The sequence below is a fragment of the Salmo trutta genome, chromosome 10 (genome assembly GCF_901001165.1).
Source record: "Salmo trutta chromosome 10, fSalTru1.1, whole genome shotgun sequence".
NCBI lineage: Eukaryota > Metazoa > Chordata > Actinopteri > Salmoniformes > Salmonidae > Salmo > Salmo trutta.
Genome location: NC_042966.1, coordinates 3,972,851 through 4,117,029, shown reverse-complemented (window position 1 = coordinate 4,117,029; position 144,179 = coordinate 3,972,851). Strand labels below are relative to the sequence as shown.

The window sequence follows — 144,179 nt, the reverse complement described above, 5'->3', positions numbered from 1 at the left end:
TCATCGATTACAGCTCAGCATTTAGTACCCTCCAAACTCGTCATTAAGCTCGAGACCCTGGGTCTCGACCCCGCCCTGTGCAACTGGGTCCTGGACTTTCTGACGGGCCGCACCCAGGTGGTGAGGGTAGGAAACAACGTCTCCACCCCGCTGATCCTCAACAATGGGGCCCCACAAGGGTGTGTTCTCAGCCCACTCCTGTACTCCCTGTTCACCCATGACTACGTGGCCATGCACGCCTCCAACTCAATCATCAAGTTTGCAGACGACACTACAGTGGTAGGCTTGATTACCAACAACGACGAGACGGCCTACAGGGAGGAAGTGAGGGCCCTCGGAGTGTGGTGTCAGGAAAATTACCTCACACTCAACAAAACAATGGAGATGATCGTGGACTTCAGGAAACAGCAGAGGGAGCACCCCCCCTATCCACATTGATGGGATAGTAGTGGAGAAGGTGGAAAGTTTTAAGTTCCTCGGCGTACACATCATGGACAAACTGAAATGGTCCACCCACACAGACAGCGTGGTAATAAATGTATCACTAGTCACTTTAAACAATGCCACTTTATATAATGTTTACATACCCTACATTACTCATCTCATATGCATATAATGTACTCTATACCATCTACTGCATCTTGCCTATGCCGTTCAGCCATCGCTCATCCTTATATTTATATGTAAATATTCTTGTTCATTCATTTACACTTGTGTGTATAAGGTAGTTGTTGTGAAATTGTTAGATTAATTGTTAGATATTACTGCATGGTCGGAACTAGAAGCACAAGCATTTCGCTACACTCACATTAACATCTGCTAACCATGTGTATGTGGCCAATAAAATTTGATTTGATTTTGAATCAGTAGACCATTTATTTTGGTATTTCCCTCAGGTAGCCTGTTTCTGGTCTCAGGTTCAGGAATGGCTAAAAATGCATAGCATTGATCTAATATTGACCCTAGAAATAGTACTGTTAGGAGATCTGGAGGGACTGGGTCAGTCAATTCCTCATATACTAATACTCTTAGTAAAAGTATTTATCTTCAACTCACAATCTGTGGATTCTATTCAATTAGAAAGATTGAAATTGTATGTTAAACATCACAGCATAGTTGAAAGATATGTGTTGCATAGATGGGATGGCTGATGGAAGCTGAGGGTAGGGATGTGGAATTGGAGACAAGTGGGAGTGGAGTTGCTGTGCGGGAGATAGAATGATGGTCAAAGATAAAAGTTTAAAAAAGTCAAAATAAAACATAATGAAAATGAAGTTTGAATGACACTGAAGGGCAGTGTTGTTTCAACTAATGTCGGTTTGCCTGAGGCTGATGCCATGCAGGTGTTTGTACACATGCATATGCACACACTCTCATTCAAATAAATGCATACAAGAACACACACATACATGTAATAGTGCCAGACACGCACACAAACATATACAGTTGGCATTGCTGTTATGATTTTAGTTGTCCTTGATGTCCTTTTGTTTTTATTTTATTTTTGTTTATTTAATCATTTTACATTTTTTTCATTGTTGCTTGCTGTTTTCTTTTTCTTTTTTCTCTTTCATTCTCTTGGTTGTTGGTGCATTGTGGGGTTCTTGGATTTGGGGAATGGAATTAATATAATTTTTTTTTTTTTTTTTCTTCTTGGGGGGACTGTGGGAGGGGTCTCGAATGGTTGCGGGACAGCTATTGGGGAACTGTGGGGGGGATCTTGGAGTCTTCGGGTTCACGTTTTTTGGCCTAGTGGGAGATCTATCAACGTGCCCTTGAGCAGGGCATTGACTCTGGATGCTTCTGTGTGTCACTCTGAATGGTCTGTTGGATGACTGGTATGATGTAGTTGTTGAGCGGCTTCACTGCAAATATATTGTATGTTTTGGATATTCAATAAAAATAACAATAAAATAAAAAAATGTTAAAAAAACTATTTACGCTTTTTTGCCAATGTTTACTGACACCGGCCATATTCAACAGGTGTTGAATGACGTTACTACCCTGCATGAATTTGCAGGTAACTAACCAACCAGGTTCAATGTTAGCTAGCTAACAGTAGGCTATAACTAGCAAAGCAAATGGCTCTGAGATACGAATAATATTACTACACAGATCATACACGTAATGTTAGCTAGTGAGCCAGCCAGCTAACGTTAGCTAGCTAGATAACAGTACACATTAACTTCAAACAAAAACAACTTTCTGACAAAATTAGAAATGTGTAATATATGAAAATGTAGCTAGCTAGACAATCTTACCTGTATAAATGGATGGACGCTTCTCACTCTCTGTCACGGATGCCATGGTTGACCTTAGTTTGAAGATGTAATCTGGAGACAGGTGTTTTTTCTCAATCTCCTTAGTTATCATGACTTGCCTAGTTAAATAAAGGTTAAATAAAAATCATACTCTAATTTCACTGATTTCAAAACTCGGTCCTCCAGAAAGGTGAGAGTAACACAGTTCTACTACATGATATGTTTAAAAAAAGCTGCGTTACACATTATTACCTACACATACTAACCAGCTTAATTAGACAGAATCTTGCAACATGGCAGACCAATCCAAACTCATCTCTCAGCATGTCCAGCCCACTCATTATTTCAGCCAATCATGGCTAGCGGGAAGGTTGTTGGCGACATACGCCTAGTTTCCTGATATGAGTCACATATGTGTTGTAGAGTGGTCCCTGCAGTGTACCATCGCAAATATGTGATTGGAATAGTAGCAACAGAACGTGTGATTAAACAAACGCTTCTAAACAGCATTGTTGTCTGAAAAGCATCTAAACAGTCTTATTCCTCAATTTCACCTTTTATTGTAAAAGATACATGCGAACTTCATGAATCAAGCATCACACGGAACACATCCACAGCCAAAATCATTCCATAAACCAGTCTAAATAACAGGTTGCGCTGACAAAAAACAAAACATAAAGTAGCGACCTAACAGCTAGACTTGTAATATTGTTTAAAAAATAAATGGGTGTCAGCTAAGCTTACAGCAGCTAAATTCTTTATGATGGCAGCCATGTATGTTTATGTTTGACAAGCAAAAACTCCCTAATCCCAGAATGCCATTCACAGTACCACACAAATAAAAGAAATCAAAGATCGCTGCGCCCATTGCCCTGAAAAATATGAATTTAGTTTTGCCACTTTTCAGCGTATTACAAATTCTCAATGTACTTGTTACCTTGTTACAGCATATTCAAGAACCGGAGCAGATGACTTGACAAGTCTTTTACACTTTTTGACAAATCACAAAGCAAATAAAATGTTAGCACCTCACAGATCATCACCCCAAATACAAGCCTACTGCCTAGCCTAACCGTAGCGCAAAAGATAAACAGGGTTGCCAGATATAGTTGAAAACATTTTCGTTTTTTTTGGGGGGGGGGTTCATTTCATTTGTGGGGGAGTTCATGGGGGGTAGAAATAGGGGAAGGTATCATGGAGAAATATGATGCAGGAAATATTACTAAGAGGAGGGATTTATCAATAAATGGGGGGGGGGGCAAACACAGGAGAAGTTTATAAGCTAAATAAATAACCCCTGGAAAGAATGGCCTGAGCTGGCAACCCTGAGTAATGATAGGTACAATCTAAGTAAGTTGAGTAAACCATCTCTTCACCTCGTTTTGTTTTAACATCTTTGGTCTGACAGATGTTTAGGTGACAACCAGAATGCATTGAATGATGTCAACAAACAACATCAAATCTAATTTTATTTGTCACACGTGCTGAATACAACAGGTGTAGACTTTACAGTGAAATGCTTACTTACAAGCCCTTAACCAACAATGCAGTTTTAAGAAAAGTAAGTGCTAAGTAAAAATAGAAAAGTTAAAAAGTAAGTTAAAAATAACAAACAATTAAACGGCAGCAGTAAAATAACAGTAGCGAGGCTATATACAGGGGGTACCGGTACAGAGTCAATGTGAGGGGGCACAGGTTAGTTGAGGTAATATGTACATGGAGGTAGAGTTAAAGTGACTATGCATAGATAATAAACAGAGAGTAGAAGAAGTGTAAAAGAGGGATGTGGGACAATGCAAATAGTCTGCGTAGCCATTTCATTAGCTGTTCAGGGTGTCTTATGGCTTGTGGGTAGAAGCTGTTAAGAAGCTTTTTGGACCTAGACTTGGCGCTCCAGTACTGCTTGTCGTGCGGTAGCAGAGAGAACAGTCTATGACTAGGGTGGCTGGAGTCTTTGACAATTTTTAGGACCTTCCTGGATGATAGCGGGGTGAACAGCGCATCGGGTGGTTGATGTCCTTGATGATTTTTTTGGCCTTCCTGTGACATCGGGTGCTGTAGGTGTCCTGGAGGGCAGGCAGGGTGCCCCCGGGAATGCGTTGTGCAGACCGCACCACCCTCTGGAGAGTCAACATTGTATTTCAGTGCCTCAGTCTCCTACACATCGGCTGTGTGTCATTGCTGGTGACACCTCAGCAAACGACCGCATGTTTCCATGGTAAAACTGAGGTTGACTAGAATGCTATTTCAAAAACAACATGCATCATTTAACAACCCTAAAGATGTGACATGAGTTGGCTGATATCACATGACTTGCCCCAGCATTTAGCCAACATTTGGCATTTGGCAGCTGCAGCACACTTTAACTCTCACAGTGATCTCTTTTAGAGTTCTAAAATAGATTAGATGGCAAAACCAAACCGGTAAAAAACTCACAAACTAACAGAGATAGATAGAGTCAGAAAGTGAAACAGACTCAAGGTAAGACCAATGTTTGCATACATATGCTCAAACTTTTGCCAAGCCTCCCACTTGACCCCGTCCTGCCAAGCAAAGGCCATAGAACGGTGAAGAAAAGGTCAAGGATCACCACACAGTGTTGTCATTTCTGGTTTGGATTTCTAAGAGCAGGTTAGCCATGTTGTCACGTGCATGTGTGCCCCGAGGTTAACTTCCTGGATTGCTCTTTCAGAACCTTCACACTGGTGGAACTCTATGAACTCACAGCTGTTTAGCTGTTTACACTTTATATTAAATTAACTTAGCTGGTTACACTGTATAATAACTTAGCTGGTTAGACTTTATAATAACTTAACTGATAACACTTTATAATATATTTAATGAATTAGCCATTATACATTTTTTGAAATATTTATAAATGTTTAAATGCTTTTAATTATAAATGCTTATGAATTGTAATGCTGATAAATGTTTACAAATAATGAAATACTTAATAATAGTTTATAAACTGAGCAAAAAAAGAAACGTCCTTTCACTGTCAACTGCGTTTATTTTCAGCAAACTTAACACGTGTAAATATTTGTATGACCGTAACAAGATTCATCAACTGAGACATAAATGGAACAAGTTCCACAGACATGTGACTAAAAGAAATGGAATAATGTGTCCCTGAACAAAGGGCATCTGCAGTGCATCTCCTTCTCATGGACGGCACCAGATTTGCCAGTTCTCGCTGTGCAATGTTACCCCACTCTTCCACCAAGGCACCTGCAAGTTCCCGGACATTTCTGGGGGGAATGGCCCTAGCCCTCACCCTCCGATCCAACAGGTCCCAGACGTGCTCAATGGGATTGAGATCCGGGCTCTACGCTGGCCATGGCAGAACACTGACATTCCTGTCTTGCAGGAAATCATGCACAGAATGAGCAGTATGATTGGTGGCATTGTCATGCTGGAGGGTCATGTCAGGATGAGCCTGCAGGAAGGGTACCACATGAGGGAGGAGGATGTCTTCCCTGTAACGCATAACGTTGAGATTGCCTGCAATGACAACAAGCTCAGTTCGATGATGCTGTGACACAACGCCCCAGACCATGACAGACCCTCCACCTCCAATCGATCCCGCTCCAGAGGCCTCGGTGTAACGCTCATTCCTTTGACGATAAACGCAAATCCGACCATCACCCCTGGTGAGACAAAACTGTGACTCATCAGTGAAGAGCACTTTTTGACAGTCCTGTCTGGTACAGCGGCGGTGGGTTTGTACCCATAGGCGACGTTGTTGCCGGTGATGTCTGGTGAGGACCTGCCTTACAACAGGCCTACAAGCCCTCAGTCTAGCCTCTCTCAGCCTATTGTGGACAGTCTGAGCACTGATGGAGGGATTGTGCGTTCCTGGTGTAACTTGGGAAGTTGTTGTTGCCATCCTGTACCTGTCCCGCAGGTGTGATGTTCGGATGTACCGATCCTGTGCAGGTGCTGTTACATGTGGTCTGCCACTGCGAGGACGATCAGCTGTCCGTCCTGTCTCCCTGTAGCGCTGTCTTAGGCTTCTCACAGTACGGATATTGCAATTTATTGCCCTGTCCACATCTGCAGTCCTCATGCCTCCTTGCAGCATGCCTAAGGCACATTCACGCAGATGAGCAGGGACCCTGGGCATCTTTCTTTTGGTGTTTTTCAGAGTCAGTAGAAACGCCTCTTTAGTGTGCAAAGTTTTCATAACTGTGACCTTCATTTCTTTCCGTCTATAAGCTGTTAGTGTCTTATTGACCGTTCCACAGGTGCGTGTTCATTAATTGTATGTTGTTCATTGAACAAGCATGGGAAACAGTGTTTAAACCCTTTACAATGAAGATCTGTGAAGTTATTTAGATTTTTACGAATTATCCTTGAAAGACCTGAAAAAGGGACATTCCTTTTTTTCCTGAGTTTACATGTTTTTTTTCTTCATTATTATTCATGAAAGTTATTATTAGCATGCAAAATAAAGCAGACTGACTGTGAGATTTGAGCAGTTAATTCAGCATTTCAGATGGAGGAAAACGGACAGACTGGTATCAGCAGATAAGCATCAATCTGGTATGTTTTATCAAAAAGAGTGGTTTCAAGGAACATGACGCTTATGTGAATACCCAGAAAACGGGACGTCCTAAGGACATCTGGGGACCATGACAGAACCTCCTGACATTCCAGGTAAATGTGTTACCTAGTAATTTGCACAACTGAATGCATTTAACAGAAATGTGTCTTCCTCATTTAACCCAACCCCTCTGAATCAGAGGTGCGGGTGGGAGGGTGGGGGGGTGGGGTGTCCACATCATCGGCACCCGGGGAGCAGTTGTTGGTGGTTAACTGCCTTCTTCCTCTATCTCCCCCTCCTCTCTCCAAGGTCCACCTCTCTCTCCCATCTCCACAGACTGGACATTGAAGCATATAAGTCAATACATTGCATTCAATGCAAAAAGATATGTGTCAATAGATTTGACACATAATTCAATACATTGTAGCCTGGGTACCAGTCTCTTCAGCTAACATTCCACTCCCTGTACTCCATGTCATGTGACAAAGAGACTGGCCTTTTTGCCATCATATCATTAATGAGCTCTAAGAGAACAGAGGACTTGATCCTGATTCGATAACCCTCACAGCTATCCTCCAATCACAACAATTTTGCAAATATTGAAACTCTTTAACTTACAGTATTTTCTCTCCACAGAACACTTTTGGTATCTGGTTGCTATGCAACCATTTTTTGATTGTCCAGTCTGTGAAAAGTTGCTAGCTCAGTCTAAAACCTCAAACAAAACAAAATACAGTTGAAGTCAGAAGTTTACATACACTTAGGTTGGAGTCATTAAAACTCGTTTTTCAACCACTCCACAAATGTCTTGTTAACAAACTATAGTTTTGGCAAGTCAGTTAGGACATCTACTTTGTCCATGACACAAGTAATTTTTCCAACAATTGTTTATAGACAGATTATTTCACTTATAATTCACTGTATCACAATTCCAGTGGGTCAGAAGTTTACATACACTAAGTTGACTGTGCAATAAAACGTCTAGGAAAATTCCAGAAAATGATGTCATGGCTTTAGAAGCTTCTGATACGCTAATTGACATAATTTGAGTCAATTGGAGGTGTACCTGTGGATGTATTTCAAGACCTACCTTCAAACTCAGTGCCTCTTTGCTTGACATCATGGGAAAATCAAAAGAAATCAGCCAAGACCTCAGAAAAAAATTGTAGACCTCCACAGGTCTGGGTCATCCTTGGGAGCAATTTCCAAATGCCTGAAGGTAGCACGTTCATCTGTACAAACAATAGTACGCAAGTATAAACACCATGGGACCACGCAGCCGTCATACCACTCAGGAAGGAGACGCGTTCTGTCTCCTAGAGATGAACGTACTTTGGTGCAAAAAGTGCAAATCAATCCCAGTACAACAGCAAAGGACCTTGTGGAGATGCTGGAGGAAACAGGTACAAAAGTATCTATATCCACAGTAAAACGAGTCCTATATCGACATAACCTGTGAAAAGGGGGAGGCTTGCAAGCCGAAGAACACCATCCCAACTGTGAAGCACGGGGGCGGCAGTTACACTCAGTTACACCAGCTCTGTCAGGAGGAATGGGCCAAAATTCACCCAACTTATTGTGGGATGCGTGTGGAAGGCACCACAAAACATTTGACCCAAGTTAAACAATTTAAAGGCAAATCTACCAAATACTAATTGAGTATGTGAAATTCTGACCGACTGGGAATGTGATGAAAGAAATAAAAGCTGAAATAAAATCTCTCTACACTATTATTCTGACATTTTCAAATTCTTAAAATAAAGTGTTGATCCTAACTGACCTAAGAGAGGGAATTTTTACTAGGATTAAATGTCGAATAGTTTTTCAGAGTTTAAATGTATTTGGCTCAGGTGTATGTAAACTTCCGACTTCAACTGTATATATAAACCAAAGTCATGCTATTTGTCCATAAAACCTATTTTGTGTTTCCACAGAGTAAGCATTGTAGTTCCCACTGAACTTTGCCTAGCAGTGACACAGCAGCAGCTACCATCCTGGCCAAGGAGAATGCAGTCCTCAGATCAAACCTTTTGGTTCCCTGTCTCCCAACATATTGATTACAAGATCCTCCTCCTGACCTACAAAGGTCTTCACCACCATTCCCCTCCGTAGCTCTCTGACCTTTTTCTTGGCTACCAACTCCCACACTCGCTTCGTTCTGCCACAGCAGGCCACCTTGTCGCTCCTAGGTCCACACTAGAGAGCTTTGGTGACTGGGCCTTCTCCAGCGTTGCTCTATTTTTTACTTTCTTTGTGAAGGTAATGGTTTGGAGCCAGTGGGTTGGATCTAAGGACTGCAAACACCCCTGCTCACTCACTCATACACTGACATCACTCTTCTCCCTTTAAGCTTGACCACCTTCACCTTGTTTTGGTTTCTTTGTGTGTCAAGTTTGGGTCCTTGAAAAATGCTATTTTAAGTACCATATATAATATGTATTACAATCTCTGCTTTAGACTGGCGTTTGTCTTAGAGGATGCTGACAACCTAGGTCTCTGAAGAATCACCACCTTAAGCATTACCCTATTAACATTTTCCAAACGTGACAACCACTAACAACAATTTGTAATCTGTTCTGTTGACTGTAGATATGATGATATCCTGGCCTTAAGTTGACTTATTCCTTTTCAGCTCCTTTGACAATTTCATGTTGAATGTGGTAATTCTTTGGATTGGTGGCATCAATGTCCTTTCTCCGACGGGGGGACATATTTTCTCTGTCATGATGATGGTGTCGACCTGTAAGCGAGAGGGAGATATTAAAGAAACAACTGAGTGTTGTCTCATCAATATTAGAAATCAAGTGTCCAGTAACAATTGTCTTTCAAGTTTCTCTTGTTACCTACCTTTAATAAGCAATAAATGTCATTAAATGATCTCATTCTTTATCTCATGGTATAATAGTACATTGTTGAACAGAAGTGTCATATTGCAGCATATACTCTTGGAAAACACTTGCATCTTCAAATCAGAACATCTGAATAGATATTGCTGTGATGAGATCTATTATCAATATGTCATAGTTGATACATACTCACCAACAGTAACAATGTCCTTCCCTCCACCAGCAGTGGAGGTTGATTGCCCTGGTTGAGCTGAGCATGGTGTTGCTTGCCTTCTAAAGTACTTTGGTAATGCTCCTGATGTTCTAGGGATATTACAACATAATTTGTTAGCTAGCCACATTGTTATGCACATCAGTCCAACTACATTGTTTTATTCATGTCTGTGTATATGGCGACATCTAGTGGACTGAAGTACCTAGCAGGCAAGTGCAACAACAAATAGTACCTATTGGGGAATTCAATAATGCATTATGCAAGCGGTACCTTTTCTGTCTTTTATCATCAACTTAAATGACGCAGCAGGAAAAAAGGACTCAAGTATCTTTACTTTTATTTAAGTATCAAAAGTATAAATAATTTCACATTCCTTACATTAAGCAAACCAGACAGCACGGTTTTCTTGTATAACATTTTACAGATAGCCAGGGGCACACTTGAACACTCAGACATAATTTACAAAGTATTTGTTTAGTGAGTCTGCCAGATCAGAGGCAGTAGGGATGACCAGGAAGGTAATCTTGATATGTGCGTGAATTGGACCATTTTCCTGTCCTGCTAAGCATTTGAAATGCAACAAGTACTTTTGGGTCTCAAAATGTATGGAGTAAAATTGATATTATTTTCTTTAGGAATGTAGTGGAGTAAAATATGTCATAAATAGTAGTGTAGATAACCCAAAAAACGACTTAAGTAGTACATTAAAGTCATTTACTTAAGTTCTTTACACCACTGCGTAAATGCCAGTCAGTGTTCGTCTTGCTGCCATCAAACTGAATGAAGAGGATCATAATAATGAAAATATGGGTAATACTATTACAATAATATCAGGTATACTATGATATAAATAAATACAAATCTAGAAGCAAATGTTATATGGTGTTACATATGGAAAAAGTATCGCATATAGGCCAATGCATATACTGTATGTTTGCAAAGGCAGCCCACAGAAAATGTTTTGAGACTGCAATTAAGCAGAAGGCATCTGTAAAATCCTAAAGGGCAGGCAACACTGCAACAATGACTGAAAATGTTTGTCTGTACTAAGGTAACTTTTTTTAACAAAGGTTATAAGTTATCTTTACCATTTAACATGCAATCACTTCCCTTTAGTGGTGTTATGGTAGAAATTGCCTCAAAAGTCATATTATATAATGTTAATCACCAATGGTGGAAAACTGACTAAAAGGATATTTTGTGAGTAAAATACACAAAATCGTGTCTACTACAATTGAAAAAGATCCCTCATGGTTGATATTCTCCAACTTATACCGCCATTCTGTCCTTTAGTAGTTTTATGGTAGAAATTGCGTCAAAAGTCATATTATATAATGTTAACAAGTGGTTGAAATCTTTTGGAAATTATGTTTTGCTGTTAAAACTCGTCAAATTGATGTCCTCAAATATTGAAAAAGATCTCCGAGGTTGAAATTCTCCAAAAGACATTTCCTTTCAGTCTTGTTGTAAGTCTCTCCAAGATGGCGTAGCAGTCAGATGTCTTTGTCCTTCGTCTTGTCGTGTCCCATGTGTATATATATTTTTATATATTTTTCTTCGTATATCTTTTTTATATTTTGCTAAACCTCAACTTCAAAATACTCTCCTGCAACCTCCCTCACCCAATGTGGTGTGGATCTGTTTTTTCTAAAGTATTTTTATTTACCTCGGAACCGGAATCCCCCAACAGAAGCTAGCCAGCTCACTAGCTACTAGCTAGTAGTCAGCTAACCACTGCTAGCGGTCATCAGCTAACCTTTAGCTCGGAAAGCTCTCGCCAGTTTGTACAATGCAACTCAAACCAGAGCATACCGGACCTATTTTCTCTCCATATCCCCCGATTCCTACCGCAAGCTCTGAACCTTTTCACCTGGATCATCACAGCTAGCTAGCTGCAATCCGAGTGACTACTCCTGGCTAACATCTGTCCCGAAGCAAGCACCAATTAGCCTGGAGCTAGCCCATGCTAGGCCCATTCTCCCGGCTAGCTGAAGAGGCCCATCAGCCACTCCTGGGCTACAATACTCGGACCCCTTCTACTGCCGGTATGGGGCACGGAACCCCGCCGATCCTTCACCACTGGACTACCGACGTAATCTGCTCAAGGGGGTACTCAACTGGCCACTACGTCGCGGCATCCCCTGAATGCCCATCTGCTAGCCACGGCCCGCTAGCTCTCTAGAGAATATTGGACTGTTAGCTGAATAGATCCATTGGCCAATTTCTTGGGCCACCTATACCCATTTCGCCAATTGGACTTGGACCCCTCCGCTACTCGGAACCCTACTAATCCATCACGACTGGTCTATCGATGTCACCACACACGGAGGCTAAAACACTTTCCTCCACCGCGACATCCCTCTAAGGCCCTTCTGCTAGCTTGCTAGCCCCGGCCTGCCAGCTGTCTGAATCGCCATGTCTCCAGCCAGCCCAACCACTCACTGGACCCCAATGATCACGTGGCTACGCATGCCTCCCCATAATATCAATATGCCTTGTCCATTACTGTCCTGGTTAGTGATTAATGTCTTATTTCACTGTAGAGCCTCTAACCTTGCTCAATATGCCTTAACCAGCCATTTAGTTCCACCTCCCACATATGCGGTGACATTACCTGGTTTAAACGTCTCTAGAGACAATATCTCTCTCATCATTACTCAATGCCTAGGTTTACCTCCAATGTACTCACATCCTACCTACCATGTCTGTACATTATGCCTTGAATCTATTCTATCACGCCCAGAAACCTGCTCCTTTTACTCTCTGTTCCAAAGTACTAGATGACCAGTTCTGATAGCCTTTAGCCGTACCCTTACCCTACTCCTCCTCTTTTTCTCTGGTGATGTAGAGGTTAATCCAGGCCCTGCAGTGCATGTTAACATTTGTTTTATTCACTGCTTTAGCACACTCTGCCAACCCAGATGTCCTAGCCGTGTCTGAATCCTGGCTTAGGAAGACCACCAAAACCCCTGAAATTACCATCCCTAACTATAACAGAGTTCTATCTTACTATCTGTACCCAAACAATTCGAGCTTCTACTTTTAAAAATCCACCTTTCCAGAAACAAGTCTCACCGTTGCCGCTTGCTATACACCACCCTCTGCCCCCAGCTGTGCCCTGGACACCATATGTGAATTGATTGCCCCCCATCTATCTTCAGAGCTCGTGCTGCTAGGTGACCTAAACTGGGACATGCTTAACCTGTTACATCTAGGGGGCAGTAATTTCACGGCTGGATAAAAAACGTACCCGATTTAATCTGATTATTAGTCCTGCCCAGAAACTGGAATATGCATATAATTATTAGCTTTGGAGAGAAAACACTCCAAAGTTTCTGAAACTGTTTGAATGGTGTCTGTGAGTATAACAGAACTCCTATGGCAGGCAAAAACCTGAGATGCTTCTGTTCAGGAAGTACCCTGTCTGAACATTTCTTGCCCTTCTTTATTATCTCTGTCGTTTACAAAGGATCTCTGCTCTCACGTGACACTTCTCACGTCAACAATGGAGTCTCACAGCCCGGGAAAAACAGGAATGATGTCATTCAAAGCCCTGGCTGAAGCACACGAGAGCAAATGCTGAGTGGTCAGTCAATGGACTAAGCCTTAGGCGCGTGACACGCCCCGCCCCCGGCTTTTGTTTTTTTCCTCAGTTTACAGACAGGCAGATTCCCGGTCGGAATATTATCGCTTCTCTACGAGATAAATTGCATAAATATTGGTTTTAAACAGCGGTTGACATGCTTCGAAGTACGGTAATGGAATATTTCGAAATTTTTTGTCATATTTTGCGTCATGCTCGTGGCCGAGATTTAGCGTTGGGATAGTGTCTAGAACGCACGAACAAAACGTCGCTGTTTGGATATAACGATGGATTATTTGGGACCAAACCTACATTTGTTATTGAAGTAGAAGTCCTGGCAGTGTATTCTGATGAAGAACAAGCAAGGTAAGAACATTTTTCTTATAGGAAATGTGATTTTGGTGAAGGCTACACTGGGTGGGTGTCTAAATAGCTAGCCCTGTAACGCCGGGCTATGTACTTACATTATTGCAAAATGTGCTTCATCCGAAAAGCTATTTTAAAATCGGACATATCGAGTGCATAGAGGAGTTCTGTATCTATAATTCTTAAAATAATTGTTATGCTTTTTGTGAACGTTTATCGTGAGTAATTTAGTAAAATCACCGGAAGTGTTCGGTGGGAATGCTAGTTCTGAACGTCACATGCTAATGTAAAAAGCTGGTTTTTGATATAAATATGAACTTGATTGAACAGACATGCATGTATTGTATAACACAATGTCCTAGGTGTGTCATCTGATGAAGATCATCAAAGGTTAGTGCTGCATTTAGATATGGTTTGGGTTTATGTGACATGATATGCTAGCTTGAAAAATGGCTGTGTGATTATTCCTGGCTGGGTACTCTGCTGACATAATCTAATGTTTTGCTTTCGCTGTAAAGCCTTTTTGAAATCGGACAGTTTGGTTAGATAAAGGAGAGTCTTGTCTTTAAATAGCTGTAACATAGTCATATGTTTGAAAAGTGTAAGTTTTCGGATTTAGAGGAGTTTGAATTTCGCGCCCCGCCCATCATTGGATATTGGAGCAGACGTTCCGCTAGCGGAACGTGTAGATGTAAGAAGTTAACACCCCGGCCATCCTACAATCTAAGCTTGATGCCCTCAATCTCACACAAATTATCAATGAACCCTCCAGGTACAACCCCAAATCCGTAAACACGGGCACCCTCATAGATATCATCCTAACCAACTTGCCCTCCAAATACACCTCTGCTGTTTTCAACCAAGATCTCAACGATCACTGCCTCATTGCCTGCATCCGTAATGGGTCTGCGGTCGAACGGCCATCCATCATCACTGTCAAACACTCCCTAAAACACTTCAGCGAGCAGTTCTTTATAATCGACCTGGCCTGGTTATCCTGGAAGGATATTGACCTCATCCCGTCAGTAGAGGATGTCTGGTTATTCTTTAAAAGTGTCTTCCTCACCATCTTAAATAAGCATGCCCTGTTCAAAAAAATGTAGAACCAGGAACAGATATAGCCCTTGGTTCTCTCCAGACCTGACTGCACATTGACCAGCACAAAAACATCCTGTGGCATGCTGCATTAGCATCAAATAGCCCCCGTGATATGCAACTTTTTAGGGAAGTTAGGAACCAATATGCACAGGCAGTTAGGAAAGCTAAGGCTAGCTTTTTCAAGTGAAATTTGCATCCTGTACCACAAACTCCAAAAAGTTCTGGGACACTGTAAAGTCCATGGAGAATAAGAGCACCTCCTCCCAGCACTGAGGCTAGGAAACACTGTCACCGCTGATAAATCAACTATAATTGAAAATTTCAATAAGCATCTCTCTACGGCTGGCCAGGCTTTCCACCTGGCTACTCCTACCCTGATCAACAGCCCTGCACCCCCCCCCCCCCCCCCCACAGCAACTCGTCCAAGCCTCCCCCATTTCTCTTTCACCCAAATCCAGATAGCTGATGTTCTGAAAGAGCTGCAAAATCTGGACCCCTACAAATCAGCCGGGCTAGACAATCTGGACCCTCTCTTTCTAAAATTATCTGCCGAAATTGTTGTAACCCCTATTACTAGCCTGATCCACCTCTCTTTCGTATCATCTGAGATTCCCAAACATTGGAAAGCTGCCGCGGTCATCCCCCTCTTCAAAGGGGGAGACACTCTACACCCAAACTGCTACAGACCTATATCTATCCTACCCTGCCTTTCTAAGGTCATCGAAAGCCAAGTTAAAAAACAGATTACCAACCATTTCGAATCCCACCATACCTTCTCTGCTTTGCAATCTGGTTTTCAAGCTGGTCATGGGTGCACCTCAGCCACGCTCAAGGTCCTAAACGATATCATAACCGCCATCGATAAGAGACAATACTATGCAGCCGTATTCATCGACCTGGCCAAGGCTTTCGACTCTGTCAATCACCACATTCTTATCGGCAGACTCAACAGCCTTGGTTTTTCAACTGACTGCCTCGCCTGGTTCACCAACTACTTCTCAGAGTTCAGTGTGTCAAATCGGAGGGCCTGTTGTCTGGACCTCTGGCAGTCTATGGGCATGCCACAGCGTTCAATTCTCGGGCCGACTCTTCTCTGTACACATCAATGATGTCGCTCTTGCTGTTGGTGATTCTCGGATCCACCTCTACGCAGACGACACCATTCTGTATACCTCTGGCCCTTCTTTGGATACTTAACCTCTACGGGCTAGGGGGCAGCATTGAGAATTTTGAAAAAAATATGTGCCCATTTTTAACTGCCTCCTACACCTACCCAGTAACTAGAATATGCATATACTTATTATATATGGATAGAAAACACCCTAAAGTTTCTAAAACTGTTTGAATGGTGTCTGTGAGTATAACAGAACTCATTTGGCAGGCAAAACCCTGAGACAGATTCTGACAGGAAGTGGATACCTGATGTGTTGAATTGACTTTGAGCCTATGCCATTGAAAAACAAAGGGGCTGAGGAATATTTTGGCACTTCCTATTGCTTCCACAAGATGTCACCAGCCTTTACAAAGTGTTTTGAGTCTTCTACAGTGAGATCTGACCAAATAAGAGCCATGGAACGTGATGGCCCATTAGACACCTGGCGTGCGAGTTGATGGTGGGTACTCTCATTCCGAAATGTTTTAAAAGAGAACCCAATGGTCCGCCTTGAATTTTATTCATGTTCTGGTTAAAAATTGCCCTAATGATTTATGCGATACAACGTTTGACATGTTTGAACGAACGAAAATATATTTTTTCCGTTCGTGATGTGAAGTGAAGTCCGGCTGGCTTAGATCATGTGCTAACAACACGGAGGTTTTGGGACATAAATGATGAGCTTTTTTGAACAAAACTACATTCGTTATGGACCTGGGATTCTTTGGAAGTGACATCTGATGAAGAGAATCAAAGGTAATGGATTATTTACATAGTATTTTCGATTTTAGATCTCTCCAACATGGCGGTTAGTCTGTATCGCAATGCGTATTTTTCTGGGCGCAGTGCTCACATTATTGCAAAGTGTGATTTCCCAGTAAGGTTAATTTTAAATCTGGCAAGTCCATTGCGTTCAAGAGATGTAAATCTATAATTCTTTGAATGACAATATAATATTTTACCAATGTTTTCTAATATTAATTAATTATTTTGTTGTGATGACTTGACTGCCGGTATTGGAGGGAAACGATTTCCTGAACATCAACGCCATAGTAAAACACTGTTTTTAGATATAAATATGAACTTGATAGAACTAAAAATGCATGCATTGTCTAACATAATGTCCTAGGAGTGTCATCTAATGGAGATTGTAAAAGGTTAGTGCATAATTTTAGCTGATTTTATGGTTTTGGTGACGCCTGTCTTTGAATTGACAATACACTACACACAGCTATTGTCGATGTACTCTCCTAACATAACCTAACTTTATGCTTTCGCCGTAAAACCTTTTTGAAATCGGAAAACGTGGTTAGATTAAGGAGATGTTTATCTTTCAAAGGGTGCCAGATAGTTGTATGTTTGAAAAACTTGAATTTTGACATTTATTTGGTTTCAAATTTGCCGCTCTTGAAATGCACCTGCTGTTGATAGGGTGCGCCACAGGTGGCACGCTAACGTCCCACATAGCCCAAAGAAGTTAAGGGCTAGGGGGCAGTATTGAGAATTTTGAAAAAAATATGTGCCCATTTTTAACTGCCTCCTACACCAACTCAGAAGCTAGAATATGCATATTATTGTTCAGGTTTGGATAGAAAACACTCTGAATTTTCTAAAACTGTTTGAATGGTATCTGTAAGTATAACAGAACTCATATGGCAGTCAAAACCCTGAAATTATGAGCTTTTTCGAACAAAACTACATTTGTTATGGACCTGGGATTCCTGGAAGTGACATCTGATGAAGAGAATCAAAGGTAATGGATTATTTACATAGTATTTTCGATTTTAGATCTCTCCAACATGGCGGTTAGTCTGTATCGCAAAGCATATTTTTCTGGGCACAGTGCTCAGATTATTGCAAAGTGTGATTTCCCAGTAAGGTTATTTTTAAATCTGGCAATCCGGTTGCGTTCAAGAGATGTAAATCTATAATTCTTTGAATGACAATATAATATTTTACCAATGTTTTCGAATAGTAATTATTTAATTTGTTGTGCTGATTGACTGGCGGTTATTGGAGGGAAAAGATTTCCTCAATATCAACGCCATAGTAAAACGCTGTTTTTGGATATAAATATGAACTTGATAGAACAAAAAAATGCATGTATTGTCTAACATAATGTCCTAGGAGTGTCATCTGATGGAGATTGTCAAAGGTTAGTGCATAATTTTAGCTGGTTTTCTGCTTTTGGTGACGCGTGTCTTTGCATTGACAAAACATTACACACAGCTATTTTCAATGTACTGTCCTAACATAATCTAACTTTATGCTTTCGCCGTAAAGCCTTTTTGAAATCGGACAACGTGGTTAGATTAAGGAGATGGGTGTAAGATAGTTGTATGTTTGAGAAATTTGAATTATGACATTTAATTGTTTTCAAATTTGGCGCCCTTGATATTTCACCTGTTGTTGATAGGGTGTACCAGGGGTGGGACGCTTGCGTCCCACATAGCCCATAGAGGCTAACTAACCTCCAGATGAGCTTCAATGCCATACAACTCTTCTTCCATGTCCTCCAATTGCTCTTAAATGCAAGTAAAACTAAATGCATGCTTTTCAACCGATTGCTGCCCGCCGGTTCTGACTTAGATTATGTGGACAACTACAAATACCTAGGTGTCTGGTTAGACTAAACTCTCCTTCCAGACTCATTAAGCATCTCCAATCCAAAATTAAATCTAGAATCGGCTTCCTATTTCGCAACAAAGCATCCTTCACTCATGCTGCCAAACATACCCTCGTAAAACTGACCATCCTACCGATCCTCGACTTCGGCGATGTCATTTACAAAATAGCCTGCACTCAACAAATTGGATGCAGTCTATCACAGTGCCATCCATTTTGTCACCAAAGCCCCATATACTACCCACACCTGCAACGTGCATGCTCTCGTTGGCTGGTCCTCGCTTCATACTCGTCGCCAAACCCACTGGCTCCAGGTTATCTACAAGTCTCTGCTAGGTATAGCCCCGCCTTATTTCAGCTCACTTGTCACCATAGCAGCACCCACCCGTAGAACGCTCTCCAGCAGGTATATCTCACTGGTCACCCCCAAAGCCAATTCTTCCTTTGGCCGCCTTTCCTTCCAGTTCTCTGCTGCCAATGATTGGAACGAACTGCAAAAATCACTGAAGCTGGAGACTCATATCTCCCTCACTAGCTTTAAGTACCAGCTGTCAGAGCAGCTCACAGATCACTGCACCTGTACATAGCCCATCTGTAAACAGCCCATCTGTAAACTACCTCATCGTCATACTGTATTTATTTATCTTGCTCCTTTGCACCTCAGCATCTCTACTTGCACATTCATCTTCTGCACATCTACCATTCCAGTGTTTCACTGCTATATTGTAATTACTTTGCCACCATGGCCTATTTGTCTTACCTCCCTTATCCTACCTCATTTGCACCGTATATAGACTTTTTGTACTGTATTATTGACTGTATTTTTGTTTATTCCATGTGTAACTCTGTGTTGTTGTATGTGTCTAACTGCTTTGCTTTATCTTGGCCAGGTCGCAGTTGTAAATGAGAACTTGTTCTCAACTAGCCTACCTGGTTAAATAAAAGGTGAAATATATATTTTAAATTGTAAAATATGAATTGTCTAATGTTAATCACCAATTGTGTAAAACTGACAAAAGGATATTTTGTGAGTAAAATACACAAAATCGTGTCTATTATTGAAAAATATCTCTCATGGTTGAAATTCTGCAAATTATACCGCCATTCTGTTCTTTACATACATGAAGGGAACATTTCGCCATTTGCTGTATGGTTGAGAAAGTCCATATTGCAAATGTACTGTCCCTTACTAGACGTCCGCAAATTTTACAAACATTCGCGGACGTCTAGTAAGGGACCGTGCACCGGGGCCGGATCTTCCGGGAAGTCATCGAATGGAGTCTCTCGGACATTCGGTTTCCGTTTTATAAAATTTTAATTTATCATTTTTCACCTGTCCCGGATTATACCACAAGAGGGCGAATGGAATCATATTGCAAATGTAACAAACATCACCAATCACGATGTGGCCTTTTCTCCTAAACGGAAAAGACTTCAAAGACAAAACTTGGTGAGCATTGGTTTGGCATAATGGGCAGTTGGCCCCGAACAAGATGGAGTCGAGGCCTCAACGCTTTTTGAGTTAAGGCCATTTTTCTGGGATTGAAAGTCAAAAATGTAAATAGAGCGTTCATTTGACCACTTCACGTCAAAGTACATGAGCCTACGGTGTCAGGAAAAAAAGAACCATACATTTATCTATCGTCATTTAAGAGAAATCGTACAATGTACAATTGGTGATATTCAAAAAATATATAATAAAAAAAAAAAAATTACAGATCCAGTTGCAGCGTGTTCAGATGAATCCGTTAAGGTGGATTTCGGAGCTTTGTGAGATTTCTGTGATTTTCTGAAATAACACACACTCGTTCAACCCTCTGTAAATAAGTCAGTTCTTAACGTAAAGACTTAAAACTCAATATTCTATAAGAGCCTGACCCAAGGAGGATATGTGTGTACTTTCAGCTTCCTGTGTCAACCAGAAGTGCCTTAAAATGGTGTCATAGGGGCTGTTTCGAAGGGTTAAAAAGGTCAGATCTTTCCACAACTTCATATGTGTGATTAGGCAACCCTCGAACTGTAAATCAGTCATTTCTCCAAACAGATGTCAAAGAAAAGCTCTCTCTCACACACACACACACACGCACACACACACACACACACACACACACACAGCAAGGATGGAGTGACAAAGTGCGGTGCTTAACAGAATTTCACAAACCATGGAAAAACAACTCGATAGTCTTGCTTTAAGAAAGAGACCATGCTGCTTCACACAACTCCGCTCTTGACTGAAGTACTGTATTGCAGTAAAAATATTTTGTTGTACAATGAGACATTGCATTATTTTTGTCACTTTGTGAGTTGATAAAAAGTATTATCCTTATCCTCCTTACTCCTATTCCCTACTCCGCTTTCTTTGTGTCTTGAATAACAATGTCCCGTTAGTGTTCAGGGCACACTCCAACACTCAGACATTTACAAATGAAGCATGTGTGTTTAGTGAGTCCACCAGATCATCAATAGCGATGACCAGGGATGTTCCCTTGATAAGTGTGTGAATTGGACCATTTAGTCAGTCCTGCTAAGCTTTCAAAATTTAACTTCTGTGTGTCATGGAAAATGTATGGAGTAGAAAGTACAATATTTTATTTAGGAATGTAGTGAAGTAAACGTAAAAGTTGTCAAAAATATAAATAGTAATGTACAGATACCCTAAAATAGTACTTTAAAGTATTTTTACTTTAGTGCTTTACACCACGGAAGATCCATAATTAGATGCATGGATTCACTCTGTGTGCAATAATGGTGGATAACATGATCTTTAAATTACTACTAAGATTGTACCCACATAAAATGATCTGAAAGGTCCCTCAGTCGAGTTGTGAAGACAGGATGGCGCCGATGGATCGATAGAATTTTATGTTATTACATACAGCTGGGAAGAACTTTTTGGATATCAGAGCGGTGACAATTCACCAGTATTATCAGCAATACGACCAGGAATACAACTTTCCCGAACCGGATCCTTTGTTTGTATCCCCCAGGGCAATTGAACTGATCCCAGAGACTGTTCCAAAACTCTGCCAGCGAAAGAGATGCACTCGTAGCGGACTATTATTCCGACTCAGGAGGCACACACACCACCCACCACTTCTGAGTGTATTACTCGCTAATGTTCCGTCTCTGGATAATAAAGTTGATAAGCTCAGGGCAAGGATTTCCTTCCAGAGAGACATCAGGGATTGTAACATACTCTGTTTCACGGAAACATGACTCTCTCGGGATATACTGTCGGAGTCCGTTCAGCCAGTTGGGTTCTCAGTTCATCGCACAGATAATAATAAATATCTCTCAGTGAAGAAGGGCAGGGGTGTATATTTCATGATTAACTACTCATTGTGGGATTGTGATAACATACAAGTACTCAAGTTATTTTGTTCACCGACCTAGAATTCCTCACAATCAAATGCCGACCGTATTACCTCTCAAGACAATTCTCTTTGGTTATAGTCACAGCCGTGTATATCCCCCCTCAAGCAGATACCACAACGGCCCTCAAAGAGCTTCACTGGACTTTATGCAAACTGGAAACCACATATCCTGAGGCCGCATTTATTGTAGCTCGGGATTTTAACAAAGCAAATTTGCAAAAGACTGGCCTCTCCTTCTCTGTGGCCAACGTGAGTAAGACATTTCAGAGTGTTAACCCTCGCAAGGCTGCCGGCCCAGACGGCATCCCTAGCCGCGACCTCAAAGCATGTCCAGACCAGCTGGCTGGAATGTTTACGGACATATTCGATCTCTCCCTGTCCCAGTCTGTTGTCCCCATATTCTTCAAGATGTCCACCATTGGGGCGGCAGGTAGCCTAGTGGTTAGAGCGTTGGACTTGTAACCGAGGTTGCAAGATCAAATCCCCGAGCTGACAAGATAAAACTATGTCGTTCTACTCCTGAACAAGGCAGTTAACCCCCTGTTCCTAGGCCGTTATTGAAAATAAGAATTGGTTTTTAACTGACTTGCCTAGTTAAATAAAGGTAAAATATACATCCTATTTTCAACAAGATTCTAAAGTAACACTGCAAAAAAAAGTGTCAAGGAAACTAACTTTGAGTCCTGAATACAAAGCGTAATGTATGGGGCAAATCCAACACAACATATGACTGGGTACCACTCTTCATATATTAAAGCATGGTGATGGCTGCATAATGTTATGGGTATGCTTGTCATCGACAAGAACTGGGGAATTTTTCGGGGTTTAAATAAACAGAATGGAGCTAAGCACAGGCCAAATCCTAGAGGAAAACCTGATCCTGTCTGCTGGGAAACACATTCACCTTTGAGCAGGACAATAACCTAAAGCACAAGGCCACATCTACACTGGAGTTGATTACCAAGACGACATTGAATGTTCCTAAATGTCATGGTTACTGTTTTGACTTAAATCTTCTGGAAAATCTATGGCAAGACTTGAAACTGGCTGTCTAGCAATGATTAACAACCAACTTGACAGAATTTACCCCAAAAGACTACCAACTGTAAATGCTGCCAAAGGTGTGTTTCTTAAATGTATTTACTCGGGGGAGGGGGGGGGAGAGATATATATTAGTTTGAGATATTTTGTTAATTCTTAACTAATTATATAATTTTTCTATATTTGGTGTAGATCGTTGAATTTTTTTTTTACAATTAAATTCATTTTAATCCCAGTTTGTGTAACAACAAAATGTGGAAAAATTGAAAGGGTGTGAAAAGTTTTGGGAAGGCACTGTATACTAGCTAGCTACATTATACAATGCAACATGGTATTAAGCCATAAAAGTGACCATTGTTAAAGTGCTAATCTGAACCTGTTGGGGCTAGGGGGCAGTACTTGCACGGCCGGATAAACGTACCCGATTTCATCTGGTTACTACTCCTGCCCAGTAACTAGAATATGCATATAATTAGTAGATCTGGATAGAAAACACCCTAAAGTTTCTAAAACGGTTTGAATGGTGTCTGTGAGTATAACAGAACTCATATGGCAGGCAAAAACCTGAGAAGATTCCATGCAGGAAGTGGAAATCTGATTTGTGGAATCACCTTCAACACTTTGCCTATGAAACACACCGTGAGTTAGGATTCATTTAGCACTTCCTAAGGCTTCCACTAGATGTCAACAGTCTTTACAAAGTGGTTTGAGTCTTCTCCAGTAGAAACTGACCGAACGAGAGGCCTGGAAAGTTGGTCATAGGGGTAGGGCCATTACTACTATGATGCGGGCGCCCGTGGGTACCCTTTCGTTCCAAATCGTTTAGTAAGACAATGCAATCGTCCGCCTTGAATATTATTGAAGCTCTGATTGAAAAAGGCCCTAAAGATTTATGTTATACAATGTTTGACATGTTTGAACGATCGTAAATATATATTTTTTGCACATTCGTGACGACAAGTCCCGCGCGCCTCGTACATTATGAGTAGCCTTCGGAACACGTTAACAAGAAGGAGCTATTGGGACATAAAGTGCCTTCTGATGAAGATAATCAAAGGTAAGGGAATAATTTACAACCTCAAAACCACAAGTTCACAACCAGGAAAATCCATAATCTGCTTCTTGTCCATTTGTTTGAGATACAGTAATTAGAGTTTTAGCGAACACAACATTTTCTTTAGTTTGGAAAGTGGAAAAGCAGGACATTGCACAATGGCAGAGCTTCTCACCTGGGTGAAATCCAACCACGAGATCTGGCTTAGCTGCTTTCTCGGTCTCCACAAGCTCCTCAAAGAACTGGTGGTAGAGGGCCTTCTAGGCACTGATGTATATCTTCATCCTGGGACTAAAGTTTGTCAGAGGGGGCCTCATGATGGGCCCATCCACCACCTCTGGCCACACCATCACCAACTCAATTCCCCAGTGTCCAGGATACATTTGGTTCAGAAAATATCATAGAAAATCAAAACCGTGGGGAACACCTTTTTAATAATATTTTTAAAAATGATCTCAAATCCTCTGTCTGTACAATAAGGTGGTGCTTCATCATGACAAATAACAGAGGAAGATTCCTCTTCTGTCACGCCTTGATCTGTTTCACCTGTCTTGGTGATTGTCTCCACCCACCTCCAGGTGTCACCTGTTTTCCCCATGAGTCTCCGGTGTATTTATCCCTGTGTTTCCTGTCTCTCTGTGCCAGTTCATCTTGTTTTGCCAAGTCAACCAGTGTTTTTCCTAGCTCATATTTTTCCCAGTCTCTGTTTTTTCCTAGTCCTCCTGGTTTTGACCCTTGCCTGTCCTGACGCCGAATCCGCCTGCCTGATCACTCTGCCTGTTCTGAACTCAAGCCTGCCTATCCCCTTGTACTGTTTGGTCTCCGACCTGATCTCTGAACCCCTGCCTGTCCTGATCTCGAGCCCACCAATCGCCTGGTACTGTTTGGACTCTGACCTGTTTTATGAACTCTCACATGTCCCTGACCTGCCTTTTGCCTACCCCTTTTGTTATAATAAATATCGGAGCTCAAACACCTGCCTCCTCTGTCTGCATTTGGGTCTCACCTTGTGCCCTTATCTTCCTTGTGTCGAATACAGGACCCTCAGTGCACATTGTTCATCTAAATCACGACAAACATTGGCCCAATGTCATGACTCGTTCCTCTTCTCTTTCTCTCACCTTTGAACACGAGCCATTCCACCAGTCGGTCAATGGCTACTAGACGCAACTCTGAGCAGACCTTCTTGTGCTGAGGCCAATCAGCCTTCTGACACTCTGTAATACAGTAGTAGACATTCAGACACCTTCGGTAGTCAGAAGGAGAGTGGATGGAAGGGAAAGGAAAGAACGTGTGAGGACAGTACACCCACTTCTAACCAGAGAACCCTTTTGGTTCATGGAACCAGTACAATACATAATGGAGTTCATGACAAGTGTCATGTTCAAGCAAATAACCAAATGTATTTCATTGTCTTTTTCATAATTACCTCACACAGCGTGTAAGTGTTTGTGCATCTGAAACCAGACCGGACTGCTTTCTGCATTTTCTGAAACATCTCTTTCTGAAACTTGGAGGCCATGGCCTTTCCCCCTGGGGCTGGGGCACTAGGAAGAGGTAGATAGAGAGACAGTATTTTCAATTTTTTAAATAATTATTTTAAAGCGTCATCCTCTTCAATATTGCTATAAAAACATTTCCTGCCATGCTGAAAGCTTTTTTACATTTTGAACTTGACAGGGAGAATAAAAAGTAGGCCTTTATTTCTAACACACTTCAACTGAAATATATATTTTTACACATTTTACAAACTATGTCTTTACAATGAGAATGAATAACCACAAATTTAACTGGAAATGTATGTAATATAAACATGACACCCTTCACTCAATGCAGGGATGTCTAGAAAAAGGTAAGTGTATGGGTGGCCGGTGGGTTTGGACATGGAAGTGTTGAAAAGGGATCCAATATAACAGCATTTTTTTAAAGGGGGTTAATACATCAAAGGCAAATGTATTAGCCAGGGATCAGACCCCAATTCATATCAGATGGGATCAAATTCCATGTCAAACAAAGTCAATTCATGAATTGAATGAAACGTGTCTTACAGCAATTTAACATTGTTGTGCTACCCACTGTGAGTCACAGATCCCCTATTTTTAGAGTGGAGCATTTGGCCTGCCATGTATGGAGAGAGTTGAGGGAGGGGCAGAGGCAGGGAGGTTCAGGAAACATGGCACATGAAACATACATTACAATGTATTTAATATAATAAAGCCTTGAATAAGGCCTACTTATTCAACTTGAAATATCAGTAGAAAATATATAGTTCTGTTCGATATGTTATTGGAAACAGATGAGAAGGTTTTTAAAAGCATACACATAATGGAATGGCATATTCCTTTAGTATGACAAATATTATAGCCTATAAGTAAACATCATGTTAACTGTGACAAAAGAGTTATGAGAAATAAAATCATTATGGCCTTATTCTTAAACCCTTACGTGTACCTATGTTAGCTCTCTGTTGTTGCGTGCCTTACGTTTTGCTGAAATCCATACTTTATAATAAAAATGTAATCAAACACAGACTGTTTCCTTGTTGAGATTCAGTTGACACGTGTATTAGCGCAGATTAGGAAACAGGTGGTTGCATTTGATTAAGGATTTATTAAACAGTATGGATTTCGTCAAACAAAGAAAGTTAAGCAACAACAGTGGACAGACATAGGTACATGGTAAGGGTTAATCAAAATGTGCATTTTAAAGTATCGACTGCATAGTGACTCGAAGGAGCCAGAGGTTCATTTCCAAAACTGGAATCTGCGCTCAAATCCGTGGATTAAATCATCGTGGAGTTGAGGTACCTGGAAAGATTTTTATGTGCTTTAGATAATCTCCAGTTTAGATATTTTTTTTCTGTAGGCCTATATACCCTTAGTGAGCCTTTTAAAATAGCCCTTTTAAAATTGTACTTTATTAGACATAGGATTTTTGACCGTATACAAGAGTGCATTTACGATTTTAATCAACTAGAGAGAGATGTAGATCTATTCAAGATCAAGTCAATGTGATGGAATGGATACCACATCTGCACTTCTCGGTTTCGACACAGAATGATTCATAATTCAACTTCAGATAATAATGGGCAATTTTCACACTTTTGGAACGTTCACTTATTTGTGTAAGATGTTTATAGTATAAAAAAAACATGCATAAATGTTTTCACTTTCACTATTCAGACGCAAATAACATGTAGGTTTTAATAGCAAACAAAGTGAATGATTAAGTATTAAAACTAAATGCACAGGCACCACAAAGGTACAGAGCTTCATTAGTTTATCATACACAAAAGATACAATGGAGATGAACACTATGAGATGGGAACAGGGGCATTGTTCCCCCATTATTTTATTTTTATGTGGGGTCTCTGCGTCAGGCTCCATCTTTGTCGTGATGATGTCACTATTTACTCCTTCATTAGCTGTCAACATGACCTCTCTCTATTTTTCTCTGGGGAGAGCAGTGGACCATGGGAACAACAGGCACTTCTTCCGGTTGGATCTGTAGCAGGTCGATATGTCAACCATTACTCCGTTCTACCTCACTGTGCTTTGGATGTGGAACAAGACTATCTGTTTACAGAGACGTTTCACGGCAAGGAGCATGGATAATGGAGGAGCCACTGTTTCACAAGCCACTTATCGGGACCAGAGGGGTGACCTCTGCCAGCTTGCTGGCCAGGCTTGTGAGAGCAGGGCTCACTGAGGGGTGACCTCCAAGAAATGTATGGGTGAAAATCTGCCGGCGACATGGCTTCCTCCATAAAGTCCAATAATGGGTACTTGCTGCACTACCAGGCTCGTTCAGAGAGCTGCTGAGGAGTAGGCAGAGACTGATGGCGCCAAAGAGGATGGCTGACATTTTACATGCTCCTAACCAACTGTGCTTTTTTTTGCATTGTTTGTAACTTATTTTTTAAACTTATTTTGTACATAAAGTTGTTGCTACCATCTCTTATGACCGGAAAAAACTTCTGGACGTCAGAACAGCGACTACTCACCTTGAACTGGAAGAAGTTTTTTACTTTAACTAGTCCGACGAGAAGGATATACTGCTTTCCTGGGAACAAGCCCAACTCCCTGTCATTTGAGTGAAGAAAAGACAGAGGAAAAGAGGGCGCAGGTCGGGCTGCCTTCTGAGAATCCGTAGGGGAACGAGTAAACTCCCACTGCCATCTGTTCTACTGGCTAGCATGCAATCATTGAAAAATACAATTGATGACCTACGATTACGATTATCCTACCAACGGGACATTAAAAACTGTAATATCTTATGTTTCACCGAGTCGTGGCGACTACACGGATAATATAGAGCAGGCGGGATTTCCCATGCACCGGCAGAACAGAGAAGAAGTTACGTCTGGTAAGACGAGGGGTGGGAGTGGGAGTCTATTTGTCAATAACAGCTGGTGCGCGATGTCCAATATTCAAGAAGTCTCGAGGTATAGATCGCCAGAGGTAGAGTATCTTATGATAAGCTGTAGACCACACCGTCAGTCCCGTGTGGCTCAGTTGGTAGAGCATGGTGTTTGCAACGCCAGGGTTGTGGGTTTGATTCCCACGGGGGACCAGTACGGAAAGAAATGTATGAAATGTATGCATTCACTACTGTAAATCGCTCTGGATAAGAGCGTCTGCTAAATGACTTATATGTAAATGTAAGAAAATGCTCATCCAGAAGTGGCGCTCTTAGTGGCCGGGGACTTTAATGCAAACTTAAATCAGTTTTGACACATTTTTACCAGCATGTCACATGTGCAACCAGATGAAGAGAAAAACTCTAGACCACCTTTACTCCACATATACAAAATCTCTCCCCCACCCTCCATTTGGCAAATCTGACCATAATTCCATTCTCCTGATTCCTGATTATAAGCAAAAACTAAAGCAGGAAGTAGCAGTGACTCGCTCAATTCGGAAGTGGTCAGATGATGCGGATGCTACGCTACAGGACAGTTTTGCTAGCACAGACTGGAATATGTTCCAGGATTCATCCCATGACATTGAGGAGTATACCACCTCAGTCATCGGCTTCATCAACAAGTGCATCGACGACATCGTCCCCATAGTGACCATACGTACAGAACATATCCCAACCAGAAGCCAGGCAACATCTACATCGAGCATAAGGCTAGAGCTGCTGCTTTCAAGGAGCGGGACACTAATCCGGACGCTTATAAGAAATCCCGCTATGCCCTCAGACAAACCATCAAACAAGCAAAGTGTCAATACAGGATTAAGATGGAATCCTACTACACCAGCTCTGATGCTTGTCGGATGTGGCAGGGTTTGAAAACTATTACAGACTACAAAGGGAAACCCAGACGCGAGCTGCCCATTGACGTAAGCCAACCAGACGAGCTAAATGCCTTTTATGCTCGCTTCGAGGCAAGCAACACTGAAGCATGCACGAGAGCACCAGCTGTTCTGGATGACTGTGATAACGCTCTCTGTACCCGATGTGAGCAAGACCTTTAAACAGGTCAACATTCACAAAGCTTCGGGGCCAGACGGATTACCAGGACCTGTACACTGACATTTTCAACCTCTCCCTGACCGACTCTGTATTACCTACATATTTCAAGCAGACACCATAGTCCCTGTGCCCAAGGAAGCGAAGGTAACCTGCATAAATGATTACCGCCCGTAGCAAGTTATGAAGAGCTTTGAAAGGCTGGTCATGGCTCACATCAACAGCATCCTCCCGGATACCCTAGACCCACTCCAATTCACATACCCCCCCCAACAGATCCACAGATGACGCAATCTCAATCGCACTCCACACTGCCCTTTCCATACTGGACAAAAGGGTTACCTATATGACAATGCTGTTCATTGACTACAGCTCAGCATTCAACACCATAGGGCTCACGAAGATCATCACTAAGCTAAGGACACTGGGACAAAACACCTCCTTCTGCAACTGGATCCTGGACTTCCTGACAGACCGCCCCCAGGTGGTAAGGATAGGCAACAGCACGTCTGCCATGCTGATCCTCAACACTGTGGCCCCTCATGTGTGTGTACTTAGTCCCTTCCTGTACTCCCTATTCACCCACGACTGCGTGGCCAAACATGACTCCAACCCCATCATTAAGTTTGCTGACGACACAACAGTGGTAGGCCTGATCACCAACAACGATGAGACAGCCTATAGGGAGGAGGTCAGAGAACTGGCAGTGCGGTGCCAGGACAACAACCTCTCCCTCAATGTGATCAAGACAAAGGAGCTGATCATGGACTACAGGAAAAGGCGGGCCGAACAGGCCCCCATTAACATTGTCGGGCTGTAGTGGAGCGGGTCGAGAGTTTCAAGTTCCTTGGTGTCCACATAACCAACGAACTATCATGGTCCAAACACACCAAGACAGTCGCGAAGAGGGCACGACAAAACATTTTCCCCATCAGGAGACTGAAAAGATTTGGCATGGGTCCCCAGATCCTCAAAAAGTTCTACAGCTGCACCATTGAGAGCATCCTGACCGGTTGCATCACCGCCTGGTATGCCAACTGCTCGGCATCTGACCATAAGGTGGTACGTACGGCCCAGTACGTCACTGTGGCCAAGCTTCCTGCCATCCAGGACATACAGTTGAAGTCAGAATTTTACATACACATCTACTTTGTGCAAGATACAATTACTTTTTTCCAACAATTGTTTACAGACAGATTATTTAACTTATAATTCACTGTATCACAATTCCAGTGCATCAGAAGTTTACATACACTAAGCTGACTGCTCGGAAAATTTCAGAAAATGATGTCATGGTTTTAGAAGCTTCTGATAGGCTAATTGACATAATTTGAGTGAATTGGAGGTGTACCTGTGGATGTATTTCAAAGCCTACCTTCAAACTCGGTTTGCAACTGCGCATGGGGACAAAGATTGTACTTCTTTGAGAAATGTCCTCTGGTGTGATGTTGGAGGAAACCGGTACGAAAGTATCTATATCCAAAAAGTGTGACATTTTTTTGTTAACCAAATTTGACACTCATTGACCTCCATACAAAAAATGCCACCGGCTGGAGAAGACGGATTTTGGTCTCAGTTATCCCTCTCGCTTCGCCTCGTCCTGTCTGCCATCATTTTAAAACAGGGGAAAATTCTAGCCATGAACATACCCTGTAGCAGCAGTCTACTGAAACACAATTGGTCAGGGCTCTATTACTGGATTTTTGACCACAGAAGATGAAAGGGGTCGGTGAAAGGTGAACAGTCGCTGACAATAAAGAGGTAAGTTTGATTGCGTTTAAGTAGAGAGAGAAACCAACCAATTAGCTAGCTAATCAACTATGATTTCAAAGTTGAGATGAATAAATATCTACCTATTTCAAAGCAGGCTATTGATTGGGCAAGCTAGGTTAATTTCAGCTAGCTAGGAAGCTAACTAGGTAACGTTTAACTGAATAAAACCTGTGGTTTAACCAAAGATGGTTTTGTTTGCTATACCGTCTTTGGTTTAACTAAGAGCATTATAGCTAAGTCAACGAGGGGTTTAATAGAGGAAGAGGACTTGGAAGACCAGCATGACTGGGAAAGAGTGGCAGAGGAAGGGGGAGGTATTGTGAAAATAGACAGGGAAGGCAGTCACTGTGGAAGAGGGCTGTGATTGAGGAGGGGGAGCCAAGAGAGGTCAGGCTCTGAACCAAATAATAGCCAATATTGTAAACTGGTAACTGCATACTTTGAGATAGTCATATTGAAATACAGATTTGATCACTTTTACTGTGTCAGTTTTTGTGCAGTATTTTGTGTATGCCAGTGACCCAAAATCTCAAATAATCTATTTTAAATTCAGGCTGTAGCACAACAAAATGTGGATAAAGTCAAGGGGTGGGAATACTTTCTGAAGGCACTAAGCTGAAGGGGGGTAACTGGGTCTCCCCTATCCTATCCTGATGCACTGATGACAGAGTTCCCCTAACAGGATGGTAATACCCTGGTAATGGAAACACTGGAGAACAGAGCTCCATTAGGGAACAGCAGGAGATGACGCGACCAGCCTGTGGCCCTTGACGCCAAATCCCAACTGCAACAATGAGTCAATCCCCCCGTGGCCACTTGCATTAGCGTGTGTATCATACTGCAGGGTGTGTATTTTCAATATCAATATAAGGGTGTATTGTCAGTCTCTAGACCCACCTGCAAAGGTTTCCTTGACTGTATAACAATCTATACACTAAATATACTGTTCAAAAAAATAAAGGGAATACTACAATAACACATCCGAGATCTGAATGAATGAAATAATCTTATTAAATACTTTTTTCTTTACATAGTTGAATGTGCTGACAACAAAATCACACAAAAAGAATAAATGGAAATCCAATGTATCAACCCATGGAGGTCTGGATTTGGAGTCACACTCAAAATTAAAGTGGAAAACCACACTACAGGCTGATCCAACTTTGATGTAATGTCCTTAAAACAAGTCAAAATGAGGCTCAGTAGTGTGTGTGGCCTCCACGTGCCTGTATGACCTCCCTACAATGCCTGGGCATGCTCCTGATGAGGTGGCTGATGGTCTCATGAGGGATCTCCTTCCAGACCTGGACTAAAGCATCCGCCAACTCCTGGACAGTCTGTGGTGCAACGTGGCGTTGGTGGATGGAGCGAGACATGATGTCCCAGATGTGCTCAATTGGATTCAGGTCTGGGGAACGGGCGGGCCAGTCCAAAGCATCAATGCCTTCGTCTTGCAGGAACTGCTGACACACTCCAGCCACATGAGGTCTAGCATTGTCTTGCATTAGGAGGAACCCAGGGCCAACCGCACCAGCATATGGTCTCACAAGGGGTCTGAGGATCTCATCTCAGCACCTAATGGCAGTCAGGCTACCTCTGGCGAGCACATGGAGGGCTGTGCGGCCCCCCAAAGAAATGCCACCCCACACCATGACTGACCAAACGCCAAACCGGTCATGCTGGAGGATGTGCAGGCAGCAGAACGTTCTCCACGGCGTCTCCAGACTCTGTCACGTCTGTCACGTGCTCAGGGCGCCAGTGGCGAATTTGCCAATCTTGGTGTTCTCTGGCAAATGCCAAACATCCTGCACGGTGTTGGGCTGTAAGCACAACCCCCACCTGTGGACGTCGGGCCCTCTTACCACCCTCATGGCGTCTGTTTCTGACCGTTTGAGCAGACACATGCACATTTGTGGCCTGCTGGAGGTCATTTTGCAGGGCTCTGGCAGTGCTCCTCCTGCTCCTCCTTGCACAAAGGCGGAGGTAGCGGTCCTGCTGCTGGGTTGTTGCCCTCCTACGGCCTCCTCCACATCTCCTGATGTACTGGCCTGTCTCCTGGTAGCGCCTCCATGCTCTGGACACTACGCTGACAGACACAGCAAACCTTCTTGCCACAGCTCGCATTGATGTGCCATCCTGGATGAGCTGCACTACCTGAGCCACTTGTGTGGGTTGTAGACTCCGTCTCATGCTACCACTAGAGTGAAAGCACCGCCAGCATTCAAAAGTGACCAAAACATCAGCCAGGAAGCATAGGAACTGAGAAGTGGTCTGTGGTCCCCACCTGCAGAACCACTCCTTTATTGGGGGTGTCTTGCTAATTGCCTATAATTTCCACCTGTTGTCTATTCCATTTGCACAACAGCATGTGAAATGTATTGTCAATCAGTGTTGCTTCCTAAGTGGACAGTTTGATTTCACAGAAGTGTGATTGACTTGGAGTTACATTGTGTTGTTTAAGTGTTCCCTTTATTTTTTTGAGCAGTGTATATACATAGATTTATACAGAGATATGCCAAAAATATAGAGCATTTATTTATAAAGATTTTGTATTTTGTTTTTGTGGAGTGCATTCTATATAGTATTTATTACAGAGTCCATAACATGCATAAAACTTATGTTGTAAGTTATTCTGTAAAATACAAATCACCTTTACCTATAATAATCACATTGTAATAAGAACATTATTTTTCTACACAGTATTAGAAAATACATTTACATTATGCCGTGCAATATACTGCATATTTTGATATTTATTGTTCTTAGAAAAGTTTGATATAGAATGAGGCTTAGAGAAGCTTGGTGAACCTGAGAGGGTACACCCTGAGATATATGTCTTGAAACTCTATATTTGACAGGACTGGCTCCAAAAGCACTGCAGAAATGAATTAAAGGCAAAATTAATTTGACATGCTCTGGAGTATACGTATACCCACATACTGGCTATACCGTGTAGGCCTGTATAACTTTGAACTGTATAGAGGTACAGAAGTTCATTACTGGAACTTTACATACAGTTTCAAAGAAGTGTGAAACAGTGTATCTTAGTCAGAATAAGGCATATGTGCAAGGCAAAAAAAATGCATTGTATAATTAACTTAAAATTATCAAGGCACAAGGCGAGACCCAAATGCAGACACAGGAGGCAGATGGTTGGAGTCTTACAATGTTTATTAATCCAAAGGGGTAGGCAAGAGAATGGTCGTAGACAGGCAAAAAGGTCAAAACCAGATCAGAGTCTAGGAGGTACAGAGTGGCAGACAGGCTCGTGGTCAAGGCAGCCAGAATGGTCAGGCAGGCGGGTACAAAGTCCAGAAACAGGCAAGGGTCAAAACCGGGAGGACTAGAAAAAAGAGAATGCAAAAAGCAGGAGAACGGGAAAAATGCTGGTTGACTTGGAAACATACAAGACGAACTGGCACAAAGAGACAGGAAACACAGGGATAAATACACAGGGGAAAACAAGCGACACCTGGAGGGGGTGAAGACAATAACAGGAACAGGTGAAACAGATCAGGGCGTGACAAAAAATGTTCCACCCTGAAAAAACCCTGGTCCTATCTTTAATTGAGCCAAATTGAAATAACTACAGTATATAAGTATTTTTCATATCTACAGGGCACAACGAGTGCAAAGCATATTACATTTCCCACAATAAGTTTTATTTCTCAAGAGACTCAAAGAGTTTCTGACCACGAAGTTGGTACCATAGTCTAAAATCACTACAGACAGGCTGTCCATTCAAGTCAGTATCCGGTCTGGAGCGAGCAGTCGCACTTTGCTTCGCTCCACAGGTAATATTACACTTCATTACATTACAACGGTTTGATTTGTTTGATCTGAGCAATTTTTTCTTAGCTAGCTACATAGCCGTCTTTGTATCAAAGATAATTGTGTAGTTTAGAGTAATTAGAGTATTATCGAGGTTAGCTATTTTCGTCCTAACGTAGTCAACACTGCTAGCTAGCTAGTCAACACTGCTAGCTAGCCAAATAGCTAACTTCTACCGACTAGCAGCACTGTAGAAACTATTACATTACAACGGAACGACTTGATTAGTTTAGTGTTAGTGTTAGTTAGCTAGCTACATAGCTGTCTTTGCTGTCTTTGTATCTAAGATAATTGTGTAGTTTAGAGTAATTATCGAGGTTAGCTAGCCAGCTATTTCCGTCCCCCGCGACGCCATTTTTCCAAAAGTAGCCAACTATTACCGACGAGCAGCACTGTAGAAACTAAATACATTACAAAGGAACGTCTTGATTAGTGTTATGTTAACTAGCTACAAAGTTGCTTTTGTATCATGACAAGGTGTAGTACTGAAACTATCGAGGTTACCTAGCCAGCTACACGTTCAAAGTCAACAACGCAGCCACTGCTAGCTAGCCTACTCCACCAGCCAGCAGTACTGTATCATTTTCGTCATTTTAGTCAATAAGATTTTTGCAACGTAAGCTTAACTTTCTGAACATTCGAGACGTGTAGTCCACTTGTCATTCCAATCTCCTTTGCATTAGCGTAGCCTCTTCTGTAGCTTGTCAACTATGTGTCTGTCTATCCCTGTTCTCTCCCCTCTGCACAGGCCATACAAACGCTTCACACCGCGTGGCCGCTGCCGGCAGCCTCTGGAACTGCCAGTCTGCGGCCAACAAGGCTGAGTTCATCTCAGCCTATGCTACCCTCCAGTCCCTAGACTTCCTGGCGCTGATGGAAACATGGATTACCACAGACAACACTGCTACTCCTACTGCTCTCTCCTCGTCTGCCCACGTGTTCTCGCATACCCCTAGAGCATCGAGCCAGCGGGGTGGTGGCACTGGAATCCTCATCTCTCCCAAGTGGACATTCTCTCTTTCTCCCCTGACCCATCTGTCTATCTCCTCATTTGAATTCCATGCTGTCACAGTTACCAGCCCTTTCAAGCTTAACATCCTTATCATTTATCGCCCTCCATGTTCCCTTGGAGAGTTCATCAATGAGCTTGACGCCTTGATAAGTTCCTTTCCTGAGGATGGCTCACCTCTCACAGTTCTGGGTGACTTTAACCTCCCCACGTCTACCTTTGACTCATTCCTCTCTGCCTCCTTCTTTCCACTCCTCTCCTCTTTTGACCTCACCCTCTCACCTTCCCTCTCTACTCACAAGGCAGGCAATACGCTTGACCTCATCTTTACTAGATGCTGTTCTTCCACTAATCTCATTGCAACTCCCCTCCAAGTCTCCGACCACTACCTTGTATCCTTTTCCCTCTCGCTCTCATCCAACACTTCTCACTCTGCCCCTACTCGGATGGTATTGCGCCGTCCCAACCTTCGCTCTCTCTCTCCCGCTACTCTCTCCTCTTCCATCCTATCATCTCTTCCCTCTGCTCAAACCTTCTCCAACCTATCTCCTGATTCTGCCTCCTCAACCCTCCTCTCCTCCCTTTCTGCATCCTTTGATTTTCTCTGTCCCCTATCCTCCAGGCCGGCTCGGTCCTCCCCTCCTGCTCCGTGGCTCGACGACTCATCCTTTCACGCCCTCCTCTCTACATTCTCCTCTTCTGTCTCTGCTGCTAAAGCCACTTTCTACCACTCTAAATTCCAAGCATCTGCCTCTAACCCTAGGAAGCTCTTTGCTACCTTCTCCTCCCTCCTGAATCCTCCTCCCCCTCCCCCCCTCCTCCCTCTCTGCGGATGACTTCGTCACCCATTTTGAAAAGAAGGTTGACGATATCCGATCCTCGTTTGCTAAGTCAAACGACACCGCTGGTCCTGCTCACACTGCCCTACCCTGTGCTTTGACCTCTTTTTCCCCTCTCTCTCCAGATGAAATCTCGCGTCTTGTGACGGCCGGCCGCCCAACAACCTGCCCACTTGACCCTATCCCCTCCTCTCTTCTCCAGACCATTTCCGGAGACCTTCTCCCCTACCTCACCTCGCTCATCAACTCATCCTTGACCGCTGGCTACGTCCCTTCCGTCTTCAAGAGAGCGAGAGTTGCACCACTTCCGAAAAAACCTACACTCGATCCCTCCGATGTCAACAACTACAGACCAGTATCCCTTCTTTCTTTTCTCTCCAAAACTCTTGAACGTGCCGTCCTTGGCCAGCTCTCCTGCTATCTCTCTCAGAATGACCTTCTTGATCCTAATCAGTCAGGTTTCAAGACTGGGCATTCAACTGAGACTGCTCTTCTCTGTGTCACGGAGGCTCTCCGCACTGCTAAAGCTAACTCTCTCTCCTCTGCTCTCATCCTTCTAGACCTATCTGCTGCCTTTGATACTGTGAACCATCAGAACCTCCTCTCCACCCTCTCCGAGTTGGGCATCTCCGGCGCGGCCCACGCTTGGATTGCGTCCTACCTGACAGGTCGCTCATACCAGGTGGCGTGGCGAGAATCTGTCTCCGCACCACGCGCTCTCACCACTGGTGTCCCCCAGGGCTCTGTTCTAGGCCCTCTCCTATTCTCGCTATACACCAAGTCACTTGGCTCTGTCATATCCTCACATGGTCTCTCCTATCATTGCTATGCAGACGACACACAATTAATCTTCTCCTTTCCCCCTTCTGATAACCAGGCGGCGAATCGCATCTCTGCATGTCTGGCAGACATATCAGTGTGGATGACGGATCACCACCTCAAGCTGAACCTCGGCAAGACGGAGCTGCTCTTCCTCCCGGGGAAGGACTGCCCGTTCCATGATCTCACCATCACGGTTGACAACTCCCTTGTGTCCTCCCAGAGTGCTAAGAACCTTGGCGTGATCCTGGACAACACCGTCGTTCTCCACTAACATCAAGGCGGTGACCCGATCCTGTAGGTTCATGCTCTACAACATTCGCAGAGTACGACCCTGCCTCACACAGGAAGCGGCGCAGGTCCTAATCCAGGCACTTGTCATCTCCCGTCTGGACTACTGCAACTCGCTGTTGGCTGGGCTCCCTGCCTGTGCCATTAAACCCCTACAACTCATCCAGAACGCCGCAGCCCGTCTGGTGTTCAACCTTCCCAAGTTCTCTCACGTCACCCCGCTCCTCCGCTCTCTCCACTGGCTTCCAGTTGAAGCTCGCATCCGCTACAAGACCATGGTGCTTGCCTACGGAGCTGTGAGGGGAACGGCACCTCCGTACCTTCAGGCTCTGATCAGGCCCTACACCCAAACAAGGGCACTGCGTTCATCCACCTCTGGCCTGCTCGCCTCCCTACCTCTGAGGAAGCACAGTTCCCGCTCAGCCCAGTCAAAACTGTTCGCTGCTCTGGCACCCCAATGGTGGAACAAGCTCCCTCACGACGCCAGGAAAGCGGAGTCAATCACCACCTTCCGGAGACACGTGAAACCCCACCTCTTTAAGGAATACCTGGGATAGGATAAAGTAATCCTTCTAACCCCCCCCCCCCCCCTAAAAGATTTAGATGCACTATTGTAAAGTGGTTGTTCCACTGGATATCATAAGGTGAATGCACCAATTTGTAAGTCGCTCTGGATAAGAGCGTCTGCTAAATGACTTAAATGTAATGTAAATGTAAATCACCAAACACATTACTGTACTGAACCACTATGCAGACAAATTATAACAATGCTGGTAAACTTGTAAACCAACCAAAATGTACAATAACTTGTCAGGTCTGTTTCAGAGGAATGTGGTCTAGACTTTTCTTCTTCACTTGGTCTCCTTCTAGTCTCTTCCTCACTCGAGACTGCCCAGTGAGGGATGGTGAGGGTGAATGACAGCTCCTCAGGTTAGGTGGTGGTTGTGCAACGCTACCACCAAACAGTGTGGCCGGTACTGAAAACCTATTCCCCTCCGAGCTGGGCTGGGGGCAAGGCAAAGCGCTGAAGCCTGAGCTTTGAGGTTCAGTGATAAACAGGGGCGGAGGTTGGGAGGGGTAGACGGTAAGAGGGTTGTTAGGGGGTTAAGTGGTTTGGGAAGGAGTTCTGGGTGACATATGACCTCATGTTCATGGATGTCAAGGCACATTCCTCTGCCCCAGCCTCACATGCTGAGGTGCTTTCTAGTGGACAAAGGAAGAAGAGTAGCGCAGCTGATTCTGAAGAGCTAAGTGCACATATCTTCGAACTGTGGCCAGTAAAAACAGAGAATAATATTGACATATTATGCTATATGCTATAAACGTACTGTTGCCAATTGTACAATGCATGCAGACATGTTGACTACCTGTACTCTCTGACTGAACAGTAGAGGAGTTAGAAGAGAAAGCAGGTACATAAGTAGAGGACATATTAACAAACTAACAGTTGTATTTTTTAAAATAGTTTTTATTTATTTGGTCCATCAGAACCTGAGATGAAAAATTAAACATATATCTTTTTTTTTTTTTATATAGATTTCTCCCCAAAATCAATAAAATACTCTATACAGTATATAACATTTCTGCCCAAATAAGAAGAGTTCCATTTTTTGTTACAGCAATATGTTGGATTAAAACGGTTGGTTCACTGTATCAGTTGGGGTGGATTATAGCATTGAAGTCTGTACAGTTTACAAAGAAAGAACCAGATAGATAGACAGAGACTGTGAATAGTCAAAGGGTCGGGATTTCCACATAGTCCACACCACTGGCCATAGCCTATAGAGAACACCAGGGTCACCCCTTCTGCAAGGAAGAGTCACTACCACCACAACTCAACACGAGGTGAATAGAATGATCGAATGGAACAACACAGAGACAGAGAGAGAAAAAGTGAGAGAACATGAACAATAAAAACATTTATCAACAACAAAAACATGTAAGCACACAACATGTAAAGTGAAGTAACAGAGCCTCATGACGCTGACATTTGAGGTGCCTTTGATTTCAGGTATTTTTCAGTGCAGGTTTCAGTTTCTGACAAAAGCCAGTCCCACTCGGCTAAAATATATAAACATTCATTTTTCTGTCACCTATCAATCAATCAATGGCTGTACTCATCATATCCACAGATTACACACTCATACATGTACAGTATGTATCCCATCTTACTTGCACACGTTTCACATTTGCGATACAGCAGGCTCTCTTGTGCTTTGATCAAATCCTTTTTACTATAATAAATGAACACACAGAATGGAAATCTACTTGGCTGAAATCAGAGAGCAAAACGACATTCTCCTGAAAGTGTTCTGGTACATGTTAGAATTTGACTAAAACAGTGGACTACTTGAACTATATTATGGTCATAATGCCTACAGTACTGACACTGTCATGAGTATGCTATTTAGGCAACTAGTTGGCTATGCAACAAGTTAGAAGTAGTTTTATTGCACGAGACAGCATGTATCATGATGACATTGTCAGGCTATTTATTTGCCATGACTGGTGTCAAAACAGCCATATTATTAAATCATCGTGAACACTTGGTCAGCTCAAGATCTTATTCCATAATTCCATTATTTCCTGGGACATTACATTCGAACACATGCAAAGTTTATAGAAATCATTACCCCCCCCCGTGTTTAAGAATTTCTCCTCTGTCAACTCTGGCAGGAGAAGGAACAAGTGAATTGTTTCAGCTTAACATTTGGGATTTGTGTTGTGAAGTCTGATAGCCTGGTTAAACCAGACTGAACACTGTACAGTGTCAAAAAGGCTAGAAGTGTGATGGCTACGGCGTAATACATGAATAATAGTTGTGACATCACATCCCTCACTGCTCCCTGTGCATCCTGGGAACTATGGCACACAACACACCGGAGAGTGAAGAAAACACTACATTCCGCCATTGCATCACCATTTTGCAGGGCCCTCTTCAGTGTATGTGTGTGTGTGAGAGAGAGAGAAAGTGTGCATCTGTGCTTGTGTGTGTGTGTGTATGTGTGTGTGTGTGTGCATGTCCAATAAAACATCTAATTTGTTATTAAAAAGCAGAATTTGTTCTCTAATGTGTTGGCACGTCCCTTAGGGACAGCAGTGCAGATGCTCTGTTTTCGGAGGTTGACGCACCAACCTAACTAAATGCTCCTCCAACGCTAAAACAAACTCACTTCCTCTTCAAGATCCTGTTCATTAGAACGGGCAATGAAAAACGGAAATTAAAGTCCAGGTAGTCCCTCCCCGTTTCAGTCCATTTTCTTCCATCTGATGCCTAATAAATATGTAGTAAACTAAACTCACTGTCCAAACAATCATGGCTTCCCCAAGTACTCCCTTAGTTAGTCTGTCTTCTTAAACTGGAGACTACTAACAATTCAGGAAGACCTACAATGGAGACTTTATTATGACAATGATCCATTGACCTCCACAGTTGTATTTTCCCAACACGACTTTACAAGCTTTGTGTATCTGAAGAGTTGATGTTAATGCTGGAGCGAGACTTGATGTACACATTTTTCAAGACACAGGAGAGGTCGGGTTGAAACATTACTGATGTTTCACGTTAAAAATGGCTCTAAAGATTGATGCTAAACAACGTTTGACATGTTTGAACGAAGGTAAATAGATAATTTTTTTTACTTTACGTCGTGACTTCCCACCCCCCCCGCCCTACTTTTTAGTAGCCTACCGAAGCGCTAACAACTTGGAGTTATTTGGACATCAATTATGAACTTTGTCGAAAGAAACCACATTTGTTGTGGACCTGGGATTCCTGGAAGTGCCTTCTGATGGAGATAATCAAAGGACCTGAGCCCTAGGACCATGCCTCAGGACTACCTGGCATGATGACTCCTTGTTGTCCCCAGTCCAACTGGCTGTGCTGCTGCTACAGTTTCAACTATTCTGCCTGCGGCTATGGAACCCTGACCTGTTCACTGTGATTACTATTATATGACCATGCTGGTCATTTATGAACATTTGAACATCTTGGCCATGTTCTGTTATAATCTCCACCCGGCACAGCCAGAAGAGGACTGGCCACCCCTCATAGCCTGGTTCCTCTCTAGGTCTCTTCCTAGGTTGTTGCCTTTCTAGGGAGTTTTTCCTAGCCACCGTGCTTCTACACCTGCATTGCTTGCTGTTTAGGGGTTTTAGGCTGGGTTTCTGTACAGCACTTTGAGATATCAGCTGATGTAAGAAGGGCTATATAAATACATTTGATTTGATGTGCCAAATGTGAGCAGACAGGCTGACTGAATGTGCAAAGTCAATCAACCTCAGGGAGACAGCAGGAGATTGGAACATTTTTCTTGCCTCCTTCGACATTGATTGCTTAACTGAGGGAGAAAGTAAGACAAGGAAGAAAGAGAGAAAATAGAGGCTAATAGGTTACATTTCCTCTTTTTCACGACACCCAGATAGACTCAATTTGCTGATCTGTACCATAAGCTCTTTCTCTACCTCTCTTCCCTTGTACTCAAAACAAACAGCTAACATGGATGAAAAGCAGCTACCTTCCCAAACCTGTCGCCTCATCCGGAGTGACGGATAGCATGGATAACGAACGACAGTATGTTGAGTTAAAATAGCGAGGTCCAACAACTTGAAGATTCCAGCTATGCTATATGTACTGTACAACTGTATGTGGAAAACTGTATATGAAACACATTGATTTTACATTTTACAGAATCAAAGTCCAGCTTTTATATGAAGTGGATAGGATTTGCCTTGCATTTGAGAAATAATAACACAGCATTTCAACAGCAGAGAAACTAGGGAGGGCTTGGACAGATGACCGTCAGACAGACAGACTGACGGGAAACAGAGAGACGGGACACTAGATGGCTTGTTAAACGATTCAAGCACACATACAAAATACAGACCAAAGAATGCTGGTAAAAATAAAAATAAAAAAAGAGACTGGCAACGACAACATGGCTTCTAAAAAATATAAATGATTGTGGTAAAATTGGTAGTCGGGTTTGGCTCACGTAGTACCAGAGTGTAGAATAGAGGATCAGAATTGTACCCCCTCCCCATCCTGGTGATAGTTGACAGCTCCACAGGTGCAGGAGGCAGGAGGCAGGACAGGAGCCTGGGGGAGAGAGCACTTAACCCCCTCCCTCCCTCCCTCACCAAACCTCACACAGCAGAGCCTATTGGGAGTAGGACAACGTTTCCCCTAGGCCTAGACGCTGATCTAAGGTACATTTTTGCAGTTCTTCCGCCAATGGTAAAGGTTAGGCTATAAGGAGGGGAATCTGATCCTAGATCAGCTCAAGGCAACTTCTACCTTGAGTATGGTGAGTTGGGTCCATAGACCAAGAACAGTGGGTTCAGGTGGTCAGGTCGCGTAGTGGATTGGCTCAATGGGGGAACAGCCCCAAGGTGGCTCAGTAGTTACAGCACTCCACCCTGACCTCTGAATGACCTTTAACCTTTGAGATGTGGGGTCAACAGTCAGTCTTCCTCGGCATTCGTTGACATCTGTTGGGGGGTTAGGGAAGGAACAGGCGCAGTTCTGTTCTGATTAGGGTGTCTGTCTGTGTAATATACAGTTGAAGTCAGAAATGTACATACACTTAGGTTGGAATCAATAAAACTCGTTTTTTCAACCACTCCTCAAATTTCTTGTTAACAAACTATAGTTTTGGCAAGTCGGTTAGGACATCTTTGTGCATGGCACAAGTAATTTTTCCAACAATTGTTACAGACCGATTATTTCACTTATAATTCACTGTATCACAATTCCAGTGGGTCAGAAGTTTACATACACTAAGTTGACTGTGCCTTTAAACAGCTTGCCATTGTCATGGCTTTAGAAGCATCTGATAGGCTAATTGACATCATTTGAGTCAATTGGAGGTGTACCTATGGATGTATTTCAAGGCCTACCTTCAAACTCAGTGCCTCTTTCCTTGACATCATGGGAAAATCAAAAGAAATCGGCCAAGACCTCAGAAAAAAAGTGCAGACCTCCACAAGTCTGGTTGATCCTTGTGAGCAATTTCCAAATACCTAAAAGTACCACGTTCATCTGTACAAACAATAGTACGCAAGTATAAACACCATGGGACCATGCAGCCGTCATACCGCTCAGGAAGGAGATGTGTTCTGTCTCCTAGAGATGAACGTACTTTGGTACGAAAAGTGCAAATAAATCCCAGAACAACAGCAAAGGACCTTGTGAAGATGCTGGAGGAAACGGGTACAAAAGTATCTATATACACAGTAAAACGAGTCCTATATCAACATAACCTGAAAGGTCGCTCAGCAAGGAAGAAGCCACTGCTCCAAAACCGCCATAAAAAAGCCAGACTACGGTTTGCAACCTTTAGGAAAAATGTCCTCTGGTCTGATGAAACAAAAATAGAACTGTTTGGCCATAATGACCATCGTCATGTTTGGAGGAAAAAGGGGGAGGCTGTGAAGCACGGGGTTGGCAGCATCATGTTGTGGGGGTGCTTTGCTGCAGGAGGGACTGGTGCACTTCACAAAATATATGGCATCATGAGGGAGGAAAATTATGTGGATATATTGAAGCAACATCTCAAGACATCAGTCAGGAAGATAAAGCTTGGTCGCAAATGGGTCTTCCAAATGGACAATGACCCCAAGCATACTTCCAAAGTTGTGGCAAAAAGGCTTAAGGACAACAAAGTCAAGGTATTTAAGTGGCCATCACAAAGCCCTGACCTCAATCCTATAGAAAATGTGTGGGCAGAACTGAAAAAGCGTGTGCGAGCAAGGAGGCCTACAAACCTGACTCAGTTACATCAGCTCTGTCAGGAGGAATGGGCCAAAATTCCCCCAACTTATTGTGGGAAGCTTGTGGAAGGCTAGACAAAACATTTGACCCAAGTTAAACAATTTAAAGGCAATGCTACCAAATACTAATTGAATGTATGTAAACTTCTGACCCACTGGGAAGGTGAAATAAAAGCTGAAATAAATAATTCTCTCAACTATTATTCTGACATTTCACATTCTTAAAATAAAGTGGTGATCCTAACTGGCCTAAGACAGGGAATTTTTACTAGGATTTAAATGTCAGAAATTGTGAAAAACTGAGTTTAAATGTATTTGGCTAAGGTGTATGTAAACTTCCGACTTCAACTGTAACTGGTCCATAGTCAGACATACAGTACAGCATTGTAGTTGACAAGGCTAGATATACAATTCTTCATTGTTGGTTGAAGAATCTCAGGCTCAGGACCCCTCTAGTCACCCAGAAATGCTGATTTAACCTGGGAGGTGTCCCTCATCACATCCAAAATGGCACATCAATCCACCCCATTCTCCTAATTCCCAACTGGATCCAGGTGCGTTTGGCAGGATTGAGTCCTCATCCTTCAGGGATCGAGGAATTAGAGGAAAAGGTGGAGGAGGAAATCCACCTGTACTCTGTCCAGTCATCCTCCCCACGCATGTCTCCACAATTACCTCTCTCTCCAAAAGTTATGTGTGTATTCCAGCTTGATACAGCCCTCTCTTTCCGCACGTATGTGTTCACGTACGCGTGTGTGTCATTAGCTTGTGTATGTGTGTGTGAGGGGGAGGGGGGGCCGTGGTCATAGGGGTCGTGGCCGGTGCAGGCCGTCAATGTCGGGGGTGAGCTGGGGGCTGTGGGTGGCCTTGGTGGGGGTCCAGTCCCCTAGTGAGGCCTGTGCGGCCTTGCGGTGGGCCAGCCGGTGGGTGATAGAGAAGCCTGCGTTGCCCTCCAACTGGGATAGCACCACCAGCACCTGCCTGCAGGGGGAGACACAGTCAGAAAACACTGTCAGGAAACATGGTCATGCATGGTCATGCACCGTCCTCAACAGAAAGATGTGGTATATGAATAGTGGAGAATATGACCGGGAGAGAACATTGCCAGAAAACATTGTAATCATTCCGTGAACAGTGAGGTGGTATATAACGAAGTATGGATTCTAAAAATGTATTTCTAGGCAATGTAGAAAACTATAGCCTACTCATATTTAGGAGGTAGAGTTCTTTGGAAAGATAACTGCCTCGTGCTTCTCCGCCCATGCATTGCCAGCCTACTCTATTTCATTGAGACTACACATATACTAGGCGTACTTGATGTCACACGCCCAACTAAGAGAGGAGAGGTAGGCTACTTAACGTGAAGCAGTGAATTCTGGGTGTGTGAATGTGACAAAAATGTGCTTTTAATACAATAGGTACAGTGAGGGAAAAAGTATTTGATCCCCTGCTGATTTTGTACGTTTGCCCACTGACAAAGAAATTATCAGTCTATAATTTTAATGGTAGGTTTATTTGAACAGTGAGAGACAGAATAACAACAAAAAATCCAGAAAAACGCATGTCAAAAATGTTATAAATTGATTTGCATTTTATTGAGGGAAATAAGTATTTGATTCTCTCTCAATCAGAAAGATTTCTGGCTCCCAGGTGTCTTTTATACAGGTAACGAACTGAGATTAGGAGCACTCCTAATTAGGAGCACTTAGGGAGTGCTCCTAATCTCAGTTTGTTACCTGTATAAAAAGACACCTGTCAACAGAAGCAATCAATCAATCAGATTCCAAATTCTCCACCATGGCCAAGAACAAAGAGCTCTCCAAGGATGTCAGGGACAAGATTGTAGACCTACACAAGGCTGGAATGGGCTACTTAGACCATCGCCAAGCAGCTTGGTGAGGTGACAACAGTTGGTGCGATTATTCGCAAATGGAAGAAACACAAAAGAACTGTCAATATCCCTCGGCCTGGGGCTCCATGCAAGATCTCACCTCGTGGAGTTGCAATGATCATGAGAATGGTGAGGAATCAGCCCAGAACTACACGGGAGGATCTTGTCAATGATCTCAAGGCAGCTGGGACCATAGTCACCAAGAAAACAATTGGTAACACACTACGCCGTGAAGGACTGAAATCCTGCAGCGCCCTCAAGGTCCCCCTGCTCAAGAAAGCACATATACATGCCCGTTTGAAGCTAATGAACATCTGAATGATTCAGAGGACAACTGGGTGAAAGTGTTGTGGTCAGATGAGACCAAAATAGAGCTCTTTGGCATCAACTCAACTCGCCATGTTTGGAGGAGGAATGCTGCCTATGACCCCAAGAACACCATCTCCACCGTCAAACATGGAGGTGGAAACATTATGCTTTGGGGGTGTTTTTCTGCTAAGGGGACAGGACAACTTCACTGCATCAAAGGGACGATGGACGGGACCATGTACCGCCAAATCTTGGGTGAGAACCTCCTTCCCTCAGCCAGGGCATTGAAAATGGGTCGTGGATGGGTATTCCAGCATGACAATGACCCAAAACACACGGCCAAGGCAACAAAGGAGTGGCTCAAGAAGAAGCACATTAAGGTCCTAGAGTGGCATAGCCAGTCTCCAGACGTTAATCCCATAGAAAATCTGTGGAGGGAGCTGAAGGTTCGAGTTGCCAAACGTCAGCCTCGAAACCTTAATGACTTGGAAAAGATCTGCAAAGAGGAGTGGGACAAAAGCCCTCCTGAGATGTGTGCAAACCTGGTGGCCAACTACAAGAAACGTCTGACCTCTGTGATTGCCAACAAGGGTTTTGCCACCAAGTACTAAGTCATGTTTTGCAGAGGGGTCAAATACTTATTTCCCTCATTAAAATGCAACTCATTTTATAACATTTTTGACATGTGTTTTTCTGGATTTTTTTGTTGTTATTCTGTCTCTCACTGTTCAAATAAAACTACCATTAAAATTATAAAACGTACAAAATCAGCAGGGGGTCAAATACTTGTTTCCCTCACTGTAGGCTAATGCATACAAAGCAGAAAGATGACTGTTTCCAAATAATCTGCAGGACAACTAAAATATTTTCATCTCAAAATTGTCTGATCTGACCGCCCGCTCCCAACCGCAGCGTGAACAATGCCGACCACACCGCAATGATCTCTGTCGGGAAAGAAGGTCTACCTGGGGCCTCATTTATAACCATACATTTAACACTAAATATCCGCGTGCACCATTTCTGAAAACACTGCACACGCACAAAAATATCCGATTTATAAACTTGGTGAACCCCATACAGTACATACCCATGTACCCATTATGAATTAGACCTGCATGCGTGAACGGGCATTAGAACTCCGCCTGAAAACGCCCATCATTCACCTTTTATGGTGTATAGTCTGAAAGTATTGGAATTAGACCAAGACAGTATCTAAAGGAAATAGCAATGGAAAACTTGATCAAATGTCTTTGGAGGTCATGGCAGAATGTTTTATTTTGTAGTGACCGTTTCTGAAAGACAAAAACAATTGCAAATTGTTGTGGACCTGTAAACAGATTGTTTGAATGCAATAATGTTTTGCATCCACTTTTTCCCGAACCTTAATATGCTTCACTGCCCGCGAATTCTGAAACATTGTCTACTCGAAAAAAATGAAAACTACAGTAGACCTACTTACAGTGGTAGCCTACACACTTCAATGAAAAATATCAACTGTCTGTTCACCTGCTAAATTCTACTGTATGTTATAAACTGTGCTCCCTGTCGGATGCATAGAGCAAAAACTTGAAAATATAATAGCCTAACTAATAGTACCAATTAATTGAGAGATGCGCATGGTAATTTGGTGTATGGCTACTATGGGAATATAAACTCATGGCCAGAAAAGGAGAGGAATTTATTCTGCAATGGTTATGATATATGTATTATGTTCATAAATGAAATATTGCTTATGCTAGAAACATTAACATTACAGTACTCATATGTAGCCTATAAACTGCGCTTAGGATCAGATCGCATAGAGCAAAATAGACTACTTGAAATAGCTTATCTATTTACTAATGTGAAGTGGGTCAAACGGGAGATGGGACGAATGGTAACCTATCCTAACTTGTGTGCCTAAAGGCTATTTTGCGAGTAGCCTATGAAACCATCACAGTCCGAAAAGGTGAGGAATTTATTCTGCAATGATCATGGAAATAAAATAAATAATAGGAAATATGCCTATTTCAAATTATTTTAGAATGCAAAGATAAATCGATTTGCTTTTCTCAATAATGACGAATGATTGAATCTTGTAATTTAGCTAGTCCTACGTGTTCTTTTGTTATGAATAAGAGTGTCATCATATATTCCCCATTTACACAAGGACACTTTTTTTGCCTTCTTGCAATGCAATACTTCAACCAGTAGAAACTGCGTACACATAGTCTGAAGTTTGCAGGAGGATAAACACATTCTCACGTCAAGTTAGTTTTTTATAAATGCCAACTTTTGTGTGAAAACTGGTGCACGCATGTTTTGGGGACGCTTCTGATTTCATTGATCCTTTTCATATTTCAGATAGGCCTAGTTTGGGTGAGTTAAAATTATATACTTCAGTGGTGGTACTGGCTATATGTCTAAAGATGGCTAGCTGAAACATTGCACAACCTTCAATACTTATGGGATGAAGATGTAACATTCTGGCGAATGAATTGCGATATTTGTGAGGAAGAAAAAGGCTACAGACAGATCATGCTTTCCATCCGATCCTGCAACCTCCGCTGCATAGGCCTACCGGTATATGATCCTGTTTGCTCTGGACTGACAATGTGACATGACATTCCTAGTTGAAATTGACTGCTAACATCAATGACTTTCTGCTCAAAATGCAGGTGTAAAACGCAGTTTATTTTTCTCTGTCTTGCGTTTTGAAAATGCTTTACTGTTTATGGCTGCTACATTTGGGCAGCGATTTTATGTGCGTGCTCGCCCTTCGTACATGTGCGGGGGTCGCAAGCTTTGAACCACTCCTTTTTGGGGGTTGCGGGTCAGAAAGTGTGAAAACCACTGAGCTAGTGACCAGATTGCAGATTTGCTGTACAGCTATAGGATCAGATGCAGCGCAAACATCAAATTATAGGGAGAGAGGATTGCCATAAATGAATATGCAGCTCCAAAAATTGTTTGGTGATCAAGAATATGAACTGTTTACTTTGCTAGTTCACCAGCCATGGGGCATCAAGCAACAATTACTAGCCTAGGCCTACTGATCTTTTGGTATGTCAAAATTGCTTGAAATTGATCATTTACTTACGATGCTTGCATTTTGAATTTGTTGTTAAAATGTATTATTATATAATCAAAATGTGATGTAGACAAAATAATGAAAAGGGCCGTCTGGTAGCCTCAATACATAGACAAAGATTTGTAGTTGAATAAGTTATTGCCTGTAGCCTATAGTTTTTTTAACTTGACTTGAAAAAACTTGTGACTAGACTCGATTTTAGAATGCACGACTTGGACTTGACTCGAGACTGGACCGGTTGTACTTGGGACTCGACTTGAAACTTGGACCTTGTGACTTGAGACTTGCTTGTGACTCGAAAAATCGTGACTTGGTCCCATCTCTGCCTACTAGCACCTGTGTAAGCTTACATTCTAAAAATGCCTATATAAACAATGTACTGCGTGGTGTACAGTAGTACCTGTGTAGAGGCGGTACACTGTCGATGGTCTTGAGGCTGCCGCGGGTGGACACTACATTGAAGCTGTCTGTACAGTCACATGACACGTGGAGGTAGTACTTGGGGTGGCGGTTCTCCACCACCACGATCAGTCCAGCCCAGCCGTGGGTCAGGTAGTAACACGTCATGCCCTCGCGACCCTGCAGAGACATACAGAGACAGACACACAAAAAAATGCAGACAGACAGAAACAAAGATACGGACAGAAACACAAACAGACAGACACAAATACATTGTAAATAGTACATACATAAGATGCCATTTGAGTTCCACATATGCCTGTGACACAGTCTCTCTCTATTCAATCTACCTACTATGTTTAGGTAATGCCAGTTTCTGATTTCTATAACTGGATGTGTTTTGTCTCCAGTAGTGAAATGCTCTCTTTGCCGTCGCTGTGCAAGTGTGTGTCTGTTACAGAGTGTGTGGTGTACGCTACACCCTCCTCACCTCGTGTCTCTCTCCCTTGTTCTCGGTCAGTAGGATGATGGCGTCGGCCAGCGTGGTAGCGGTGGCCTCCACCTGCTCCACCATCACCTGACGGGAGCTGTAGATGGCCAGAATGTACCCTGGGAAGTCTTGGCTGGGACGCCGTGCACTTGTGGGGCTCGACACTAAAAGAAGACAAGAGAAGATTCCATTTTGTTTCCATTGTGATTGGCTAGGTTCAATCCACAAGCTAGCAGGTTAACTAAAGGTGTAAGCATTAGCACTTATGGAATAGACAACATAGCTAGTTTTTGACAATACATGGTCCTTGGGAGTCTATAATAGATGAATAGTCCATAGGCATATTCTCCCTATTGAATGCTTTGCCGGTTCGGAATGTCTTTGTTGTTTTTGAATATGTGTGTGTGAATGTTTGTGAACATGGAAATGTATACGAGAACACAAATTTGGGTGTGTGTGTTAGCTTGTGTGAACCTAGTGTGGGCAGTACTCCTCCACCATCCATTCATGCTAATCTGTAGAGGGATATACTGTATGTATGTATGTATGTATGTATGTATGTATGTATGTATGTATGTATGTATGTATGTATGTATGTATGTATGTATGTATGTATGTATGTATGTGTACCTGGTGTGGGCAGTACTCCTCCACCATCCATTCATGCTAATCTGTAGAGGGATATACTGTATGTATGTATGTATGTATGTATGTATGTATGTATGTATGTATGTATGTATGTATGTATGTATGTATGTATGTATGTATGTATGTATGTATGTATGTATGTATGTATGTATGTATGTATGTATGTGTGCGTACCTGGTGTGGGCAGCCCCACTCCGCTGAAGTTCATCTGCCAGTGGTTAAAGGCGCAGCACACCATGGCGTACTCGCCCGGCTCCAACATCACTTCACAGCCCACAAACTTCTTAACGGCCCGCTTGCTGTGGGCCAGCAGCCGGCCCAGGGTCAACTTGTTACCACTGCCAAACGATGCTCTGAACACCATGATACACAGGTCCAACAGGTGGCTGTCTGCTGTGTCTGACCGCCTAGAGGAAGGAGGGAAATAGAAATTCAGAAGTTTAAAATATGTATTTTTTTTTTTCATTCCAACAGGTGCCTGTCGAGAAAGAAAGAGAGAGTAGAGAGAGCAAGAGTACCTGCTGCCCTCCTGGAAGAGGGCGAACTCCAGCGCGGTCCTCTCCAGCACGGTCAGGGCAGTGACCGTAACAGGACCAAAGGCTCTGCTGGGGAAACAGCCCTGTAACCGCACCTCCTGCCAATCCGAATGGATCTTACAGATGTCCACCGAGTCAAAGTACCTGTGGAGAGAAACAAAAAAATACACTGTTAGACAAGATTAGAATCTCTGACTGTGTAACAGAGTCAGTTCAATCCTGACCAGGACGTGATCTTACAACCTTATGCACACACTCGTCGCTCAAAGCCAATTGCGCTGTTGTTAATGACGTCGGAGGAGATGGCTGCCGTTTTACTGGCTCCTAACCAATTGTGCTATTTTGTGATTTTTTTTCCCGCATTGTTTGTAGCTTATTTTGTACATAATGTTGCTGCTGCCGTGTCTTATTGCCGAAAAGAGCTTCCGGACATCAGAACAGCGACAAAGATTTTTTCTTTAATGAGTCTGATGCAAAGGATATACTGTTTCTCCCGGACCAGGCCCAAATCACTCGCATGAAGAAAAGACGGAGGTACAGTGGGCGCAGATCCGGGTCCCTTGTGAGAATTCATTGGTGCGTGGGTAACCTGCGTCTACCATCCGTTCTATTGGCCAAAGTGCAATCACTGGAGAATAAACTGGAGAATAAACTGTTCGAGACTATCCTGCCAACGGGACATACATTTTTTTAATATCTTACGTTTCACCGAGTCGTGGCTGAACGACGACACGGATAATGTACAGTTGGCTGGGTTTTCCGTGCATCGGCAGGACAAAACAGCTACGTCTGGTAAGATGAGGGGTGGTGGTGTGTGTCTTTCCCTCTCTCTGGTTTCAAAGATGAAAGTAAGCGCAAGGGCACATGTGGAGAAATTTCAATCTCTTTCACCTCCTTCCCTCTCATCCCTCACTTCTTCTGGGAAAACAAAAAAGAAAAGCAGACGGATGACTGACTAAGAGGAAAATAGAGAGAGATACCTCCTCCTCTTCTAAATCATTGTTCTCTTGTTCCTCCTGGACATCTGAAAAGATCTGATGTATGACCTGTTGATCACTGAAACGTGCACTCATGGCTTCAGCAAAGAGAGAACTGGGGGGACTGTCATCTGCAACATCATAGCCTTTGACTGCATTCTCCATTAGTAAACAAGAAATATTTATTTTGTCTGAAATGTTGTTTATTTTGTCTGTGAACTTGAGTCATGTGTGGGGTCATGGAGGGGAGATGCTGCACGTGCACAAGAAAGTTTTAGTTTTGTCAGAGTTCAATCAGTAGCACACACAATCTCAATTTCTCATTGTCTGTGTGTGTGTGTGTGTGTGTGTGTGTCTTTGTGGTTTTTGTGGTGTGTAAATTATTTTATAACTGCCGGGTCAAAAATGACCCTAAGACAATCTTTGTACCCTGGTGGTGTAAAGCTTTCATGGAAACATTAACAAAGGCAATGTTTCACTTTTTCTAATGTTGGGGTCACTCTAGGAAAAGTTGTCAAATTTCAAGTTGAAAAAATATAATTTAGGGTTTTCTCTGCTGTTAAACATAGTGGTGGGTAATTTTTTACCCTTAAGACAACACAAGGGTTAATCCTATCAGTCCCGAGAGCCCAGCAAAAATCGGGTTTTCATTTATCTGCATGTCCAGCCCTTACAGTTGAAGTCGGAAGTTTACATACACTTAGGATGGAGTCATTAAAACTCATTTTCAACCACTCCACAAATTTCTTGATAGCAAACTATAGTTTTGGCAAGTCGGTTAGGACATCTACATTGTCCATGACACAAGTAATTTTACCAACAATTGTTTACAGACAGATTATTTCACTTATAACTCACTGTATCACAATTCCAGTGGGTTAGAAGTTTACATTCACTAAGTTGACTGTGCCTTTAAACAGCTTGGAAAATTCCAGACAATTATGTCATGTCTTTAGAAGCTTCTGATAGGCTAATTCACATCATTTGAGTCAATTGGAGGTGTACCTGTGGATGTATTTCAAGGTCTACCTTCAAACTCAGTGCCTCTTTGCTTGACATCATGGGAAAATCAAAAGAAATCAGCCAAGACCTCAGAAAATAAATTGTAGACCTCCACAAGGTACCACGTTAATCTGTACAAACAATAGTATGCAAGTATAAACACCATGGGACCTCACAGCCATCATACCGCTCAGGATGGAGACGCATTCTGTCTCTTAGAGATGAATGTACTTTTGTGCAAAAAGTGCAAATCAATCCCAGAACAACAGCAAAAGACCCTGTGAAGATGCTGGAAGAAAAAAAGTGTACAAAAAGCGAGTCCTATCTCGACATAACCTGAAAGGCCGCTCAGCAAGGAAGAAGCCACTGCTCCAAAACCGCCATAAAAAAGCCAGACTACGGTTTGCAACTGCACACGGGGACAAAGATCGTACAACTTGGAGGAATGTCCTCTGGTCTGATGAAACAAAAATATAACTGCTTGGCCATAATGACCATTGTTATGATTGGAGGAAAAAGGGGAAGGCTTGCAAGCCGAAGAACACCATCCCAACCGTGAAGCACGGGGGTGGCAGCATCATGTTGTGGGGGTACTTTGCTGCAGTAGGGACTGGTGCACTTCACAAAATAGATGGCATCATGAGGGAGGAAAATTATGTGGATATATTGAAGCGACAGCACGAGACATCAGTCAGGAAGTTAAAGCTTGGTCGCAAATGGGTCTTCCAAATGGACAATAACCCCAAGCATACTTCCAAAGTTGTGGCAAAATGGCTTAAGGACAACAAAGTCAAGGTATTGGAGTGGCCATCACAAAGCCCTGACTTCAAACCTATAGAACATTTGTGGGCAAAACTGGAAAAACGTATGTGAGCAAGGAGGCCTACAAACCTGACTCAGTTACACCAGCTCTGTCTGGAGGAATAGGCCAAAATTCACCCAACTTATTGTGGGAAGCTTGTGGAAGGCTACCCGAAATGTTTGACGCAAGTTAAACAATTTTAAGGCAATGCTACCAAGTACTAATTGAGTGTATGTAAACTTCTGACCCACTCGGAATGTGATGAAAGAAATAAAAGCTGAAATAAATCATTCTCTCTGCTATTATTCTGACATTTCACATTCTTAAAATAAAGTGGTGATCCTAACTGACCTAATACAGGGAATTTTTACTTGGATTAAATGCCAGGATTTGTGAAAAACTGAGATGAAATGTAGTTGGCTAAGGTGTATGTAAACTTCCGACTTCAACTGTATATTTACCTCTCTTATCATACCCTCATTTGCACATGCTGTATATAGATTTTTCTACTGTATTATTGATTGTATGTTTGTTTATTCCATGTGTAACTCTGTGTTGTTGTATGTGTCAAACTGCTTTGCTTTATCTTGGCCAGGTCGCAGTTGCAAATGAGAACTTAGCCTATCTGGTTAAATAAAGGTGAAATAAAATAATAATAAAATAAATTTAGCCTGACAATTAAATGTTTTATCATTTTCTTTTCATGACCAGGGCCAAGTAAAACACAAAACAATTTCACTTGAACAGTTCATTGATGAATTTTATTGACAAAGCACATCCCTGATAAAAATGAATTTATATGAATGCTGTAAGTACAGAAACTGTTTGCTCAGTGGGAAATTAATATCCAACTAGTCAGTGACAACTGTGCAGAGTTTGGAGTTTGTGACAGCAACTATGTGTGTTTATTACAGTATTATAGAGTCTATGGAGCTAGGAACACAAGCATTTCGCTACACCCACAATAACATCTGCTAAATATGTGCATGTGACCAATAAAATTTGATTTGATTTTGTCCTTGGATTTCCTGTTATCTTCTATGTTGAAGAACCCCTTACCTTCAAATTACTTTTGTGTAGCTTGTGAGCGTCATGTTACATGTGCGTGTTCGTGAGAGTCTCAGCTTTTCATATATGGCTTGTAAAAGTTTCTAGCTCAAATGATTCGGACTCTACAGACTTTTTTGTAAAAAGACCCAGCCTGGGGCCCTTTGGGATCCGCCCTCGTCTCACAAACACTTATCTACCTCAGCTCCCGTTAATCACACAGACGAATGATTGGTACCAACGGACGCAGAAGAAAAAGACGAATCCAGTGGTACAATGTGTTTAAAAGGGGTTAGAAGTCCAAATTGCGCCGGGGTCGAGGTGGGACTCATTGAGTTAAACGCTGCGAGGACTTCACCTTGCTTATCTACCATTTATTTGTCTGTCAAGTACTCTTTACCTTGCTGTATGCTGAGCAGAGTTACTGGGTTCTCTCTCTCTTCTTTCAGATACAGTATATAGACAGACAGACTCTAGATTCTATTGCTCATTTAATTGACGGAGAAGATGGATTTAACAAAGACAGGCAGACAGACAGTCTGCACAGAGCATTGGGCCTTGTACCCTACATTGCAACGTTCACTTAATTGACAGAAAGCAAAACAAGCTGACAGTCAGGAAGGGAGGTGCATCCTTGTTGCAATGCACTCTCAGAGTCTGATTCACAGCCTAGCATTCACTTATTGGACTGCCAGGCACGTTAAGTTTAACTCATGCTACTCAACAAGCTAGCAACCACACCAAAAAAACGAATCAACCAACCAAATAAAACAAAAACACTTGGCATTAACAAGGCAAGCAGGACAGAAGTGGGTCAGTGCCTCTCAGTTTAAGTCTTACACACTGATGATTATCTGCTGAGTCAGCTAATTAACTACCAATTAGTCAATTACCTGAAATACCATCTAATTGACTCTTGTTAATGGCACTTGTTGGTTTTAGTGAGAGCACACCCAGTGGGTCTCCAACATCGTAGTCACCCATATCTGACCTAGTCCTAGGTCCTTGGGTGATTGGCACATTAAGACGGGACCTACTTGATGAAGTCTCCATACTCCATCCAGAAGACGCCCTCGCTGCTGCCGTGGGCCATGAGCTCGTGGCGGAGGAGCTGCGGCCAATCAGGCCACTCGTCTGACCAGCTGCCGTTCCACGAGAAGCGACCCCACGGGTTCCTCAACCGCAGAAGTCTGAGAGGGAGAGAGAGAGCATGTCATTAGCTGAAGCAATTAAAAGGATTAATTAAAAGCAATTGGGAAGGACGGAAGGACTCTTATCAGGGTTTGGTAAGGTTCTTACAACTAAATAAATAAAAATAGATAAAAACGTAAAGGATAACTGACGGGATTTCCCGAAAAAGAAAGATACATGGCCCTTTTCAACAATAACGTATTAGCCACACCCCTTTATCACGTGTGACCAATTAGCCACACCCCGTCCCACTAATAACCCAATCAGCTCTTACCTGTAGCCCTGTACGTCCCGTACGTCCAGGATAGAGTAGGCATGGCGAGGGCGGAGGCCCAACGACTCATACACCACATCATCCACCTTCATGTTCCCTCCTCCGCATGATGCCCCCATCAGAAACCTATCCACCACACAACATAGATAGAGACGCATTAGAAGAAGTTAGAGTCCATTTCCATCACCTTAAACTCGGGGCAGTTGCCAAAGTGGACCCAGATATAAGCCTACTCTTGGACTAAAAAAGGATTCTCCATTGAACATGCTTGTTAGTCAAGGAGTAAGCTTAATCAGGGCCCATTCAATAAGCCTCTACATGTCTTTTCAAATGAATGATTTGTTATTGACCGAGACCAGGGATGGGCAACTCTTTTATAGGCACGCGGACCAATAAAACACCGACCGGCTTGGGGCCCATTTGTATTTTATTTCGTATTTATTAGGGATCCCCATTAGCTGTTGCCAAGGCAGCACTTACTCTTCCTGGGGTGCAAACACATTAAGGCACTTACATTACATATGAAACAGAAGATAAAACAGTACATCATATAACATTATTACACCACTACATATCTACAATACAAAATGTATAATACCACCATACAACAATATTACAATGTACGTGTGTGTAAAGTGCGTGTGCTAGCAGTTGTGTGCGTATGCGTGTGTCTGTACCTTTGTGTGTCTCTTCAGGTGTATTTTTTCCTGTTTTTTTTATCTGATTCTACTGCTTGCATCAGTTACCTGATGTGGAATAGAGTTCCATGTAGTCATGGCTCTATGTAGTACTGTGCGCCTCCCATAGTCTGATAAAGAGACCTCTGTTGGCATTTTCTGTGGGGCATGGGTGTCCGAGCCGTGTGTTAGTAGTTTAAACAGACAGCTCGGTACATTCAGCTTGTCAACACTTCTTAAAAAAACAAGTAGTGATGAAGTCAATCTCTCTTCCACTTTGAGCCATGAGAGATTGACATGCATATCATTAATGTTAGCTCCCCGTGTACTTTTAAGGGCCAGCCGGGCTGCCCTGTTCTGAGCCAATGATCACACGACTGAACAGTAGTCCAGGTGCAACAAAACTAGGGCCTGTAGGACCTGTCTTGTTGATAGTGTTGTTAAGAAGGCAGAGCAGTGCTTTATTATGGACAGACTTCTCCCTATGGACCGACTTCTCCCCATCATAGCTACTGTTGTATCAATATGTTTTGACACCAAGCAGTTTAGTCACCTCAACTTGCTCAATTTCCACATTATTCTTTACAATATTTAGTTGAGGTTTAGGGTTTAGTGAATGATTTGTCCCAAATACAACGCTTTAGTGTTTGAAATATTTAGGACTAACTTATTCTTTCCCACCCATTGCAGTAATTTCAGTCGCTGTAGAAGCTGACGTGTAGTGTTGAGTCATCCGCACACATAGACACACTGGCTTTACTCAAAGCTTTACTCAAAGGCTTTACTCAAGGCATATCGTTAGTTAAGATTGAAAAAAGTAGGGGGCCTAGACAGCTGCCCTGGGGAATTCCTGATTCTACCTTGGATTATATTGTAGAGGCTTCCATTAAAGAACACCCTCTGTGTTCTGTTAGACAGGTAACTCTTTATCCACAAAATAGCAGAGGGTGTAAAGCCATAATACATACGTTTTTTTCAGCAGCAGACTACGATCTAAGTCTACGATCTAAGTTCCAGTAGACTAAGTCTAACAAAACTGCCCTGACAATCTTTTTATCATCAATTTCTCTAAGCCAATCATCAGTCATTTGTCTAAGTGCTGTGCTTTTTGAACGTCCTTCCCTACTGGTAACTGATTGGTCCACTATTTGAGCCAGTAAAGGGGGCTTTACTATTCTTGGGTAGCGGAATGACTTTTGCTTCCCTCCAGGCCTGAGGGCACACACTTTCTATTAGGCTTAAATTGAAGATATGGAAAATAGGAGTGGCAATTTCGTCAACTATTATCCCTTATAATTTTCAATCCAGGTTGTCAGACCCCTGTGTCTTGTCATTGTTGATAATAACAATCATTTGTTCACCTCTTCCACACTCACTTTACGGAATTCAAAAGTACAATGCTTATCTTTCATAATTTGGTCAGATACACTTGGATGTGTAGTGTCATTGATAATCAGTTACATAAAAAAGCTGCAAACATTTGCCTCCATCCTATGGCAAAATGTGTAGAATTTCAGGAAATTTGCTTTAAAACGGCATAATTTTTCTCTCCATGAGGGGGAGTACAGATATGGGTACACAGACACACGAGCCACTGCAGCCCCCCCATGATGAGTTCCGAGTAATTACTTCTTTCCTTGTCCCATTTCTGCACATCATGATACATCTCAGAGAATTATTGACTTTCTCCAAAGACAAATCTCCTCTATTCAACTCACCCGGCCTCCTTGGAACTGAGCATCTTGGCCCAGATGAGGTCCGTGTCGATGGGCTCCTCACGGGGGTTGGTGGAGCTGACCTGCAGCATGAGGGAGTCGCACGGTGCCCCTGTCAGCGTGGCCAGGCCCTCGATGGCGCGCCCTGCCTGCAGGGCAAAGTAGGAGCCGTGGAGCTTGGCAAGGGCCTTCTCTATCAGGGCCACCCAGAGTTGCTTACGCTGGGCCTGGGAAGGGAGAGAGAAAGGAGGGAGGGAAGGGGGATGGAGAAAGTAAGGTGATAGAGGGAGGGTGGAGAAAGGGAGGGAGAAAGGTAGTGAAGGGGATAGAGGGAAGTGCATGATGGAGAAAGGGAGGGACAGAACAGTAGGATAGACGGAAGGAGAGAGAAGATAGAGGGAGAGAGAGAGAAACAGAGAGAGCAAGAGAGGGAGAGAGAGAAGGATAGATAGAAGGAAGGATTGGGATAGAAGGAGAGAGTAGGATGGAGAAAGGGTGGGAAGGGGATAGAGAGAGAGCGAGCGAGAGAAAGAGAGAAAGAAAGAAAGAAAGGGAAGAGGTCAAATTTATGCGTAATGAATGAACATACAGGGAAGAAAACATTCAGAGTTCACAAAAGCAGTGAAGGACTATTTCATTTTTGTAGCCTTAGGTCCTGAAAAACTGTTAAAATGTAATTAAATACAGATCTTCTCCAATAACAATAATAAGACTTTCAGTGCTTTTGGTTAATTAAGTGCCCCTACATTTACATTTTAGTCATTTAGCAGACGCTCCTATCCAGAGTGCATTCATTTTAAGATTGATAGGTGGTTATCCCATCAAGCTCAGTCATACACTATCGTTCAAAAGTTTGGGGTCACTTAGAAATACCCTTGTTATTGAAAGAAAAGCTAAAAAAATTGTCCATTAAAATAACATAAAATGTATCAGAAATACAGTGTAGACATTGTTAATGTTGTAAATGACTATTGTAGCTGGACACGGCTGATTTGTTATGGAATATCTACATAGGCGTACAGAGGCCCATTATCAGCAACCAGACACTCATGTGTTCCAATGGCACGTTGTGTTAGCTAATCCAAGTTTAGCATTTTAAAAAGGCTAATTGATCATTAGAAAACCCTATCGCAATTATGTTAGCACAGCTGAAAACTGTTGTTCTGATTAAAGAAGCAATAAAACTGATTAAAGAAGCAATAAAACGCCTATGTAGATATTCCATAAGAAATCAGCCGTTTCCAGCTACAATAGTAATTTACAACATTAACAATGTCTACACTGTATTTCTGATCAATTTTATTTTATTTTAATGGACAAAAAAAAGTGTTTTTCTTTCAAATACAAGGACATTTCTTAGTGACCCCAAACTTTTGAACGGTAGCGTAGCCACTTTATTGAAGAAATAATTACGTACTATCAGCAAAGTCAGAGCAAGTAAGGGGGAAAAAAGTAAAGTGCGAGTATTAGTTTACGAGGGGGGTGCCGTGGGATTATTTAAGATACTCTTTGAAGAGGTAGGGTTTCCCCTCTTTTCATTATTTCCTCTATGACAATTCTGAGAACCTCTGTCTCCACCACAGCTGATATTTGAAAACCTTGGAATGAACTGAATGAGTGTGTGCGTGTGTGTGTGTTTACTCACCAGTTGGAATATCAGGTTGCTATATTCACTGCATAACAGTGTGCGTGTGTATGACTAATGACAGTGTTTGAAAATCTGTGTGTGTGTGTGTGTATGTTTTCACTCAACCATAAAAGTATTAGGTTGCTATAGTCACTGCATGACAATTCACTGCATGATCATTTGTTTGTGTGAGTATTGTGTATACTGTGTATACACATGAATGTATGCGAGTTTGAGAGAGACAGAGAGAGTGAGTGACTAGACTAGATATAGTTATGTGTGTGTATACAGTGTGTCTGCGTGCATACTATATCCATACGTATGTGTGTGTGGTGTGGTGTCCCCCCCCCGGCCTCACCTGGGAGAAGAGCAGGTATCCATACTCGTCGCAGGGCAGCATGTCGTCCACTAGGACGGTGATCCAGGTACCATCCTTACACAGCCTGACCTGGTAAGCCCCCTCCTGGCAGATGCCCCTGGTGATCATCACCCTTTCCACCAGCTCTGGACGCTCTGCTAGCACCGCCAATGCACTAAGGAACCTACAGGGCGGGCAATAAGATAGACAGTCAATTAACTAGGTGATGGGGGAAAAAAATCTATACAGTATCGCAATATATTTTTTTCCGATATTATAAATCGATTCTATGACTCCATTTAATGTTAAAAAGCACTAGTCGGCTGTACCTGCGCCAAAACTCAAATATTTCTCCTTCTATAGCTGGTTCTCCATCTTCTTCTCAAATGGTGAGCCAACATGTTTTCAGCACTTTTCTTTTCATGACTGGTCAAAACTAATTTTCTCATGGCTCTCTATGGTCCCTCTGCAGCAAATATATAGTGAGCAATATGTTTGCAGTACATATATAAATCAGAATGTATACAATCGCAATGCATATCATGTCGTGATAATATCATATGGCGAGGTTCCTGGCAAATTCCCAGCCCTACTATCAATCAATCAATCAGTCAGTCATTCAATTATTAAATTAATCAGTTAGAAAGTTCATAAATAACAAGTAATTCTGCTAATTGTATTCATAGAAATTTGTAGTGGAGGTAAGCTGGTCATAGCTTCTGTACATCACCTTCCCTGAGTCCTGCCGTGACAGAACCACTGACCTTTTATGGTCTAGTCATGTGGTACTGATGGTGGACTTAACAGCAACTGTAAAGGGCAAGTGGAGGCAACAACAGCCAGAAAAAAACGCTACATGTCGGAAGACAACATTCTGAGGAAGCAGACTCTAGAGCAGGCCTGGGCAAAGGCCGGCCGGCCCGCGACCTGATTCAATGCGGCCCGCGGAATCAAGCTCAGATCACACAAAGAATTTGTGATAGTAAAGTTTTTTAAAACGTATTTGTTATTAAAATTAAAAGCCCAATGAGTACTCGCCTTTGTGTAATGATTTAACTCCCACCGCTTGTGTGACATTTATTTTGAAGGCATGTGTAAATGACAACAACTGCACGAGGACAGCCAGTGACTGACAGGCTGACACACACGTCACGGTTACAAATAGTATCTAGCTAGAAATAGAGCAAAAATTTGTTTTTCAAAGATTTCAAAGAAAAGGAAAGTAGACAATGATTGTAGGGTGTTCCAGCAAGAGTGGACATTGAAACGTTTATTTATTGAGGCATCAGGGAAAGCTGTGTGCTTAGTGTGCAAAGAGAGCATCGCTGTCTTGAAAGACTACAACTTGTCCCGACACTTCCAGACGAAGCATGCAGAGAAATATAGGATTATGTATTCTAAGCAGAGGGCAAGTGCATCGGAAGAGTTTCTTTATCAGTTGCAAAAGCAGCAAGGACTTTTCACAAAACTGCATTCAGCAAACGACGGAATTGCGAGACCTAGCTATGTGCTGTCCCACAAAATTGCTAAACATAGCAAGCCATTCGCTGAGGGCGAATTCATTAAAGAATGTTTAATTGATTCTGCAGCAATACTTTGCCCCGACAAGAAAGAGCTGTTTGAAAATGTTTCCCTGTCAAGACGAACAGTAACACGGCGTGTTGAGGACATCGCAGAGGATATGGAACAACAGTTGAAAGACAAGGTAAAGGATTTCACCTATTTCTCCTCGGCCCTGGATGAGAGCAGTGATGCACGTGACAAGGCACAGTTGTTGATATTCTTACGAGGCATAACCCCAGACTTTGAAATTACACAGGATCTTGCTTCAGTGCAGTCAATGAAGAACACAACCACAGGGAAAGATTTATTGGAGGAGGTTAATAAGTGTGTGGCAAAGCTGGGACTGAGTTTTGACAAGTTATCCAGTGTGACCACTGATGGGTGCCCAAACTTGACAGGAAAAAACATTGGCCCTTTGAAAAGGACACAAGATCAAGTAGCTGAGCTGAGCCATTATTTTCCTGCATTGCATTATTCATCAGGAGGTGCTCTGTAAATGTGTTCTGAAAATGAGCCATGTTGTGGTTACGGTCACTAAAGTGGTAAACTCCATAAGAGCAAAATATTTAAACCACAGGCAGTTTGTCTCACTGTTGGAAGAGACAGAGTCGGGTCATGCAGATCTCCCCTACCACACAAACATGAGATGGCTGAGTTTGGGGAAGGTGTTTAAAAAGGCGTGGGACCTGAAGTCGGAGATTGCTGAATTTTTGCTAATGAAATGAATATATGTGGATTTCCCTCAACTGCAAGATAAAGAATGGTTGGCTGATTTTGCCATCACCATGGATATCATGGCCCTCACGAATGAACTGAATTCCAAACTACAAGGGAAGGGCTGTACAGATGTACAGCCTTGTCAAAGCCTTCAAGGGAAAATTACTCCTCCTTTTCCGCCAAGTAGAAGTCAACAATCACACCCACCTTCCGACACTACTAGTCTGTTCTCTATCAGATGACCAGCGGGAGAAGTATACATCGCTGCTGCGTGCTTTGAACGGTGAGTTTTCTCATCATTTTGAGGATTTCAAAGTGTTGGGAAATGACATGCTGTTGGTTTCCTCTCCTTTCACCTTCAACGTGGATAACGCTCCCACTGACCTGCAACTTGAGCTTAACGATCTTCAGTCTGATGCAGTGATTGGAGAACTATTCAAAACAATGTCACTGACGAGGTTCTATGCATCTCTTGATAAACAAAACTTTCCAAAGGTTAGCAGTCATGCTCAGAAGATGTTTGTACTGTTTGGGTCAACCTATGTATGTGAACAGACATTTTCAGTGATGAAATATAACAAGTCAAGGCACAGATCATCTCTTACTGACTCTCACTTCTCAGCAATCCTGCGCATAGCGACGTCAGAAACTATACCTGACTTCACTGCTCTAGTCAATGCCCATCAGAGACTTCACTCCTCACACTGATTGAGTAGTTTAAATGTAATGTTGAGCTCTCTTTTTCTTGTGTTTTTGTGCATACCGTTAACAAGAGTTCAGTCCGTGGTGCTGAATACACAGTGTACTTTTCCCCTCGTGTAGTTCATTGCATGTTTAATAATGAATATACCTACCAAAAGGAGAACATGGATGTGGTTTATTTCTCTGCATGTTAAAAAAGTAAAATAAGTAGCATATCTGGAAGTGATTTACAGTAGATATATCTGACAACACAGTCACATGATGTATAATCCTGTAATATGATTCTGGCCCACGATGGCAAAAATATATTCTAATGTGGCCCTACATGGAAAATAATTGCCTGCTCTAGAGTGAGGTTAGGGGAAGCAGAAAATCTCTTTGCAAATCTCTCCTTCCTTGTGCAAAGCTCCATTTATTTGAGGCCTTACTCAACGCCTTACTGAACAAGCACCTCGCCACATGACCTCTTGAGATGTTTGTGTGTGAGTGTGTGTGTGTGTGTGAGAGCATGCGTGCATGCCTTCGTGTGTTCTCGAGATAGAGAATCTGTCTCAAGAGAGAGGTTCTGCATGATTTTCTAGTATCATCTCAACGAGACGTTTTCAATAATAACTCAATCCCCCCGTCTGCTCTGGCGCTAGACAAGCAGGGCCAACCCAATGTAAATCAAATCAATGCAAATCAGATCAAAAATAATAAAATACAAATCCAATTACTTTGGGCGAAGCGATGGGAACGCTGGACTATGACGGGTCGTGTTTCTAGCCTCTCCGGCCACTCGAGGGCGAGCGAGAGAGGGAAGATGTGATTGGACATGTGGCTGCGTGGCTGGGGATGTGTAACGCGGACTGTAAATGTGACTGGGGTGTGATTCAGGATGGGAATTGGTTTACCTCCTGTAGTGTGAGAGAAAGGGTATGTGGAGGGTTATTTTTGATAAGCGGCCAGGTGTGTGTGTGTGTGGATGACGACAAGGCCCAAGGACACCCAAAACAAGTACATGGAGAAAACTGTCTGTGTCCAGACCTACATTCCTCTGAATAATTCCCCAGTCAGGTGATGTATCAGTACATCTGGCCGCCTCACCCCTCCTCTCTCTCTTTCTCTTTATTTCTCTCCCCAGTTCCTTCTTGGTTTACTCTATCTATCTATCTATCTATCTATCTCTCTCTCTCTCTTAAACCTTGGACTACAATGGTCATGCCCCACGGAAATCGAATTAACATAATACAAAAATCCCCATAAAAATCTGTCTTTTTAAACTAGACGCAGAACGTAAGTACAGAGGACACAGAGTGGGATGCCTCGTGAGGATCCGCAGAAGGCGAGTAGGAAAGCTGCCGTTACCATCAATATTACTCACCAACATGCAATCATTGGACAATAAATTAGACGAGGTACGATCACGAATATCCTACCAACGGGACATCAAAAACTGTAATATCCTATGTTTCATGGAATTGTGGCTGAATGATGACATGGATATTCAGCCAGCGGGATACATGCTGCACCGGCAGGATAGAACAGCACACTCCAGTAAGACGAGGGGGGGCGGTCTGTGCATATTTGTAACAGCTGGTGCACGAAATCTTAGGAAGTCTCTAGACTTTGCTCACCTGAAGTAGAGTATATTGTGATAAATTGCAGGCCACACTACTTGCCTAGAGAGTTTTCAGCTATACTTTTCGTGGCTGTTTATTTACCACCACAGACAGATGCTGGCACTAAGACCGCACTCAGTCAGCTGTATAAGGAAATAAGCAAACAGGAAACCACTCACCCAGAGGCGGCGCTCCCAGTGGCAAGAGACTTTAATGCAGGGAAACAGTTCTACCAAATTTCCATCAACATGTTACATGTGCAACCAGAGGGAAATAAAATTCTAGATCACCTGTACTCCACACACAGAGACGTGTACAAAGCTCTCCCTCGCCCTCCAATTGGTAAATCCGACCACAACTCTATCCTCCTGATTCCTGCTTACAAGCAAAAATTAAAGCAGGAAGCACCAGTGACTCAGCCTATAAAAAAGTGGTCAGATGAAGCAGATGTTAAACTACAGGACTGTTTTGCTATCACAGACTGGAACATGTTCCGGGATTCTTCCGATGGCATTGAGGAATGCTCCACATCAGTCACTGGCTTTATCAATAAGTGCATCGAGGACGTCGTCCCCACAGTGACTGTACGTACATACCCCAACCAGAAGCCATGGATTACAGGCAACATTCGCACTGAGCTAAAGGGGAGAGCTGCCGCTTTCAAGGTGCGGGACTCTAACCCGGAAGCTTATAAGAAATCCGGCTATGCGCTGCAACGAACCATCAAACAGGCAAAGCATCAATACAGGGCTAAGATTGAATCATACAACACCAGCTCCGACGCTCGTCTTATGTGGCAGGGCTTGCAAACTATTACAGACTACAAAGGGAAGCACAGCCGCGAGCTGCCCAGTGAGACGAGCCTAACAGACGAGCTAAATCACTTCTATGCTCGCTTCGAGGCAAGCAACACTGAGGCATGCATGAGAACACCAGCTGTTCTGGACGACTGTGTGATCACGCTCTCCGTAGCCGATGTGAGTAAGACCTTTAAACAGGTCAACATTCACAAGGCTGTGGGGCCAGACGGATTATCAGGACGTGTGCTCAGATCATGTGCTGACCAACTGGCAGGTGTCTTCACTGACATTTTCAACATGTCCCCGATTGAGTCTGTAATACCAACATGTTACAAGCAGACCACCATAGTCCCTGTGCCCAAGAACACAAAGGCAACCTGCCTAAATGACTACAGACCCGTAGCACTCACGTCCGTAGCCATGAAGTGCTTTGAAAGGCTGGTAATGGCTCACATCAACACCATTATCCCAGAAATCCTAGACCCACTCCAATTTGCATACCGCCCAAACAGATCCACAGATGATGCAATCTCTATTGCACTCCACACTGCCCTTTCCCACCTGGACAAAAGGAACATCTATGTGAGAATACTATTCATTGATTACAGCTCAGCGTTCAACACCATAGTACCCTCAAAGCTCATCACTAAGCTATGGATCCTGGGACTAAACACCTCCCTCTGCAACTGGATCCTGGACTTCCTGACGGGCAGCCCCAGGTGGTGAGGGTATGTAGCAACACATCTGCCACGCTGATCCTCAACACTGGAGCCCCCCAGGGGTGAGTGCTCAGTCCCGTCCTGTACTCCCTGTTCACCCACGACTGTATGGCCAGGCACGACTCCAACACCATCATTAAGTTTGCAGACGACACAACAGTGGTAGGCCTGATCACAGACAACGACGAGACAAGCCTATAGGGAGGTCAGAGACCTGGCCATGAGGTGCCAGAATAACAACCTATCCCTCAACGTAACCAAGACTAAGGAGATGATTGTGGACTACAGGAAAAGGAGGACCGAGTATGCCCCCATTCTCATCGACGGGGCTGTAGTGGAGCAGGTTGAGAGCTTCAGGTTCCTTGGTGTCCACATCACCAACACACTAGAATGGTCCAAACACACCAAGACAGTTGTGAAGAGGGCACGACAAAGCCTATTCCCCCTCAGGAAACGAAAAAGATTTGGCATGGGTCCTGAGATCCTCAAAAGGTTCCACAGCTGCAATATCGAGAGCATCCCGACTGGTTGCATCACTGCCTGGTACGGCAATTGCTCGGCCTCCGACCACAAGGTACTACAGAGGGTAGTGCATACGGCCCAGTACATCACTGGGACGAAGCTGCCTGCCATCCAGGACCTCTACACCAGGCGGTGTCAGAGGAAGGCCCTAAAAATTGTCAAAGACCACAGCCACCCCAGTCATAGACTGTTCTCTCTACTACCGCATGGCAAGCGGTACCGGAGTGCCAAGTCTAGGACAAAAAAAAGGCTTCTCAACAGTTTTAACCCCCAAGTCATAAGACTACTGAATAGGTAATCAAATGGCTACCCGGACTATCTGCATTGTGCCCCCCCCCCCCCAACCCCTGTTTTACGCTGCTGCTACTCTCTGTTTATCATATATGCATAGTCACTTTACCTACACATTCATGTACATACTACCTCAATTGACCCGACCAACCAGTGCTCCCGCATATTGGCTAACTGGGCTATCAGCATTGTGTCTCGCCACCCACCACTCCCTCTTTTACGTTACTGCTACTCTCTGTTTATCATATATGCATAGTCACTTTAACCATATCTACATGTACATACTACCTCAATCAGCCCAATTAACCTGTGTCTTTATGTAGCCTCGCTACTTTTATAGCCTAGCTACTGTATATAGCTTTGCTGCTGTTATTTTTCACTTTCTTTTTACTGTTGCTTTTATTTCTTTACTTACCTATTATTTATCTAATACATTTTTTGCACTATTAGTTAGAGCCTGTAAGTAAGCATTTCACTGTAAGGTCTACACATGTTGTATTCGGCGCACGTGACAAATAAACTTTGATTTGATATTGATGTGTTTTTTTTGCATTGGCTGCGTCTCAATCCACCACATCTGCCAATATAGCCCCCTTTTGCATATGCGGTGAAAGGTGGCAGAGCTAGAGGGGTGTTTGTCAGACAATGACACATCCCGAAATTCGGTCTTCTCACAAAAATGTCTGTAGCGTCCGAATGGTTTGGCCTACAAACTATTGTGACCACTCTCACTGAGACTCTCATGAACACAATGGTTTTGCTCTCCGTTTTTCACTAGGACACACACAAGACTCATCTGAAGGTCCCTGGTACCAATTTAAAAAAAATATGAAAGTATTTATGGAGATAGTTAGTGCCTAAAATAAGGGGATAAATACATGTAAAATAAACAAAGAAAACTGTTTCCTGACCTTTCTTATACTGTATCTCAGATATAGTGCAGACACTTCAGAACAAACTTCCCTTAGATTTTTTTGGAGACTGTGTTATTCAATGCATTTCTATTGGCTAATAACCATAAAGCCAAATTCAATGTTTCATCCCCAAAAAATACCTTAGGGTCTTAAAATGTTTAATCAAATGATCCTTGGTACGCCCATCTTAAAACAATTCCCCCCCGGCTTAGACTCTAGAGGGTTAAACTCCCTCTTTCCCTCTCTCTCCCCCCCTCCCACTTTCTCCCTTCTCTATCTGCTTTAGGCCCAGAGAGTACATCTATAGTCACTGCTCAATGATAAACTACACGGGCCACCAATGTGCTTGTTCATTCTTGCTGTTATTCCCCCTGACCCTTAAGACAAGCGATGAGAGATCACCTCTCATATGCAGAGTGGAGTTGGTTTATTAATTCAGAAACGCATTAGGAATAGTTCAGGGAGGACGGAGACAACACTGTGTCTAAGAAGCACAGCAGGCACACTGAACACGCATGCCACGTGGATACACTTCTACACACAAGCCACAGACACACAAGCATGAACACACGCTGCTTAAGGTAGGTTGTACACGGTTTGGTACCCACACAGACACATGCACGCGGACGCACGCACACATAGCTGATACTACGACACTGCACACGTTCAGTGACGACAACTCACCAACAGTTTCCCAGCAGGCCTTGCAGGATGTCCGAAGGCCGCGGGGTGCGGAAGACGGACCATTTGACGCCCCGGTCCTTGAAGTTGTTGCAGTTGATCTCGTGGGGGCGGAGCCACTTTTTGATTCGCTGCTGGACGCTGTCACCCTCGGGGAAACCCACGGAACACGGGCCTGGGGGGAAGCTGTCGTCCACGAAGTTCACCACGTTCTAAAAGAACGAGAGATATAAAACTCTGAGACAGAGGATTCATAACAGTCCAGCTGAGAAACACTCAAAGATCAGTAGTGTCTGATGAAGTAAGTCACTGCCCTGGCATGAAACATTTGCTTGGAGAGGAGAAGGCTGAACAAGTGTAACATCAAGACTAGTCGAGACAAGACTAAGTCACCACACTGAGAGAAAACGTGTATGTTGGCTGCACTCTGGAAATCTATAAGCCTATAAGCCATTGCATACCCTAGCCTACAGTTTTCTGTCTGATGTCTGTGTTAAACGAATGATGATTCATTTGGAGCCCTGCAGGCCACTGTAGGAGTCACGGGATGCTGAGGCAAGCACAAGGACAACCACCGGCACTGAGTGTTCATGTGGCTAATGGAGCCTCCCCCTGCTGCTTACACATAAAGATGCACACGCAGCATGGAATGTGCTGTGCTAACATATATCAAAACGCATCTCCCGAGATCAAGAAGACGGCACACTGAATTACACCGTGACGCTTCGAAAACACAGACTCGCGCACCCCGTGAAGAACTTCCAAGCGCTCACTCAGGCTAAACATTACTTCGCTGAACCACACAAAAATGGCTACTTCAACATAAACGTAACTGATCCCTGTTCAACAGAACAGTTTGCATTTAGGCTAACTGACCTACAGTACACACCCTGTGTGTCACACTATGTCACTGCCAAAACCCTGCTCGACAAACCTGAGAGCACACATACAAAGACTAGTCTATCCTATTTCCTCTGCTCGCTGGTGGCAGCAGTTGGATCCCGCATCCTGAACCAGTGGAAAGTACTGTAAGCACCCCAGCGTCGCACAGTCGGTGGAGGAAAATTCATTCGTCACCCTACACAAAAGCCACTTCTGTCGCCCTCGACACTGTGCCAGACATCGGCAGCAGCACTTTGGCCCCTGTCCCCATTTCCCATCATGCTCCAGCAGATTTAGCCCCCCCGGGGGCTGTCAGTGACCCACTGGCTCTGTAGTTCAGAGGTATACACCGCCCTGTTTGTTGTTGGGCTTAGCCAGCAACCGATAAAGTTTTCTTTGCTTCACAGCAGTTGGGAGAGCTTTCAGCTTTGACCCTACAGACCTGCAAATAGAGAGGCCTTTTTTACTTTAGTTCCAAAAACCACTCGCCGACAGCTCAGGACCTCACAGAGACGGTAGGGTATAAGAAATTGGATAAACATGTATGAGGAGCGTGTCCACTTTCTGCACACGTCGAAATCAAAGGCAAATGAGGACGAAGCACATGAGTCATCATGACCCGTGTAAAAATAGGACAGACTGTCACAGCAAGCCAGACAGACAAGACACAAACAGTCATATGCAGCGTTAGTGTCCCTTCACCTATTCTCGCCAGGTCAAGCTGTCTGAGGCCTGTTGTGAGGGCGAAAGCGTAACACAGTGCTGGTCTGACTGACTGCCTGACTGTTTCCGGAACTGTGTTGGGTAATTCTCAAGGCTGGGCCAATGCCTGAGAGCACTCACAGTTCATGGCTAGACTTTTCCGGCTAACAAAACAAACACCACTCCAGCTGTCTGAGTCTCTATATAAACCTGAATCAATACTGGGACGTTTGAATGCAGAGAGGGAGTGACTGGCACTCACTGCAACCCAGTTCGACGCTACAGCCAACCTATTGATCGTGGTAACAGTAGTGATGGATGGCTATTGAGCCGATGTGACAGTGGCACACCGCCATCACATAAAAAGAGCACCGATAACGGCGTCACTTACAGTGGCTTATTGTAAAATACGAGCTGCTATGACCAGTTAAATCGTGTGGCGGTTGAAATTTGTCCAAGTGGAAAGTGGTGGTTTGCCTTGTCGCTGTTGCTTTCAGTTCAAATTCACATGTAGGCCTACTGTGTGAATTGTGCTGTTATACAGCCTGGGCTATTGGAAAATAGAAGGGACAAGAGGAACATATGATGTTGTCAACAGGAAACAATTCATATGTTCAGTTTACTCTGCATGCTCCAAAGGTTTTTGGTGGTAGCCGAGAAACAATGTTTTCACCACACAGGGCTTTACAGGTTAAAAAGAATGCCAACCTGCATCAGTGTCGTTCCCCTGTATTAAATCATACAGTGGATGGGCACACTTGTGGCTATTTCTTTATTGCTTAAAACCTCAAGTAGTAGACCATGGAGGGATATTGTCTATGTGGATTGTTGCCTTAGTTTGAGGACAATCTATCTAAATACCATCTTTGCTGCACTCTCATATAGCTTCCGTTCTTGATCTCCTTGTCTGTGACTGAAATGGCTAGATAGGAGATATGCCTCCACCACATTGTATTCATCTAAGCTCTCTTATCTTTGACCAAGAAGGGCACAAGACCACATCAGGAAATCCAAGACGAACCGTTACATTCTGTATCTATAGAGTGGCTTTGGAGTGGTCTGTGGCGCTCTGCGCATGCCAACTCTGAGTGTTAGCCCTATCGTTTATATACCGGAGGAAGTATTTTATCATCTTGTGTTAGTCTGAGGCAGTCATGAGGCACCCTAGGGGAGATAGATGCACCGCATGGGGGGACAGAGTGTGCTTAGCCGACGTCACCCTCCATCAACTGGGATGTGCCGCTCGATGCTCCCGCTGATTATATTCGCTTTAGGGATGTGGATAATTGCTGTTACTCTACTCCCGCATTTCTAAAAATAGAATGGCCCGTGTTCACCTGTGTGCACATGGGTAGTGCCACAGCCACAGAGGAAAGGGGGGGTGTTATGGTGCATGGGGGAATAGAAGTGAGAGGAAGAAGAGGAGGGTTATGATATTGGGAGTGAGGGATAAGAACATATGAAGGAATATAGTTGAAGTCGGAAGTTTACATACACCTTAGCCAACTACATTTAAACTCAGTTTTTCACAATTCCTGACATTTAATCCTAGTAAAAATGCACTGTCTTAGGTCAGTTAGGATCACCACTTTATTTTAAGAATGTGAAATGTCAGAATAATAGTAGAGAGTGATTAATTTCAGTTTTTATTTCTTTCATCACATTCCCAGTGGGTCAGAAGTTTACATACACTCAATTAGTATTTGGTAGCATTGCCTTTAAATTGTTTAACTTGGGTCAAACATTTCGGGTAGACTTCCACAAGCTTTTCACAATAAGTTGGGTGAATTCTGGCCCGTTCCTCCTGACAGAGCTGGTGTAACTGAGTCAGGTTTGTAGGCCTCCTTGTTCGCACACACTTTTTCAGTTCTGCCCACAAATTTTCTATAGGATTGAGGTCAGGGCTTTGTGATGGCCACTCCAATACCTTGACTTTGTTGTTCTTGTGCCATTTGTTGTGCCATTTTGCCACAGCTTTGGAAGTATGCTTGGGGTCATTGTCCATTTGGAAGACCCATTTGCGACCAAGCTTTAACTTGTTTTAATGACTCCAACCTAAGTGTATGTAAACTTCCTACTTCAACTGTACATTTAGCCTAATTGTTCCAGAGGAAGAGAGGATCTCTCTAACATCCTTCCTCTATAGCCTGCTTCCCACACACGCTTCCAAAGGTGAACCTGCAACTCACAGAGTAGCATTTGACATGAATAATGCAAGGTAGAGCCAACGTTTTGCCATGTTGAACATGACACGATACCCTCCACATGGAATGAAATGTGTGAGTGACTATGTTGCAGTTTCAATTTCCCCCCTATTTTCTTGCTTATACATGTGACGATTTAGGCCTAGGTAAACTGGTAAACACTTCATGCCGCATTTATGATGGAATTCTGTGGCTTTTTTCAATGCCGATTCAATGGTGTCGACAGCCCCTCCTGTAGTCTCTGTTCACCCGTTACTGCGTGGCCATGCACGCCTCCAACTCAATCATCAAGTTTGCAGACGACACAAAGGTAGTGGGCTTGATTACCAACAATGACGAGACAGCCTACAGGGAGGAGGCAACAGTGCCTCTTCAACCTCAGAAGGCTGAAGAAATTTGGCTTGTCACCTAAAACCCTCACAAACTTTTACAGATGCACAATTGAGAGCATCCTGTCGGGCTGTATACATTTTTAAAACATTTTTTTTTGTCATTTAGCAGACGCTCTTATCCAGAGCGACTTACAGTAGTGAATACATACATTTCATACATTTGTTTTGTACTGGCCCCCCGTGGGAATCGAACCCACAACCCTGGCGTTGCACACACCATGCTGGCGTTGCAAACACCATGCTCTACCAAATGAGCCACAGGGAAGACCCCCTGGTAAGGCAACTGCACCGCTCTCAAAAGCAAGGCTCTCCATTGGGTGGTGCGACCTGCACAACACATCACCGGGGGCAAACTACCTGCCCTCCAGGACACCTACAGCACCCGATGTCACAGGAAGGCCAAAAAGATCATCAAGGACAACAACCACCTGAGCCACTGCCTGTTCACCCTGCTCCCATGCAGAAGTCGAGGTCAGTACAGGTGCATCAAAGCTGGGACCGAGAGACTGAAAAAGAGCTTCTATCTCAAGGCCATTAGACTGTTAAACAGCCATCACTAACACAGAGAGGCTGCTGCCTACATACGGACTCAAATCATTGGCCACTTATAGAAATGGATCACTAGCCATTTTAAATAATGCCACTTTAATAATGTTTACATATCTTACATTACTCATCTCATATGTATATAGTGTATTTCATACCATCTATTGCATCTCGCCTATGCCGCTCGGCCATCGCTCATCCATATATTTACATGTACATATTCTTATTCCTTCCCTTTACATTTGTGTGTATAAGGTAGTTGCTGTGGAATTGTTAGATTACTTGTTAGATATTACTGCACTGTCGGAATTAGAAGCACAAGCATTTCGCTACACTCGCATTAACATCTGCTAAGCATGTGTATGTGACCAATAACATTTGATTTGATTTTGAAAAAGTTAAAAAGTGAGCTAGCAACAGATGCTGCCATCTTCCCTCTCCTCCTCTTTTGTGGGGGTCGTTCCATGTCATTTCATCAGCCATAGTGGTGTGGGGGCTGTGCTTTGGCAAAGTGGGTGGGGTTATATCCTGCCTGTTTGGCCCTGTCCGGGGGTATCATCGGATGGGGCCACAGTGTCTTCTGATCCCTCCTGTCTCAGCCTCCAGTATTTATGCTGCAGTAGTTTATGTGTCGGGGGGCTAGGGTCAGTCTGTTACATCTGGAGTATTCTCTTGTCTTATCCGGTGTCCTGTGTGAATGTAAATATGCTCTCTCTAATTCTCTCTTTCTCTCTTTCTCTCGGAGGACCTGAGCCCTGGGACCATGCCTCAGGACTACCTGGCATGATGACTCCTTGCTGTCCCCAGTCCACCTGGCCATGCTGCTGCTCCAGTTTCAACTGTTCTGCCTGCGGCTACGGAACCCTGACCTGTTCACCGGACGTGCTTGTTGCACCCTCGACAATTACTATGATTATTATTATTTGACCATGCTGGTCATTTACGAACATTTTAACATCTTGACCATGTTCTGTTATAATATCCACCCGGCACAGCCAGAAGAGGACTGGCCACCCCTCATAGCCTGGTTCCTCTCTAAGTTTCTTCCTAGGTTTTTGGCCTTTCTCAGGAGTTTTTCCTAGGGAGTTTTTCCCAGCCACCGTGCTTCTTTCACATGCATTGCTTGCTGTTTGGGGTTTTAGGCTGGGTTTCTGTACAGCACTTTGAGATTTCAGCTGATGTACGAAGGGCTATATAAATAAATTTGATTTGATTTGATTTTGATTTGATGACACCTACCATCTCAGATTGTTCTGAAATCCTTTCTGTAGTTAGAAATATATAAGGTTAGCATTCCTGAAACATTATTTTGTTGAAATATAATTTGATCTGAGTAATTAAGCTAAATGATTGCACACAAATTGGGCATTTTAATTTATAGGATTCATTTAATATTCAAAAAAGATGTACTTGACATTTGATTTGGAGCAAACTTTTTTTTAACGCTAGCTAGGTTTCCATCGAAATGGCGACATATTATCATGTGAATATTCTAAAATCTGCATTTTAAGTATCGATCATCATGTCACCAGGATCAGACACTCAATATTTATTGGAAAGGAGCATCAAGATCACTGTGCACTTTCACCACCCTGTGAAGTTCATAAGTTATTTCATCTGTAGCCTAATAAACACTGCAATAAACTGCATGGTTTCCCGAGTCGTAGTGGGAGGATCACACACCATATCGTCACGTGACTCCAAGTTTACTTTGATATGATGGTTATTATATCAATATTTGTGTATAAAGGTGTTCCCGCAATAATTTATTGCGCAATACATTTTACCAACACAAAAATATCCCACCATGTTAAACAACCAATTTATCTGTCAGCATTTATGAAATTGTACCAAACGTCCTGTTTCCATCACAGGTGTCTTGATTTTATTATTTTTCTTTACACAGTGTTTCTGGATGGAAACGTGGTTTGTGAGTAAGACATGAGAAATCCACAGAAATGGTCAAAAGCCACATACGGACCCCAAAAACCAGTTCTCTGACAAAGAGTATGAAGCTGCGGCTCTGAGTTTTATTTTTTCATGCTATGTAATGTATTCTCAGTGAATTGGTGTTGTTTTTCTCCTGTTCAGAGAAATTAGTCATTGAAGTTGATAGGTTTATGTGCCATCCTAAACTCAGCAAAAAAAGAAATGTCCTCTCACTGTCAACTGCAATAATTTTCAGCAAACTTAACATGTGTAAATATTTGTATGAACGTAACAAGATTCAACAACTGAGACATAAACTGAACAAGTTCCACAGACATATAACTAACAGAAATGGAATAATGTGTCCCTGAACAAAAGGGGGGTCAAAATCAAAAGTAACAGTCAGTATCTGGTGATGCCACCAGCTGCATTAAGTACTGCAGTGCAACAACTCCTCATGGACTGCACCAGATTTGCCAGTTCTTGCTGTGAGATGTTACCCCACTCTTCCACCAAGGCACCTGCAAGTTCCCGGACATTTCTGGGGGGAATGGCCCTAGCCCTCACCCTCCGATCCAACAGGTCCCAGACTTGCTCAATGGGATTGAGATCCGGGCACTTCGCTGGCCATGGCAGAACACTGACATTCCTGTCTTGCAGGAAATAACGCACAGAACGAGCAGTATGGCTGGTGGCATTGTCATCCTGGAGGGAGGGTCATGTCAGGATGAGCCCATAGGAAGGGTACCACATGAGGGAGGAGGATGTCTTCCCTGTATCGCACAGCATTGAGACTGCCTGCAATGACAACAAGCTCAGTCCGATGATGCTGTGACACACCGCCCCAGACCATGACGAACCCTCCACCTCAGAATCGATCTCACTCCAGAGTACACCTCGGTGTAACGCTCATTCCTTCGACGATAAACGCGAATCCGACCATCACCCCTGGTGAGACAAAACTGCGACTCGTCAGTGAAGAGCACTTTTTGCCAGTCCTGTCTGGTCCAGCGACGGTGGGTTTGTGCCCATAGGCGATGTTGTTGCCGGTGATGTCTGGTGAGGACCTGCCTTACAACAGGCCTACAAGCCCTCAGTCCAGCCTCTCTCAGCCTATTGTGGACAGTCTGAGCACTGATGGAGGGATTGTGCGTTCCTGGTCTAACTCGGGCAGTTGTTGTTGACACCCTGTACCTGTCCTGCAGGTGTGATGTTCGGATGTACCGATCCTGTGCAGGTGTTGTTACGTGTTCTGCCACTGCGAGGATGATCAGCTGTCCGTCCTGTCTCCCTGTAGCGCTGTCTTAGGCGTCTCACAGTACGCACATTGCAATTTATTGCCCTGGCTACATCTGCAGCCCTCATGCCTCCTTGCAGCATGCCCAAGGCACGTTTACGCAGATGAGCAGGGACCCTGGGAATCTTTCTTTTGGTGTTTTTCAGAGTCAGTAGAAAGGCCACTTTAGTGTCCTAAGTTTTCATAACTGTGACCTTAATTGCCTAACGTCTGTAAGCGGTTAGTGTCTTAACGACTGTTCCACCGGTGCATGTTCATTAATTGTTTATGGTTCATTGAACAAGCATGGGCAACAGTGTTTCAACCCTTTACAATGAAAATCTGTGAAGTTATTTGGATTTTTACGAATTATCTTTGAAAGACAGTTTACATCCTGATATTACCGGGTTCTGACCACTAGATGGGGCTGTTCCTGCTATTAGGTTATTTTTTTTAAATGATCCTCCCCTCCCCTCAATTTTCGAGGGATAGTTCACCCAAATTACATAATGCCAAATTGGTTTCCTTAGCCTGTAAGCAGTTTATGGACCAGGTATGACAGCAACCCATCCAAAGATGGAACCTATATTAGTATTTTTACGCTTCACATCCAAATCATCAATAAGTAACAATACTTTTTTAGATACTTTAGGAAAGTAAAGTCACCCCCCCCCACAAAACAAGTATATATTGTATGGGACAATATACAAAAGTTTGAGAAAGATCATTTGAAAAATAAAATTTTATTGAGTAAATGTATTTATTGGTTGCCATGAATTGAAGGTTAATTATTGATTTGAAAATTAAGTTTGTGTCATTAGATTTGGCGTGTGGTTGCGAGAAATTATAGGAAAAAAATAAATAAAATAATAATAATAAAATCGGGTGCCCAGAAATGAAGGAGGAAAAAAATGGGGTGCCCACTGAAAAAGTTCCAATACCACTCCTTTAGGACGGTTTGGACATGAAGTGTCAAAATGCTAATATAGGTTCCATTGACTTTACATTTCATTTACATTTGAGTCATTTAGCAGACGCTCTTATCCAGACTTGCATTGGATTTGTGCCACAAATGCTAAAACGTTTGTAATTGAAAAAGTGGACAACAAAACCAAAGCATGGACTGCTGTCATACCTTGTTCATAGACTGCTTAAGCCAATATGATATTTTGTATTTGATTATTTAAAATAAATCACCTAATTGCAGGAACACCACCATCTAGTGGTCAGACAGAGAATAGATACTATACTTGTTGGGGTGGGTTTGGCATGGGGTGTGGGGGTCCGTGGGTCGCTTTTTACCATTTCTTTGGATTCCTCATGTCTAACTTATTGTAATAAAAAAAAAATTGGGCCAAATTATATGTTAGGCACTATATTTATTGAAAATCATGAATCCTATACATTTAAAAAATGGCTGCAATCAATTACACTGAACATAAATATAAATGCAACATGCAACAATTTCAATGACTTTACTGAGTTACAGTTCATATAAGGATATCAGTCAATTGAAAAAAATCATTAGGCCCTAATCTATGAATTTCACATGACTGGGAATACAGATATGCATCTGTTGGTCACAGATCAATCAATCAAATGTATTTATAAAGCCCTTACATCAGTTGATGTCGCAAAGTGCTGTACAGAAACCTAGCCTAAAACCCCAAACAGCAAGCAATGCAGGTGTAGAAGCATGGAAAAACTCCCTAGAACGATACTAGGGGCGTGGAAGTTGCTGGATATTGGCGGGAACTGGTACACGCTGCTGTATATGTTGATCCAGATAATCTGGTGAGTATGCAGGCCATGGAAGAACTGGGACATTTTCAGTTTCCAGGAAGTGTGTACAGCTCCTTGTGACATGGAGTCGTGTATTATCATGCTGAAACATGAGGTGATGGTGGTGGATGAATGGCACAACAATGTGCCTCAGGATCTTGTCACGGTATCTCTGTGCATTCAAATTGTCATCGATAAAATGCAATTGTATTCGTTGTCCGTAGCTTATGCCTGCTCATACCATAACCCCACTGCCACAATAGGGCACTCTGTTCACATCGTTGACATCAGCAAACCACTCGCCCACACGACGCCATACGTCTGTCATCTTCCTGGTAAAGTTGTAACCGGGATTCATCCGTGAAGAGCAAACTCCTCCAGTGTGCCAGTGGCCATCGAAGGTGAGCTTTTGCCCACTGAAGTAGGTTACAAAGCCGAACTGCAGTCAGGTCAAGACCCTGGTGAGGACAGTGACCACACAGATGAGCTTCCTTGAGACGGTTTCTGACAGTTTGTGCAGAAATTATTTGATTGTGCAAACCAACAGTTTCATTAGCTGTCCGGGTGACTGGTCTCAGATGATTCCACAGGTGGAGGTCCTGGGATGACGTGGTTACATGTGGTCTGCTGGCGTGAGTCCAGTTGGAGGCACTGCCACATTCTCTAAAACGACGTTGGAGGTGGGTTATGGTAGAGAAATTAAAATTAAAATCTCTGGCAATAGCTCTGGTGGACATTCCTGCAGTCAGAATGCCAATTGCACACTCCCTCAAAACTTGAGACATCTGTGGCATTGTGTTGTGTTATAAAACTGCACATCTTAGAGTTTCCTTTTATTGTCCCCAGCACAAGGTGCACCTGTGCAATGACCATGCTGTTTAATCAGCTTCTTGATATGCCACACCTGTCAGATGGATGGATTATCTTGGCAAAGGAGAAATGCTCACTAACAGGGATGTAAACAAATTTGTGCACAACATTTGAGAAAAATAAGCTTTTTGTGGGTATGGAACATTTCTGGTATCTTTTATTTCAGCTCATGAAACATGAGACCAACACTTTACATGTTGCATTTATACTAAAAGACCCAACGAGTCGTTTTGGGTCAGTGCTCGTGCATAAGCACTTTGATTGGTCGGATTTAGTCACACCAGATACTGACTGGTTCTCTGATCCACACCCCTACCTTTATTAAAATAATGTTACCCCCTTTTTCTCCCAATTTCGATCATCTCATCGCTGCAACTCCCCAACTCCCCTCGTGCGAAACATGACCCGCCACACCACGCTGCTTAACACCCACCCACTTAACTCGGAAGCCAGCTGCACCAATGTGTCGGAGGAAACACCATTCAACTGACGACCGCTGTCAGCCTGTGGGCACCCGGCCCGCCACAAGGAGTCGCTAGAGCGCGATGAGCCAAGAAAAGCCCCCCGGCCAAACCCTCCCCTAACCCGGACGACACTGGGCCAATTGTGCGCAGCCCTAAGGGACTCACGGTCACGGCCGGTTGTGACACAGCCTGGGATCGAACCCGGGTTTGTAATGACGCCTCAAGCACCGCAATGTAGTGCCTTAGACCGCTGTGCCACCTGGGAGGCCTCCCCCTAGGTTTTTTTTAAAGGTATCTGTGACTAACAGATGCATATCTGTTTTCCCAGTCATGTGAATTCTATAGTTTTGGGCCTAATGAATTGATTTCAATTGACTGATTTCCTCATATAATTCAGTAAAATCATTGATATTGTTGCATGTTCTGTTAATATTTTTGTTCAGTATTGTTAGGTTCTAAATAACACAGTAAGACATTTGACGGACACTATAAAAGCTCCAACCAAGTTCATTCACCCAAAGGATCAAACAGCTGAACAGACAAAGAACATATTCACACACTCACTGATATTTAAACCTTTCTCATATGCTGAGCCCCTCCTTACACATCTGAACAGCCAATACCCCTCTGTTGCTATCCAGAAGATTAGTGATATGTTCTTCCTCACTCCTCCCCAACTCGCGGCTGTCATGGTTACTTGTATCAGACTGTGTCTCTTCTCCTCTCATAGGATCCCTGATGGCTAACAATAACATATCCTGACATAATGTAAATGTTATACATTACCCTTTCTCCATCATTTCATGATTTCAAAGGTTAAGAAATCAGAACCCCTCAGTATATTTAACGAGTGGAGGGGAAAAGGGATGTCAATCTACATTAGGTATTTTAATCTGGAGATTAGGTTGTAATTAGGTTTTCTCCATTAAAAAAATACCTTGATTAATTTTTCCAGACTGACATTTATGTTGACCCCTTGATAAACGGTCAACCCTCCTGTAATAGTTAATTAAACGTGTTATATCAAAGTTTAGTTAGAAACATTGAAATTGAATTGCAATTGTACTGACCAAGGTTGACTTGCATGCCACCATCTCACCATTATAGAAACCTAATTTCACGGTTTCAAATTTATCACCTCTTAATTAAAAACAAATTACGATTCATGTTTCCTTGTGTGAATTGAAGACTGAAACCGACTGGTAGTGTCTATGTGAGAGAAAGTAGAGTCAGAGAGACATAAAGTCTTATGCGGTTCAGAAAGTTTACCAGGGGCAGCATGGTGTAAATGGTTGAAGTTGCTCCTAGATGCTGACCTAAGGGAAACTTCACCCTGGCACAGGACGGTGTAGGTAAGTGCTCCGCTAACTTAGTTCAACATCAGTAACAGGACACAGATGAAGTCTGACTAAATTAGGCTAAATGGGCTTACATTTGGGTAGCTCACTTAAAACACCAGCCTGGACGTGATCGACAGATCCTTTTGGGCTTTATAACCCCCTCATCTCAATGTTATGTTGTTGCAGCAGTAGCCTATATGCACTTATTGCAACAATAAATATGATACACACAGACTCTGGGCTTGCTAGTAACTTCCTCATCGACAAACAGAACACCTTCCCTTCGGGGGATTTTTAGGACAAACAACTAATAATTGGAATCCATTATGAGACGAGCAAGCTCATCTGACTTGGAGCTTCTTTCTGGTTTCGGAATGACTTCCCTCTGACGGGAGGGATTACTTGGGATAAACAGAGACCCCAGTTCCCCCTTAGAAATGTACTAACGAGCAGAGGAGCGCAAACAGAAGCAACAACAACATCAGCCTAGAAGGGTCTCTTGGTAGCATCTTTAAAAATGAGGCTGATCGCAGTAGCGGGTTAATCGCTGGAAGCATGGTAAAGAAGCCGGGGTATTAGAAAGCAGTATTTTTCTGCCATTGTAATCCTTAGGCGAGCCGCCTAAGCGTTTTTTTCGGGGCGCCTAAGTTAAAAATAAATGATGATTCATGTCTCATTGTGTGAACTAAAGACTGAAAACGACTGGTAGTTTTTATTTTCTGTATGGAAAAACGCTTTCAGTGTAAACTTAAATGAGTAAAAACAGAAATAAAGTATGTAGAAAAGATAATGGACCTATATATTTTGTAATAATATAACCTTTGAGAACTAACAATCACCATAATAAAAGCAAAACACTTAGGGATAATTGAAAATGCCCCCCCAAAGTAATTTAGTAGTATTCATTTTGTTATTATGTTTGAGCAAAAGAACACAGCATTATCCATGGAAAAATGCAAATAATAATTGCAGGAAACCATCTTTAAAACTGCGAAATTCACTGTACTTGTACATCAACCTGCCTCACGCTCACAGAAAAAGGAGATATGCTCCTGCACTGTGAGCTGTTCCAGCTCGCACAAGCCAAGGCTCGTTCCTTAATTACTGTCACGCCCACCACCTAAGCCCCTTTTCCATCCAGAGAAAACCCTGTACTGTGCTGTATGGCATTTCAGTGTTGCAGTGTGACGCTTGTAAAATAACCCTAATGGATTCACTCTTCATGGCACAATGAAATATGCTGTTTGGGAACCTTGTTGACTATTCATCTCCATTGAAAGAGATGCTTACGTGTCAGTGGTGAGCTCTTAAGAAACAAAATGGCTACCAGGCACCACCCAGCAGGAAAAAAATGGTGTTCTGTACATGGAAACTGATTTAAGTTGCTAGCATATTATGTCAGTTGTCTTGACCCATGCTCTTTATTAAGAAAACTATTAGCTTTTGAAAATCATAAACACAATCAATTTCCCAAAGTCATGTTTCCAGATGGCTTACCTCTCGACAGAAGGTAGTGATGTTCTCCCAGAGTTCCTTGGCTTCGCCCTCGTCGTTGCGCCGCCTCGCCTCCACATGCATGCTCTCCCTCCTCTTAAGGGGCTTGGCCACCTTGCGCAGTGTCAGGTACTGCTGAGGTGTGTGGCATGCTGCGCAGTTCTTCGACTTGATGTCGTTGAGTAGCGTACACGCCGGACAGGCCCACTGCTTCTCCTGCAGCAGTGTGCACGAGGAAGAGAAGGACGAGGATGAGGAGGAAGAGGAGGAGGTGTTGGTGGCCGAGGGCGAGGGGTAGACCCGGGCCTGTTTTCTGGCTTTGTGTCTAGAAGATAATGTGGAGGAGGCTGAGGAGCAGTAGCAGGGGCCGGGGAGCCTGCAGTGCAGGCAGCAGTGAGAACTAGGCTCCTGGAAGCCGTGCGGCTTGGAGGAGCAGCAGGCCGAGCACTTAGTCATCCCGGTGGGGTTGTGTAGGGTACACTTGGAGCAGGCCCAGGTGCTGGAGTCCGGACTGGAGGGGTTTGCTGGTGTGAAGCGCACCAACTCGCAGCCCACCAGGTCGATGAGGTCGGCGCCGGCCCGCGACGAGTGGCATGCCTCACACTTGGACGAGTCGCTCAGGTTGGGCAGGGAGCATCCATGGCACTTCCAGGTGGGTGGCGATGTGACGGGGGTGTGATAAGGAAGGGGGTGGGTGCCGTCCCCTTCCTCCAGGATGCTGTGGCGCTTACTGGGGAAGGAGGGCTCTTGGGGCTGGGCGTGCTTGGGCTTGGCAGGGCAGAGGGCAGGGCAGTGCTGGGGCAGCACGCAGGCCGTGGAGGGAGAAGTTGGGCTTGGGGCATTGGGGTTAGGGTTGGGCGGACGCCCCGGTGGGGGCACCTCTCTCCTGCTGCGGGGCACCGGGTTGTTCTGCAGAGAGGAGAAGGGCATGAAAGGGGAGGAGCGTGGCGGTGGGGGCAAGTGGCTGTGGGGGGGCTCCTGGGGTTCGCAGGGGGCGGCAACAGTGGGTGAGTCATCCGTCAAGTCAATGAGGAGCGGGGGGGCAAGGGCCACGTGGACGGGAAACCCTAGCACGGGTGTGCGCACTTCGGGCACCACCAACGCCTCAGGGGGGATCTTGGGCAGCGACAGTTTCCTTGGTCCCCCGCAGGCCGAACACGACAGTGCAACAGGAGTATTATGAAGTGTGCATCGCGGGCACGCCCAGCCCAAGTGGTGGTGTTGCTGCCCCTCGGGTCCACCCAGGCCACTCAGGCCCCCCACCTCCCCGTTGCTCTCTGACCTCCTCAGTGCCTCCTCCTTGGACGGCTGCTGCCCGCAGGGCTCCAGGAGAACCGTGGGAGTCATGACAGGCGTGGGAGTCTCCGGCGGCACGAGGCCATTGGCGATGGTGGCCATGGTTGTGGTCGGCGTGGGGGTGCTTGGCGAGGGTCCAAAACCACAGATGGTGCAGGCGCCGGAGCCCTGGGGGTTGTTGAGGGTGCAGCGGGGGCAGGCCCAGCGTTGCTGCTCTTCGGTGCTGCTCAGCCTCAGGATCTGGTTTAGGTCAGGCTTCTGGCGAGGTGCCTCACAGATGGAGCAGCGCGGCGCCGCCCCTGCGTTCAGGAAGGTGCATCGGCCGCAAGACCATTCGCTGCCTTGCACCGCCGCCGCCATGGAGCCCGGGGAGTGAGAGTGGCTGTATGAAGGTGGGGGGGGGGAGATATAAGGAGCAGAAAGTAAAAAGAAGATTTGAGATAAGTAGTAGAAAAAAGAAGAGCGAGTAAAGAGAGAATGATGGAAAGAGAGAGAGAGAGCGAGAGAGAGATAAAGAGGGGAAGAGAGAGGAGACAGAGATTAGCCAGTGCAGTGGAATCAAATCTCCCCCCTGGGGGCATTGAGGGCAGTAAATCCATACACAATGCCCCTGTGATGAAAGGAGCCAGACAGACAGAGACAGCAGAAGAAGCTGCTGCTTCTATTGCAGGAGAATACAGAGTGAATCCTCTCACAATCATATACAACCCTCTCACAACCATCCACCTGACTGACACTTATTGGAATGGTGAAACACCGGGACCATCTAATCTAACACCTTCTATCGTCCTCCCTCTGGCAAATTCTAATGGAGAAGACAGAAGGGGAGGGCCAAATAGAGTGAGTTAGAATCAAAGCACTACATGTATTTAAATAGGCACTGACGGTTGTTTTCATCTTGGATTGTGGCTTTGGCCTTGCTGGTGTGTTTAGGCCAGGATGTGTGTGTTCCAACTAGGAACAGGATGTGTGTGTTCCAACTAGGAACAGGATGTGTGTGTTGCAACTAGGAACAGGATGTGTGTGTTGCAACTAGGAACAGGATGTGTGTGTTGCAACTAGGAACAGGATGTGTGTGTTGCAACTAGGAACAGGATGTGTGTGTTGCAACTAGGAACAGGATGTGTGTGTTGCAACTAGGAACAGGATGTGTGTGTTGCAACTAGGAACAGGATGTGTGTGTTGCAACTAGGAACAGGATGTGTGTGTTGCAACTAGGAACAGGATGTCTGTGTTCCAACTAGGAACAGGATGTGTGTTCCAACTAGGAATATGATGTGTGTTCCAACTAGGAATAGGATGTGTGTGTTCCAACTAGGAATAGGATGTGTGTGTTCCAACTAGAAATAGGATGTGTGTGTTCCAACTAGGAACAGGATGCGTGTGTTCCAACTAGGAATAGGATGCGTGTTCCAACTAGGAACAGGATGTGTGTGTTCCAACTAGGAACAGGATGTGTGTTCCAACTAGGAACAGGATGTGTGTTCCAACTAGGAACAGGATGTGTGTTCCAACTAGGAACAGGATGTGTGTTCCAACTAGGAACAGGATGTGTGTTCCAACTAGGAATAGGATGTGTGTGTTCCAACTAGGAATATGATGTGTGTGTTCCAACTAGGAATATGATGTGTGTGTTCCAACTAGGAATAGGGTGTGTGTTCCAACTAGGAAAAGGATGTGTGTGTTCCAACTAGGAACAGGATGTGTGTGTTCCAACTAGGAACAGGATGTGTGTGTTCCAACTAGGAACAGGATGTTTGTGTTCCAACTAGGAACAGGATGTGTGTGTTCCAACTAGGAACAGGATGTGTGTTCCAACTAGGAATAGGATATGTGTGTTCCAACTAGGAATAGGATATGTGTGTTCCAACTAGGAATATAATGTGTGTGTTCCAACTAGGAATAGGATGTGTGTGTTCCAACAAGGAATAGGATGTGTGTGTTCCAACTAGGAATAGGATGTGTGTTCCAACTAGGAACAGGATGTGTGTTCCAACTAGGAATATGATGTGTGTTCCAACTAGGAATAGGATGTGTGTGTTCCAACTAGGAATAGGATGTGTGTGTTCCAACTAAAAATAGGATGTGTGTGTTCCAACTAGGAATAGGATGCGTGTGTTCCAACTAGGAATAGGATGCGTGTTCCAACTAGGAACAGGATGTGTGTGTTCCAACTAGGAACAGGATGTGTGTTCCAACTAGGAACAGGATGTGTGTTCCAACTAGGAACAGGATGTGTGTTCCAACTAGGAACAGGATGTGTGTTCCAACTAGGAACAGGATGTGTGTTCCAACTAGGAACAGGATGTGTGTTCCAACTAGGAATAGGATGTGTGTGTTCCAACTAGGAATATGATGTGTGTGTTCCAACTAGGAATATGATGTGTGTGTTCCAACTAGGAATAGGGTGTGTGTTCCAACTAGGAACAGGATGTGTGTGTTCCAACTAGGAACAGGATGTGTGTGTTCCAACTACGAACAGGATGTGTGTGTTCCAACTAGGAACAGGATGTTTGTGTTCCAACTAGGAACAGGATGTGTGTGTTCCAACTAGGAACAGGATGTGTGTTCCAACTAGGAATAGGATATGTGTGTTCCAACTAGGAATAGGATATGTGTGTTCCAACTAGGAATATAATGTGTGTGTTCCAACTAGGAATAGGATGTGTGTGTTCCAACAAGGAATAGGATGTGTGTGTTCCAACTAGGAATAGGATGTGTGTTCCAACTAGGAATTGGATGTGTGTTCCAACTAGGAATCGGATGTGTGTGTTCCAACTAGGAATAGGATGTGTGTGTTCCAACTAGGAATAGGATGTGTGTTCCAACTAGGAATAGGATGTGTGTTCCAACTAGGAATAGGATGTGTGTGTTCCAACTAGGAATAGGATGTGTGTTCCAACTAGGAATAGGATGTGTGTGTTCCAGCTAGGAATAGGATGTGTGTGTTCCAGCTAGTAATAGAATGTGTGTTCCAACTAGGAACAGGATGAATGTGTTCCAACTAGGAACAGGATGTGTGTTCCAACTAGGAATAGGATGTGTGTGTTTCAACTTGGAATAGGATGTGTGTGTTCCAACTAGGAATAGGATGTGTGTGTTCCAACTAGGAACAGGATGTGTGTGTTCCAACTAGGAATAGGATGTGCGTGTTCCAACTAGGAAAAGGATGTGTGTGTTCCAACTAGGAATAGGATGTGTGTGTTCCAACTAGGAATAGGATGTGTGTTCCAACTAGGAATAGGATGTGTGTTCCAACTAGGAATAGGATGTGTGTGTTCCAACTAGGAATAGGATGTGTGTGTTCCAACTAGGAACAGGATGTGTGTGTTCCAACTAGGAACAGGATGTGTGTGTTCCAACTAGGAACAGGATGTGTGTGTTCCAACTAGGAACAGGATGTGTGTGTTCCAACTAGGAACAGGATGTGTGTGTTCCAACTAGGAACAGGATGTGTGTGTTCCAACTAGGAACAGGATGTGTGTTCCAACTGAAAACAAATCAAGCTAGGATGTGTTTTTTACTAGGATTTGTTCTAACTAGATGTGTTCATACGGCCAGTCCACGGGGACTGGCACGGTTGACCAACTCTAGAGTGTGCCGCCAGGCTGATGGAGGCGAGGGACCGGGATGCCCCTGGGGACACTCGACACGGGGTGTTGTTCAAGCGGAGACCATAAATGTCATCGTCAATCAAAGCACTCATGTGTGAACACAGACATGGGGAGAGAAATGGATCAGGTGCTAAGAGCTAGCACCACTAGCACCGACTCCGGCACTCGCTAGCCAGGGTACATCTGTCACTATTAATAATACAGCGTTATACAATTTCAATGTGTGTTACAGTGGTGCTACACAGTAGGAAATACATCCATCTCGGTCTTTGTCCGTGTAAAAGTGTAGTAGAATTGACTGGATTCTACATTCTTTCGCATTTCTGATGAAACGTAGCCTAGTTTTAAGAGTGGTGGTAGACAGAGTATGTCCATTCAGTTCATTGTAAAGGCATATGAAGCAGAACTGACTGTAGACTACATCCAAAGAGGTGTGTATCCCCCTTTTAATATGATTCTGTGCACTCTTTTGAAAAGCATTGTGAGTCTATATTCCTTATGCCTTGTGTGCTTTTATGTAGTACGGGGAATATGAGAAGCCTTCTCTCAAAGATTGACGACGATTGGACTGGCCCGGGTAAGTCCCACTGCTCCACTACAGCTCCACTGGAGCACCATGTGTCCTGGCCAGCTAATTGCCCTTAGTTCAACTCCATTAAACCCTTTCAGGCAAGAGCACAGCTACAACCGAATAGGTCCTTTAATAGACCAAGACATATCTCTCTGCTCCTGTTCTAGCCATGGGTCCCAGAGGTGAAGAGAAGGGTCACTTTGAGCTGCGGAGGAGGTGAGAGAGGAGGAGTGACAAGAGGGAGGAGTGCAAATGTTGCTGTAGTGCTATGTATGTGTGTGTGAGATTGAGAGAGAAAGAGAGCGATACAGCAGGTAGTGAAAAGAGTCAATAATGAGCTACTGTCGCCTACCATTTAATGTCAGACTGACATGTTGTGATACCACCGCCTGACTAAACGCCTGCATGACTCCTACATCTCATGCTGTCGCCTACCATTTAACGTGAGACTGACATGTTGTGATACCACCGCCTGACTAAACGTCTGCATGACGCCTACATCTCATGCTGTCGCCTACCATTTAATGTCAGACTGACATGTCGTGATACCAACACCGGCATCTTACAAAATAGCATTAAGCTACACCACCTGTCAAAGTTTTAGAACACCTACTCATTCAAGGGTTTTTCTTTATTTTTGCTATTTTCTACATTGTAGAATAATAGCGAAGACATCAAAACTATTAAATAACACATGGAATCATGTAGTAACCCAAAAAGTGTTAAACAAATAAAAATATATTTTATATTTAAGATTCTTCAAATAGCCAACCTTTGCCTTAATGACAGCTTTGCACACTCTTGGCATTCTCTCAACCAGCTTCATGAGGTAGTCACATGGAATTCCTTCTTAATGCGTTTGAGCCAATCAGTTGTGTCGTGACAAGGTAGGGGTGGTATATAGAAGACAGCCCTATTTGGTAAAAGATCAAAACCATATTATGGTAAGTACAACTCAAATAAGCAAAGAGAAACAACCGTCCATCAATAATTTAAAACATGAAGGTCAGTCAATCTGGAACATTTCAATAACTTTTAAAGTTTCTTCAAGTGCAGTCACAAAAAAACCCATCAAGCGCTATGATGAAACTGGCTCTCATGAGGACCCCCACAGGTAAGGAAGACCCATGGTTACCTCTGCTGCAGAGGATAAGTTCATTAGAGTTAACTGCACCTCAGATTGCAGCCCAAATAAATTCTTCACAGAGTTCAAGTAACAGACACATCTCAAAATCAACTGTTCAGAGGAGACTGTGTGAAATCAGACCTTCATGGTCGAATTGCTGCAAAGAAACCACTAGTAAAGGACACCAATAAGAAGAGACTTGCTTGGGCCAAGAAACAGGAGCAATGGACATTAGACCGGTGGAAATCTGTAATTTGGTCTGATGAGTCCAAATATGCAATTTTTGGTTCCAATCGCTGTGTCTTTGTGAGACGCAGAGCAGGTGAACGGATGATCTCTGCATGTGTAGTTCCCACCGTGAAGCATGGAGGTGGTGTGATGGTCCTTTGCTGGTGACACTGTCTATCATTTATTTTGAATCTAAGGCACACTTAAGCAACACGGCTACTACAGCATTCTACAGCGATAGGCCATCACATCTGGTTTGAGCTTAGTTGGACTATAATTTGTTTTTCAACAGGACAATGACCCAAAACACACTTCCGGGCTGTGTAAGGGCTATTTAACCAAGGAGAGTGATGGAGTGCTGTATCAGATGACCTGTCCTCCACAATCACCCAACCTAAAACCAATTGAGATGGTTTGTAATGAGTTGGACCACAGAGTGAAAGAAAAGCAGCCAAAAAGTGCTTAGCATATGTGGGAACTCCTTCAAGAATGCTGGAAAAGCATTCCTTATGAAGCTGGTTGAGAGAATGCCAAGTGTGTGCAAAGCTGTCAATACAAAGGGTGGCTACTTTGAAGAATCTCAAATATATTTTGATTTGTTGAACCCTTTGGTTACTACATGATTCCATGTGTTATTTCATAGTTTTGATGTCTTCACACAAATACAGAAAAACCCTTGAATGAGTAGGTGTGTCCAAACCTTTGACTGGTACTGTATATTATATACATATATATATTGTGAGGGAATTGTGAGGGATCAGCCGGATCAAGTGGTCCGACTGCACGCTCCCCTGGATGTGGGCCGCAGTACAGCCACTACTGATGAGCTCACCTGAGGCCAATTGACTGATTGTTTGTGCCTAACTGAAGGGGGAGAGTGATTATGAGCCGGAGACTATTCCTTCTTTTTGTTGAAGTAACGTCTCTGCGTTTCATTTCGTGCTGTCCCGCTTAGGATTTTGTCAGTGAATAGGTACGGCCTTTCACAATATATACATACACAGTCGTGGCCAAAAATATTGGCAACCTTGCACTTTTTTCAAGTAACTCACAATTTTCCATAAAAAGTTGAAATTGAACAAAGTATTTGGTCTCCACAATTCTTTATTTCACAGAACCTTTGTTTTTGATTCAGAAGTTAATATATCCATTTAAATCATAAAATAAACAAGTGGCATTGACACCCTAGACTTAATAGCAGCACAGCACAGCCTTAGTAGAACAGCCTTTGGTCAAAATAACTGCAACCAAGGGCTTCATATAACCATCAATGAGCTTCCTGCACCTCTGTACTGGCAGTTTGGCTTACTCCTCTTGTGCAAACTGCTCCAGTTCTCCCAGATTAGAAGGGTTCTTTTTTCAATGGGATTTAGATCTGCTGGCCACTTCTGGGTGTGTTGGGGTTACTGTCCTGCTGGAAGAGAGACCCAGCTTTCTCACACTGGGTATGACATTGCGCTCCAAAATACCTTGGTATTCTCCTGATTTCATGATGTCATGCACATGTTCAAGGCACCCAGGGGCAGCAAAGCAACCCCAAAACATAGAAATGGTGTACTTTACCAAAAAGCTAATTTGGTCTCATCTGTCCACAGGACATTTTCCCAGAAGGATTTTGGCATGTTCAAGGGTGTTTTGGCAAATTGCAGTCGGGCTTTATGTCTTTCTCTCAGCAGTGGGGTCCTCCTGGGTCTCTTACCATATAACCCCCTTTCATTGAGTTGGCAATGGATGGTGCGAGTTGAAACTGTAGTACCTTGTGTCTGAAGGTCAGCTTGACCGAGGTGCTCTCTCCACCACTCAAACAATCCTTCGCTGCAATATTCCATCAAGTTTCCTCTTGTGGCCACGTCCAGTGAGGTTGGCTACAGTGGCATGGGCCTTAAATTTCTTGATAACATTACGCACGGTGGAAACAGGAACATCAAGGTCTCTGGAGATGGACTTGTAGCCTTGAGATTGTCCATGCTTGGCTTCAATCTTGTGTCTAACATCCTCAGATAATTCTCTGGTTGTTTCTTTTGTCCATGCTCATTGTGGTACAAACAGTGTCACAAAACAGGAGAATGAGTCCTTTTCTCTATTTAAACTGGTTGAATATGTGATGTTTATAGTGCAGGCACCTTCAACTCACCACAGGTGAGTTCAATTCCAAAGTAAATGAGAATCACCTGCTTGAAATCTAGTTTCTAACTACTTCTAGATGGTGCAAATAATATTGTCCAGGCCATTTTTGGATTTCTTTGTGGAATTCACTAAGATATAGTAAAATTATTCAGACATTGAAAACATACATATGTGGACACCAAAATTTCAACAGTTTTCTGGAAGAAATGCTGCATTATTTGAACAAAGTGCAAGGGTGCCAAAATTTTTATATAGTTCATATAAGGAAAATCAGTAAATTAAAATGAATTCATTAGGCCCTAATCTATGGATTTCACATGACTGGGAATACAGCAATTCATCTGTTGGTCACAGATACCTTAAAAATACAAAGGTATGAGTGTGGATCAGAAAACCAGTCAGTATCTGGTGTAACCACCATTTGCCTCATGCAGCGCAACACATCTCCTTCGCATAGAGTTGATCAGGCTGTTGATTGTGGCCTGTAGAATGTTGTCCCACTCCTCTTCAATGGCTGTGCGAAGTTGCTGGATATTGGCGGGAACTGGAACACGCTTTTGTCCAAGTGGATCCAGAGCATCCCAAACATGTTCAATGGGTGACAAGTCTGGTGAGTATGCAGGCTATGGAAGAACTGGGAAATTTTCAACTTACAGGAATTATGTACAGATCCTTCCAACATGGGGCAGTGCATTACCATGCTGAAACATGAGGTGATAGTGGCAGATGAATGGAATGACAATCGGCCTCTCATCTTGTCACGGTATCTTTGTGCATTAAAATCGACAAAATGCAATTGTGTTCATTGTCTGTAGCTTATGCATGTCCATACCATAAGCATACTGCCACAATGGGGCACTCTGTTCAAAATGTTGACATCGGCAAACCGCTCACCCACACAACGCCATACACGCAGTCTGCCATCTGCCCTGTACAGTTGGAACCGGGATTCATCCTTGAAGAGCACACTTCTCCAGCGTGCCAGTGGCCATCAAAGGTGAGCCTTTGCCCATTAAGTCAGTTACAACACCGAACTGCATTCAGGTCAAGACCCTTTTGAGGATGACGAGCACGCAGATGAGCTTCTCTGAGAAATGATTCGATTGCACAACCCACAGTTTCATCAGCTGTCCGGGTGGCTGTCTGGGTGGCTGATCCTGCAGGTGAAGAAGCTGGATGTGGAGGTCTTGGGCTGACAGGGTTACACGTGGTCTGCGATTGTGAGGCCAGTTGGACATGCTACCAAATTCTCTAAAACGACGTTGGAGGTGGCTTATGGTAGATATAAACACTAAATTCTCTGGCAACAGCTCTGCAGTCAGCATGCCAATTGCACGCTCCCTCAACTTGAGACATCTGTGGCATTGCGTTGTGTGACAAAGGTGCACTTGTGACTCGAATCAGGAAACTAGGCGTATGTCGCAAGTCACGACTTCACAGGAGAGCCGTTTGAACACAAAACATTTTTTTTATCAAAATGCATTTTTTGGGCAGAAATGCCTTCTCGAACATGTGAACTTTCATGTGCCTTAATAACAAACTTGTATGCCCTCTGTAAATATAAATACAATTGTTAAATTACGAGCAACAGAAAAAAGTTACCTATGGAGCCAGCCAGCTGACATTATTATTTGTTTCCCGGAGCTGTTTGCTTTTCTAGATAGAGTAATGTTTGCTAGCTAACATTGGACCTGGTTGGTTAGCTCCCAGCACTGTGGTTTTGTTGGAACTTGTTCAATGTTGTTTAACTTGCAAACGTTAGCTGGCTGGCTCATTAGCTAACATTACGTGATGTGTGTGATCTTAAACGTTGTTTATCTAGTTAGGTTCATTGTTTACCTAGCTAGCTAGCTATATGTCTTAACCTAAAGTGTACTGTTAACTAGCTAGCTAATGTTAGCTGGCTGGCTCCCTACCGGACATTATTATTCGTTTCCCAGAGCTGTTTGCTTTTCTAGTTAGAGCCTAATGTTAGGCATTGTTGGCACTTTGTTCATTATTGTTTCACTAGCTAACGTTAGCTGTCACAGCATCATCGGACTGAGCTTGTTGTCATTGCAGGCAATCTCAACGCTGTGCATTACAGGGAAGACATCCTCCTCCCTCATGTGGTACCCTTCCTATGGGCTCATCCTGACATGACCCTCCAGCATGACAATGCCACCAGCCATACTGCTCGTTCTGTGCGTGATTTCCTGCAAGACAGGAATGCCAGCGAAGAGCCCAGATCTCAATCCCATTGAGCATGTCTGGGACCTGTTGGATCGGAGGGTGAGGACTAGGGCCATTCCCCCCAGAAATGTCCGGGAACTTGCAGGTGCCTTGGTGGAAGACTGGGGTAACATCTCACAGCAAGAACTAGCAAATCTGGTGCAGTCCATGAGGAGGAGATGCCCTGCAGTACTTAATGCAGCTGGTGGCCACACCAGATACTGACTGCTACTTTTGATTTTAACCCCCCCTTTGTTCAGGGACACATTATTCCACTTCTGTTAGTCACATGTCTGTGGAACTTGTTCAGTTTGTCTCAGTTGTTGAATCTTATGTTCATTCAAATATTTACACGTTAATTAAGTTTGCTGAAAATAAACATAGTTTTTTGCTGAGTTTATATGTCTTAAGCTAAAGTGTACTGTTAGCTAGCTAGCTAACGTTAGCTGGATGGCTCCCTTGCGGACGTTACTATTCGTTTCCCATAGCTGTTTGCTTTTCTAGTTAGAGCCTAATGTTAGGCATTGTTGGAACTTTGTTCATTGTTAACGTAGCTAACGTGAGCTGGCTGGCTCATTAGCTAACATTACGTGTGTACAACACCAGTTGAATATGGTAAGTGTCAGTAAACCTCTGCAAAAAAGCGTAATGAAATTGTTTCCAGCAGAGCTGTTTAGGCTGTTTTCATGTTATCCAGTGGTAAACAAATCATCAGCCAGAGCATCAGGTGTGTGCTCCGAGTGCGAAACGAGATGGGTGGGGCTAAAGCTTAAGAGAGTGTGAACGATGCTGAATGGGTGTAGATAAAGAAGAGCTCTTCACTAGATACAAAAACATTCAAATGCAATTCTCTCAAAAGCGAGTTTACAAGTTGATCAACTTTCAAAGCAGATTTACTTTCCCATTGATCCTCAAATGTAGTGTATGATATGCTATTTCGTAGCTCCGAGTCTCTACTTTTATCCAGTGTAGAAAAAACATTTTGCTATATAAGACCTAATCCAGGTGGTGAGTCACATTTTAGACTGGCCTTTTATTGTCCCCAGCACAAGGTGCACCTGTGTAATGAGTATGCTGTTTAATCAGCTTCTTGATATGCCACACGTCAGGTGGATGGATTATCTTGGCAAAGGAGAAATACTCAATAACAGGGATGTAAAGAAATTTGTGCACAACATTAGAGCGAAATTTGTGAGTATGAAACATTCTAGGATCTTTTATTTCAGTTTACAGCCTAAATATAATCTGTCTGTCAGAGAGAGGCGCTGCTGTCAAACAGCTGAAAAAGTTTGTGGCACCGGTGTAAAATTTAGTATAGAACCCTGGTGTGTCTCTGTGTGTGATCGTGGCCATGTGAGTGTGCCCACTAGTAGCCCAGGGCAGTGAGAGGGAAAGGAAGTCCCATTGCTTTCAGAAGCCATTAGTGATAAACTCTCACTGGCCCGGCCAGCACTCCACTCTCCAACTGGGAATGGACTTAGCCACTGTCCAGTAGTTAACACTCCAACACTAACACAGAGAAGTTAGGAAAAAGCTACCCTTAGAGAAGAGTAACAGAGAGCCTGGTTAAGTCATCTTAACCCTCAAAACACTAACAATCAGGGAGTAAGTACTTGAACATCCACAGTATTCATCTTTCAAACGCATAAAATGAATGAGAAATAAGTATCCATAACTAAAAAACAAGAGGTCTGGGGATTAGGTCCATCTCTAAAACCACTTTGCTAACTCATAGTCCAACTCCAACCAAGACAGAAACTGTGATCAGGGCACTTCTCCCTAAAACAATGACAGCAGAAACTGTCCTCACACGACCCTACCGTTACACTTGCAATTTGAAGTGAAGTGCATTTTCCACGGTACTCTGCTGTTCACTCAATTTTCTATGGCTTAGTGGAGCTGCCCACTGCTAGGGAGAAAGACCATGTTCACACACACAGTCAAAAGGGTAAATCCATTTGATTTCAATCAATTTTGACAGCACACCTTTTGATTTGAACAAAACCGTCCATACATATTTGCTTATTGTATAAGTGCTCAGAAATTTACTTTTTTTTAATTGAATGCCAAAACATTCAAGAGATAAAGGCTGTGCCTACCACTCATATTTTCTACCAATCAAAATATTTTGGTTGCATCAATTAATTAATTAATTAATTAATTGATTACACACAAAAAACTAAACAAAATGGATAATGTATTCTAAAACAAGGAATGTATTACTATTTAGATGCAATGTGGTATATTACTAATTTAAGCTAAATATCACAGATGAGACAAATTTTCAGCAGCCCCTTTAAGGTTACTGTGGCAACAGGGCCCCTCGAGTCAATGTGTGCATGTGAGAATTGTGCCTGTAGAGGCTACGACGTGACTACAAACATACACCGTTCAAAGGCACTTCCATGTTTTGCCTTGCCCATTCACCCTCTGCCTGGCAATCCTTGTCTCAATTGTCTCAAGGCTTAAAGATCCTTCTTTAACCTGTCTCCTCCCATTCATCTACACTGATTGAAGTGGATTTAACACGTGACATCAATAAGGGATCATAGCTTTCACCTGGTCAGTCTAGGTCATTGAATGAGCTGGTGTTCTTAATGTTGTGTATACTCAGTGTATCCATTTAGGGTTGTCAAACTATATTAACATTTTCACCCCCAAAAATGTTCTAATGAAAATTAAGAATAATTTTTGCCCTTAATGTCAATGATAAAAAAAACACATTAAACAACTAAATAAATCATATTCGCATATGTTGTCGCTTAGTCCCTAATTCACATAATGAGGTTTTTGTGTTGTGCTCGTCATCGGCTGAGACACAACATGCTCTTGAATACATGTTGGCTGATAAATGTAGCCTACTAAAATGGGTATAAAATGTACATTTCTACTTTCAAATGGTACCACAAAGATGGTTGGAGGTCCACACATCAGAGAATGTTGACTTGAATGGGAATATCTGTTATATTAAATTATACTGTCAATCCTCCTTCAGAAAGTATTCATACCCCTTGACTTACTCCACATTTTGTTGTGTTACAGCATGCATTCAAAATGGACTAAATAAAAAATTTTATCACCCATCTACACACGTTAGAATCACGTTTTGCAGCAATTACAGCTCTGGGTAAGTCTCTAAGAGCTTTGCACACCTGGATTGTACAAAAATGTTTTGCTCTGTGAAGTTGGTTGTTGATCATTACTAGACAGGCAATTTAAGTCAACTTTAACTTGGCCACTCAGGAACATTCAGTGCCGTCTTGGTAAGCAACTCCAGTGTATATTTGGCCTTGTGTTTTTGGTTATTTTCCTGCTGAAAGGTGAATTTGTCTCCCAGTGTCTGTTGGAAAGCAGACCGAACCAATCCTCTAGGATTTTGCCTGTGCTTAGCTCTATTCTGTTTCTTTTTATCCTAAAAAACTCCCTAGTCCTTGCCGATGAGAAGCATACCCATAACATGATACAGCCACCACCATGCTTGAAAATATGAAGACTGGTACTCATTAACGTGTTGTGTTGGATTTGCCGCAAACATAACACTTTGTATACAGGACATAAAGTACGTTTCTTTGGCACATTTTTTTTACAGTTGGAGGTCCACACAGAGAATATTGACTTGAATGGGAACATCTGTTGTATTAAATTATACTGTCAATCCTCTTTCAGAAAGTATTCATACCCCTTGACTTACTCCACATTTTGTTGTGTTACAGCATGAATCCAAAATGGACTAAATCAAAAAAAATGTATCACCCATCTACACATGTTAGAATCACGTTATGGCAAACAGGATGCATGTTTTGTAATATTTTTATTCTGTACAGGCTTCTTTTCACCCTGTCATTCAGGTTAGTATTGTGGAGTAACTACAATGTTGTTGATCCATCCTCAGTTCTCCTGTTACAGCCATTCAACTTTCTGAAATCGACATAGGGTGGGTTAGTAATTTCAAGTAAAAATTTACATTTCAATGGTGTAACAGCTAAATTGCAGTGGTCTGAAGGGATAGTTCCATTCTATGAACTATATTTCTTGATTGAAATGACACCCACCATTTATTGAAGAGCATGTTGTGCCTCAACCGATGACGAGCACAACACAATATAACCTCAGATTATGTAAAGTAGGGTCTAATCTACAACATATGTGAATATGAAAAAAATAGTTGTTTACACATTTTTTGATAACTGACATTAAGGGCAGAAAAATGTCTTCATTTTTCTTAAAACATTTTTGGGGGTGAACATGTTTATATGTAGTTTGACAACCCTGTTTGTAAACTTATAAATGATATCAAACTCAACCGTTTATCTTTTCCAGTGATGAAGACATGTCTCATGGTATGCTGGAGTATGCAAAATGGATCAACATTGAGCACCTTTATCTCCTGAATGTTTTGGCATTCAGGTCCAAAAAGTCACTTTCTGACCATTTCAAAAAACATGTATTGGAAGTTTTTTTTAAATCAAAAGGGATGTTCTCAAAAAGTGATTGAATTCGAATGGATTTACCTTACAGACAGACATCTCTCCACAGCCCTGTATGCTTCCACTCTGAGGGGAGGAATCGAGGATGACAAGACAACAACAACAAAGGGACACTTCATGTTTTTCAAACAGAATTTCCCCGGCAGGTTATTTTAATAACTTTCAGACCTCCTTCATCACCAAAAGTAAAACCAAACTGTTGGCAAAGGAAGGCCACTGTAAAATCTATTGTTTTGGTGCTCGCTGGAGCAACATGATGAACTCATTCAATGTTACTGGTCTGTAGCAGCCGTTGAGGGATATGTATTGATTGTTATTTTATTCTGTTAATTTGTATTAAATGTTTTACTTTAGTTTATTTAATAAATATTTTCTTAACTCTATTTCTTGATCTGCATTGTTGGTTAAGGGCTTGTAAGTAAGCATTTCACGGTAAGGTCTACACCTGTTGTACCAGAATGTATCACATCTGGCGGTGATTGGGAGTCCCATAGGGCGGTGCACAATTGGCCCACCGTCTTCCGAGTTTGGCCGGGGTAGGCCGTCATTGTAAATAAGAATTTGTTCTTAACTGATTTGCCTCGTTAAAAAGGTTAACAAATATATATATATATATAAATTCGGCGCATGTGACATAACATTTTATTTTATTACATTTTTTAAACAGTAATCCGTTTCGGTATGCATAATAGTAAAAGTATTTTGCCTTGAAGAATTATTAAATCTAACTAATGAAGAGATCATGATCTGGCATAGCCTGTGGTACCAACTATCACTTCTTTCCTGTATGCTTGCGGGAACCCCCACCCACCTTCTTCTGTCCTTGGCCTTGTGTTCTGTGGAGCTGCTCAAAAAGTGCCCACTTCAGCTTCTTAGTGTGGCAGACCTAGGCTTGGGGCCAAGAGCTCTCAGTGGCAATGAAATGCAAGAGAACCACTTTCCTGCACAAAACCCTGCTGCATTCACATTTGTTTCCACTAGACACCCTGCAGCCAAGCTGCCCATTATACTCCTCCTCATCTTCATTCACTGTAGCCCTGAGGAGAGGATGCTACTGTATCACCTTAACCAATCACTGACAAAGCCACTGGGTTCTGAACCAATCACAGAGCACGAAAGTGAACTAGGAAAGTCAAAGAGCAGAGGGCTCCCCTCCTGTTATGAAGAGAGGGAAAGGTAAATAGATTGAGAGCTTAGGGTTACTGGTTAGGAGTAGGTGAACAGAGGAAGGAAGCATACGGAATAGCGGGGGGGGGTGATTATATCCAGAAAAGGTAGTGAACACTATGAATAAAGGGAGGAACAAAGAGGAGAGCAGATAAGAGGGCAACGGTTAAGGGACAGAGGGCCAAGTTAGAGGCGGTTTGGTCAGTGCTGCAGGCAGTGATGATGGAGTATGCCACCATGGCCGGCTGGCTGTGCTCCACATTCTGAGCGCCGGTGTGAGAGCCAAGCCGTGAGCCAAGCCGCCGCCGGCTTCCCCCGCCTCGCCGTTAGACATTTGGCCTTTGTGTGACAGTCATTAGTGCTGCCTTTCCAAGGTTGGCCCACAGCCCAGTGCCTCAGTCTTGGGAGCGATTTTACCTCCCCTAGCCACCGGGGGCACTATTTGTTTTTATTATTCACAACATAAAGCAACATAAAGCTAATCATACTATCTTTGCCAAGTCAGAAAAAAAGGCATAGGGTAAGTGTACCTACTAAGCCTACCAAAATCTAAGTTTAGACATTTCTAACATATACTATCCTTATTTCTGTAAGATAAATTGAGATAAAATGAAAGAGTAATCTCTCATGTGAAGTTTTAGGACTTTACTTACAAAAATGTGTTATAAGATAAAAACATTTGATAAAAAACGTGAAAAGTCCGGACTGGGCTTAATTGGTACCGAATGTACCCTTCAACCTTGTCATACGTGAGTTCTAAATATCTCTAATGGTTGCCCCAGCAGTAGTTGTTTTCTGCACGTGATGTCAGAATGCACTCACTGTTCCAAAATGTGATTGTTATGGAACAGGACAGTTAACAAACACTGCCTGCTTATTATCTATAGGCTGTTTCTCCACTTGTCAATTTCAAATTATTTTCTAACAAGTTGTGTTTTCTAAAAAGAGTTTGAATTGAGGTGTGTTCCGCCTCCTCATTAATTCACATAGAAGTAGCACATTTCAGCGTTGTGGACAATTTATGTTTGAGGCTTTACTGAGCAGGACACACTTCTCTCTTCGAGGAGAGCCCACGCGCTTCACTAATGTTTGTGCAGATCAAGTATGCAGATATTTGTGGTCTTGCAAGAATTGGAACACTTTCTTTCTGGTGCTCGCTTTGCCTTCTTTGTTGTTTTCCTTACAAGCAATAAGGGAAAGGGGGGTACCTAGTCAGTTGTACAACTGAATGACTTCAACTGAAATGTGTCTTCCGCATTTGTAACCCAGTGGTTTGGGTTATAAAAATACACAAAAGACAACAATGTTATGCAAAGTTTCGGTTACTGGCTCAAAGCTCTAAACACTAGGCTACCACACCTGATTGAACAAATCAACTAATCATAGACTTCAATCAAGACATGATTAGTTAAATCAGGTGTGTTATTGCTTGGTTATCCCTCCGTGGATAAGAGGCCATGCACAAAGACCATAACACACACAAGTTTCAATGAATGATCTGATAGCAGAGTCACATTTGCTGTACTGCTATTCTGGTTAATTAGTTAAACTTGTTCTCCTAAAGCCTAGCTGACGGTTAAAAATCTCCATCTCTACTGTTGTATTACAAAGGTACAGGTGGTGGGCCAAAAAACTTAATCAATTGGATGAATGAAAGACAAAAACAGGACAATGGCCCAGTTTGCGCTGTTCTGTGAAGGGAGTAGTACACAGCGTTGTAAGACATCCTCAGTTTCTTGGCAATTTCTCGCATGGAATAGCCTTCATTTCTCAGATCAAGAATAGACTGACGAGTTTCAGAAGAAAGTCTTTGTTTCTGGCCATTATGAGCCTGTAATCAAACCCACAAATGCTGATGCTCCAGATACTCAACTAGTCTAAAGAAGGCCAGTTTTCAGCTGTGCTAACACAATTGCAAAAGGGTTTTTTAATGGTCAATTAGCTAATCCAAGTTTATCATTTTAAAAGGCTAACACAACGTGCCATTGGAACACAGGAGTGATGGTTGCTGATAATGGGCCTTTGTACGCCTATGTAGATATTCCATAACAAATCAGCCGTTTCCAGCTACAATAGTAATTTACAACATTAACAATGTCTACACTGTATTTCTGATGAATTTGAAGTTATTTTAAATGGACTGTTTTTTTTTTTTTTTTTCGAAAAACAAGCAAATTTCTAAGTGACCCCAAACTTTTGAACGGTAGCGTGTGTGTACACACACACACACACACACACACACACACACACACACGTTTAAATCCAAAAATGGAAGAGTGCTTAATATGTATGCTTACCCTAGGCCTAGCCCTAGATAGAGAACTGTTTGCAAAGTATTTCTCACATACTTCAGCATATAATGTCCCCCTCTTCAACAATAGGGATTCAGTTTTGCAAATAGGCTGTATACAGTGTCTTCGGAAAGTATTCAGACCCCTTGATTTTTTCCACACTATGTTACAGCCTTATTTTAAAATGGATTAAATACAAAAAAATCATCAGCAATCTACACACAATAGCCCATAATGACAAAGTGAAAACAGATTTTTATAAATGTTTGCAAATGTATTAAACATAAAAAACAGGTATCTTATTTACATAAGTATTCAGACACTGCTATGAGACTAGAAATTGAGCTCAGGTGCATCCTGTTTCCATTGATCATCCTTGAGATGTTTCTACAACTTGATTGGAGTCCACCTGTGGTAATTTCAATTGATTTGACATGATTTGGAAAGGCACACACTGTCTATATAAGGTCCCACAGTTGACAGTGCATGTCAGAGCAAAAACCAAGCCATGAGGTCCAAGGAATTGTCTGTAGAGCTCCGAGGCAGGATTGTGTCAAGGCAGAGATTTGGGGAAGGGTACCAAAAAGTTTTGGGGAAGGCCCTTTCCTGTTTCAGCATTAGAATGCCCCCGTGCACAAAGCAAGGTCCATACAAAAATGGTTTGTCTAGATCGGTGTGGAAGAACTTGACTGGCCTGCTCACAGCCATGACCTCAACCCAATCGAACACCTTCGGGATGAATTGGAACGCTGTCTGCGAGCCAGGCCTAATCGCCCAACATCAGTGCCCGACCTCACTAATGCTCGTGGCTGAATGGAAGCAAGTCCCCGCTGCAATGTTCTAACATCTAGTGGAAGGCCTTTGCAGAAGTGGAGGCTGTTATAGCAGCAAAGGCGGTGGACCAATATCGTATTAATGCCTATGATTGTGGAATAAGATGTTCGAAGAGCAGGTGTCCACATACTTTTGGTCATGTAGTGTATTTATTTACTTTACTTCTTAGAATTTAAAGTTAGTTTTTGTAACGTCTTCATACTCACATCTTCCAGAGAGATGGTTATTTTCAGGTTCTCAATCAATATATACTTTCCCACCCTTTTATACTGGATGAAACATAAATTAAATTGGATAATGCTTCTTAAATAGCTAGCTCCATGTACTATATTCTGGAAGAAAGGGAGAGCATAGTCAGTTTCTGCCGTCAATTCTCCAAGCCTCTATTATTCTACGAAACAAAGAAGAAAGAGATGGAGAAATCACAGATGCAATTTCAAAGTTAATATGCACAGCAGTATAAGCCTCCTCTATAGGTTTTACAGGTTCCACTTGCTGCAAAAAAAATATTATCAGACACAAAGAGAAGGAAGACCAGGCAAACAATAACAGGGAGAAGGCAGTCATTCTTCCGAGGCTTGTGTTTATCATGAAATAATAAAGCTTGGGGAAAAAGCTGTCTTGTTCTGAGAGCCCTCACCTGGGACACAAAGCTAATAGAGTCGCTCTTCAGACGACACGGGTCTCCTCTGTTGTGAATCATCTCTTACATAATCGTCAAGGAGGTTTCCTTTAACTAGCGCCACTTGACAGTTCATTTGACATTACAGTCTTAAAAAATAATGACATAGGCTTCTACTACAATAACACTAGAGAATAAAACGAACATCTAGGCCTAATTCTAGAGAAACAGCGGTCTGGTTGGCATGGTGAACATGTTGCTAATCCTGCAGGATGCAAATCCACTTAGCCTATACGTGCTAGTCCTAATTAGCAGTGGAGAAAGCTCAGTAGAGAAACCAAAACAAGGGCGGTCTATGGTGATAGGTGGGATGGGCTGAGAGTGGCAGAGGGTTGGGATTAAAGCGTTTGTTTGGTAATGTATTGTTGTTATATACAGTTGAAGTCGGAAGTTTACATACACCTAAGCAAAATACATTTAAACTCAGTTTTTCACAATTCCTGACATTTAATCCTTGTAAAAATTCACTGTTTTAGGTCAGTTAGGATCACCACTTTATTTTAAGAATGTGAGGTGTCAGAATAATAGCAGAGAGAATGATTTACTTCAGCTTTTATTTCTTTCATCACATTCCCAGTGGGTCAGAAGTTTACATACACTCAATTAGTATTTGGTAGCATTGTCTTTACATTGTTTAACTTGAGTCAAACGTTTTGGATAGCCTTCCACAAGCTTCCCACAATAAGTTGGGTGAATTTTGGCCCATTCCTCCTGACAGAGCTGGTGTAACCGAGTCAGGTTTGTAGGCCTCCTTGCTCGCACAAGCTTTTTCAGTTTTGCCTACAAATGTTCTATAGGATTGCGGTCAGGGCTTTGTGATGGCTACTCCAATACCTTGACTTGTTGTCCTTAAGCCATTTTGCAACAACTTTGGAAGTATGCTTGGGGTCACTGTCCATTTGGAAGACCCATTTGCAACCAAGCTTTAACTTCCTGACTGATGTCTTGAGATGTTGCTTCAATATATCCACATAATTTCCCTCCCTCATGATGCCATCTATTTTGTGAAGTGCACCAGTCCCTCCTGCAGCAAAGCACCCCCACCACATGATGGTGCCACCCCCGTGCTTCACGGTTGGGATGGTGTTCTTCGGCTTGCAAGCTTCCCCCTTTTCCCTCCAAACATAACGATGGTCATTATGGCCAAACAGTTCTATTTTTGTTTCATCAGACCAGAGGACATTTCTCCAAAAAGTACAATCTTTGTCCCCGTGTGTAGTTGCAAACCGTAGTCTGGCTTTTTTATGGCAGTTTTGGAGCAGTGGCTTCTTCCTTGCTGAGCTGCCGTTCAGGTTATGTCGATATAGGACTAATTTTACTGTGTATATAGATACTTTTGTACCGGTTTCCTCCAGCATCCTCACAAGGTCCTTTGCTGTTGTTCTGGTATTGATTTGCACTTTTCACACCAAAGTATGTCCATCTCTAGGAGACAGAGCGCATCTCCTTCCTGAACGGTATGACGGCTGCGTGGTCCCATGGTGTATATACTTGCGTACTACTGTTTGTACAGATGAACGTGGTACCTTCAGGCTTTTGGAAATTGCTCCTAAGGATGAACCAAACTTGTGGAGGTCTACAATTTATTTTCTGAGGTCTTATTTTCCCATGACGTCAAGCAAAGAGGCACTGAGTTTGAAGGTAGGCCTTGAAATTCATCCACAGGCACACCTCCAATTGACTCAAATGATGTCATTTATCAGAAGCTTCTAAAGCCATGACATCATTTTCTGGAATTTTCTAAGCTGTTTAAAGGCACAGTCAACTTAGTTTATGTAAACTTCTGACCCACTGGAATTGTGATACAGTGAATTATAAGTTAAATAATCTGTCTGTAAACAATTGCTGGAAAAATTACTTGTCATGCACAAAGTAGATGTCCTAACAGACTTGCCAAAACTATAGTTTGTTAACTAGAAATTTGTCAAGTGGTTGAAAAACGAGTTAAGTTTATGTAAACTTCCGACTTCAACTGTATAAAAGTACCATGTATGTAAAATGTATATGTAGCAAAAAAACTGTAAAAACAAAGATATTTGTCCTCCGAAGAGTGGGAGTGGTGGAGGGGTTACATTTTTTTTTTTTTTTACTCAGTAGAGAAAAGATTGTGTGACCACTGCACTGCTAAAAGAGTTTCCTCCTAGGTTCCCCTGTGGATAGCTACAATTCTACCTGGCCCGATCATTGGGTGGATATGGTGGTGTGTTGTTTCCAGCCTCACTCCCCTGGGGGGCTAGCTGCTAGTAATAATGCAGGTAATCCATACAGCCCCGGGGTCTGACATCAAGGATTCTGGTGTTGGGGATTTTTTGGGTGAAATGTAGAATCAGGGATGAGGTGGGACAACGACAGAGGCAAAATAAGAGGTTTATTTCAATGCCTTGGAGGTAGTCAGCTAGAACAAATAGAGGCATACTAGGCTACATCATCTCTGAAGACAGCAGGAATGACTTCGGTTTCTATTCCTTCAGTCTATCAGCATGCTAGACACTACTTTAGTATGGCACTTTAGCATTGGTGGGCACAATATATTTCAGAAATGACACAGGCCTTTTTTCTGGTGCCCACTGGGGCTAAGTCGGACAGCGGAGGCCTAGTCATGGTGAGCTGTGCCCAGATAAGACTGGCGCTTCAGCAGGTAATTAGCCCGAGTTACCTTTGCTTAGCGTAGCCTCCTCTGGAGGAGACACTAAGGTCACACTCACAGGGAACTGATGGGACAGCTACAATCTGCAAGTTACACGCAGGTTACCTGGGTGTTAGAGTGTAGCTTCCCTGAGAAGATGAACTTGAAGACGTGGTAGTGGTTTCTTTCACACCCCACAGCCATGGAATTGAATCCCTTACACTTACAGCACACTGACCAGTAAGCTTTTCATGATTTCTGCTTTACAGATGAATAAAGCAAGGAGTTAGAATATCCTTAGATCCAGAGAGTGTGTAGATCATAAATCTAAAGCAGCGATTCTCAACTGGTTTTGCCTAAGGACCCAAATTGAACCAGGTCCTCCCAGTCGCAACCCAATATTCACATCGCGAAAAAGAATCACCAAAATCTGTATTTTTTTTTTTACTGTTATATTGATGTATATGTAGCAATTATATGACAAGATAAAAACTTTCCCACATCTTTCTTTGTCAATAATACAATTTTGCCAAAATCCTTGATGAACACTTAATAAACTAACTGGTTTGAGACCACGAAAATCAACCAAAATAGCTCTGCTTATACTGCGATTGAAGAACATTTTTTTAAAATATTAAATTATTTAAAAATGTTAGTTCATTATAAGTTCTACCCACTTTCTACCTGGTTTAAGTCATTTAAAAAAAACTCAGACAGTCACGACCTTCCAGTTGAGAATTGCTGATCTAAAGGATAAAAAGAGTGTTCAAATAGAGGGATGTGTTGGAATATGCCCAAACTTTACTGAAAAAATTAAGTAAGCTCAGGAATGCCATCTACCCTATGGCAAACCAATACATTCGCAGCGGGACTTATTCATGGGACTTTGGTGCTCTGTTCACCGCTCCTAGTGAGATTTCTCCCAGTCTGAGATTGAAGTAAGCCTTTTCCACTTAAAAGTCTTATATATACAGTACAAGTGAAAAGTTTGGGGACACCTACTATTTCAGGGATTTTTGTTATTTTTTACTATTTTCTACATTATAGAATAATAGTGAAGACATCAAAACTATTAAATAACACATATGGAATCATGTAGTAACCAAAAAAAGTGTTAAACAAATCAAAATATATTTTACATTTGAGATTCTTCAAAGCAGCCATTCTTCACCTTGATGACAGCTTTGCACACTCTTGGCATTCTCTCAACCAGATTCATGAGGTAGTCACCTGGAATGCATTTCAATTAACAGGTGTGCCTTTTTAAAAGTTAATTTGTGGAATTTCTTTCCTTCTTAATGCGTTTGAGCCAATCAGTTGTGTCGTGACAAGGTAGAAATAGCCCTATTTGGTAAAAAGCAAAGTCCATATTATGGCAAGAACACCTCAAAAAAGCAAAGAGAAAGACATGAAGGTCAGTCGATACGTAACATTTCAAGAACTTTGAAAGTTTCTTCAAGTGCAGTTGCAAAAACCATCAAGTGCTATGATGACACTGGCTCTCATGAGGACCACCACAGGAAAGGAAGACCCAGAGTTACCTCTGCTGCAGAGGATAAGTTCATTAGAGCTACCAGCCTCAGACATTGCAACCCAAATAAATGCTTCAGAGTTCAAGTAACATACACATCAACATCAACAGAGGAGACTGTGAATCAGGCCTTCATAGTCTAATTGCTGCAAAGAAACCACTACTAAAGGACATAAATAATAATAAGAGACTTGCTTGGGCCAAGAAACACGAGCAAAGGACATTAGAAGCATGAAGGAGGAGCTGTGATGGTGTGGGGGTGCTTTGCTGGTGACACTGTCTGTGATTTATTTAGAATTCAAGTAACACTTAACCAGCATGGCTACCACAGCATTCTGCAGCGATTCGCCATCCCATCTGGTTTGCGCTTAGTGGGACTATCATTTGTTTTTCAACAGGACAATGACCCAAAACACACTTCCAGGCTGTGTAAGGGCTATTTAACCAAGGAGAGTGATGGAGTGCTGCATCAGATGACCTGGCCTCTACAATCACCTGACCTGGACCCAATTGAGATGGTTTGGGATGAGTTGGACGGCAGAATGAAGAAAAAGCAGCCAACAATTACTCAGCATATGTGGGAAGTCCTTCAAGACTAATTCCTCATGAAGCTGGTTGAGAGAATGCCAAGTAGGTGTGTCCAAACTGGTCCTGTATATATATTTTTTTAACAGCGTTCCTCATTCCCTCCCTTCCCCTCCCTGTCTATCAGAGAAGAGATGATGAGTGAGGCAGTGACTGATGACTCAGAGCTGAGTAAAAGAAAGATAGAGAAAAATGTACTTTTATGTCCCTACTTTACTCATCTGATTCTACAGCCAGCACTAGTGACGGCAGACATCTCTCTACTACAGTATGATCAGAGGAATGAAGCTTTAGACATTGAGTACTTCAGTGATAGTAGACAGGTGTGGCACACTGAACTTTGGTTACATGATAACAGAGAGCTTGGTGACATTGAGACCTTGGTCAGTAGTAAGAGACACTTTGGTGATAAGTTTGAGGAATGAAAAGAAACTGCAGTTTTCGGGATAAGACACCTAAGCTTTTGTGACAATTTGACTAAGTGATAAAGACTAAAGCTTTAAGAGTAAAAGAAGACATTCACAAGAGGTTTTTCAACATGTATGCTTAGACGTGAAAACACTCGTGAAAACCACAAGACTGACTGTGTGGTAACAGAAGAAGACAGAAGTATCCTGCACTTCATAATAATGGCCCATTCATTTCTTCTAAAGAGGGCAATGTGGTAAGTGTCAAAACAAATAGGGCTGTGTGAGAACACCAGGTCATATGAGAGAATTAATAGCATATCAAGGCCTAGATCTGTTTGTTTTCTTTGTCTAGGTGTACACAGCTGGATTTATTTCAGTATAACGTAACCCATGGCCTCTGGTGATATTATACAGGCAAAACTCATCAGCTCTTGCCCCATATGCAGATGAATAAATAATCCAACACTTCATAAAATAGCCTGTTTCCGCATCTGTACATGAAAGTCAGAACATCTTTAATGATAAGAAGTAGAAGCTTAGTATTGAGAAGTCAGAATAAAAACAGAACTTGACCAGTCAGCTCTGGAAGGCCATGGATCTTTACACATAATAATAGCCCCTAAGACCATGTCTATTATCCCCATATCACACCCAGTTCAGCTCAGCAGGCAACCTACTCCAAACATCTATTTAGTAGGCCTATAACCTAGTTCATACATTCAAAAAATGGCTTAAAACTTCTCTAGGCTTGGGGACGCTATTTTCACGTCCAGATGAAAAATGTGCCCAAAGTAAACTGCCTGCTACTCAGGTCCAGAAGCTAGGATATGCATATAATTGGTAGATTTGGATAGAAAACACTAAAGTTTCTAAAACTGTTTGAATAATGTCTGAGTATAACAGAACTGATTTGGCAGGTGAAAACCCAAGCACAATGCATCCAGGGACATTTTTTTTTAGGTCAATCTGTTTTCCATTGGTTTTCTATGGTAAACCCGTTTTAAGAGGAATATGCTTGCAGTTCCTATAGCTTCCACTAGATGTCAACAGTCTTTAGAAATTGGTTGATGTTTTTCTTTAGAGAAATGAAGAAGTACGGCTGTCCAGAACGAGGGTCCAGCCTAGGGCTCTCTAATGTTTTGATGCAAATGACCTGGAACGCGCTTTCTTTGTTTTCCTCCGGTATTGAACACAGTTTATCCCATCTTAAAATGTATTGATTATTTACGTTAAAAAAAATACCGAAAGTTGTATTAGGAAAGTTGTTTGAAATGTTTGGATCAAGATTACAGGTAAGTTATAAGATATTTTGTAGTAATGTTGCGCGAGTTGGAACCGGTGTTTTTTTTTTTTTATCAAACGCACCAAATAAATGAACATTTTGGAGATATAACGACGGAATTAATCGAACAAAGGACCATTTGTGATGTTTATGGGACACATTGGAGTGCCAACAGAAGAAGTTCTTCAAATGCAAGGCATGAATTAAATCGTTATTTCTGACTTTTGTGTCGCCCCTGGCGGGATGAAATATGATTGTCTGTGTTTGTTTGATGGGGTTCTATCCTCAGATAATAGCATGGTTTGCTTTCGCCGTAAAGCCTTTTTGAAATCTGACACGGTGGCTAGATTAACAAGAAGTTCAGCTTTAATTTGGTGTATTGCACTTGTGAATGTATGAAAGTTAAATATTTTTAATAATTGTTTTTGAATTTGGCGCTCTGCCATTTCACCGAATGTTGTCAAATCGATCCCGTTAACGGGATTTGAGCCATAAGAAGTTATTAATAAGAATAATAAACTACAAAGTTAATGCATTCTATATTCATTCAATCATCATTTAAAGATCCAATATCAAATCAAACCTCAATTCAAGCTTTGTTTGAAGTGCATTTAAAATAGCAACACACTTAAAACAATAAAAGGAAAAAACAAGCACGGCAATAAAATAGATCAAATGTTATCAAAGAACATAAAACACAAAAAGTGTCATTGATAAAATAACAAGCTAAAAAGGCTGGTTGACAAATGTGGCCGGTGAGGTTTGCATGCTAAGCTTAATATTTCTTAGTATTCCAGTATTCATCCAGCACACCAATATTCTTCCAGATGTTAAATACGTGTTTTGCTGTCCCCAGTAAAAGATTATGCATTGGGTCCACTACAGCCATGTCTATAGACATGAAATATGGGACACGTTTCAGGAAACTAGGCATATGTCGCGGGTCACTACTTCACAGGAGAGCCGTTTGAACATAAACTATTTTTATCAAAATGTGTTTTTTGGCAGAAATGCCATCTCAAACACGTGAACTTTCATGTGCCTTAATAACAAATTGTATGTCATCTGTAAATATGAATAAAATTGTTAAATTAGGAGCCTAGTTGGTTAAGCCAAAAAAAAAGCGGAATTCAATTGTTGCCAGAAGCAGTTACAGTCACCAACGCTCTGGATGAAATGAAAACAGCCTAACAAGCTCTGCTAGGGTGAGTAAAATGGTCAGAGTTTGGGTGAGGGCTAAAGCTTATGATTATTATGGCATTGCACACAGTCAGTGTGAACCAGAGTGACTTGACACAACGAGCCAAGCAAGCTATACAAACAAAACAACACAGGAGGTCTTATTTAATGAAAGGGGTTGCAGTCTGTCATGAAGCGTTCATCCATGTATACGGGTAAGAGTCTAGCTACAGTTTCAGATATTATGCGTTTCTAATTTTGTCAGAAAGTTGTTTTCATTGCTTACTGTTAGCTAGCTAGCTGACGTTAAATGGCTGGCTTGCTAGCTAGCTAACATTACGTTTATGATCTGTGTGTAGTAATGTTCTCAGAATCCCATTTGCATTGCCAGCTATATCCTAATGTTAGCTAGCTAACTAGATAACATTGAACCTATTTGGTTAACTTTAGCTAGCTATGACAATCGGTTTGTATTGCTAGTACTCTATGGATTAGGATTATGGTTTATTGCTAGCATGTCTAAACAAAAAAGACTCCACTTTGCCAGATGATTACATGATCTATAAAGTTAGCCAGGTCTGTCTGACGGTGATTATGGCCATCTATTGTATAATAATGCCAAAATATTTGTATCTGGAATTTGTCTTTCAGCATCAGTAGAACACGCCCGACTTTCCTCCACCAGTCATACAAGGAGAATGGTCTAATGCTGCCCATCAAAAAGAGAGCTGGCCCAACACAGGTTACATCTGAAGCATGAGGACTTGCAGCGAGTGGTGAACTTCATCAACAACTATGCAGAGGATAATGCAATAGTAATACCAGGACGTCACCCAGGACACAAACACTTTGATGGAAACATGCTGCCATCCCATGTGACAAAAGCAGCGGTGTGGCATCTTTTTAAGGAATCGATGACAACACTTGGTATGTAAAGCATAAACACATTTTGATTATTTAATTTACCTCCAACATTACTGGCACTACTTTTATTGATCTCACAGAAAGAAAAAAAATATGTATTTCCTGTTTTACAGCTTCGATGCTCTGGAGCCTGGTATTGTCGCCAAGGAGCGTTCCGACTCAGTCGGGACCAGGTTTCAGCTGCTGCACAATGCTGACATCCTTCCTCTCTTAGATCGTCTGCCTGTACAAGCACCACCTGGACGGGACACAGCTAGACAAACGTATCTTTTTGAGAAGATCCGGGAGTTTTGCGACGAAGAGGCTATGGATATCACATGCCCTGCACCAAAGTCAAGGGCAGGACAGGAACAGGCTCTCCAAATATAGATTATCTTGTTCATGCGTGGTTCGGACGGACCAGTTCATCACTGTGGGCAAGTTCCCAGTCATCAGCACGATCTGCAGTGCCTTGAGTCAAAATGTCTCTCCCCTAACAAATCAAATCAAATTTTATTGGTCACATACACATGGTTAGCATATGTTATTGCGAGTGTAGTGAAATTCTTATGCTTCTAGATCCGACAGTGCAGCAGTATCTAACAGGTAATATCTAACAATTCCACAACAAAACCTAATATCTAACAAATTCCACAACAAAACCTAATACACACAATCTAGTAAAGGAATAAGAATATATCAGTATAAAATATATGGATGAGCAGTGACAGAGCGGCTAAGATGCAATAGATAGTGAAGAATAGATAGTGAAGGATACAGTATACATTATATACATATGAGATGAGTAATGCGAGATATGTAAACATTCTTAAAGTGACATTATTAAAGTGACTAGTGTTCCATTTATTAAAGTGGCCAAATGATATCAAGTCTGTAGGCAGGCAGCCACCTCTCTGTGCTAGTAATGGCTGTTTAACAATCTGATGGCCTTGAGATCAAAGCTGTTTTTCAATTTCTCTGTCCCAGCTTTGATGCACCTGTACTGACCTTGCCTTCTAGATGGAAGCGGGGTAACCAGGCAGTGGCTCGGGTGGTTATTGTCCTTGATTATCTTTTTTGCCTTCCTGTGACATCGGGTGCTGTAGGTAGTTTGCCCCTGGTGATGCGTTGTGCAGACCACACTACTCTCTGGAGAGCCCTGCAGTTGTGGGCGATGCAGTTGCCGTACCAGGTGGTGATACAGCCCGACAGGATGCTCTTGATTGTGCATCTGTAAAAGTATTTTCGGTGACAAGCCACATTTTTTTCAGCCTCCTGAGGTTGAAGAGGCGCTGTTGCGCCTTCTTCACCACACTGTCTGTGTGCGTGGACCATTTCAGTTTGCCGGTGATATGTACATCGAGGAGCTTAAAACTTTCCACCTTCTCCACTAATGCTCCGTCGAAGTGGATAGGGGGGTGCTCTATCCAAAGGGTTCACATACAGTACACTGTACATGGAATGTCTCTGGCTGGACACATCGGCAGCCTGGACCTCTAGTCTCCACAAGTGTTGTTAACACTCCATGGTTTCCCTTATCCAACAGTCGGTGTAGAAACCAGCTTTTGAGTGTTCAGAGATAAAACACCTATGTTCTTCTGACTGGCATGGAAGTGGCTAGTCTTCAGAGGTGTAAGGATAATTAGGAGTCTGAAACTAGGGTATTTGGTGTAGTGCAAACACTAGATAGAACAGCAACCTTGCAGAGTAGCAAGGCCTGAGCATGTCCTTGCCGGATGAGAGCTTTACGAGCTGGACGGGAATCTGTGGTTTTTCGAACAACATTGTGAAAAAAAAGCACCTGACCTCTGGCTGTACCCTCTGAATATTTCATGACCGGCGCTCATATTTGATGGGTGAATCTGTCAGTGGGGAAGACAGCTGCAGACGTTTGAATCTTTAAACAGAGGAAACTGTCCGACTGGGTTTCAGCAGATAAAGTGTTGCAGAGACAGAGAACCATGCAGGGACGGATGGGGCAATAAGCCCTGGCTTTCGGGAGAAAGAAGAGGTGGCAGGGGCGCAGGCATCGCGTGACGCTGCACTGCTAATCTGATGTTTCTAACGGGTACTCGAGCCTCACAGGCAGTGGCAGTGCTGACACAGCATGTCCTTCAACCAGGAAGGTGCTGCGGAATGGGGAGTAGCAAAATAGAGCTTTATTCACAGCTATTACCCCCCTAAATTAAACATTTATCCAAATGATCAGTGAAAATAATTTCCCCATAAAAAGTCTCCACTCTGCATTACCTTCTATCCAGCAATACTGGAGATTGAGTTGAACTGAGTAGCTGGAGAAGGATATTCTGAGAGTGGTGGCAGTTTGTATCTCTAACACAAACAGGGATAAGCAAACAGTAATTTATCTACGGAACATACAGTACCAGTCAAAACTGTGGACACCTACTTATTCGAGGGGTTTTCTATATTTTTATTTTCTACATTGTAGAGTAATAGGGAAGACAAACTATGAAATAACACATACAGAATCAAGTAATAACCAAAAAAGTGTTAAACAAATAAAAATATGTTTTATATTTGAGATTCTTCAAAGTAGCCATCCTTTGCCTGTCACATGCGCCGAATAAAAAAAGCTGTAGACCTTACAGTGAAATGCTTCCTTATAGGCTCTAACCAACAGTGTAATTTATAAGTAAAAAAATAAATAAAAAAATAGGTATTCGGTGAACAATAAGTAGGTAAAGAAATAAAAACAACATTAAAAAGACAGTGAAAAATAACAGTAGCGAGGCTATATACAGGCACCGGTTAGTCGGGCTGATTGAGGTAGTATGTACATGTAGGTATGGTTAAAGTGACTATGCATATATGATAAACAGAGTAGCAGTAGCATAAAAGAGGGGTTGGCAGGTGGTGGGTGGCGGGACACAATGCAGATAGCCCAGTTAGCCAATTTGCGGGAGCACTGGTTGGTCGGGCCAATTGAGGTAGTATGTACATTAATGTATAGTTACAGTGACTATGCATATATGATAAACAGAGAGTAGCAGCAGCGTAAAACAGGGGTTGGGGGGGCACACAATGCAGATAGTCCGGGTAGCCATTTGATTACCTGTTCAGGAGTCTTATGACTTGGGGGTAAAAACTGTTGAGAAGCCTTTCTGTCCTAGACTTGGATCTCCGGTACCGCTTGCCATGTGGTAGTAGAGAGAACAGTCTATGACTTGGATGGCTGGGGTCTTTGACAATTATTAGGGCCTTCCTCTGACACCGCCTGGTGTAGAGGTCCTGGATGGCAGGCAGCTTTGTCCCAGTGATGTACTGGGCCATACACACTACCCTCTGTAGTGCCTTGCGGTCAGAGGCTGAGCAGTTGCCGTACTAGGCAGTGATGCAACCAGTCAGGATGCTCTCGATGTTGCAGCTGTAGAACCTTTTGAGGATCTGAGGACCCATGCCAAATATTTTTAGATCAAATAAGCAAAGAGAAACAACAATCCATCATTACTTTAAGACATGAAGGTCAGTCAATCCGGAACATTTCAAGAACTTTGAAAGTTTCTTAAAGTGCAGACGTAAAAACCAAGTGCTATGATGAAACTGGCTCTCATGAGGACTGCCACAGGAAAGGAAGACCCCTAGTTACCTCTGCTGCAGAGGATAAGTTCATTAGAGCTACCAGCCTCAGAAATTACAGCCCAAATAAATGCTTCACAGAGTTCAAGTAACAGACCCATCTTAACATCAACTGTTCAGAGGAGACTGTGAATCAGGTCTTCATGGTTGAATTGCTGCAAAGAAACCACTACTAAAGGACACCAATAATAAGAAGATACTTGCTTGGGCCAAGAAACACAATCAATGGACATTAGACCGGTGGAGATCTGTCCTTTGGTCTGTTGAGTCCAAATTTTAGATTTTTGTTCCAACCGCCGTGTCTTTGTGAGACGCAGAGTAGGTGAACAGATGATCTCTGCATGTGGAGGCGGTGTGGTGCTTTGCTGGTGACATGGTCTGTGATTTATTTAGAATTCAAGACACACTTAGTGGGACTATCATTTGTTTTTCAACAGGACAATGACCCAACACACCTCCAGGCTGTGTAAGGGCTATTTGACCAAAAGGGAGAGTGATTGTGCTGCATCAGATGACCTGTCCTCCACAATCACCCGACCTAAACCAATTGAGATGGTTTGGGACGAGTTGGACCGCAGATTGACGGAAAAGCAGCCAATATGTGCTCAGCATATGTGGGAAGTCCTTCAAGACTGTTGGAAAAGCATTCCAGGTTAAGCTGGTGGAGAGAATGCCAAGAGTGTGCAAAGATGTCATCAAGGCAAGGGTGGCTACTTTGAAGAATGTAAAATATAAAATACATTTCGATTTGTTTAACACTTTTTTGGTTACTACATGATTCCATGTGCTATTTCATAGTTTTGACGTCTTCACTGTTATTCTACAATGCAGAAAATAGTAAAAATAAAGAAAAACCCTTGAATGAGTAGGTGTGTCCAAACTTTTGACTGGTACTGTATGTTATGATCTCGATGGAAAGAGGGAGGAAACTCTAGAATCATAATACAGATGGCGTTAATGAAAATATACCAATATTTCAGGTGTGTCAATCCACTTACAACAATGCATCACAAAACTGTGCATGTGTGCTAAATCCATTGTGATCACTTCAAGACCAGTGTCCCGATGTGGCCTGCCCATCAGACAGGCAATAGACCTAATTGGGAAGATACACTGAAATAAGTCAGACATAAACACAGACACAACGCATGCTAGCCAAATCCATGTGGATCAGTTTTAATCCAATTAGAGGGAGAACAGCCAATGGAATGGAGCCATGGTAAACGCTCATATCCATCATGCTTGGACAAACACAGACGCTTGCAATAGGAAACAACCACGGTCCAGCAGACAGGAACTCCAGGAGGGGCCGGGGGAATTGGCCATAAAGTCAGTACAGCATATAACCACCGAGTTGCACTTATGGGAAAAGAATGGAAAAAAGGCTGGCCCTGAGATTATGTGAAACTACCTTGAAAGATCAGCCTGGTATCAGGCTTTATTATTAGATAACACACTTCAGCATTTCCTGGAAGCATCACAAAAAGAGGAAAAACATTCTTCACAACTGATATAGGCTACGGGCAATGGTAAATGTTTACGTTTCGTTAGAGACCTGTTTCCATGATAGCCTGTGTCTAAAACACACACCTGTTTGTGTTAGAGATACAAACAGAAATATCTACGGAACATACAGTACCAGTCAAAATTTAGACAACCCCTTGAATAAGTAGGTGTTTCTTTATTTGTATTATTTTCTACATTGTAGAATAATAGTGAAGACATCAAAACTATGAAATAACACATATGGAATCAAGTAGTAACCAAAAAAAGTGTTAAATTAAAATAGATTTTATATTTGAGATTGTTCAAAGTAGCCATCCTTTGCCTTGATGACAGCTTTGCACACTCTTGGCATTCTCTCAACCAGCTTCATGAGGTAGTCACCTGGATTGCATTTCAATTAACAGGTGTGCCTTGTTGAAATGTTATTAGTGGAATATATTTCTTTCTTAATGTGTTTGAGACAATCAGTTGTGTTGTGACAAGGTAGGGGTGGTATACAGAAGATAGCCCTATTTGGTAAAAGTCCATATTATGGCAAGAACAGATCAAATAAGCAAAGAGAAACAACAGTCCATCATTACTTTAAGACATGAAGGACAGGCCTAGCTAGTTTACATGTTTGGTTGCTTTCTTGAGCAAGCCTAAAACTGTGAAGTGAAGAAATACTGATTCACTACACAGACCCTTCCCAAGGCCAATGAGTCACTGCTGGGAGAAGCTGAATAAAAAAGATACACAAGGACAGGACATACTGCCAGTTTTCAGGGGCTGGGAAAAACAGCCGGAGAAAGAGTTCAGTGTGGTGCAACAAGACACTAGGCCTATATTAAGGGAGTAAACCCTCACCATGAATCACCAAACTTAAACTGAGCTCACAGCAGTCTGTTGTTTCTATATTTCATGCTCTGTCACGGCTCAGCTAGGCTTGCCTAACCTCGTTAGACTCACGCAGAAGTGTGTATGTGTGTGGGGTGAGAGTGTGTGTGAGCGTGAAAGAGAGGGCGGGGGTACGCTCAAAGCATCATTGCACATCACTCCTAAAAGACGTGTCATTAGAGGATCTGTGTGTGAGTGCGTTGTGTGTGTGTGTGTGTGTGTGTGTGTGTGTGTGTGTAAGCAGACCCTCGCCGCTACCAAAAGCAGTGGTTGTACGTGTGGTGAGATGTGCATTCATGTATTATGAGCTCAGCTGACTGAGGCTGGAGTCTGATTGGTGATGGAGACAGAGGCTTGTTGCTATGGGGATGCACATGAACACAGCGGAAGAGGGTCTCCCAAAACAATAAAGGAGTTCAGTGTATGATGATGCAAACCGATACTGGCAGAGGAAACTAGACTTTCTATCATTACTCGTATAAAATAGGCCTACTAATAATAAAGACAGGCACTTCCTTCAGCCCAAGCAGGCACAACCTAACTTATGCACAGTTAAATCGGAACCCTACAAGACCTCTCCAAGAGATTCTAAAGTTTGACTGTTAACTGAGGGGCAATTGCAAAGTACAGACAATAGTAGCAAGAGATGAGAGATAGAGGAGGCCCACGCTGAATAAACAATGCCATCCATTGTAAGGATATTTGATAGGCTTTCTGAAACTCAATACCTAACAACTGGACTTGATGCCTGTAGTGACTCAGCAATAACCTCAATACATCGGAGGAGGAAGCCGTTAGCAGCTCCACTGTTATTCCTTCCCGGAGAACTGACATACAAACCTATTTCACACCTAGAAATGCTTCGCCCGGTTTCACATTCACTTCCTTCTCAGAAAATGACCAGGCCTCTTCCCCCCCCCTAAGCTAACGGAATGTGGAATGAGATTGGAGAATCCTCCAAGGTTTTATAGACTACAACACTATTAATTACACTAGGCGGTCAGTCAGTTTGCAGGTAGGACTCTGCCATCTGCACAGCGGCGGCCATCTGTTAGAGGACAGCACATTGACAGACATCAAACAGAGCCCAGTGTATCACGTGTTCTCAAGCGAAGACGATGCATGGAATCAAAAGTCTTCTGGTCTGGTCGCCCTCCAAAGTATTTGCCACGATACAAGCTCCCCAATCAACCCAGCGAGAGAGTTTGTGCCTGGGTCGCTCATGCCTAGGTCACTCCATGGGTGGAATCAACTTGGTACACCAATCCAATTCGGCACATAGAGCTGTAGGAGGTACTAAGAGGTGGGATTGTCAGATGACAAATCCAGCACAAGTGGATTTTGGATATGATATTGGATATCAAAATATCAAAGTGGAACTTTGTTTAGATCAAATTTGGAATTATACTTTTGATTTAATAATATTTTGTAAGATTTAATGATACTATAATATTGTCAGTGCATATAAAGCGATTTCATTGAAAAGGCTTGAATATGACATAATAGTCTACAGTAGATCTTGTCTAAGGCAGCGGCTGGTGTCCGATTTAAAGTGGATCTGAGAGCTCTGAGAATTGCCACACTAAAAATGTCAAAACACCCTTAGGATACCACTCAAATAAAACACACAACACCTATCACAATATCGCGATCTGCACAACAAAGCCATCTGTCCTTTATGCTCGCTCTAACTGCTCCCAGTGACAACAATCCCTGTGTAATACAACCCCTAGTGTTGCAGAGCATGGCCCATTTCTCTGCTTGCTGGCCATCAACAGGCCTGACCAGTCTGGCCCTGTCGCCCAGGTGCAGTGGACTAAGGTGTTCGCTCTTACCTGCGCTCTCTGTATGGAAGTGGTGGCTGCTGCTGGCGCGTAATGAAGGTGGTGCCCCACACTGGGCTGCTGTGGCTGTTCCTAAGCCAGCCCATAGGAGGCGACGAAGGGTACGGGGTGCTCCGGAACCCGTGGTCCGACTCGGTCTCTGCGGTGAGAGAGGAGGCAGAACTCCCCATCGCCACGGCGACAACTTTTTCAGTCTACTGGGGTACTCACCCTTTGAACCCGCAAAGTGTGTGGGACAGGGAGTAGAGGAGTGACAGTGCCTTATGTCTCAGTCTCAGGATTACAGTTTGAGGGTGGGGATAGGAGAAAAAGGTAGTCTAGGCACGATGAAAACCCTGTTCATGTGTTCTTAGTCCTGCCAAACTTCCAACTGGCACGATTCGAAACAACCACTATTTTTAAAAAAGGGACAGATTTCATCCTGTTATGTGACTCCAAATGTGCTTGAAGATGGCTATATCCAAAAATATCGAATGGAAAAGGCAATAACGAGGATATCAGGAGTAATCAAAAAACAAGTGGAAGTCTCAAAGTCCAGATCAGGGTGGATTTCCCACAGCGAGCAGGAAGAAGTGTTCAATCAAAACTGTAATTGGTTGCCCCGAGCATTGATTCCAATGTGGGACTGAGTCTGTGGGAAAATAACTCACATACTCCTCTCTTCTCTGAAGTGTGTACTAATTCTCTCTGTCATAGCCTTCTTAACTATGAGGGCCATGTTGTCTGCACAACCTGCAGTGTTCCTCCGTGGCATGTGCAGTCTCATACCTGGTCCAGCATGCTTGAACCCTTTGTCACACATGGACACAGGAAGTGGCACACACAGAGATGACGTAGTCCTCCGTCAATCAACATCTCTGAGATAATATGGCACAGTTGAGGCACTCGACTGTTTTTGTTGTGCTGGACAAAACAGGAATAAAAAAACAGAACCAAATAGGAACTGAAAAGTGACTGGCAGATGTCTGGGGCGTTTCTTTTTTAGCACTTGAGCCAGAATGAGTTTGTCAAATTCAGACCAAACCATGACATGGATAACCTAGATTTCTTTTGCTATTTTCAAATACTTTCATACTTTTAATATGGCTTTAAATAAGCTGTTAACTCAATACACCAAAATAAAAAAATAATTTCGTTTTGTATTGTTTTTTACTGTAATGTTTATCTGAGAAGCAGTCTCAGAATGTGAGTGATTCTGTGTGCAGGCACTGCTGCCACACTGACTGAAGCTCTGAATCGAATATCCAAGGCTCATCCTTCAAATTTTGACACTTGCCTACAGCTACAACAGCAGAATACTCGAACCACCATTTCTTGGTGGCTGAAACGTCGCACTATTCACAACTGGCAACTCTGATTGAAACAATGTCCTGAACAGCTAGCTACTTTAACATTAAAACAAACATGAACTTCGAAATTGAACGCAACCCAAAGACAACGTGTCTGCACATAGAGTGCAGTGTAGAACACGAACGGACCACAATGAAAATTGGAATAGGCTACTGCTCCCAGTCCCAACTGACAGAGAAGTTCTAATAAATATTCGACAAGTGCAACCTTCTTATGGTCTGCAGTCCTTGGCCGGTGCGGCCCGGTTACAACACGGGAGATGTCGGGTAGCCTATTCGGAGCTTTACTTCAGTCTGATGATCCCGTTGATGATACGGCCGGTCTGGTGGTTCATCTGTGTGTACAGTAGGCTTTGTGTGTGCTAACCTGTCATAGCGAGTTGGTATGCCAGGGGAACTACGATGGTGCATTCCGGGTGAGGAGTCCAACGAAGGCGTGAGGTCTATTTATATTCACATGCATGTTTAATTCCAAATAAGACAACAACCGTTGGCTGCCTGGTGCCTCTAACACGCGAAAATATTACAATAGGCTACTTCACTTCTATTATTCAATCTCCCTTATATGAATTATCGCCATAAAAAAGCTCAAGTCTCTACAATGGCTCATAGTTATAGGCTACCCGTCCCTATCAGATGAGCCGCGCCAATATTGATAATGACACATATTTTGTTTATGCCAATACAGCCTTGCTTATTAAAATGTAGCGAACTACAATGTGGTAAAGCTTTGCCTACAAATGCGTGCAGAAACATTTAACAATGTATCGAATTACCGTCGGTGCCAGAGCTGCAAAACGGGCGAATTCAGAATAAACCATGTAGGCTAAAATTGTAGAAAGCTGCCAGTTTCCAGTGACTAACTCTGGAGCTGACTAAATGGTATTGAGGGAAGGGACTGAGCCGACATAACAGGCTATTAAAAACGTGACATTTGAACTAAACAGTCTCATCCAGAATGGATATTAAACGCAAATTCCACTCTATTCCTCCCGGTCCATTCTCGTGTGCTCATCTCATAATTCCGGTGTTTTATGACGCTGATCCTCGTTGACTTCTATGAGACATCCTCGTTTCGGCCCCGTTGTCGCTTCAGAAATAAATGACTACCGATACTGCAATGCTCTATCCTGGGCCCACAGAATGTCTTTGCACCGGGGGCTGTTTTCCATTATATTTATATATTTTTCCCCATGGGGTTTAATTCTCCCTCTCTGATAAATGCAGTGGAGGCAGATGCAATCTCTGCCTAAAAGAGGATTACAGCGAGTCAGCAGCGCGCATGCGCATTGGTATGTTGGGCAGAGAACGCGAAGGGCTGCATTCAAGAGATCAAAACGGATAAATACTATACAAATACTGTAGCCTATTTGTATTGTTATAAGTCAATTGCAGTAGGCTAGGCTACTCATGACTGGCGGTCTGCCTAACGCATCACCGGAGGCACACTGCCTACCCTCAAGGACATCGAATCCCCGAGCTGACAAGGTAAAAATCTGTAGTTCTGCCACTGAACAAGGCAGTTAACCCACTGTTCCTAGGCCGTCATTGCAAATAAGAATTTGTTCATAACTGATTGGCCTAGTTAAATAAAGGAAAAATAAAAAAAATACAGCACCCGATGTCACAGGAAGGCCAAAATGATCATCAAGGACATCAACCGCCATGGCATGTTCACTCCGCTATCATCCAGAAGAAGAGGTCAGTACAGGTGCATCGAAGCTGGGACAGGAAGACTGAAAAACAGCTTCTATCACAAGGCCATCAGACTGTTAAATAGGCATCACTAACTGGCTTCTGCCCTGAACTTAGTCACTGTCCGGCTTCCACCCGGTTACTCAACCCTGCAACTTAGAGGCTGCTGCCCTATGTACATGGAATCACTGGTCACTTTAATAATGTTTACACACAGTTTTACTCATTTCATATCTATATACTATGTGCTATTCAACTATTGCTGTATATTCTATGTATTCTACAGATATACTAAATATTCTATCCACATACTGTCCATAATGTCTATGCATCACATACCAGTCCAAAGTTTGGACACACCTACTCATTCAAGTGTTTTTTCTACATTTTTACTATTTTCTACATTGTAGAATAATAGTGAAGAGAAACTATGAATTAACACATATGGAATCATGTATTAAGAAAAAAACAACTGATTGGCTCAAGAAGGAAAGAAATTCCACAAATGAACTTTTAACAAGGCACACCTGTTAATTGAAATGCATTCCAGGTGACTACCTCATGAAGCTGGTTGGGAGAATGCAAAGAGTGTGCAAAGCTGTCAAGGCAAAGGGTGTCTACTTTGAAGAATCTAAAATATTTTGATTTGTTCAACACTTTTTTGGTTACTACGTGATTCCATGTGTTATTTCATAGTGTTGATGTCTTCACTATACTTCTACAATGTAGAAAAAAGTAAAAATAAAGAAAAACCCTTGAATGAGTAGGTGTGTCCAAACTTTTGACTGGTATTGTATATATACATATTTTTTTCTTCTTCATAGTTTCAAATCAAATCTTATTGGTCACATACACATATTTAGCAGATGTTATTGCGGGTGTAGTGAAATACTTATCTATCAATATCTATCAATTCACAAATCTAAAAGTGAAATAATGGAATTAAGCAATATATAATATTTTGACAAGCAATGTTGGAGTCTGGGGTATAAATATGTATATATATATATATATATATAAATATAAATAAAGGGAACACTTAAACAACACATCCTAGATCTGAATGAAAGAATTAATCTTATTAAATACTTTTTTCTTTACATAGTTGAATGTGCTGACAACAAAATCACACAAAAATAATCAATGGAAATCCAATTTATCAACCCATGGAGGTCTGGATTTGGAGTCACACTCAAAATTAAAGTGGAAAACCCCACTACAGGCTGATCCAACTTTGATGTAATGTCATTAAAACAAGTCAAAATGAGGCTCAGTAGTGTGTATGGCCTCCACGTGCCTGTATGACCTCCCTACAACGCCTGGGCATGCTCCTGATGAGGTGGCGGATTGTCTCCTGAGGGATCTCCTCCCAGACCTGGACTAAAGCATCCGCCAACTCCTGGACAGTCTGTGGTGCAACGTGGCGTTGGTGGATGGAGCGAGACATGATGTCCCAGATGTGCTCAATTGGATTCAGGTCTGGGGAACGGGCGGGCCAGTCCATAGCATCAATGCCTTCCTCTTGCAGGAACTGCTGACACTCCAGCCACATGACGTCTGGCATTGTCTTGCATTAGGAGGAACCCAGGGCCAACCGCACCAGCATATGGTCTCACAAGGGGTCTGAGGATCTCATCTCGGTACCTAATGGCAGTCAGGCTACCTCTGGCGAGCACATGGAGGGCTGTGCGGCCCCCCAAAGAAATGCCACCCCACACCATGACTGACCCACCGCCAAACCGGTCATGCTGGAGGATGTTGCAGGCAGCAGAACGTTCTCCACGGCGTCTCCAGACTCTGTCACGTCTGTCACGTGCTCAATGTGAACCTGCTTTCATCTGTGAAGAGCACAGGGCGCCAGTGGCGAATTTGCCAATCTTGGTGTTCTCTGGCAAATGCCAAACGTCCTGCACGGTGTTGGGCTGTAAGCACAACCCCCACCTGTGGACGTCGGGCCCTCATACCACCGTCATGGAGTCTGTTTCTGACCGTTTGAGCAGACACATGCACATTTGTGGCCTGCTGGAGGTCATTTTGCAGGGCTCTGGCAGTGCTTCTCCTGCTCCTCCTTGCACAAAGGCGGAGGTAGCGGTCCTGCTGCTGGGTTGTTGCCCTCCTATGGCCTCCTCCACGTCTCCTGATGTACTGGCCTGTCTCCTGGTAGCGCCTCCATGCTCTGGACACTACGCTGACAGACACAGCAAACCTTCTTGCCACAGCTCGTATTGATGTGCCATCCTGGATGAGCTGCACTACCTGAGCAACTTGTGTGGGTTGTAGACTCTGTCTCATGCTACCACTAGAGTGAAAGCACCGCCAGCATTCAAAAGTGACCAAAACATCAGCCAGGAAGCATAGGAACTGAGAAGTGGTCTGTGGTCCCCACCTGCAGAAGTACTCCTTTATTGGGGGTGTCTTGCTAATTGCCTATAATTTCCACCTGTTGTCTATTCCATTTGCACAACAGCATGTGAAATTTATTGTCAATCAGTGTTGCTTTCTAAGTGGACAGTTTGATTTCACAGAAGTGTGATTGACTTGGAGTTACATTGTGTTGTTTAAGTGTTCCCTATATTTTTTTGAGCAGTGTATATATGTCACGGATGTCGTAGGACGGAGCGGACCAAAGTGCAGTGTGTGTGTCGTTCCACATTTTATTTATACTGTGAAACTATCTAATACATAAATAAACTGAATGACAAAACAACAAACCATGACACAGAGGTGAAACATACACTACTCAAAATGAATCTCCCACAAACCCAGGTAGAAAAAAAACCTACTTAAGTATGATCTCCAATTAGAGACAACGAGGACCAGCTGCCTCTAATTGGAGATCATCCCAAACAAAACCCAACATAGATATACAAAACTAGAACATGACAACATAGAAAAACTAAACTAGAAGACCGCCCTGTCACGACCTGACCTACTCTACCATAGAAAATAACATCTTTCTATGGTCAGGACGTGACAATATACATATATATATATACTCTGGACTCTGACATTGCTCATCCTAATATTATATTTTTGGTTTAATAGAACAGGGAGTGGTGACTCGGCTTGCCCATCATTGTCTGATGCTGACAGTAATTCTCTCTCTCTCTCTCTGTGTGTGGGCCTCTGTGGAAGACCTCTTCCTGTTGCCACGTGTTGAAAGAAGAACCCAAACTGGTCCGACTTGTCAAATACTAGATCATTTACATAGCAAAGCCCAACTGTATGTAAAACATGATACTGACATTTGTGTCGATCAAAAGCTATAGCCTACACAACACACTTCCCCAATTGCACAAAGATAAACTCTGAGAACACATTGCATTGGCATTAGTAAGCCTACAAGTCTGTTGCAACATTACATTGACACTTAACAGATGACAAGTAGCCAACAATCGAATACCCTTCGGTTTATCTACAGCATTGCTGATTAGAAGAAGAAAGAAAAAAACACACCCAGCATGATCTTTCTCCCCCCCACTACCACACACACACACACACACACACAGCCAGAACTGTAACCCTTTGTTACAATGCACCTGTTCCTGTAGACACCTGTCAGTGAGGCAGACCAGCTGGGTCTCAGACAGAGACAGAGCAAGGCAGAGCAAGAGACACAGAGAGAGTGTGCATTTGAGAGAGAGTCAGTTCCAGCGAGAGATTTGGTTCATTCAGTAGTCACAAACGAAAGCACAATCTGTCCCCACCCAGTGAGGCAAATGGCATCAATATGATTTACATTTAGGTTGCCAGCATGGAATATTGTCCTGACTGTGAAGTATAACACAAGCTTTGTCATAGGAGTGATTGTCATGTTCCCTAAAGCAAGGAGTGCTTTTAATCCTCATCTCCCAAGCACACAACCAGAAAGCTGCTTTCAGTAGACAAAGTATTATGGCTACAGTGCAGTCTTTAAACATCAGTTTTAAAGTGCAAGACACATACATATTGGGAAAGCATTACAGTCATTTATTTGACAACGTTTCTTCCATAGGCCATGTCACATTTTAGTTCCATTTAGCATTTAGGAATGAATTATAGGCTAGTCTATTCTACTCTTCTCTATGGCATGCTAGACTAGTCATACAGGGCAGGCAGACAGACAGTCTAACCATATCCTATGTTGCTCACAGCCATGAGGGTTAGCTAGAGAGCAATGGCTAGTTCAACTGTCATCATGTTCCTACCGCGGCAAAATAAAACAACTCGCAACAAAGTTTCACAGGAAAGCGGCACGAGTTTGTCAGTTTACCTACAATGTAGCAGCAAGAAATCCCATACTGGGATGACGCGGGAGACAAGGAAGCCGGGTGACAATTGTAAACAAAGACAACCGTATACCGCGAATATATATTGACATAATCGATATTGTCACAGGTTTTCTATTTTTGATTCTACAATCAATGTCGAAAGGATTCTTACCTCAAAACGCGTAGCTGGTGATGTAAGGTTGAGGACAAGCTGGTCCTTTCTTGATTTTCGAACGTATTTACTTTTCTGTATTAGCCAAATGAGAAGTTATCTCAGAAATTGCACTTTGACGAGCGTTAGCTGGCAACATCAGTACACTATTCAATATTACCTTCTCACTCCAGTGTATCCTTGAGCTATTTGTTTTACTAGCTCTCATTTATCATTCATTGAGTTAGGTTAGGTACTGAATACAGTCATCATGTAGCCTACGTTACATCAAACACCCCAGGAAGGGAATCTCCAAGGGGCCAAAGCAAGTTCAGTATGCGTATAATTCATTCGGGAATATGGCCATAAGAACTACGTTTCCCACGGTGCATTGCAAATCTATTGTAATTGTTTTACACAATTTATTAGTTGAATTTGACAACCTTTTATTTAAAAAAAAATATCACTGTATATGAAGTTTAGATCTCAAAAATATGTTTTTCTATTATTGTATTAAGCACATTATGCATACTGATATCACTTATTCTTGTTTTACAATTTATTTTATTTTGACTATTGATACAGGTAGCCTACATCTAATTTATTAAGCAACAACAGTTTACACAACCTATCAATAGTCACACAAAACATCAAAAACAAACAAAAACTCACATACACACGTTTTACGAATACCAGTCAAATGTAGAATTTCTTTTCTTTTCCATTGTTTCTATTCCATTTATTTTATGTTATATGAATATCACAGCGTCGCAGAAACAAAGCCAAAATAAACTGTCCCGCCTAATCTTATTATTTTGTAGACATCTGCTGTCATCTAGCGGCACTACGCAAACGTGCACCTTTCGAGAAAACCAACTGATCTGGGTAAAGGACATTAGATTTAAGAAATACGCTTTTCCCAACTCATTAAACGCATATAGAATACAATAGAACAACTTTTTCTCCCCCCAGAAGGGACTTCAGTTCTGGCATTCGGATTAGGTAGCCAAACATGTAACAGCAAGATGAACATGTAGCCTCTACAAGAAAAACATAAACAGAGCTTAACTTTTAAGTATGAATTTCTTAGCGTCATATTTTTCAAATCAAATCAAATTGTATTTGTCGCATACACGCGTTTAGCAGATGTTATTGCACGAAATGCTTGTGTTTCTAGCTCCAACGTGCAGTAATAGCTAACAAGTAATATCTAACAATACACACAATCTAAAGTAAATGAATGGAATTAAGAATATATGAGTATTTGGATGAGCAATGTCAGAGCCGCATAGACTAAGATACAGTAGAATAGTATAGAATACAGTATATACATGAGATGAGTAATGCAAAATATGCAAACAGTGGGGTAGGCTTGGGTAGACTTATTGTTTGTGGGTGTAGCTTATACTTTATTACAGTGCCACATTTGTCATATTATGTATTTGTTTTTACAATATATTAGAGGATATCTAACATAAACAGTTTATATACATCAATAATGCAGGGGTTTTCTAAGCTATCATCATATACCAAAGAAATGCCTTGCATAAACTACTGCACAGAGCTTTTGCATTGACATGTCACTCGGTGTGTTTGAACCATGGAGGGTTCAAATAATTATTTATGTTCGTCAGAGTTATGACTTTGAAGTGTATCATGAGAGATTGAACAGGGGCTATAATATTAATTCTACATTGATTGTGCATTTTGAACTATGAATAATCTGACGTACATCTCTTGACCCTCTCTCAGTACTAGAATGGCACGTGGTCAAGTGGGCAAGGCAATTAAAACATTTAAATAATGGTTTGAGATAATGTGCATATGGTGACCCTGAGCGGTGGGGATTAAACATCGTTGTTTAGGAGGATTTCCAGTGAAGTGAGTGAGGCGGGGCGAGCAACCCGTTCAGAGGTGAAACGTGGGATCAAGAATAGCGGCATATACTTTGCTGAGAGTTAGACTGTTGATTTTCACACGTCGGTTATGTAACATGTACTTTTGGGGACTAATATGACATCTATTCTACAGTGGATATTTATTTGACTTGTACAGTCTTTTGAATAATAGTCCTAGAATCTTTCGGCTTCTGTAAAGTAGCCTACATAAACGAACATTCCAAAACGGTCTGGAGTTAGCTACTTGGATTGGAAGACCTCTTTGTAAAGAAGGTATGTGATGAAATCGGATTTGGTCGTTCTTTATTGTGCTTGTCACTTGGAAAGACAGTGCACTTGTTCTGCCTTTGTTTGACAATCCAGAGCTATAGCTATGCTTCGCTTTTCATACATTTAAATAGTAGCCATTGCTCCAATGTTTTTTTAGACCAAACAACGAAACACAGCAATAATTTATTTCGGATTTTAGTGTGTGTATCGTCTTCAAAGGCCAGCAGCTCCAGGTGCACACTGTTGTCATGACAATGCTACGGGAAAAAGCGCATGGCAAATTGGTTAGGCGCTCCTGCGTGGAACTTCTATTAAACAATTCTACTACAGACAGTTTACAAGTCCATTCTCACTACAAAATAGGTCTACTTACATTGGCTATGAAGTCTAGAATGGCATGGTTCATGAAGCCAAATATTTTACATATGAATGTTATATTGGGTTTACGTGGGACTGGGGACAGCTTGTGACCCCGCTAGTCAGCAAAGGGATGCTTCTGACATATTCTTGTTAATAGCCAGCACACGTGGAAGTGACAGCCTCTACAATAATTCCAGGAAAGAATTTAGGCTAGCTGCTTGGAGGAAAAAGGAAATCCAGGGGTCTGTTTGTGTGTGTGTGTGTGTGTGTGTCTCTGAGTTTCAAATCAAATCAAATTGGTCGCATACACATATTTAGCAGATTTTATTGCTGGTGTAGCGAAATGCTTACGTTCCTACTTCCAACAGTGCAGTAATATCTAACAATACAAACAAATCTAAAAGTAAAAGTATAGAAATATTCGGGTGAGTAGTGTCCGAGTCCATTCTAGAGTTTTTCTTTGTTTTTACCATTTTCTACATTGTAGAATAATAGTGAAGACATCAAAACTATGAAATAACAGAAATGGAATCATGTAGTAACCAAAAAAAGTGTAACAAATCAAAATATATTTTATATTTCAGATTATTCAAAGTAGCCACGCTTTGCCTTGATGACAGCTTTGCACACACTTGGCACTCTCTCAACCAGCTTCACCTGGAATGCTTTTCCAACAATCTTAAAGGAACACTTTTTTGGTTACTACATTATTTCATATGTGTTATTTCATAGTTTTGATAACTTCACTGATATTCTACAATGTAGAAATTAATAAAAAATAAAGAATAACCCTGGAATGAGTAAGTGTGTCCAAACTTTTGACTGGTATTGTACACCACACACACACACACACACACACACACACACACACACACACACACACACACACACACACACACACACACACACACACACACACACACACACACACACACACACACACACACACACACACAGTGCATTCGGACATTTTTCAGACCCCTTGACTTTTTCCAAATGTTACATTACAGCCTTATTCTAAAATTGATTAAATCGTTTTTTCCCCTCATCAATCTACATAGCCATAATGACAAAGCACAAACAGGTTTTTAGAAATGTTTGCAAATACATTACAAATAAAAACTGAAATATCACATTTACATAAGTTCAGACCCTTTACTCAGTACTTTGTTGAAGCACCTTTGGCAGCGATTACAGCCTCGAGTCTTCTTGGGTATAACACTACGAGCTTGGCACACTTGTATTTGGAGAGTTTCTCCGATTCTTCTCTGCAGATCCTCTCAAGCTCTGTCAGGTTGGATGGGGAGCGTTGCTGCACAGCTGGGTTCAAGTCCGGGCTCTAGCTGGGCCACTCAAAGAAATTCATAGACTCCTGCATTGTCTTGGCTGTGTGCTTAGGGTTGTCGTCCTGTTGGATGGTGAACCTTCGCCCCAGTCTGAGGTCCTGAGCACTCTGGAGCAGGTTTTCATCAAGGATCTCTATGTACTTTTCTCCGTTCATCTTTGCCTCGATCCTGACTAGTCTCCTAGTCCCTGCCGCCAGTGCTTCATTTGAGCCGGCAGGATCTGGCACCTCAGATTTTACTTTCTTTGTTCCGGCACCTATTTGCCCGGATCCGGTACCTCTCGCAGCATGATTTATTAATTGTTTAACTGTTTGCACTGTAGACATTCGAATAAAAGCGATCAGCATTAAATCAAGTTACCTCCTCATTCTTTCTCCCACCCCCCAGAAAGACCATCATGTAGAAGCGTGGTGACCCTTCTGTGTAATCATCCTATCCTGCCACACTGATTCCAGACCTGCTCTCTTATTTGTATATAGAGGTTATGGGGAGGGCCGGTGGGGTAAGTAACTGATCTTGACACAGGTCTTTGTAGTGGTTGTCAGCTAGTGAAGAGATCCCTACTTAATCAAGTCACGTAGCCCAGGCTAGTCGTCTCCCAACTGAATTTGAATTGTGGGAAAGTCACATTAAAAATGGATAAGAAAAGGCAATCGATTTTGATAAAAATAAAAAAATCCAGAGAAAGATGGTGAATCGAACCCAGAACGAGCCAGAGATCTGTCAGTGCCAGAGGAGAGGAGTGAGGGGCAAACTGTTCTTGATGGCGATGCCTTAGCTAGCAAAGATGCTAATCCCGCCAGTTCAGCATCACCACCGCCACTTCCACTAGCAGAGTCACACACAGCAGGAGACGGGGAGCTGGGGGGAGGGGGGCAATGCATTCACCAACGAAGTGCAAGGAGCATGTGCAATTTGCAGTTCAAGAACAAGCAAACGTATAACCCCTGGCTTGTCATGCGAAATTCAAAGTTGGGCTGTACAACATGCAAAAAGGTAGTAAGCTTAGGTCTAGAAACAACAGGAGGGATTAAACTAGTAATAGAGTGGGTGGAATCCACAGTAATTTAATATTAGGAGGAGGCAAACGTCACAGCCACAGAAATGGAGTCACATGAGTTAAATGGACTTGACATGGGGAGAGTAATTGTGGGAGGCTTTAAAAACTAAGGTACGTTTTTTTTTTCTCCAAAGTTGTTCTGTATGGTGAAGGTAACCTGAATATGTGCTTCATATTATCACATATGCAGGAGGCCTATATATTCTCATATGTGTGTTCTGCTGCAGCCTACATTGATTTATTTTATTTTAAGTTATATTCCGATATTGTGATATTTGTTCTACTGCTACATTGATGTCTTGAAAATATGAAATTCAGGTCTTGTAAGCCCCACAGCTGAGTATGTGGGCATATGCATGTGGCTGGTGTTCTTCAGTGTCATCTAAAAATGTTGCTATACATTGATGTCTAGGAAAGGTTAGGTTATAAGGATTCAGACTTGTGTAAGCCCCGCAGCTATACTGAATTACGTGGGCATACTGCTGTGACGTCTAAAATTATTAAATTGTTATTGACTCTGTTTTCATGTCAGTGCATTGTTTATGTTTTGTGTTCATTGTTTATTTTATTTATTAAAACACACTCCCTGAACTTTCTTCCTGACTCTAAGCGCACTCGTTACAGAATAACACCTCATCTAAGGGAAGCATCAGGGAGTGTTTTTTTCATAATTCTTTTGGTGTCAGAGTAATGACGTCGGGTCCGGGAACTGCTACAGGCTCTCATGCCTCAACCAGATTGCCAGGCTTCCCTGCCTCAGCCGGCTCGTCAGCTCTCGTGCCTTAGCCGGATCACCAGGCTCCCCTGCCTCAGTCGGCTCGTCAGGCTTTCATGCCTCCACTGGATCTCTGGGCTCCCCTGCTTCCACCGGCTCATCAGCTTTTCATGCCTCATCCAGATAGCCAGGCTCCCCTGCCTCAACCAATCTGTCATGTTCCCGCTCCCCAGCTGACTCGAAAGGTTCCTGTGCCTCAGCTGGTGTGACAGGTTCTCGCGCATCAGCAGGGGTGACAGGTCCGCTCCTGATCCCCGGGCTCGTGCCCTTTGACGGAGTCCTGCATCTGGAGCCGCACATCGGGGAGGGTGTACTGTCACGTATACTCCCTCTCCGGCCTCTAGGTCATCAGGCTACTGATTATCCCGCACACCTGTCACCATCGTCTCGCACACCACCGCCTCATGACACTCACCTGGACTCCATCACCTCCTTGATTATCTTCCCTATATCTGTCACTGCTTTTGGTTCTTTCCTCAGGTGTTATTGACTCTGTTTTCATGTCGGTGCGTTGTTTGTGTTTTGTGTTAATTGTTTATTTTATTTATTAAAACACTCACTCCCTGAACTTGCTTCCCGACTCTCAGCGCACTCGTTACAATAATACCCCACAATGACTAAGCGAAAACAGGTTTTTATAAATGTTTGCAAATGTATAAAAAAACTGAAATACCTTATTTACAAAAGAATTCAGACTCAACGAGACTCAAAATTAAGCTCAGGGGCATCCTGATACCATTTATCATCCTTGAGATGTTTCTACAACTTGATTTGGAGTCCATTTATGGTAAATTCAATTAATTGGGCATGATTTGGAAAGGCACACACTGTCTATATAAGGTCCCACAGTTGACAGTGCAAGTCAGAGCAAAAACCAAGCCATGAGGTCAAAGGAATTGTCTGTAGAGCTCCGAGACAGGATTCTGTCAAAGCACATATCTGGGGAAGGGTACCAAAAAATGTCTACAGCATTGAAGGTCCCCAAGAACACAGGGGCCTCCATCATTGCTAAATGGAAGAAGTTTGGAACCACCAAGACTCTTCCTAGAGCTGGCCTTGGTCAGGGAGATGAAGGACGCAGACCATGAGAAACAATATTCTCTGGTCTGAGGAAACCGAGATTGAGCTCTTTGGCCTGAATGCCAAGCGTCACGTCTGGAGGACACCTGGAACCATGCCTACGTTGAAGCATGGTGGTGGCAGCATCATGCTGTGGGGATGTTTTTCAGCGGCAGGCATTGGAAGACTTTTCAGGATCGAGGGAAAGATGAACGGAGCAAAGTACAGAGGATCCTTGATGAAAACCTGCTCTCGAGTGCTCAGGACCTCAGACTGGGGCGAAGGTTCACCTTCCAAGAGGACAACAACCCTAAGCACACAGCCAAGACAACACAGGAGTGGCTTCAGCACAAGTCTTTGAATGTCCTTGAGTGGCCAAGGCAAGTCTTTGAATGTGCTTGAAGGGCCAAGGCAGAGCCCGGACTTGAACATCGAGAGAGAGAGAGAGACTTGCAAATAACTGTGCAGCGATGCTCCCCATCCAACCTGACAAAGCTTGAGAGGATCTGCAGAGAAGAATGGGAGAAACTTCCCAAATACAGGTGTGCCAAGCTTTTAGCGTCAAACCCAAGAAGACTCAAGGCTCTAATCGCTGCAAAAGGTGTTTCAACAAAGTTCTGAGTAAATGATCTGAATACTTATGTAAATATGATATTTCAGTTTTGTTGTAATAAATTAGCAAAAAAAAGTTTTTGCTTTGTCGTTATGGGGTATTGTGTGTTGAGTGATGAATGGAAAAAACTATTTAATACATTTTAGAATAAAGCTGTACTGTAACAAAATCTGGAAAAAGTCAAGGGGTCTGAATAAGTTTTGAATGCAGCAGCCTCTAAAGTGCAGGTATGAGTAACGGGGTGGTACCCGGCTATGAATATACATGAGTGACCGTGTGTTTACCTTGGTGTGTTTATGTGCGTACCTTCATCGCAGTGTGTGTGTGCGTGAGTGCATTCGTGCATGCCTGCGTGCATGTACCATATATAATATATGGGAGTGCCATATGGTTGTCATTAAGGTTTGTTTTTTGCGATAAGACCCTCCTTGTGATGTACAGACCAATCTGGGCCAGAACTGTAACTGCGTATCACACAGGGTATCAGTAGCCTAACCATATTTACATTCAACCATCTTTCTGCAAGTACCTGTCGGATAAAAAATTCACGACAGGCTTAATGGAAACAGTACAATTGCCTGTAAACTTTCCAAATATCGACAGAACATAATACCCTAGACAGGGGTGGATATTTTTTGTAGGTGAAATAGATCATTCAACATATTGCAGTGGAAACGCTTTGTTGCGAATGTTGATAGAATAATCATCATGTCACAGTAAACTTGTCGTCACACGATGATATGTTGTGTGGTCTTCCTACTACGACTTCGAAAAGCATGCAAAGTTTATTAGGCTGCAGATTAAATAAGTTATGACATCTGTATGAGCTTGATGCTCCCTCCCAATAAATATCGAGGGTCTTAAATATATGGGTGTGGCATGATGATCGTTGCTTGGCTGTCAATTGACAAATAAAAATTATCTCGCTCTTATCTTTTTGTGCCAAATCAATCGACAGAGTTACAAATGGGATGGAAACACATAGAACTTCAACTCAAGTGACGCACCATTCCTAGGGACGGCATGGAAGAGCAACAGTACGTCAGAGACTCAGCCCCCTAATAATGATAGAGGCAGAGAATCCCAGTGGAGAGAGGGGAACCGGCCAGGCAGAGACAGCAAGGGTGGTTTGTTGCTCCAGTGCCTTTACGTTCACCTTCACACCCCTGGGCCAGGCTTCAGTCAATCATAGGACCTATCTTCAGTAGGTCCTATCTCACATGGATAGGCACACCATTCCATAAAAATGGAGCTCTATAGGAGAAAGACCTACCTCCAGCTGTTTGTTTAGAAATTCTAGGGACAATAAGGAGGCATGCGTCTTGAGACCGTAGCGTACATGTAGGTATGTACGGCAGGACCAAATCGGAAAGATAGGTAGGAGCCAGACAATATAATGCTTTGTAGGTTAGCAGTAAAACCTTGAAATCAGCCCTTGCCTTAACAGGAAGCCAGTGTAGAGAGGCTAGTACTACAGTAATATGATCAAATTATTTGGTTCTAGTCAAGATTAGCAGCCGTGTTTAGCACTAACTAAAGTTTATTTTGTGCTTTATCTGAGTAGCTGGAAAGTAGAGCATTGCAATAGTCTAATTTAGAAGTGATAAAAGCATGGATTAACTTTTCTGCATAAGTTTTGGACAGAAAGTTTCTGATTTTTGCAATGTTACGTAGATGGAAAAAAGTTGTCCTTGAAATAGTCTTGATATGTTCGTCAAAAGAGAGATCAGGGTCCAGAGTAATACTGAGGTCCTTCACAGTTTTATTTGAGATGACTGCACAACCATCAAGATGAATTGATAGATCCAACAGAAGATATCTTTGTTTCTTGGGACCTAGAACTAGAATCTCAGTTTTGTCCGAGTTTAAAAGTAAAACATTTGCCGCCATCCACTTCCTTATGTCTGAATCACAGGCTTCCAGGGAGGGCAATTTTTTGGGCTTCACCATGTTTCATCGAAGGTGGCTCCACCTAGAAAAACTACAATTTCTGGCTCATTTTTCCAAAAACCAGCCTGAAACTCTTTCTAAAGACTGTTGACATCTAGTGGAAGCCCTAGGAACTGCAATCGGGCACGATTTTATCCTATTATAAAAGTGCCAGCCATTGAAATCAGTGGTAGGATGAATATGTCTTTGGGGGGGATGGTTTGTCCTCGGTGTTTCGCCTGCCATTTCAGTTCTGTTATACTCAGAGACATTATTTTAACCTGTTTAGGATAGGGGGCAGTATTTTCACAGCCAGATAAAAAACGTACCCAATTTAATCTGGTTATTACTCCTGCCCAGAAACTAGAATATGCATATAATTGTTTGATTTGGATAGAAAACACCCTAAAGTTTCTAAAACTGTTTGAATGGTGTCTGTGAGTATAACAGAACTCATATGGCAGGCCAAAACCTGAGAAGATTCTAAACAGGAAGTGCCCTCTCTGACCATTTCTTGGCCTTCTATAGCCTCTTTATCGAAAACAGAGGATCTCTGCTGTAACGTGACATTTTCTAAGACTCCCATAGGCTCTCAGAAGGCGCCAGAACGTTGAATGATGACTCTGCAGTCCCTGGCTGAAAAACAGTAGCGCATTTGGATAGTGGTCGATCTGAGAACAATGAAACGGGCGCGGGCGTGCACGTGAAGAGTCCATTTTACATTTTCAGTCTTTGAACGAAAACAACGTCGCCCGGTCAGAATATTATCGCTATTTTACAAGAAAAGTTGCATAAAAATTTATTTTAAACAGCGTTTGACATGCTTCGAAGTACGGTAATGGAATATTTTGAATTTTTTTGTCACGATACGCGCCGGCGCGTCACCCTTCGGATAGTGTCTTGAACGCAAGAACAAACGCAGCTATTTGGATATAACTATGGATTATTTTGAACCAAACCAACATTTGTTGTTGAAGTAGAAGTCCTGGGAGTGCATTCTGACGAAGAACAGCAAAGGTAATCCAATTTTTCTTATCCTCTCTGGGCTAGGTGGGACGCTTGCGTTTTTGATGTAAATATGAACTTGATTGAACAAAACATGCATGTATTGTATAACATAATGTCCTAGGAGTGTCATCTGATGAAGATCATCAAAGGTTAGTGCTGCATTTAGCTGTGGTTTTGGTTTTTGTGACATTATATGCTAGCTTGAAAAATGGGTGTCTGATTATTTCTGGCTGGGTACTCTCCTGACATAATCTAATGTTTTGCTTTTGTTGTAAAGCCTTTTTGAAATCGGACAATGTGGTTAGATAAAGGAGAGTCTTGTCTTTAAAATGGTGTAAAATAGTCATATGTTTCAAAATGGAAGTTCTTGGATTTTTGAGGAGTTTGTAATTCGCGCCACGCCCTATCATTGGATATTGGAGCGGTGTTCCGCTAGCGGAACATCTAGATGTAAGAAGTTAAGAGTTTTAGACACTTTAGAGTGTTTTCTATCCAAATATACCACTTATATGCATATCCTAGCTTCTGGGCCTGAGTAGCAGGCAGTTTACTTTGGGCACACTTTTCATCCGTACGTCAAAATACCGCCCCCTATCCCAAAGAAGTTAAAAGGTTATTTACCACCTTCACGAGTGCATTATCAGTGCTATGATGGGGTCTAAAACCAGACTGAAGCTTTTCATGTACATTGTCAGTACAAACTTCAAAAAAGTTTTTTACACACATCATAGGTGTCCATTACAATCTATGCAATAATTGGAATGTATTATTTGTCACCAGTACTTGAAAACATGTGAATAAAACTGTAAATACATTATGCTCCACACATACATACTGTATGCTACAGTAGAAATGAAAACACGATATACAGAAAATAACTTTTGAAGTGTGAGTTCCTATTAAAGTTGTTATTTGTAAGGAAAACAATGAAAGCAATGCAAAGGCCAGCCAGAAAATGTGCCAGTTCGTGCAAGACTGCGCAAATATCTGCATACTTGATCTGCGGAAACACTGGGGAGGTGTTTGGGCTCTCCTCGCAGAGAGAAGTTTGTCAGGATTGTCCGCAACACTGAAATGGGCTACTTCTATGTGAATCAATGAGGAGGAGGAACACACCTCAATTCAAACTGTTAGAAAATAAAAATTGTAAGAAAATTATTTGAAATTGACTGGTTGAAACAGCCTATAGATAATAAGCAGGCAGTGGGTGTTAACTGTCCTGTTGCGTAACAATCACATTTTGGAACAGTGAGTGCATTCTGACATCACGTGCATAAAACAACTCACGCTGGGGCGACCGTTAGAGATATTTGGAAGTGACGTGTGAAAAGGTTAAAGCAGTCTGGAAGTATTTGCTCGCCTGAGGTAGAGTACTTCATGATAAGCTGTAGACCACACTATCTACCAAGAGAGTTTTGATCTATATTATTCTTGGCCGTCTATTTACCACCAAAAACCTATGCTGGCACTAAGACCACACTCAACAAGCTGTATAAGGCCATAAGCAAACAAGAAAATGCTCATCCAGAAGCGGCGCTCCAAGTGGTCAGGGACTTTAATGCAGGCAAACTTAAATCTGTTTTACCCAATTTCTACCAGCATTTCCACCTTTACTCCAAACACAAAGCTCTCCCTTGCCCTCCATTTGGCAAATCTGACCATAATTCTATCCTCCTGATTCCTGCTTACAAGAAGCATCAATAAGTTCATCGATGACGTCGTCCCCACAGTAACCGTACACACATATCTCAACCAGAAGCCATGGATTACAGGAAACATCCGCACCGATCTAAAGGCTAGAGCTGGGGCCGGATTCACAAAACATTACTTACAAAAAAACTTAAGAAGCTGCTTAAGACAAAAAATAAGAAGTTTATAAGATAGTTCGTAAATGCAATTCCTCAAAATGTTCTTAGGAATTCGTAGTTTTCTTAGGAACTTCGTGAATATATTCTTATGTGGCATTGACATTAGTGACGTGCTTGAAACTAACAAATAAGCGTATGTGACAGGGGTGATAGAATTTGGCCCACTATAATAAAGTGTTGATATTTACATTTTATTACATTTATGTTTTAGCTTAATGTCTCGAGAATAAAAATGTTTTAGTTGGCTTGCAAACTCTTTATATACACAAAACAAAAACTTTATTTTTTACACATTATAGCCAGACTAACGTTAGCTAATGTACATCAAAATTAAAAATGGATAACCAAGGAAAGCTCAATAAAAACTTCAGCAAACAAGAGCTTGAAGTGATGGTGGAGGAAATAGCAGCCAGGAAAAGGTTGCTGTTGGGGAGACTTGATAACTGCGGGGTCACTGCAGACACCAAAAAGAGAGGATGGGTGAGAGTGGCCGAGCCCGTCTCTGCCGTCGGGGGTATGGCAAAGGACAGTGACGTCGTAAAAAAGAAGTGGTCCAACATCAAGTCGGCTGCTAAGAAGGGAGCTGAGAGACCATTAATGTGGACCAGCTGGAGGAGAAGGTGTCGTCCATGATAGGAGAGATGGTCGTAGAGAGACTGCTCAACCGGTAAGTTAGGTAGCTACCTTAGCTAGCCAACGTGTCCCGACATTATAGCCAACAACATAGCTAACGACGTTAACGTTAGCTAAGTTAGCAAAGTTCTTCTTTGCAAATTGATGAGATAACGCTAGCTATTTAACACTTCTAGAAATATGTTGTTAATTACTAGCTAGCTAGATAATGCATGTTTCATTTGTTTTCTTGGTGTATTTAAATATCCGGTAGCCAACTGTGTCTGTGGTGCAAGAAAACGTTCATGTTTACAAAAGTATCCATTCGTCTCAAGACAAGGGTTTAGCTGTCCTAAAGTTAAGTAAATTTCCAAGAAGATATCCTTAAGCATTATTTTCAAGTATCCCATTTCTTCTTAACTTTTTTCTTAGGAAAAACCTTAATAACATTTCCAATAATGGCTCTGACGCTCGTCGGATGTGGCAGGACTTGCAAACCATTACAGGCTACAAAGGGAAGCACAGCCGCAAGGTGCCCAGTGACACGAGCCTACCAGACGAGCTAAACTACTTCTATGCTCACTTCGAGGCATATACTGAAACATGCATGAGAGCACCAGCTGTTCTGGAACACTGTGTTATCACGCTCTCCACAGCCGATGTGAGTAAGACCTTTAAACAGGTCAACATTCACAAGGCCGCAGGGCCAGACGGATTACGTGTACTGTTAATTTACTGCTGCTCGTTAATTATTTTTAAAATTTTATTTCATATTCTTATTTGTATTTATAATAATTTTTTTAAACTGCATTGTTGGTTAGGGGCTCACAAGTAAGCATTTCAGTGTAAGGTCTACATCTGTTGAATTCGGCGCATGTGACTAATAACATTTGATTTGATTTGGATCCTGGACTACCTGACGGGCCACCCCCAGGTGGTAAGGGTAGGCAACAACACATCTGCTACGCTTGCCCCTCCTGTACTCCCTGTTCTCCCACGATTGCGTGGCCAAGCACGACTCTAACACCATCATTAACTTTGCTGACAACACAACGGTGGTAGGCCTGATCAACGACAATGATGAGCCAGCCTATAGGGAGGAGGTCAGAGACCTGACAGTGTGGTGCCAGAACAACAACCTCTCCCTCAATGTGAGCAAGACAAAGGAGCTGATCGTGGAAAAGGAGGGCCGAACGGGCCCCCATTAACATCAACGGAGCTGTAGTGGAGCAGGTCGAGAGTTCATGCCATATCAGGCATCACTGCCTGATATGGCAACTGCTCGGCCTCCGACCGCAAGGCACTACAGAGGGTAGTGCGAACGGCCCAGTACTTCCCTGCCATCCTGGACCTCTATACCAGGCGGTGTCAGAGGAAGGCCCTAAAAATTGCCAAAGACTCCAGCCACCCTAGTCATAGACTGTTCTCTCTGCTACCGCACGGCAAGCGATACCGGAGCGCCAAGTCTAGGTCCAAGAGGCTTCTAAACAGCTTCTACCCCAAAGCCATAAGACTCCTGAACATCTAATCAAATGGCTATCCAGACTATTTGCATTGCCCCACCCCCTCTTTTACACCTCTGCTACTCTCTGTTGTTATCATCTATGCATAGTCACTTCAATAACTCTACCCACATGTACATATTACCTCAACTAACCGGTGCCCCTGCAAATTGACTTTGTACCTGTACCCCCTGTATATAGTCTCGCTATTGTTAGTTTACTGCTGCTCTTTAAATACTTGTTACTTTTATTTCTAATACTTATCCGTAATTATTTTTGTATTTTTATTTATTTTGAAATGTTCTTCTTGCCACAAAGGGCAAGAAGGTAGAGACAACAATACATCACGCAAATCTGACACAACTGTCTGTAAGAGTGTCCATGACTGAGTCTTTGAAGGAAGAGATTGAGATTAAACTGTCCAGTTTGAGTGTTTGTTGCAGCTCGTTCCAGTCGCTAGTTGCAGTGAACTGAAAAGACGAGCGACCCAGGGATGTGTGTGCTTTGGGGACCTTAAACAGAATGTGATTGGCAGAATGGTTGTTGTATGTGGAGGATGAGGGCTACAGTAGATATCTCAGATAGGGGGGAGTGAGGCCTAAGTGGGTTTTATAAATAAGCATCTGACTTTATACACTGCACTCTTTGTGAGGTAGTTAGCAAACCATGCCAAAGACCCCTAAGAGACACCAATACTCCTTAGCCGGCCCACAAGAGTGGAATAGTCTACCGTATCAAAAGCTTTGGCCAAGTCAATAAAAATAGCAGCACAACATTGCTTAAAATCAAGGGCAATGGTGCCATCATTGAGGACCTTTAAGGTTGCAGTGACACATCCATAACCTGAGCGAAAACCCAATTGCATACCAGAGAGAATACTATAGACATCAAGAAAGCCAGTCAGTTGATTATTGACAAGTTTTTCGAACACTTTTGTAGGCTAGCTAACCTCCTCTACTCCTGATAAGATGGACAATAGAACAAGTGAAAATTCACCCAAGGCTGAAAAACTGCCAAAGAACGTTGGCTGAGCTGGAACAGTAGTGCGAGGCCATAGCAAATTAATTGAAATGAACCTTCAGTGTGCCTCT

At 42.7% G+C, this 144,179-nt stretch overlaps 1 protein-coding gene across 1 annotated transcript; it reads right to left on the bottom strand.

The window, feature by feature from the left end:
• Nucleotides 1-45,279: 45,279 nt before the first annotated feature.
• Nucleotides 45,280-124,120, bottom strand: LOC115200971 (calpain-15-like). Its single transcript, XM_029764136.1, has 12 exons — nt 121,335-124,120; nt 84,374-86,048; nt 70,493-70,701; nt 61,980-62,163; nt 59,998-60,221; nt 57,603-57,728; nt 57,175-57,327; nt 52,292-52,453; nt 51,948-52,180; nt 51,126-51,289; nt 50,637-50,815; nt 45,280-45,947 (listed from the first exon to the last, which is right to left on the bottom strand). Exons 1-12 carry the CDS (start codon nt 121,511-121,513, stop codon nt 45,770-45,772), a joined length of 3,666 nt encoding a protein of 1,221 aa, XP_029619996.1. The 5' UTR covers nt 121,514-124,120; the 3' UTR covers nt 45,280-45,769.
• Nucleotides 124,121-144,179: the final 20,059 nt, after the last annotated feature.

Coding starts and splice junctions, on each gene's coding strand:
- LOC115200971 (XM_029764136.1), bottom strand. CDS start 121,513: ATGGGGAGTTCTGCCTCCTCTCTCACCGCAGAGACCGAGTCGGACCAC. Junction 60,222..61,979: donor GATACCTGCTCTTCTCCCAG/GTGAGGCCGGGG, acceptor CTCCCTTCCCAG/GCCCAGCGTAAGCAACTCTG. Junction 57,729..59,997: donor CTCAGTTCCAAGGAGGCCGG/GTGAGTTGAATA, acceptor TGTGGTGGATAG/GTTTCTGATGGGGGCATCAT.